The sequence below is a fragment of the Rattus norvegicus genome, chromosome 3, assembly GCF_036323735.1.
Source record: "Rattus norvegicus strain BN/NHsdMcwi chromosome 3, GRCr8, whole genome shotgun sequence".
Taxonomy (NCBI): Eukaryota; Metazoa; Chordata; class Mammalia; order Rodentia; family Muridae; genus Rattus; species Rattus norvegicus.
The window spans coordinates 183,228,070-183,372,248 of record NC_086021.1 but is presented as its reverse complement, the minus strand read 5'-3'; the positions used below and the strand labels follow the sequence as shown (position 1 = coordinate 183,372,248).

The following is a 144,179-nucleotide window of genomic DNA, read 5'->3' as shown; positions in this document are numbered from 1 at the left end:
CAGAAACTTGAAACAACCTAGATATCCCTCAACAGAAGGATGGACAAAAAAAGTGGTACATTTACAAAATGGATTATTATTCATTCAGCTGTTATAAAAAAAATGGCATCATGAAATTTGCACGCAAATGGATGTAACAATAAGAACAACAACAACAACACAAAAAGCCATCCTAAGTGAGGTAACTCAGACCAGAAAGACATTTATGGTACATATTCACTTATAGTGGATATTAGCTTTTAAGTAAATGAACATCAAACTACAATCCATAGACCCAGAGAGGTTAGGTAATGAGGAGGGCTCTAGGAGGGATCTGTGAGTTCCTCCTAGAGCCCCTAGGAAGGGAAAATAGAGTTTGTGGGTGGATGGGGGTGGGTGAGGATAGGCATAGGAAGGATCTGTTGTGTGAGAGGAGTAGAGGGAGAGTGTGGGAAGAGACAACTGGCATTGGGGAGTGGGGGGATTTGGGAGACAGTGTGGAAACCTAGTGCAGTGGAAACTTCCTGGAATCTATCGGGGTGACCCAAGTGTAGACCCCCTACTAATGGTGGATACAGAATTTAAAGTGGCCATCTTTTGCAGCTAGGCAGCTTCCAGTGGTCGAACTGAGTCACATTTGGGAGAGCTGTTGCTAAAGACGTTTAGTGGAGATCCCTAAATAACCCAGGCTGATGCCCGGGCTGAGGGTCGCTCTCCAAAAACTGACAGCAGGACCCCATGACTGAGGATAATACCCACACAGCTTATTGAATGTAGAGAGGGCGAGCTGGTGGCCGCACGGAGCCTTCGCCTCTATGTTTTAGTGTCTTTGGGGCAGGAAGGTGATTTGCCACTATGGAAAGAGAAACACAGATACCAACCCGACTACAAAACCTTCAACTTACAATCTCCCACCTACGAGATGTGCTGGGGCAACGGTGGCGCACCACGTGTGGGAGTGGCCAACCGATGTCTGGGTAGATCTAAGGCCTACACCATGAGAGAGAGTTCATGCCTGACACTGCCTGGATGGCCAAGAACTGAAGACTGGATAGCCCAAAGACCTAGGGCAGAACTAAACAATGCTGGCCAAAACAACCAAAGAAGCAAATGGTCAGCCACAAAAACAAACAAACAAAAGACAATGAAATGATTCCCAATGATATTCTGCTATACTTACAGATCTGTGTCTTGTCCAGTCGTCATCGGAGAGACTTCCTCTGGCAGCAGATGGGAGCAGGTACAGAGACCCCCAAACAGACATTGTATGACATTATATACAGAGAGCCTATTTTGGAGGTCTCCATTCAGTCTCTCCTCCTGTTCGGAGCTCCAGAAACGCCCTCCCAAAAAGCAGGCGGAAAGATAAAAGGAGTCAGAGTGGATGGAGGATAGCAGGAGAACATGGCACACTGAGTCACGAAGCTGGGCTCACATGGGTCCTCAGATACTGAAGAGACCACCACGGACCCTTCATGGCACCTGCAACAGGTCCTCTGTGTATGTGCTATGGCTGTTAGCTTGGTGTTCCTGCGAGACTCCTAACAGTGGACTCCTAACAAGGAGGTGCATCTCTGACTCTTTTGCCTACTCTTGGAAGTCTTTTTTGACCATTGGGTTGCCTTGTCCAGCCTAATATGAGGGCTTTCACCTGGCTTATTGTATCTTGTTTTGTCCTGTTTGGTTGTTGTCTCTTGGAAGCCTGTTCCTTTCTGAAGGGACATGGAGGGGAAGTAGATCCAGGTAGAGGGGAGGTGGGAGGAAAATTGTAGTCAAGGTGTATTGTATGGGAGAAGAATCTATTTTTAGTGAAAAAGATATTAATTTGAGATGCTACCAATTTAATATATACATACACATACATGTGTGTGTGTGTGTGAGTGTGTGTGCCCTCAGTGTTGTGTCTACTTTGCTCTTAGAACCACCTCCATCCATCATGTTCCATAGACTTTGTTCTATTATGTTTTCGTTTTCATTCAACTCTAGGAATTATCTTATTTCGCTCAGATTTCTTCTGAGACCCGTTTGTCATTGAGTTCTGTGTTGTTCGGTTCAGTTCGAGTATTTTCTGTAGTTCCTAATCTTGTTGACAGCTGGCTTCATTCCATTGTGGTCTGACAAAACACCGCATGCTATTGAAGATTTCCTGTGTTTGCTTTGTGTGTGTCCTAACATGTGATCAGTGTTGGAGAACGTTCCGTTGACTGCTGAGAAAAATATGCATTGTCTAGTGTTTGGATAGACTGCTCCGAATATGCATGTTAGGTCCATTAGAATTACCATACATTTTAAGTTTGATGTTTCTCTGGTTGAGTTTTGTCTAGATGATCTGTCTACTGGTGAGAGGTGATTACTGAATCCACCATCACTGTGCTGGGCTTAACCTGTGGTTTGGGGCCTCTAGTATTTCGTAGAAATCAGGTACACCTGAATGAGGTTCATAAAGGTTTAAAATGGTGAAACTTTGGCTCCTTTCATGAGTACACAGTGTCTTCCCTTATTTTTCTGACTAGTTTTGTTTTGAACTCTACTCTGTCAGATATGGGAATAGGTGTTTGTTTCCTAGTTTTATTTGAAATATCTTTTTCTAGTCTTGGACTGTAAGACTATCATAGAGACGGAGGGGTGTTTCTTGGAAGCAGCGAAAAGATAGATTCTGTTTTCTAATCCAATCTGTCTCCTTGTTGGAGAATTGAGAAAATTGACATTCAGAGGTATTACTGACATGTGTGTATTAATTCTTGTCATTTTGATGATTTTGTGGGGTTTTCTTAAAGGTCTTTTGACCTTTTATCAAAGGGATTTGACTTTTTTTTCAACTGTCTCTTTAACAAGTCTATCTCTTTGTTGAATTTTGTTTTTATGTCTTGGATTGACTGCTCCATTGCATTCAGCTCTTTGCTTTTGTTCTCTTGTGTATTCGTGTCTTCTTTGAGTTGTTTGGATGTATTGTAATTATTCTTTTGAATTCTTCATCTGGAACTTCTTTTGGGTCATTTTTGTTAGGGGTCATTATTGTGGTATTAGTAATTTATGGAAGAGAAATGTTGCCTCGGTTTTGTGTTTGTTTCTGCCCTGGATTTGCATATCTGGGGCTGTTTGTTGGACAGATTTCTTCTCTTTTTTATTCAAGTTGTCTTTTTTGCTTAGCTGAGACAGTCTCCTGAATATTCCAAACATCTCTGCTGAGAGAATATTCAGGAGAGAACTAATTCTTAGTAGAGCGAAGATGTCAAAGTTTGGTATTTAAGGCTACAGGCTCTATGCTATGTCTTCTGAAGCAGCCTGTCTAAGTGCCTGGGGTGTGCTTTCCCTCACAGTATAGACTGGTCTGGGCCTCTAGACTGTGAAGGGCAGCTATACAGTCCCTGGGAACTAATGCACACTTTTCTTAAGCAGTATCTTTTCTTCACTTGTTTAATCTTTTCAAGTTTAAGTTTTTAATCAAGAAATAATCATTAGTTAGCAATATCTTAGAGTTTAATTTTGGTTTCCTATCATTCTTTTTTTTTTTTTTAGCATTTTTCAGATATGTATCAGCCAAAAAGAAAAGGACCTGTGTAGGATCTATGAGTATGCTCGAGCTGCCACTTGTCCCCAAGCCCAATGGCCTGAGTTCGGTCTCCAGAACTGGTGTAGTGTGTGGTAGAAGAAGAGAATCAACTCTCACCTCCAAGTGAACATCATGGCATGTGCCCCACACAGATACAAAATAGCCAGCTACAAAGACGAGAAACAATCACTCTCTATATTTGAGGAGTACTGTGGATGTGCTACAGAGTGACTGTCTAAATCAGATCAACAGAGGCAGCTTACAGCAGATCCTTATTGTTTTCTTAGGATGGGAATGTTACAAATGCACCCTTTTGGCAACTTTGAAAAGAACCAATGTATTGTTCTCAGCTGTAGTCGTCATGTCCTATGACCACCCACTAGAACCACTCCCTCCCATCATCTGAAGCTTATGTCTTTGACTGACATCTCCCTTCCCTTCTCCACACCATTCTGTAGGGTTCACCATTCTACTCCACACCTCCGTGAGACTGACTTTAAACTGCGTTTGTTTACATCTTTGTCTGTTTTGTGTGTGAGAGCCATGGCACATGTCTAGAGCTCAGAGGACAACATGCAGAAGTGTGCCCTCTCCTTCGGCCACGTGGGCTCTAAGGATTAGACTCAGGTCCTTTGGCGTCAAGACCTACTATAATGTACTGAATGCTGTGTATCCAATTAAAAAAAAAACAAAAACAAAACAAAACACTGCTGGGCATATCTGGCTGGATGGGTCCACACACAATCACAGTGGCCAACCTCAGCATCACGTGCTCACCAACAGACTGTCACGCAGACCCAAAACAAAAAACCTTACCCTCATCTAACAAGGCCAGTATCACACTGATTTCAAACTGTGTTAAAATAGAACAACAAAAAGAAAACTATCAGTTTCCTTTATGAGTAGGAATACAAAAAAAAATCTTCAATAAATGTTAGCAAATTTAATTAAACGTTTCATTCAAAAAGATCAGGCTTCATGATCAGGTTGCTGTTGTTCTAGGAATATGAGGATGACTCAGCACACACAAATCAATGGACAGAATAACACACAAATGGAATCAAGAATAGAAATGCTTTTGACAAAACTCAATGTTCCTTCATGATAAAACCCATGTTTTTGCTTTGTTTTGTTTTGTTTTTTGTTTTTAAAAAGCTGAGACCTGGCAGGGCATGGTGGTGAACAGCTTGAATTTCAGCACTTGGGAATCAGAGAGGCAAGTGGGTGTCTGTGAGTTAGAGGCTAGCCTGGTCTACATAGTAAGCCCTAGGACAGCCAGAGGTATGTAGTGAGAACCTGTCTCAAGGAAACAAAATCACCAAACAAAGCTGTCAATGGATACATCAAGACTTTATGCCTCAGGTGGTAGCCCCACACCCAGGTGCTTATGGGAAACACTAATTGGATACAGGGTCCAACAAAAACAAAAAATACAAAGAAGCCATGAGGTTAGGGGCGGGATAGGGTGGGGACACTGGGGGGATAGAGGAAGGTAGCAGTAGATGGGTATGAGCAGTCTACATTGTATGCGTGTACATCATATATACATGTGTATACACTATATACACAAATTGAATGCTCAAAGAATAAAAATAAGACTAGGACAGTGCTGGTGCACAGGTTAATCCCAGCTCAGGAGGCAGAGGCAGGCAAATCTCCAAGTTTGAAGCCAGCCTGGTCTACAGAGTTCTAGGACAGCCAGGGTTACACAGAGAAACCCTGTCTTGAAGGGGGAAAAAGGAGAAGGGTGAGGAGGAGGAAGAGGAGGAGGTAGAAGAGGAGGAAAAGGAGAAGGAAGAAGAGGAAGAGGATGAGGAGGGGGAGGAGGACAACCTTGTACTAAATGAAGGGCTTTAAAGCGTTTCCTCTAAAATCAAGAGTGAAACAAGCTTGCCCACTCGGCCTTCACTGACTTGGTATAAGCAAAAGCGAGAGGAAGAAGCAAAGGCTCACATACAGGAAGGATGCAGATTCTCCTCCACCCCTTTTTGCAGAGGATGGACTCCCACTGAAATGAGTGTACAGAGAACACTTAGATCTGAGGAGCACTTGAAGCAAAGTTCCAGGATAAAAGATCAAGGTGACGAAATCTGCAGCTTTCTTCTGTACCACAAACGGTCATGCTGAGAGAGAAGTCAGGGAAACAATCCCCCTTGTAAAGGCCTAAGACAACAGCAACAAAGCAAACCCTGGAGCCCAGGCACCCACGCGTATGAAAAGACTCCATAATGAAATGTACCGAACCTGGAAAACAAGAGGAGACCGAGAAAGGACGCCAGAAAACTGGGGCCAGAAAACTGGAAGGACTCCCGAGTGCTCGCAGACCACCAGAGTGGCTGTTGTGAAAATGACTGTGCTCAATGCTCTCCCCATCAAATTTCCAAAGACATTTTCACAGAATTAGGAAATAAACCTTAAAACCCGTAAGGAAGCATGAAAGATCCTGACCACCTCCAACAATTCTTATGTAATACTGGATAAATTATGCAGTACCTAATTTCCAAGCGTGCTACAGAGCCACAATGCACACACTGTCCCCTAAGAAGACCCACAAAACTGTGGGATAGAAGAGACAGCACGGAAGTAGATTGTGAAGCTGCAGCCATCAGAATCTTAGGAGAAACATTCCATAAATACTTGGAGAAAACACAGCCTCTTTAACAAACGGTACAAGAAAACCTGATATCAATGCCAGCAGCAAACCACTGAACTGACAATGGGACCCCCGTTGAAGGAATCAGAGAAAGAACTGGAAGAGCTTGAAGGGGCTCGAGACCCCATATGAACAACAATGCCAACCAACCAGCTTCCAGGGACTAAGCCACTACCTAAAGACTATACATGGACTGACCCTGGACTCTGACCTCATACGTAGCAATGAATATCCTAGTAAGAGCACCAGTGGAAGGGGAAGCCCTGGGTCCTGCTAAGACTGAACCCCCAGTGAACTAGTCTATGGGGGGAGGGCGGCAATGGGGGGAGGGTTGGGAGGGGAACACCCATAAGGAAGGGGAGGGGGAGGGATTAAGGGGATGTTTGCCCGGAAACCGGGAAAGGGAATAACACTCGGAATGTAAATAAGAAATACTCAATAAAAAAAAAAAAGAAAGAAAGAAAGAAAAGAAAACCTGATATCTGTATGTAGAATGCAACTACAGGGATACTCCTTGCTCACTCCAAATCAATTCAAGATGGAGTAAGAGAGATTGCTCAGTGGTTACAAGCACTCACCTCTTTTGCAGAGGGCTAAGGCTCCGTTCCCAGGACCCCCATCAGGTGGTTCATAACTGTCTGTAACTTCAGTTATAGGAAGCCACTGCCCTCTTCCAACCTCCAGGGCAAGCACACGCATGTGGTATACGTACATATGTACAGGTAACCACTAGCATGATAAATCAGTATTTTAAAAGATTTGAAAATGTGAAGCCGCTAGAGGAAATGGGGAAAGGCCTTCAAGGGACATTCACAGCCTTGTAATTTATCAGGCTGGAGAGTGACTGTGCAGCAAATTTGCAGAAGCGACAGTAAAGACACTATCTACAGAACAGGAGGCAGCCTTTGACTTTTGTCTGCCCGTGGATCAACATCGAGAACACAGTTTTTAAAAACTCGGAGGACTCAGAAGCAGCCGAAGAATATATAATATATAATAAATGTGTAAATGACCAGGAGAGGTGACAGGAGAAGACATGCAGATTGCCAGGGAAGACAAGAAGAAAACGTACAGCATCCTTAGCCACCACTGAGAGTCCCTTTCTCTGGGCCAGAATGATACCACCCAGCAAACAGAAAAGTCTCAGGCACTGGTGAGGATGCAGGGGATGGGGAGCCCACAATGATGCTTAGAATGTAAATTAGTCCGGCCACCAGGAAATCAGTATGCAGGGGCCTCAGACAAACAAATCACAGGTAGGATTGCCTGATAGCCCAGGCATATCACTTCTAGATACAAAGAAATCAAAGTTAGCATATATTATATGTGTATAGAAGAACCAGCCACAACAGCCAACTTAGAGCATCAGCCTAGGAGCCCACCAGTAGGTAATGGATATATATCATGATGGTTAGTTTTTAATGTATTCCTTTATCTGTTTATCTATCTGTTTAATCAGCTTGACTGAAACCTAGACATACTTGGGAAAAGAGAATCTCAGTTAAGGAATTGCCCATAACAGAGTAGCCTTAAGTGTGTCTGTGAGGCATCTTCTTGATTGTTAATTGATGGGGAGAAAACCGAAAACCCTGCCCACTGTGGGCGGTACCATCCCTAGGCAAGTGGGCATGAGTTCTATAGGAAAAGTAGCTGAGCAAACCATGGGGAGCAATCTAGTAATGAGCGTTCCTCTGTGGTCTCTGCTTCAGCTCCTGCCTCCAGGCTTCCTTCCAGGATGAACTTCAACCTGTAAGTGGAAATAAACCCTTTCTTTCTCAAGTTTCTATTGGTCAGGGTTTTTAATCACAGTACCAGAAAAGCAAATGAGGACTTATGGTAAACATAACAGTGGAGTAAAAGTCATTCTCATGAAAACAATGGGATTGGAGATTACTACGGTAAATACAAAAGCCATGACCAGAAGGACTTGCTATATTGATACTCTGTGTGTGTGTGTGTGTGTGTTCCTCCCTCTCTCTCTCTCTCTCTCTCTCTCTCTCTCTCTCTCTAGATATAGATATAGATATGGAGAGGGGGGAGGGAGGGAGGGAGAGAGAGACAGAGAGGGAGAGAGACAGAGAGAGAGGGATGGGAAGAGAGAGAGAGAGAGGGAGGGAGGGAGAGAGGGATGGGAAGAGAGAGAGAGGGAGAGAGAGAGAGAGAGAGAGAGAGAGAGAGAGAGAGAGAGAGAGAGAGAGAGAGAGAGGAACAGCATCCCTGTCACGGTGTGTGTGCATGATGACATTAAGGAATCAGTTCTCTCCTCCACCACGTGTGTCCTAGGTATCAAACCCAGGTCCTCGGTTTTCATGGGAGGCACCTTTACCTTTGGAGCCGCATTGCTGCCCCTAGATTTTTGTCTTCTTTGTGTCCTGCATGCACCTTGCCTTGTTTTGTTTCAGTTCTGTTTTCTTGCTTCATAGTAGTACCTAGAACATCCAGGATCTGCTGAGTAAGAGTGGGGAGGCACTGTCTTACTTCTTCTCTTTGCCTTCTTTTCTTTTTTTCAGATAGGGTCTCACTTTGTACCCTTGGCTGGCCTGGATTTTATTATGTAGACCAGGCTGGCCCCAAACCTACAGAGATCTGCCTGCCAAGTGCATTCCAAGTGCTGGGTTTAAAGGTGTTCACCAACGTGCCTGCCTTACTCATCCTATGTTTAATGTTGGGAAGAAAGCACCCTGTATATTACCATAAACCAGTGTACAGTGGATTAATTGAGAAAGGTCTCCCATAGGCTCAGGGGTCTGAACACTCATCTCCCCTTCATGACACCGTTCGAGGAGGTTTAGGAAGTGTGTGTAGCCTTGCAGGAGGAAGGATGCCATTGGGGCAGACTTTAAGAGAATGCTGTCTCTCTGCCTTGAGTTTGTATTTGATGACAAGCTCTCAGCTCTCAGCGCTGGCCACTGTACCTGCTGCCTCTACCCTGCCTCCCAGCCGTGGTTGACTCTTCTGCCTCTGGAACTGAAAGCTAAACTAAACTCTTCTGTAAGTTTATCAGAAGAAGTTCTGTAAGTTACCTTTGGTCACATTGTCTTATCGCGGCAGCAGAAGGGTCACCAATGCGCACGGTGGCAGCTCCAGGGTTTACGGTTGCTCACTACTGAGTGAAGCAATTCCCTTTCGGCCCCTACTTACTAAGAGCTGTGTTTGTCCTTGTTCATTTGTTTTCCTCTTGCGAATGCATGCTGAATTTTGACAAAGACTATTCCTGAGACATGCTGAGATAATATGGCCTTCCCCCTTAGTGTCTAAATCCTAACTCCAATTTGATTGAGTTGATTGATCTTTCTACAATTAAGCCATTTCTCTTGAATTGCCAGAAAAACTTTTCTCTTAGTCATTAGGTATTATTTTTAATAGCAACAAGACACACATATGTATGTGTGTGCACATGTGTATTTATTTAAAGCCCATACATGTATGTATATTTACTACACACACAAACATACACAACACACACCTAGGTTTCTGTGAGATACCATTTTATACTTTGGTTTTTAGCATAGATTGCTCCGGCTTTGGTTTCGAAGTAACACAGGCTTCATAAGATGACTTTAGAAGTTCACCTGCATCCTTTATTTTCTGGGGTTCTTGTGGAATTTCCCCCCTCAAATGTATGATAGACTTGACTATAAGCCCCCTGGACTGTGGGTTATCTTTGCGATTTTCTTAACATTTACTTTTATCTTTTGAAAGCTTATACGTATGCATGCATGTCTATGTGGGGGCATGTGCCTGTGCATGCAGGTCCCTGAAGAAGCCAGAGGCATCGGGTCTCCCTGGAGCTAGAGTTAATGCGATTATGTGGGCTTAGGAATAGAACCCAGTCTCCTGTGGGAGCCGTATATGTGTCTCTCCAGCCTGTGACAATGGTTAAAGTACAACTGAGCATCCATATGTGTCATGGTCACTTGGATGTCCATTTCACACATTGCAACTTGACTGAGCTTTTGTGCCTCGTGTCCTTTAAGTCATTAATCTGTAATGAAGGACTCTCTCTGGTTCTGGTCATGGTAATTTATTTCCTGTCTGTTTTTCTCCATGACCAGTCTGGCCAGAGGGTTTTTTCCCTTTAATTTACATGGTCACAGATTCAGCTTCTGCTTGAAGAGTCCTCCCCACTTCTGAGCTTTGGGTTTAATTGTATTTCTTGTTTCATAAGGATCAGCTGACTTGGGTGTTTCACACCTGACTATTAGAGGCATCGTCAAATGCCCAACATTGGTCTTTTAAGGTCAGCCCTGCCTCCTTAAGTCGTTTTAATTTTTACTCAGTTCAATATTATTCTTTTTCTTGCAATTTCTTTTTTCTCATGTTTAATTCTTTCTGCTTTTTAATTCTCAGGCCGTTTAAGTGCCTTTTAGGCATATTGAGGGCACTTCTTCTTGTCATCACTGCGGCCTTCTAGCTCCCTTGTGGTAAATGATTAAGAGTGTTCATTGTTGCTGTCTGACAGGGCTGCTCAAGCCTCAAGTCTTTACTTACTTGAGTCTTGGGTTACAATTATGAAGGGAAAGACATTGAGACAATCCTGGGCTTGCCAGAGTTCGAGCCTTGGATTCCGAAGCTCTATCATTTTGTGCTTAAACATTCGAGGTAGTTCGGCCATCTTCAGGAACTATCTCCCTTGCTATGCTCCAACCAGCTGTCTCACCTCTAATCTTCAGTTCCCAGATCTAAGTCAGGTTCCCGGAGGTAGCTGTCAATACTCTTCCTTTCTGCACTCTCCACTCACAGGTCTTGGACTGGGGGACAGCTCATGGGGTGAAAGAGTTTACCACACAAGCACTAGAACCAGTCTCTAAACCTGTGTAAACTTGACCCAGTGGTACATGTCTGTAATGTTAGCATTTCTACACAGGACTGGAGCTGGAGACAGAAGGCTCCTCAAAAGGAACCTCGAGCTCAAGGGTGTAGGCAGAGGTGAAAATTAAAGGACCCCATCACAAACAAAGTGTAAGGTGAGGACAGACACCCGAGGTTATTGTCTGACCTCCACAGGGGCACTGTGGTAATCACACAGTCATTCGTGCACACAACTGTCACACACACAAATGTGTACACACCATATATGTACATATATCCTCTCTCTTACACACACACACAGAGAGAGAGAGAGAGAGAGAGAGAGAGAGAGAGAGAGAGAGAAAGAGAGAGAGAGAGAGAGAGAGTAGTTCTCTTGGAAAAACTTCAAGTGGGGTATCACTTCTCTATTCCCCCTCCTCCAGTATTTACTTTTTATGTTTTTGAGGTTGTAGTTGGCCTGACATAGCCTGTCAGCAGAAGCCAGAGGACTACTTATAGAATTGGTTCTCCCCTTCCATCCCATAAGTCCCAAGGATTGAACTCACACCTTAGAGCCAACTTGCTGGCCCAACCTCCTATCGTTAGCTGGTGTGTTTGGACCATTTACACGCTATCCTGTGTCTTCTCTGTTTTTCATTTCCTCTTTCCTTCTTTCTGTCTAGGGAGAGTTTCCAGGCCAGAGCTCAGGGAATGGGAACGTAATAAGTTCAGGGATCACTAGGACCTTGGAGAGTGGCCAAGGTGGTAAGGACACATCAATCAAAGGTTGTGCTCCCAACAGGTGCTTAGAGTCGTGCAACCTACTGGGTAATGTTTCTGGGTACTGTTGCTTTAGTACTGTTGCTTTAGTACTATTGCTGTGTACTGTTGCTGGGTACTTTTTCTGGGCACTGTTGCTGGGTACTGTTGCTTTAGTACTGTTGCTTTAGTACTGTTGCTGGGTACTGTTGCTTTAGTACTGTTGCTGGGTACTGTTGCTTTAGTACTGTTGCTGGGTACTGTTGCTTTGGGTACTTTTTCTGGGCACTGTTGCTGGGTACTGTTGCTTTGGGTACTGTTGCTTTGGGTACTGTTGCTGGGTACTGTTGCTGGGTACTGTTGCTTTGGGTACTGTTGCTTTGGGTACTGTTGCTTTAGTACTGTTGCTGGGTACTGTTGCTTTGGGTACTTCTTGGACATACATGGTTTACGCCAATAGTACAGTCTGAGGATTTGAGCTTAAGCAGTCAGCTGTCTTTCAGGGAAATTAAACTAACAGCTGAGGACTGTGAGCTGTTCTATGCTCGCCGCCACCCACCACAGTTCTTGATCACTGCCTTTACTTGTGGGTTTTAGTCATTGCTGCCCACTTCGATCCAAGTGAGTAACCTTTAGAAAAAAAGCCCAAGTGGGTGTCTCCAGGTCATCACATCTAAGCATTAGCTCTTGCCAACCCCCCTCTCCCTCTCTCCCTCTCTCTCCATCTCTCTCCCTCTCTGTCTTAGTCAGGGTTCCTATTCCTGCACAAACATTATGACCAAGAGGCAAATTGTGGAGGAAAGGGTTTATTCAGCTTACACATTCACACTGCTGTTCATCATCAAAGGAAGTCAGGACTGGAACTCACGCAGGTCAGGAAGCAGGAGCTGATGCAGAGGCCGTGGAGGGATGTTTCTTACTGGCTTGCTTCCCCTGGCTTGCTCGGCTTGGTCTTTTATAGAACCCAGGACCACCAGTCCAGGGACAGCATCACCAACAATGGGTCCTCCCCCCTTGATCACTAATTGAGAAAATGCCTTACAGCTGGGTTTCATGGAGGCATTTCCACAACTGATGCTCCTTTTCTGTGATAACTCCAGCTTGTGTCAAGTTGACACACAAAACCAGCTGGTACATTCTCTGTCTCTGCCTGTGTGTGTGTGTGTGTGGTGTGTGTTGTGTGTGTGGTGTGTGTGTGTTATGTGTATGTGGTGTGTGTGTGTTATGTGTATGTGTTGTGTGTGTGTTGTGTGTGTTGTGTGTATGTTGTGTGTGTGTTGTGTGTGTGTTGTATGTGTTGTGTGTGTTTGTGTGTTGTGTGTGTGGTGAGTGTGTGTTGTGTGTATGTGTTGTGTGTGTTGTGTGTGTTGTGTGTATGTGTTGTGTGTGTGTTGTGTGTGTTGTGTGTATGTTGTGTGTGTTGTATGTGTGTTGTGTGTATGTGTTGTGTGTGTGTTGTGTGTGTTGTGTGTATGTTGTGTGTGTTGTATGTGTGTTGTGTGTATGTGTTGTGTGTGTTGTGTGTGTTGTGTGTGTTGTGTGTATGTGTTGTGTGTGTGTTGTGTGTGTTGTGTGTGTGTTGTGTGTGTTGTGTGTATGTTGTGTGTGTTGTATGTGTGTTGTGTGTATGTGTTGTGTGTGTTGTGTGTGTTGTGTGTGTTGTGTGTATGTGTTGTGTGTGTGTTGTGTGTGTGTTGTGTGTGTTGTGTGTATGTGTTGTGTGTGTGTGGTGAGTGTGTGGTGTGTGTGTGTGTGGTGTGTGTGGTGTGTGTGTGCATTGTGTGTGTGTTGTGTGTATGTGGTGTGTGTGTGTGGTGAGTGTGTATTGTGTGTGTGTTGTGTGTGTTGTGTGTGTTGTGTGTATGTGGTGTGTGTGTGTGGTGAGTGTGTGGTGTGTGTGTGTGTGGTGTGTGTGGTGTGTGTGTGTGTGTGTGTGTGTGTGCGAGAGTGTGCTTTTGGACGTGGATGTCTGATGTTGGGCGTCTTCCTCAATCCTTGCCACCTTACTTTCTCATTGAACCAGGTGCTCACCCATCCTGCTAGCCTTGCTGGATAGGGGGTTCAGGGTTCTTCCTGCCCCTGCCTCTCTAGCACTAGAATTACAAGAGAGCACAACCTCCCCTGGTGTTTCACACAGGCAGGTGCCAGGAATCTAAACTCCCCAGCCCACCCCCTCCCTCACCATTGTTTAACTGAAATGTGACAACTTTACCTTGTGTCAGTCACCCTTACTTCTGGTGGAGAAAGGGTGGTGTGGTCCCCAAGTACCATGTGTCCTTTCTTCTGGGCACTATCAGTTTCCTTTCTGTTGGATTCTCAGCTCTGTGACTGACATTTTCTGCTCTCGGGTTTTTTTCTTTTTCATCTCATTTTTGGTCAGGGTGATCATTTGGGGGGTCTCGGTGACATTTTTCACCATATTTGAGGGATTTTTGGCTATTTGTCTTCGAACTTGTTTTTTCTCCCTGTCCACGCCTGCTTGTAGAATTAACATAGGTGAGCTCGGCTGATTAGAATCACCTGCCCGGTCACAAAGCTGGCTCGTTTTCTGTCCCTTTGTCTATCTGTATGTCTACTGCTTTCTGTTTTGTCGTCTACCATAAGGAAGTATGTTTGATGGCCATTCATTTGCTGTGTTGTGCTTCCCAGCTCCAGAACAGCCGTTTAAAAGTGAGTTTTTAAATTCTCTAAAATTGTGAGCAAACACACGTGTGAGAGCGGCCTCCCAAACCTGTTGCTGGCTGCAGCCACCGAGCGCTGAGTACATTCACAGGGCTGTGCCACCTCCTACCATCTGCCCACAGGCTCTTTTTCATCTTGCAAACCTGAATCTGTGCCCAGTTTTAAGTGTTTGAAAAGCTTAACTCCCCATCTCCTGGGAGCCCCATTCTTCAGTCTCTGTAAATCTGACTTCGTGACTAAGCGGGATCAGAGCAGTGCCAGCCCTTCTGTGTTTGTTTACTTCACCTGGCACACCGTTCCGAGCTTTCTTCAAGAGGAGCCATGAGCTGCAGTCAATAGCTTCTTACATTTGTTTAGAAGGACATGAAGTTGAGCCAGGAGGGGAGAGGAGCAATCTGAGAGGAGCGGGGTTTGGATGCAATCAAGAATACATTGTATATAATTTTTGAAGAATCAATACAAATGTTTGTCTTAAAGTATACATTGTGAAAAAAAGATATAAGAACCATTGCTTTTCTAGTTCTAACTCTGTTATGTTTTTTTTTCTCTTTTGTTTTGGTTTTAATGGTGGAAAGTGCATAACAACATATTTGATATCGAAAGTATAAAGTCCAATGTGAAACGCCACAGCTTCCATTCCAAACGTCTGCTCTGGCTGTACAGATGTTGACAGAACTATATAGTCTTTGGGTCTGATTAATTTCACTGTGTGATTTTTATTTATTTATTTTTTTAGTGCACAAATGTCTCTTTTATAATCAGGTCTAAACTTTTAAACAATTAAGTTGTGCGAATGTGTCAAATGTTACGGTGTGATGGTGCTTGTATGTGTGCACTCCTGAGTGCGAGTATGTGGGTATGGTATGCTTATGTGTATGAGTGCCCGTGTATGTGGGTATGTGTGTGTGTGTGTGTGTGTGTATGAGTGTGTGAGTGCATTGGTGTGCGTGTGCATGTTTACATGTGTGTGTGCTCATGTGTGGAGGCCAGAGGCAGTATCTTTCCCAATCACTCTCCACATTAATTTTTGAGTCAGGGTCTCTCCCTGAACGCAGGGTTCATCTATTTGGCTAGGCTGTCTGCACAAAGAGCCCCAGGATCTGCCTCAGGTTTCCAAGGGTTGAGTCAGAGGCATGCACTGCCACTGTGGGTGCTCTGGATCCAAATGCAGGTCCTCCCTCACACACAGCAAGTACTTAGTCCATGGAGCCAGACCCCTGTTCCCTCCCCTTCCTTCGGAAGGCTGATTGAACTCAAGCTGGCCAACATATACTACATTTCATTTTATTTTTAATTAGAATATTTAAATTGGAGGCTGGAGAGACATCTCGATGGTTAAGAATATTCACTAAGTTCAGTTCCCGGCATCCACTATAGATACCTATAACTCCAGCTCTAAGGGGGTGGGGGTAGGGGTGTCACACACCTTCATCTGGCCTCTGTGGGGATCTATATTAATGTTCGAGTAACACACACACACACACACACACACACACACACACACACACACACGCACGCACCCCATGGGCTCCCAAAGGCAGAAGGAGGCATATAATTAAAAATAAATCTAAAAAGCCCTTTTGATCGTTCTTCCATTGGCAGACAGTTGAACGCCATTCACTCTGGGCTCCTGCCGTGAGCTCTGTGTGGCACTGACTTAAAATCTGTGTTTCAAGTGTTCGTTTCTAATATATAGGAGCACAGCCAGTATCACAGTGTCACCGTTTAATTCTGTGCCCTCACTAAAATAATTTAGCATTCTAGGCCCCTTTTCTGTGGACACCAATGGGTTTTTAGTGGATTTTGGTTTTTGTTTTGGCAGACAATCACATCAGCTCCCGATAAGCACAGGTTATCTCCTTCTGGCCAATTCTTTTCTATTTCTCTTTCATGCTCCATTGCACTTCCTAGGGCCTTCAATTTTCTCTGTCTCCTCTATGTCGCATCTGTCTTTAAGTCCACTGACCCTTCCTTTTGTCATTTCTGCTATGAACATTCTATGAATATTTCATTTGAAGAGCTGACGTTGGGGTTGAGAGTCAACCAGTACTTCGCAAATGCCGGACCAACTGTAGCCCATCTCCCACTTTGCGGCTTCCGTAGTCTACTTTCTAGCCAAGGAGTGTCTATTTGGACTTGGAAATGTTTTTTTAATTTTCTAAAATAGTGGAAAGGCACACCTAAGAAGCTTATCATCCTAGCCTGTGATGTGCAAAGTTCTGTGACGTCGAGTGTGTTCACACTGCCATGTTACCGCCACCACCATCTGTCCCCAGACAGAGTTCATTCTCGGCTTGTAGCCCTGAGGTAACTGTGTCACGTTGCACAGGCCTGATGTTCACCTAGCATGGCCCTGTCTCCCGGGTTAGAAGGAAAGAGGTTGAGGCTTTGACTACCGAGTGTGATGTGAGCTGTGGCTTTCATAGCTGCCCTTCCAAGGGCAGAAGGCTCCGTGATGAACGGGGAGGCATCTCCTTTTCACAGTTTACTGAGATATTCCCATCGTACTAGACATTGAGTCTACAGCGTTCTTTCTCTTGGCCTTTCCTCACTTAGTGGGCTGACGTGACAAAGGACATTGATTTGTTCTCGAAAGTTAAACTGCTTCACTTTCCCAGGCTAAGCCGCACTGGCTTGAGAAGAATGCTTCCCTCTGTTTCTTACTTGGTTGACGAATCTTGTATATCATTTCATGAGGTACAAAGTGACCTTACTAGTAGTTTGTGTATGTGTGCATGATTGTGTGTGCGTGTGTGTGTGTATGTGTGTGTATGTGTGCGTGTGTGCATGTGTATGTGTGTGTATGTGTGTGCATGTATATATGTGTGTATATGTGTATGTGTGTATGTATGTGTATGTGTGTATATGTGTATGTATATATGTGTGTGCATATGTGTGTGTCTGTGCGTGTGCGTATGTGTGTGTGCATGTGTATGTGTGTGTATGTGTATGTGTGTGTATGTGTGTGTGTGTGTGTTTGTGCACACCACAGTGGTTGTTGGAGGCCAGAGGACTGCTCTATGGAGTTGGTTCTCTAGCATCCGCCTCTATGTGGGTTCCAGGATTCAAACTCAGGTTAACCGGTTTATGCAGCATGTGTCTTCACCCGCCATACCATCCTGTCCGCCCAGGTTCCCAGTTGTCTTTCCTTTCTAATGTCTTTAACTTTGGTAATGGAGTAACTTAATACTTATAAAATGAGTTAGAGTCTGTTCCTGCTGTGTGTTGGAAGAACATGGATAGAATCGCTCTGTCTTCCTGAACAGAGCTCTTCATTTGTGATAGGCCTTTCAAAAACTAAAAACCAAATTCTGGCTAGATTGATTTCACCCGCGAATCCCTCCAAACACTTACCAATGGGTCTACAGCACCTTTCTTTGTAGACTCGACCTTCTGATGATGTGTTTTCGGCATCTTTGTTAAAATTCAGATGTCTTCAGTGATGTGGCCTTATAACTCGTCCCTCTCTAGTCCACTGGCCTATGGCTCTTTTTCTGTTGGTCAGTACTGTAACGCTGTGAAATCGGACATGTTGCTACCTTCCTCGGACTCCTCTGTGCAGGATTGTTTAGCCAACAGAGGTCTCCTGTGTGCGGTTTCACAATTGTTTATCCTTTCAGCGTGTGAGCAGGGGTCTTCCCATCTTCAAGCATGTTCCTCCTTCTCTTCAGTGTTTTAACACTTCACTCGCTCTAGAGGTTTTTCATCCTTTGTTAGGTCTCATCTGAGGGTCTTCATTTGTTTTGGTTTTGCTTTATGGTTATCCTAGATGGAATTGCTTCCTTGATTTCTTTTCTGTTGCTGTACAGAAAGCTCATGATTTTGTGTGTTGACTTTGTATGCTGCCCTCTTGCTGAAGGTGGTTATCAGTGGTAAAATCATATCAACTGTAAATATATGTATAAAATCATATCAACTGTAAATATAAACATTTTTGGCTTCCTCCTTTCTGACTTGTGTCCTTTTATCTGTATTTTGCTGGGCTAGTTGGGCCTTCTAGTACTCAATTGAGTAAGAGGAGAGAAAGTAGACACCCTTGTCTTGTTCCTGGTTTTAGTGGAACTACTCTGAGATTTCCCCATTAATATAATGGTGGCTGTAAGCTTGCCAAATACGGCCTTCATTATGTTGAGATATGATCCTTCTATTCCAAGTTCCTTCAGACTTTTAATATGAAGGGATATTTGATTATGTCAAAAATCCTTTCTGCGTCTATGGAGATGACCATGTGGTTCCTGTCCTTGAGTCCATTTATGTAGCTAATGAAATGTATTGATTTACATATATTGACCCATCCTTGTTTCTCTGTAACAAAGCCAAATTGATTGTGGGAAGTGATCTTTTTTGGTGGCCTCTTGAATTCGGTTGACAAGTATTTTGTAGAGAATTTTTTTTCATCCACTGGGTTCATTAGGGAACCTGGTCTGAAGCTGTTGCTGTTATGTCTTAGTTTGCTTTTGGTACCAGGCTAACCTGGCTTCACACAGATAGCACAGTAGTGTCCCTTCTCCTGTCCCGTGGAAAAGCTTGAGTAGTACTGGTGTCACCCCTCCTCTGAGGGTCCGACGAAACCCACCTGCGGGTCCTTCTGCACCTGCATGTTTTAATTTAATTCTTAATGGCTGTTCCCATCTCACTGTCTGTTACCAAAACATTACATTCCTTATCTCCTTTTGGTTCAATTTTGGTAATGTATGTATCTAGAAACTAGTCCATTTCTTTTAGCATTCCAATTTAATGGAATATATATTTTTCAAGACAAGACCTAATGGTGTTTTGAATTCCAGCAGTATCCATTGTAATGGTCCCCTTTTTTTGTTTCCTATTTTGTTAGTTTGGGTCTTTTCTTTCTTTCTTTAGTTAATTTGGCTAAGAATTCGTTAATCTTCTTTATCTTTTCAAACACCCAACCATTTCTTTCATGAAGACTTTCTATTTTCTTTTACATTTCTACTTCAATAATGTCTGCCCTGATCCTAGGGTTTCTTTCTTTCTAGTGACCCTGGGCTTTGTTTTTTTCTGCCTTTTACACAAGAGCTTTTAAAGTATGCTTAAGGATTGACTTTACGATCTCTCCGGTTTCCCTGTCTTCTTTCTCATGAGAAGATTTTAAAAACTTTTTAAAATTTATGTGCATGTGTGAGTAGACCCGGTTGTGTCTCTATACGCCTGTGTCTGGTGTGTAAAGAGACCAGCCGAGGCCACCACATTCTCTGGAGATGGAGCCCCAGGTGGCAGTGCCCTGCCAGCTGTGGGTCCTGGAAGCAGCCCTTAAGTTCTCTGCAAGAGCAGCACCTGCTCTTACGTTCTGGACAATCTGTCCAGTCCCCTCTGGCTTACTTATGTTTTTGTTTCTAACGTTTTTTATAATGAAAACGTGCAAATATAAAACAGCATGAAGCAAGATTAGCCAGACCCAGAGTTTATTCTTCTTAACAGACTTCTGCATGGTTAAGAAAGGATCCATCCATCTCAGAGAACTACACAGTTAGAGTGGCTATTCTGAAGTCACTGAGCTTCATACCAGACCTCACACTTTCACCACAAAATATAGCTTTACCACACACACACACACACAGACACACACATAGACACACACAGACACACACACACACATAGACACACACACAGACACACACATAGACACACAGACACACACACACAGACACACACACTGACACACACACAGACACACACATAGACACACACAGACACACACACAGACACACACACAGACACACACATAGACACACAGACATACACACAGACACACACAGACACACACACACACTGACACACACACTGACACAGACACACACAGACACACACACATAGACACACACAGACACACACAGACAGACACACACACAGACACACACACTGACACACACACACACACAGACACACACAAAGGTGGCAGACTTAAAGCTAGAAAAACAGTCTTATATCGTCTCCCATGACTCTGGTGCCTCTCTTTATCCCCTGAGATTTACCCACTCCTGTTCTTCTTTCTGCATGCTTTATTGCATTCACGTGACATTTGTTTACATATGCACACATATGTATGTATATGTGCACATATATGTGTAATGTATATATAATGTATACATATGGCATATATATTTCTACACATGAAGGAGAAATGCAGATTTTTTTCTCCTTGAGACCATGTAACCTCTCTTAATATCACACGTTCTAAACCCATCCATTTTTCCTACAAATTTTGTGATCTCATTTTTCTCTAGAGGTGAATAGTATTCCATTTTTACATCCATACCAGATTTTCATTACGGATCACTAGGTTGGTTTTATTTGCATGCCATCTTAATTAGGTTTCTACTGCTGTGATAAACACCAATATGAAAGGCAACTTGAGTCAGAGAAGGTTTATTTCATTTTAGAGTTTGCAGTTCATTAGCCAAGGAAGACAGGTCAGGAACTCAAGGCAGGGACATGGAGGCAGGAACTTTGGAGGCTGCTGCTTACTGACTTGCTCCCTCATGGCTTGCTCAGCCTACTTTCTTTTAACACCCAGTCCAGGAGTGGCACTGCCCATATAAACTGGGCTCTCCCACATCAGTCATCAATCAAGAAAACAAACCACACTCTTGGCCACAGCACTTTTTTAATGGAGGTTCCTTCTTCCAAAAAGACTCAACTTGTTTCAAGTGGACACTGAACTTCCCAGCACATGGCTGTATTCACCATAGGGAATGAATACAGCAGCAACGGGCACAAGTGAGCAAATATTTATGTGGTAGGGTGTGAAGTTCCTTAATTATATGCCTAGGGGTGAAATACAGGGTCATGTGGTGGTTCTATTTTTAATTTCTTGAGAAATCTCCAAATTGATTTTTTACAATGACCATATTAATTTGCCTCCCCACCAGCGGTGAATAAGAGTTTGTTTCTCCCACAGTTCCTTCGGTATTCGTGGTCGAATTTATCTTGATAGCATTCCATATCAGGGAAGATGTTACTTATCTGAGACCAACAAACACAGGATGTCACTCAAAACATCATAAAGATGTCATCAACCTATATCCATATATTGCTTTCAACATTTATGGGATATTTGTTTTATACACACACACACACTCACACAGACACACACACACAGACACACACACACTCACACACACACTCAGACACACACACACTCACACAGGCACACATACACACACAGACACACATACACATACACACACAGACACACACAGAGACACACACACTCACACAGACACACACACAGACACACACACACAGACACACACACAGACACACACACAGACACACACACAGACACCTATATACATTGGGGACAACTAAAATATGTACATAATTTAAGATTAAAGCTATGTGGTTAGCTTAGATCGTAAAAAGAATTGCATAGGAAAGTCGAGGCACAGTAAGCTTCATTAAGTGCTTTTAAAGGTAGATTAAACTTAATCAGGCTGAGTACACAGTAGGACAGCAGATTATATGCAATCCTCGCTTACCTCACGGCATATTACTGACTTAGTGGATAAGGTTCAGTCTCTGAAGGCGAAGATGATTTCTGGAAATTGTATCCTCGCATAAGTATTTATGAGGTCTAAGAATTTTCGAGTAGATTCTATAGGGTCTTTTAAGAAAAGAGCCACGCGTCTGCAAATAGAATAGTTTGGTTTCTTCCTTCCCCATATTTCTTCCCTTCCTCCCTTGCTCTTGTGTAATGGCTGTAGGTAAGAATTCGAACACTTATTTATCACATAAGAAAGGAGAGAAAGTACCTTTGTCTTGCTCCCAATTTTAGAGGAAGTAATCTCAGTTGGTCAGTACTTAATATAACGTGGGCTGCAGGTTTGTTTTACACGGCCTTTGTTACTTTGAGACATGTTCCATCTATTCCTAAAATTCAAACTTTTACCAAAAAGGCAGGCTAAACTTCATCAAATGCTCTTTCAGTACCGGTTGAAATAGTCACATGATTTCTGTCTTTGAGCTTGTTTAGGTGGTGCACTCTGTTTATTGGTTCATGTCTGTTTGACCAGCCTTGCCCTCCTGGATGAAGCCCAGGTGGCTGTAATGTCTAGCATTCTTAACGTGTCTCTGAATTCAGTCTTCAACTCTTTAGTTGAACGATTTTGCATCTTTGCTCATCGAAGAAGTCGGTTGGTAGTTTCCTTTGTTGCTTGGTCGTCCTCTGGTTTTGATGTGAGAATAACTCTCTGCCTGAGATGAGTTTAGAAATGTTCCGTATTGTGAAACAAGTTCAGAAGAATTGGTATGGGATCTTCCTTCAGAGTTGGATAGAATTCAGCAGTGAGGTCGGGCAGTTGGGGCACACACCTTTAACCTAGCACTTGGGAGACAGAGGCAAGCAGATCTCTGAGAGTTCAAGGCTAGCCAGGTCTATAGAGCAAGTTCCAAGACAGCCATCGATACACAGAGAAGCCCTGTCTCTAACGAACAGTGAGCAGTGAACACATCTGACCTGGGCTTTTATGAGACACACTTTTGGGTAGAGCTTTGACCACATTGTTTGTAATGAGCCTCTTCTATTTATGTCTTTCTTTGGGACTTAATTGTGCTAAATTACATGAGTCTAGAAATTATTCTATTTCTTCCGAGTTATCCAACATCTTAGAGTTCAAGATTTTATAATAGTCTCTAATATTATTCTGTATCGCATTGGAATCAGTTGTCATGACAGCCTTTGATCTTTAATTTTGTTAGTTTGTGCTTTATCCCTCTTTCTTTTTGTCAGATAGTGTTGTTGAAGGGTTTGCCAATCTTATAAATGTTTTCCAAAAAAACAAAACAAAAAAAAAAAAACCAAAAAAACCCACCCTGTTTCAAAAGTTTCTTCATTAATCTTTTACTTACTATTACTACTCTATTTTTTTTTTAATCTGCTGTGTTTGGAATTGGTCACTCGTTTTCTAGACCCTTGAGGTACATCATTAAGTTGTTCGTTGACTCTCTGTATGGTTTTTGTGTTTTAATATGAGCACTTACCCCTGTAAAATTTCCTCTTAGGTCTGCCTTGGCTTTATCCCCAAGGTTCTGACAGGATGTGTGTTTAACTATCATGTGTCTGTAGTAATTGTAAATTTCCTCTCTGGTGTGTTGGATGGATTCAAGCATGTGTTCTTTGGTCTCTAGGAATTTTATGGTTTCTTCAGCATCTCATTGTTAATTTTATTATGATCTGACAAAACACAAATAATTATATATATATTACTTTATATAAAATTATATGAATTTTGTAATCTGTTGTGTATTTATTGAGACTTAATTTGTGTCCTATGAGGTGGTCGATTTTGGGAAAGATTCCATGTGGTGTCAAGAAAAAAAAATATTTCCTATCTGTTGGGTGGAATAGTCTACGTGTATCTATTAATTTATTTATAGTATGCTTAAGCTTTGAAGTGTCTTTATTTGCTTTTAATTTGGAAACATAGCTAAACATGAGAGTAGAGTATTGAGGTGCCCACTATCAGTGTGCCAGACCGATACAGCTGTTGCTTTAGGTTATTAGGGGCCCAAATGTGTGAGACACAAATGTTTACAGCTGTTATATCCTCCTATATAAATTGTTCCTTTTATTAATATACAGTGTCCCTTTTTATCTCTTCTAATGGGTATTGATCTGAAGTTTACTTCATCTGATGCAAAGATAGCTATACCTGCTTGTTTGTGTTTTCTGTTCTCATGATTATTTTCCATTCCTTGATAGTAAATATTTTAATATCTTGGTAGCTAAGCATGTTTCTTGGAGATACCATACAGTTGGTATTTGTACTTTACTCCAATCCATTTGTCCATATCTTTTTAGTGATGAAATGAGTTCATTTGTATGTAAGGTTGTTATGAAAAGGGCTTTGCTGTTTCAGACAAACTTGTTAGGTGAAGTTCTGTTTCACTGGATTATTGATATTCTCTTTCTTGTATTTAGTTTTGAGGGTTTTCTGATTTGATGTGTTGGGCATCGTTGGGTTTCCCCCCTGAATCTAGTTAACATGCTGCTTACATACTTTCATACTTAGATTTCATATTAAGATTCATACTTTCATAATTGCATGAACAAGTCTTTCTTTTTCCTCCCTGTAAAGTATCCAGTTAAGATTTTTCTGCAGTGCTGACTTGGTTGGTTGTCACCAATAACCTTAATTTGCATTTGTCTATTTCCCCATCGATTTAGAAAGACAGCTTTGCTGGGTATAGAATTCTTGGCCGTAGTTGTTTACTCTCAGAGCTTGGAATGTTTCTTTCCACATCCTTTATGGTTGCTGATGAAAAGCCTGGCTGATTCTGCTGCTGTATATGAGTCGACCTTTTCTTCCATGATGTTTTAGAAATATTTTTATGTTTTGTATACTTGGCATCTTGATTACAACATGTCATGGAGAATTTCTTACTTGGTCGTGTCTGTCTGGAGTTCTAGGTGACTCTTGTGTTTGGATGTTTGCTTTGTTCCATAAACTCGGTAAATTTTCTGCTGCTATGATTGAGGCATTGTGTTTCTTCCACTTGATTTTACCTCTTCTCCACCTTCAATACTTTAAATTCCCGTGTTTAGCCTCTGAATGTACCTAACTTTCTTATTAAAGAAAAACATCTTCATGATTTTTCCATATATCTTTATCTATATCTATCTATCTATCTATCTATCTATCTATCTATCTATCTATCTATCTATCTATCTATATCTGTATTATTACCTCAACTTTGTCCCCCATCCTTGAAATTCTTTTTTTTTCTTTTTTTCGGAGCTGGGGACCAAACCCAGGGCCTTGCGCTCGATAGGCAAGCGCTCTACCGCTGAGCTAAATCCCCAACCCCTATCCCTGAAATTCTTCTGCATGGTCTTGCTAATTAATGTGAGTTTTTTGTTTGTTTTTGTTTGTTTGTTTGAGCAACCATCTCAAATTTCAAATATTTCTGGTTGGTTGTTTTCAATGTTTCAATTCCTTCTCTCTCGTCCCCCTGGAGCTAGAGGCTTGGTCCCCTGAGTTCTTGTCATTTGGATTCTAAGCCTTGGTCTTTAAAGGCTGAGCCACCTCTCCATCCTGGTCCTCTGAATTCTTGAAGCAGGCATACAGTTATTGACTTGTATCCTGTGGGGTTTCATATGTTATGTTTTTGTTCTCATTCAATTCTAGAGATGTTTTTCATTTTTGACTTCTTCAAACATCCAGTCACTGTTCAGCAGTGTGTTGTTTAAGTCCCACGGGTCTCTGTCTGCTCTGCGGTTTCTCTTGCTGTTGACTTATAGCCTTATTCCACTGTGACCAGAAAGATACAAGGATTTTCTATATTTGTTAAGACTTGCATTGTGTCCTAAAATATTATCCATTTTAGAGGGAGTTCCATGGGCTGCTGAGATGGGAGAAGTATATTCTGCAGTATTTGGTTTGAATATTCTGTAGATGTCTGTTAAATCCACTTGGTCTATGATTTAAATCAGACATGTCTCGATTTCTATTTTGGTGGGACCCTCTGCTCAATGGTGAGAGGAGGCCGTTGAAGTCGCTCACCGCTGTTACACTGTGTTCGTCTGTGACTCTGTAGCTGGTGATATTATTTTATGGAGTTGAGAGTACTTGTGCTGGAACATATGTGTTCACAATGATTCCTTTCTTGAGAGGTTGATTGTTCTCTTAATCAGTTCGGTGTGAAGTCAGATGTTAGAAAAGCGGTGCTTCTTTCTGAGGTCTACTTGCTTGGAACATGTTTTTCCATTCCCTCTACCCCAAGGTAGCATCTGTCTTTTGAGGCAAGATATATTTTGTAAAGAAATCAAAATGACTGTTCCTGTGTTTTGAACACAGTCTGTGTCTTTTTAAAAAATTGGTTATTTTATTTATTTACATTTCAAATGTTGTCCGCTCCCTTTCCTTGTTTCTCTTTCTTAACTCCCATCCTATCCCCCTCCACTTTGCCTCTATGAGGGTTCTCCTTCCCCCATTCACTCACTCCCACCTCACCACTCTATCGGCATCGAGCCTACATAGGACCAAGGGCCTCCCCTCCCATTGATGCCAGATAAGGCCATACTCTGCTACATATGCAGCTAGAGCCAAGGACCCCTCTGTGGATACCTTTGTGGTTGGTGGTTTAGTCCCTGGGAGCTCAGGGTGATCTAGTTAGTTGATATTGTTGTTCTCCCTATGAGGTTGCAATTCCCTTCAGCTCTTTCAGTCCTTCCCCTAGCTCTGTCATTAGGGTCCCTGGGCTCAGTCCAATGGTTGGCTGTGAGTATCTGAACCTGTATTAGTCAGGTGCTGGCAAAGCTCTCAGGGGACAACCATACTAGGTAACTGTGCCCAGGAGCATTTCCTGTGCTCCAGCACCACCACCCCCACTCTGCCCACACCCAGACACAGCTCGTCTCCCAGGAGCTCTGACACACCCAGGCTCACAGACTCACAGGCTCACTGGAAGGACAGGCTCCAGTCACAGACAGCAAGGCCAGTTAACACCAGAGATAACCAGATGCCAAGAGGCAAGCACAAGAACATAAGCAACAGAAACCAAGGCTACCTGGCAACATTAGAACCTGGTTCTCTCACCACAGCAATTTCTAGATACCCCAAAACACCTGAAAAGCAAGATTCAGATCTAAAACCTCACCTCATGAAGATGATAGAGGACTTTAAGAAGCACATAAAAAACTTCCTTAAATAAATACAGGTAAACAGGTAGAAGCCCTTAAAAGAGGAAACAAATAAATCCCTTAAAGAAATACAGGAAAACAACGAAACAGGTGAAGGAATTGAACAAAACCAACCAGGATCTAAAACTGGAAATGGAAACAATTAAAAAAAATCACAAGGGGAGACAATCCTGGAGATGGAGAACCCGGGAAAGAGATTAGGAATCATAGATGCAAACATCACTAAGCAATACAAGAGATAAAACAGAGAATCTCAAGCATAAAAGATATCATAAAAGACATTGACACAGCAGTCAAAGAAAATTCAAAGAGCGAAAAAACTCCTAACTCAAAACATCCAAAAAACCCAGGACACGATGAAAAGAGGGAAGATTCCCAACCCAAAGGGCCAGTAAACATCATCAACAAAATTATAAAAGAAAACTTCTCTAACTTAAAGAAAGAGATGCCCATGAACATACAAGAAGCTTACAGAACAACAAATATATTGGACCAAAATAGAGGTTTCTCCCATCACATAATAATCAAAACACCAAATGCACAAAACAAAGAAAAATTATTAAAAGTGGGAAGGGAGGAAGGTCAAGTAACATATAAAGGCAGATCTATCAAAATTATACCAGACTTCTCAACAGAGACTCTAAAAGCCAAAAGGTCTTGGGCAGATGTCATACAGACCCTAAGAAAGAGTGCCAGTCTAGGCTACTATACCCAGCAAAACTCTCAATTACCACAAATGGAGAAATCAACATATTCTATGACAAAACCAAATTTAAACAATATCTTTTAACTAAACCAGCCCTATGGAGGATAACAAAAGGAAAACTCCAATACAATGAGGGAAACAACACTCAAGAAAAAGCAAGAAATTAATGTTCTCACAACAAACCCAAAAGATGAGAGCCACAAAAAACACAATTCTACCTCTAACAACAAAAATAAAAGGAAGCAATAATCACTAGTCCTTAGTATCTCTCAACATCAATGGACTCAATTCCCCAATAAAAAGACATAGGCTAACAGACTGGATGCATAAACAGGACCCAGCATTTTGCTCCACACAGGAAACACATCTCAGTGACAAAGACAGACACTACCTCAGAGTAAAAGGTTGGAAAAAAATTTTTCCAAGAAAATAGTCACAAGAAACAAGCTGGAGTAGCCATTCTAATACCAAATGAAATAGACTTTCAACCAAAAGTTATCAAAAAGAAAGGACACCACACACTCATCAAAGGAAAAAAATCTAACAAGATGAACTCTCAATTCTGAACATCTATGCTCCAAATGCAAGGGCACCCACATTTGTAAAAGAAACATTACCAAATCTCAAAGCACACACTGAACCTCACACAATAATGGTAGGAGACTTTAACACACCACTCTCTTCTATGGACACATCATGGAAACAGAAACTAAACATAGACACAGTAAAACTAATAGAAGTTAGGAACCTAATGGATTTAACAGAGATCTACAGAACATTTCACCCTAAAACAAAAGAATATACCTTCTCAGCACCTCATGGTAACTTCTCCAAAACTGAACATATAATCGGACACAAAATGAGCCTCAACAGATACAAGAATAATTGAATTAATCCCATACATTCTACGGAAACACCATAGACTAAGGTTAGTCTTCAATTAAAAAAAAAAACAGAAAGAAAGAAGAAGAAGAAAAAGAAAGCCTTATGTTTGTAGGACATGTACATGGAAGTTGAACAACTCTCTACTCAATGATAACTTGGCCAGGGAAGAAATAAAGAAATTAAAGACTTTTTAGAATTTAATGAAAATGAAGGAACAGAATACCCAAACTTATGAAATGCAATGAAGATGGTGCTAAAAGGAAAAATCATAGCTCTAAGGACCTTCATAAACAGATTCTAGAGAGCATAAACTAGAAGCTTAATAGCCCATCTGAAAGCTCTAGAACAAAAAGAAGCAAATAGACCCAAGAGAAGTAGAAGGCAGGAAATAATCAAACTCAGGGTTGATATCAACCATGTGGAAACGAAATGATCTATACAAAGAATCAACAAAGCCAGAACCTGGTTCTTCGAGAAAATCAACAAGATAGAAAAACCCTTAGCCAAACTAACTAGAAGGCACAGAGACAGTATCCAAATTAACAAAATCAGAAATGAAAAGGGAAACTTAACAGAAATTGAGGAAATTAAAAAGAAAAACACATCAGATCCTACTACAAATGCCTATACTCAAAACTAGAAATGGATGATTGGAAAAAGATTCTTACCAACCCTAAATCCAGTACAGGGTTAATATCCAAAATATACAAAGAAATCAAGACGTTAAACACCAGAGAAGCAAATAAACCTATTTTATAAATGGGGTACAGGGCTATACAAAGAACTCTCAACTGAGGAATCTTATATGGCTAAGAGGCACTTAAGAAAATATTCAACATTCTTAGTCATCAGGAAAATAAAAATCAAAACGACCCTGAGATTCCAACTCACACCAGACAGAATGGCTAAGATCAAGAACTCAGGTGATAGAAGATGCTGGTGAGGATGTGGAGAAAGAGGAACACTCCTCCATTGCTTGTGGGATTGCAAGCTGGTACAACCACTCTGGAAGTCACTCTGGTGGTTCCTCAGAAAATTGGGACTAGTTCTACCTGAAGACCCAGCTATACCACTCCTAGGCATATACCCAAAAAATACTCCAACATATAACAAGGACACATGCTCCACTAGGTTGATAGCAGCCTTATTTATAATAGCCAGAAGCTGGAAAGAACCCAGATGCCCTTCAACAGAGGAATGGATACAGAAAATGTGGTACATCTACACAATGGAGTACTACTTAGCTGTTAAAAACAGTGACTTCATGAAATTCTCAGGCAAAGGGATGGAACTAGAAAATATCATCTTGAGTGAGGTAACCCAGACACAAAAGAACACACAAGGTATGTCCTCACTGATAAGTGGATATTAGCCCAAAAGTTCAGAGTGCTCATCAAACCACCCACAGACCACATGAAACTTATGAAGAAGGAACTCCGTGTCTTTTAATTAAAGAATTAAGACCAATAATATTAGAACTATTGTTGAGAGTTGTGTGTTGATTCCTGTCATCTTGTTTGTTTTGTGATGGTTGGCTTTCATTCCTTCTTCTCTTGCTTAGATCACTATTCCAGATTGGTATGTTCTTTCTTGTGGCCTTCTTTCTCATGGGTAAATTTATCTTGCTCTTTAGTATATATGATTCTTCCAAGTTTTCTCTGTTGAACTAGCTTAGTGGTCGTAATTTCCTTTGGCCAATTTTTTTCCTATGGGAGGTTCTTTTCTTTCCTTCAAGTGTGCTAGTTTTGCTGGGTATAGTAGCTTAGGTTGGCAGTTATTGTCATCTTCCAGAGCTTAAATACATCATCGCTGGCCATTCTGGCTTTCTAAGTTTTAGTCGTGTAATCTAGCATGACACAATGCTTCTTCTCCCTTGCCACTTTCAATGTGTGTGTGTGTGTGTGTGTGTGTGTGTGTGTGTGTGTGTGTGTGTGTGTTCTCTCCATGTAGTGTTTGAATGACTTATCTTGAGTATCTCTGACCACATCTAGAATCAACTAAAACCCAAGTTGCTGGGCACAGCTCTGAGGGTTTTTTTTTTTTTTTTAAATCAGATTTTTTTGAGGTGGGAAGACTTACCCACACCTTCTGGTGGCAGTCCACATAAAAGAACACAGAAGAAAGGAGCTTTTCCTTTTTGCCTGCTTGCTCTCCCGCTGTCAGGTTTGTCTATCTTGTTACTGCAGCCTTTATTAAATCCACTGTCTTCAAGATTACATTGAAGACTGAAAAACAGCAATTCTCTGTGGACCCTCCAGGCCTCCAGCACCAGACTGAAACTACTGACACCTCTAGCCTCATGGACTGGACAAGCACCAGATTCCCAGCCTTTCCATTGTGAGACAGCGATTGTTGAACTACCTGGTACCTCCTGTTAGTCAGTCTAACAAATCTCATTCCTTCTATCAGTTCTGTTCCTTTGGACAATGTTTAACTTACAGTATGCGGGGGTGGGGGGAGAATCTTTTCCGGTCTAGTCTGAATTAGCATCTTGTTTCCTAACTCTGGGAAATTTTGCCTCAATTCTTTTGAAAACACCTTCTATGCCGTTTGAACAATTTCCTTTTTTTTCCCCCTTCTATGCCTATAACTCAGGGTTTGACTTTTCAGAGTTTCCTGTATATCTTGGGAATCCCAGCAGTCATTCTTCTTTTATTCTTTACTCTAGTGGACTGTTCATATCCCCCTTCCAGTCTTCAAATTCAGATATTCTGCTTTCTCCTTCACTCCTTCACCCACCACAGAATTTTCACTGGGCTGACTATATTCCATCTCTAGAATCTCGGGTGGGTGGGCTTGATCATCCCCCATGTCTCCGCTGAATTCCTGTCCCATCTCAACCGCCTCCTTCTTTATTTTGTTCAGCTGCTTGTTTTTGTGTCTGTGAACATACTTAGATCTGAGTTCTCTTTCTGGGATTTAATCGTGTTGTCCTGACTTTCTGTGGCTCTTAAGTTAATGCGTTGGGATTTATGTAATCGATGTTACTTCTTTGCTTGGCTTAACTTTTATACAGCTATATTCCTTCAGTTGCAGTGTTCGCAACATTCTAATGAGGTTTGAAGGTTGGTTATTCACCAAATAATACCTCAGTTCAGGAACCCTGTGTGTCTAGTAAGTTGTACGGTGTTAACCGGAGAGCAGCCACAGCTGTTTGGTATTGTCACTCAGTGATTGTCACAGTAGCTAATTAATAACAGTGGCCCCTTAAACATAAAAAAGTGGCTAGAGTAGGCTGGGAGCGGTGGGGTACACTTTTAATCAGGAGACAGAGGTGGGTGAAATTCTGTGAGCTTAAGGCCAATCTACATAGTGAGCTCCAAAGAGGACAGAGGGAGGATCAACCAGATAGTGTAGAGTATACGCAGGTTTAGTTAAGAAGATGAGGAGTGGGAGGGGATGGGGGAAGTAAGGACAAGGCCTAGGTGGACTCGGAAAAGATGGGGTGGATGGGAACAATGGTAAAGTAGCGTTAGAGCAACTCCTAGGGAGAGAGAAGAAAAGCAAACTGGGTAAAGTGGCTAAGAGGGGAGAGTTGAAAACTGGTGGGGTCTGTAAATTTGGGCAACTGTTAAGCCCTGCAAGGTCCTAAGAAGAAGAAAAAGGAGAAGCTAGACAGTGCTGAGTGGTTATGTGGAGGACTTAGCTTCAATTTCCAGCAGCCACCACGGTGACTCTAAACTGTGTGGAGCTCCAGTGCCAGGGGCTCCGACACCTTCTTTTGGCCCCTGCAGCTGTGAAGCTTACCCGTGGTACACAGACGTACGTGCGGGCAAAGCACTTACAGACATAAAATAGAATAGTAAAATCCAAACTGTTTTAAAGAAGTAAAAGGAGGAGACAACATGGATAAAGATAAAGAAGAAAAGGAGCAGGAAGAAGACAGGAAATGTGTGGGCTGAGGAAACAAAGCAAAACACTCTTGAGAGACAAGGTGGAAAAACACTAGCCCTGCCCTAAAGTAACCTGTACGTCATGAACAGAAGCAAAACCATCACAAGATGTGTGTAAGAGTGGAACGTAGATGTTAAAAAAATAAAAGATAAAAGGCAGATAAATAATTGACACAGCTCTGCTGAATTTAAAGATGGAGCTCTTAAATCCCTCCTAGTTCCAGCAAGCTCTGTTCTGTGCTGCACGGCAGAGGGGAAGTGAGAGCTCTCGCTCTCTCCAACCCCGTTCTTTGGGGACCCCTAGGGCTCTGCTGAGCTGTAGGTCTATTTCCCATGTGCTTTCTGGACCCTTGGCATCCTCCCGCCCTGTGGCATTCTCTGGTCTTTCTGCTTTGACAGAGTCCTGAAATGTTCCCCGGTGGTCTCCTGCCACTCAAACACCCTCTGGTCTTATGGCATTCTCTGGCCCCCTGTTGGTTAATTTTTAAGTACTTTATATATTCTGGGTATTGATCCCTGTCAGAATTGTACCTGGCAGAGATCTTCTTCCCTCTGCGGCCGTCTCTTCACTCCAATAATTGTTTCCTTTGCTGTGGGGAGCTTTTAAGCTTGATGAAGCCCATTTATCAGTTCTTGCTATTCTTCCCTAAGCTGTTGGAGCCCATTCAGAAAGTAGTCATCTATCCTGTGTCTCGAGGTGTCTGCCCACAGTAGTTTCAAGTTCACATTAAACTCTGTAATGCTTGAGCTGACTGTGGCGCAGAATGAGGAACAGGGGTTTTGTTTAATTCGTCTTCATGCAGATATCCTGTTTTCCTAGATCTCATACTGAAAGAATGCATTTTCTCCAGTGATTTTTGACCCTTTACTAAGAAACCAGGGGCCGTAGAGTCAAGTTGGTAGGTGGTTGCTATGCAACCATGAAGGCTTGGGCTCATGCATAGAGGTATGCACATGGAACCCCAGTGCTAGTGGGCAGAGAAAGAAGGACTCCCCCAAGGTGTTCTGGCCAGCCAATTCTGCCTAATTGGTGAGCCCAGAGTCTCAGTGGGATATTCTGTTTCAAAACAAATTGTTGGGGTGAGTCCTGAGGAATTACTCCCAAGACTGACTTCTAGCCTTCACAAGCAAGGGGACAAGTAAACACTTGTGCATATGCACGTATGTGTGTGCATACACACACTTGCACACACACTGACTCACAAACCAATCAGAAAGCTTTCTCTATGAGGGCTCATTTCTAGGTCCTCTATTCTATTACTGGCTCTGTCTGTTTTGACGGTGGTGCAAGCCATCTTCGTTGCTGCGGCTAGATATTGTAATTTGAGATGAGGCATTTCCATCTTCCCACCGCCGGTCCTTTGTTCACGGTTGCTTTGTTAAATTCTGCATCTTTCACGTTCCATTTAACTCAAGGTTTATTTTTCTAGTTCCTGGAAGAATATCTTTGGAATAATGGTGGATATATTATTGAACCCCTAGATCCACTTGGATCATATAGCCATTTTCACAGTGTTAGCATTTATATATTATTATTTCCTTTTTATGTGTATGGGCGTTCTGTCTGTATAGCACGTATGTGCCCAGTGTCTGTGGAGGCTAGAAGTGGGCATTGGTTCCCCTGGATGTAATCCTAGTGTCTTTCTAAATTCTTTCTTTAAAACAGGATATTGAAGCTATGGATTTTCTTCTTAGAACTACCCACGGTGACTCCCAGGTTCTGGTTTTGTTTTGCTCTCCTCTAATTCTCCACCAGTCATTCAAAGGCTCGATGTTGACTCTCCATGTTGATATTGCCTCAGCAGATATTCTTTTCTCTTGATATCTTAATCGTACTCCGTTATGGTTTGATAAAACACAAGACAATATCTCAGGTTTTTTTTTTTTTTTTTGCTTGTTAAGACTTCTTTATGGCCTAAAATATGAACGCATTGGATAAAATTCTAGGAACTTATGAGAAGAATGTGTATCCCGTAGCAGGTCAGTGAAATGGTTCACAGACAGAACCATTGTTTGAGAACGTTCGGTCTGCGGCGATGTTTAACTCAGCAGTTTCTTTGTTGATTATTTCGTCTGACTGATCATCTTCTAATGAGATTGGGGGAGTGAAATCACCCACTATTATTAGGTCTGGACCATCTGCTCCTGTATGTCTGGTAGTATTTGTTTTATGAAATCCGACGCCCTGCTACAGCCATATCACCCCACATATGCTGATCTTCTCTGATATTGGATGTGCTAACATTCAGTGCTCGTACCTGATGTCCTCATGGACAAAAGAGCCAACAAACTTCCCAATTGTCCCCTGACCTCCACATGCCTTCTGCAACACACACACACATATGCACAGACACACACACATACACGCACGCACATGCACACACTCGCACACACACTAAATGAATGTAATCGTTTTTTTATTTTTTGAGATCAAACTATAATTACATCATGTCCCCTCCCCTTTTCTTCCTCTAAACTCTACCATATACTTTTTGCTTTCTTTTAGATTTGCGGTCTCGGTTTTTAATGATTGGCATGTGTGCAGTCTGTATAATGTTAATCGTGTGTATGTGTGTTTTCAGCACTGAGCTTTGGTTTTGGAGAACAAATTGTATGGTCTTCCCTAGGAAAGACTATTTCTTTAGCCCTCAGCATTTCGACACGGCTACCCTACGCACGAGCTGAAGGAAGGAAGCACCAACAGACAAGCTAACATAGGCTCTTGCTGCCCTTGCAGAGGACCTGAGTTCTGTCTCCCGCAGTTGTGTCACAGGCAGCTCATAGCCCCAGGGGATCTCATACCCCTGGCCTCTGTGGGAACTCACACTCCAAGCACTGGACACAGAAGTATAAACACAGTTAAAAATAAAAAATAAAATGTAAGAAAAAGTAGTAATATTTTTCTGCATCAGTCTCTCTTTTCTTTCTGAGCTCAGGAACAAGCCTTGGACATTCCAACAATGTCCCACATGTCCCAGAGCAATGTGTCTGAAACCTGTTGTTTCCCTCTCAGTTCTTCAGACAGCACCATTTCTGTTGCTCTGGAGTAGACTTACTGCCTCTGGCCTCCGTCTTCTCCATCCTGCTGTGACTAGAGTCTGTTTCATTATTTCAGATTCTGCTCTTCTCAACTCTAACACTCCGAGCTAACTGTTTTCTAATTAGCCTTTGATTTTGCTAATAACTTTCCATTTGCAAAACTTCGCAAAATGAATACTGTTCATTTCCACCCATCCCTGCCGCACTGGTTTCTCTCTGATGCTAAAGCCGGTGTCCCGCTGTATCGTGATACGTCCTTCAAATGGAAGGGTGGCTTGAGGACCCTGATGACCTGTGCATGGAGGAGAACCGGACTCCAGACCCTGCAGAGATCACACACCCTCATCATTTACTGTTGGCACTGGCCCAGGGCGCTTGGCAGCTCTCTTTTACAGTTTTCCTTTACTAAGCTTATTCTTCCCGTTTGTTTCAAGAGCTTCAGTGTTACCACAGTGAAGAGTGCGCAGGTAACAGGTTTTTCACACCTAGACCCTCTCCCAGTTAACATTCGCTACCCTGCGTTTGTTTGTTACATTGTTGTTTGGTATCTTGTTTTTGTACTTTGTTTCCTTTTATTGGTTGCTTGTCTTCTGAAGAATTGCTCATGGTTTCCTGGTTCTTAGTAGACTGGGTAATGTTAAGCTTTTGTCCTGGAGGTTTGTCTTTTCTGTGTAAGAAAATGGGGTCCTGTTAAAACCCTTCTGGGACTGTGAGTTTTCTCTCCTTCCTCCTGCTCATCCTCTGGCCCCTTCTCCTTTTGCCCTCAACCCCGTCTCCCCACCACACCCTCTTCCTACTCCTCTTCTTCCCACCAGGTTCACACTGCAAGCCCCTGGTTTCTTCCTGTGGATGGGGGTTCCGCTATCAGCTGTGTCTTCAGAGTCGGGCTGTGTCCCTCCGAGGCAAGACTGGACTTGAGTGGTGGTGTCATTGCTGAGACCTTTGACCTCCAAGTGCATTGGCAGCTGACTTCTACTCAGTTGCATTCTGGGCAGGATAGTGGGGACCTGCTGGCACCCAGCAGTTCTGTGTCAGGAACTGGAGCATCTTCAGGGGCAAAGCTTGTCCCTGTGTGCTTCGGTTACTCTTCCCATAGCTATGGCAAAAGCTACTTAAAGGTTTATAGTATAAAAGAGCAACTGTCCATGATGGCACTGGCACTTAGGCATCTGGTCATGCTGCATTGCCATCCGGGAATTCACTCTCTTCTTCTTGAAGGCCAAGACCACAGCCCATAAGATGGTGTCATCTACGTTCATGGTGGGCCTTTCCTTCTCAGTTAAACCTCCCTGGAAGCACCCTCACAGGCACACCCAAAAGTGTGTTTCTATGGTGACCTACAGTCCAGTTGAACTGACAGGAAGGCCTGGCCATTATACCTCACCTCCCTCTGTCAGCCCAGGAATGTCTTTAGGTGATTGGCTTTTGCATCTGTTGAGAGTTCACAGTTGTTTTTGGTTTTCCAACAACTATTGACATTGCATTTGGCCCCTATGGTTTCCTGAGAGGCACCAATGCCTACCATCTCCTGTAGTTACAAGGGAAAGGGCTGAGTTGGGAATGAAGGAATCATTGGGGCAAAATCACATGGCCAGGATGTGGAGGAGATTCGAGGTGATGTGGAACTGGCACCTTAACTGTGCACATAGAACCTGCATTTATTCCAGTGGCCCCTGTGTGTGAAAATGACTTTCAGGAACACGGGTGAGCAGAGACCACCTCTGCTGTGGTGCAGCCTGGGTCCTTCACGGGGATGGATTCTACCAAGTCCTTCTCTGCTCAGAACTCCTTGATGGCTTCTACTGCTCTCAGGGTACAAACTCAGCTCACTGCAGTCCACCTCCCACTTAACCGCGCCGTTTCCAAGCAGTGAGGCCTCTGTGTTGTCCCAGCAGCCAACACAGCCTCTCCTATCAGCACATGCTTTTTCCACTGTTTGGATGGGTTTTTGTCTGTCCTCTGCTCCATTTAAACGTGTACCTTTGTACTCTCAGCTCAATTAGCTAGCCCTTAAAAAATAATTAGGTGTGTGTGAACGTGTGTGTGTGCGCTCTGCGCATATGCGCACACTCTCCTCTATGTGTGTGTGTGTGTGCATGTGTGTGTGCTTGCGTGTGTGTGCATGTGTGTGTGTGTGTGTGTGTGTGTGTGTGTGTGTGTGTGTGATGTATATGAATAGGCACACCTGCCGTGGCAGGCATGTGGATGTCAGAGGACAACTCTGGGCCATCTGCTATCTCCTTCTGCCTTTGTATGTGATCCAGGAATTGAACTTGGCTTACTGGGCCTGCACAGCAAACCCTTTGCCTACTAAGCCATCTTGCCAGCCCACCATCCTTCTAGTCTTTGAATAATGTCTATAAAATGTCCTGGTCATATCACCTACTGAGGTTTTAGGGAGGCTGTTGTGGTCTTTAGTGTCTTTATCTGTGTGACAGTTTGATGAGCACACATCACCCCTGCTAGGCTATGGCCACATGAAACTGAAAATTATCTTTTCAACACTGTCTCTTGGCATCTGACACCGAGGAGGAATAAGGTTCACTCTTGTTGAATGAATGAATAGAAACACACCGGAAGGTAAGGAGAAAGATGAGGTAGTCCTCTTTGCTGTCGCCGTGTCTGCCAGCTATTTATTTATAGCGTGGGAGGGAATGGAACTGTGATGTCTCCCAGCACAGACGGATATGATGCCTTCCTTTGGGGGTCTCAAGGAGCCATGTGTGGCTGTCTTGTTTGGAGTTCCCAGGGCCGAGTGAAGGCTGGCTGAGGAAGGACAGCAGAGGGACGGAGGTGGGTCATCAGCTGGGAAGGAAGAGGCTGAGACCCCACTCACTGGCCTCTGTCCCTTGGGAACTGGGCTTTTCTGCCCCCACGTCAGTGATGTATTTCTGACATTTAAACATTTGGCCAGTGTGTAACAGATACCTAACATATGGAGAGGGAAGCCACAAGAACACTGGACAAAATACTCAGCCATTCCATGAGGGAGTTCTGGAGATGCCCTTCCTGGCTCAGATAGGGCCTTGGCAGAAAGGGTGTTCTATCTAGCCTGTCTACTATGGGTGAGAAGATGAAAAGGGTATCTTGTGACAGAGAACACCCCGATAGGATCACCAAGCATACTACACAAATCAAAGACTCAGGGAAACTAGACTTGAAGCTACCAAGATGACCAAGTTGGTCAGAGTTCTGCTGGCTTCAAAGCTACTGTCCACAGACCAGCCTAACTCTTTGGCACAGGAGCCTAGAGACCATCCATATTGCAAAGTCTTTATTTATTCTTTGTATGTGCGTGTTGATGTCTGTGACATGTTCGGGTATGTGTGTGCATGTATGTATGTGGAAACCAGAGGTCAACCTCAGGTTCTGTGTCTCTGGAGCTATCTCAGTTTTGTTTGTTTTTTTGTTTAGTTTTATTTTTGAGACAGGGTCTCTCATTGCCCCAGGTCTTGCTGTGTAACTGGAGTCAATGGATTCTTCTTGTCCCCATCCCCAAGAACTGAAATTGAAAGCTAGCACCGCTCTAGCTGGCTTCTTATGGGAGCTCTAGGGATCCAACTCAGGTCTTCATGACTGTGTGGCAAGCTCTTTGCCAAGTGAGCCATCTTCCCAGCCTCCACATACACACACACAAAAATGTATTGTTTTTATTGTAGTAAAATATACACAACATAAAATTTACCGTCTTACTCAGTTTTAAGTGTATGAGCTTTGAGAACATTCACCCTGTACAACCTTCCCTACCACCCACCTCCAGAACTCAAATGATCCTGTTGAACTAAAACTCTATCCCCATCAAACTTACTCTCCTCTCTTCTCTCCCTCAGCCCTGTAACACCCCAATCTCACCATTGAGTGATTAATCTGGGGACCCTGGTGACTGGCAGAGTAGCACCAAGGTTTTACTTGGGTCTGTGTTGCCCTTCTCTCTGGGGCCTGCTTCACACACACTGCACATGTGTGTGTCCCTCCCTCATCTATCTACACCTGCTATACTTGCGTGTGTGGTCAGCTATCGTGTTAGCTACAACCGTGGGCCTACACGCCTAGCTCTGAGAACTTTCCTTTGCCTCTCCAAAGATGTGCTCAGAAGGAGAACTGCTGTGTCATGGGGTAATTGTCCTTGAACTTTTGGGAGAGTGGCAGGCTGTTTCCCCAGCGCTCATGCCTTGTGACACACCAGCCCCGCGTGACGGCTCCAATTTCCCTCCAGCCTCATCAACATTGATTATCTTCTGGGTTCCTTGCATAGCGGCCGCCCTAATGGGTGCGAGGTTGTAGCTCGCTGTAATTTTGTCTTGCATTTTTCTAACCATTAGTCACGTCGAACGTCTTTTCATGTGCTCATTAGCCGTTTGTGTATCTTCTTAGAAAAAATGTCTATTCAACTCCTTCGCCCATTTTTGAATTAGGCTGTTTTCTGTTTTTGCTATTTGGTGGGAGCTTTGTTGTCCCTGTCGCTGCTTTTGAGATGAGCTCGCATGGTGTAGCCCAGCCTGGCCCCCCAGCTCATGATTCTCCCACCTCAGTCTCCAAAGTAGCTAGAATTACAGGTGCCTGCCATTGTGCCATGTAAATTGGTCTGTCTCGCTTTGGGAGAATGAGGTGGAGAAAATGAGCCAGGGCTTTGTGTCTGCTAGACAACGCTCTGCTGCATAATTTTGAGTTATAGGTGTTTATGTATTCTGGGTCAGACCCTTATTAGATATGTAATTTACAAATGTTTTCTCCTTTTTACTTTGTTGATAGTGTTTTGGATGTGTTTTGGATGTGTTTCTATGTAGGAGGGTGTATGTATTGCTCATGTATACCTGTGGGGAGGTACGTGTGTATGCATGCGTACTTGTGCGTGTGTATGTATACCTGTGTATGTGATATGTGTGTATGTGGTATGTATATACTTGTCTATGTGATATGTGTATATACCTGTGTATGTGATATGTCTGTATGTGGTATGTATATACTTGTCTATGTGGTATGTGTATATACCTGTGTATGTGATGTTGTGATGTGTGTGTGTGTGATGTGTATGTCTGTGAGTGTATATGTGTGTTTACATATGTGTGATGTGTGTGTGAGAGGCGTGTGTATATACATGTGTGTTATGCATGTATGTGTGTGTGCGTGTATGTATGTGTGCATCTGGCCTGGAGCAGCCTGTGCACTGCGAGAGCTCTCTTTTCTTCTAATACTCTCCTCTCTCCTTTGTCCCCACCTCACACAGTGCACCAGACTCTGTGTGGTCAGAGAGATGGCACTTCCCAAGGCTCTCTACAATGAGTGAATACCCAGGATGCTCTGCATGTGGCCCTGGGCTCTGCATCTGTAAAGTACATAGACTATGCCAAAAGCCTCGTGGCATTGTACGTTGCAGTGATGTATGTGTGGTATGTGTGTGAGTATATGTGTGTGAATGTATGGTGTATGTGTATGAGTGTGCGTGTGTGCGTGCACGCGCCCGTGTGTGTGCTGGACAAAAGCATACACTAGGTGTGTTTCTCTGTTGTTTTCCATCATACTGGGGGCAGGGGGAAGACAGAATTTCTCACTGAGCCCAGAACTCACTAGCTGAGCAACATGAACAGGCGGCCATCAAGCCCCAAGGATCTGCCAGTCTCAGACTCCTGATGCTGGCCTCGCCTACATGCTCAGATGGATTCTCAGATATTTGTATGTGGAGCTGAGGATGGTTCTGGTCCCCATGCTTGTCCATCAAGCACTTCCCTGTGTGAGCCGCAGCCTCCACCATCATTATCCTTTTCGATGCACAACATTTTAGAGTTTTCACCAATCCCAAATTTCTTCTTTGTTTCCTTCTGTTGCTGGTGCTATTGAGGTCATGTCCTAGACATCGCTGCAGCATACAATGCCACCAGGCTTTTGGCATAGTCTATGTACTTTACAGATGCAGAAACTGAGGCTCAGAGCCCAGGACCACATGCAGAGCATCCTGGGTATTCACTCATTGTAGAGAGCCTTGGAAAGTGCCATCTCTCTGACCACACAGAGTCTGGTGCACTGTGTGAGGTGGGGACAAAGGAGAGAGGAGAGTATTAGAAGAAAAGAGAGCTCTCATAGTGCACAAGCTGTGCCAGGCCAGATGCCCCTGTGATGCATACAGGCACCAATGATCTGTGGACCTTGAGCCTCTGTAGATGCTGGACAGGAAAAGACATAGCATATAGCCAAACAGCCTGGCTGTCTATTCAGCAGTAAACGACTGGTGACACATTAGCTATTCTGATTGGAATAAATGCCAGCCTCTAAGGTGAGCCTTAGGACTTTGATTTCCACCAAGCAGGCCCCCTGAACACCACACACAGCTTTTTCCAGCCTCCAGCAAGGCATTTAAGATTTATCTTGACAGCTGATTTCTAAGGCTCAGGATGGTGCGAGACACTCCTGAGAGAGGGGTCTGTGGTGAAGAGTGTTTACATGCAGGCGATGTTGTACAAATGTTGGTGAACGAGGAAGCTATCTCTGTGCCGTTGGTATACCGAGTGGCATACTGGACTCGGTGTGGGCATGAATCTCAAAGATTCATCCAGCTCATGAAAAGGAAGAAGACAAACAAGGAAAGGTGCGTGGGGTGGAAGGAAGCTTCACCCCCACCCCCTAGAGCGGGGCAGGGCCAGCCAACAAGAACAGAGACTTCTGGCTGGAGGCACCTTTTGTTCTGATTTCGGATTGGGAATAAGAATCAGGCTTCTGAACCTTTTCAACTAGGGGAGGGGTGTGTGTTTTCTTGCTGCATCCTCCTCCCTCGATTGATCTCAAAAAAAAAAAAAAAAACAAAAAAACAAAAAAACCCCTCAGGACCACAGCAGGCCCCAAAGAAAGCAAAAATGGCCTTTGGATTAGATGTGGATAAAGGCAGGCCATCTCCTCACAGGAGTGTTAGTTTATCTGCTGTCCTCCCCTCCAACCCCCCTAGCAGTGGCTGCATCTGGGGGTGGAGATCGTTCTGGGTTTGGGGGGACCAACCTGGAGACAGCCCCCTCCAGATCTGAGTCCTAGGTAGAAGCTTCACAGCAGGACCTGTAGCTAAGCCCAGTGTGGGGGCGGGGTGTGGAGCGAGCCAGCTGCAGGGCTTGTCTTCCGGGAGAGCTCAGAGGATGACAGTACCCCACATGTGCGTGGGGTTGGTACTTTTCCAAGGGCTTTTAAATGCATTATCTTGTTGGAGGCTCATTTGAGGCAAGGACTCGGAACAGACTGGAAAACAACTAATTTACTGAGTCCTGAATGGAGAGGAAGCTGAATGCAGCTTATATTTTTGCTGAATCTCAAACCAAAACAACCTTTTGTTAAAGAACAAACAAATAAACAGAAATGTCGAACACTAATTCACCAGGGAACATCGCCTGAGCTATAGCTTCAGGCAGAGTCACAGCAGAAAATCCAACAGGCATTTACTGGGCAGTGAGGGGCCAGCTCCCCAGTGAAAGCTTTCAGGGAGGGGTGGGCAGAGCAGCAAGTCCTTCCCGGAAGCCCTCCAGCCGGGAACTCACGGGGATGCTGGCAGGAGGGGCTTGGTGCTTGATGCTCTAGGTGTGGATCTCTGAGCAGAGAGGCAGAGAGGAGCAGGCTGGGGTGGAGGAGGGGAATGGGCCTGAATAGGATGTCTCTTTAGGAAGGACCTGGATGAAAGGTTTAGGAACAGGCGTCAGATGTCAGCAGCCTCTGGTAGAATCACACTTAGAAGTATGTTGGGGGTGTCTCCTAATTATCAGTTGGTCTTCTGGTCCCCAACATCCACTGTAGAAATAACTTCCACTTGGTTTTCTCACACCCTTTTTTTTTGTTTTTGGTTTTTTGTTTGTTTTTGTTTTTGTTTTGTTTTTTGAGGCAGGATTTTCTCTGTATAGCCCTGGCAGTCTTCTGGAACTTGCTCTGTATACCAGGGTTGCCTCAAACTCAGAGATCTGCCTGCCTCTGCCTCTTCCTCTGCCTCCCGAGTGCTGGGATTAAAGACATTCATCACTGTCGTCTGGCAACCTGGTTCTCTTCTTTAAAGAAAAATGTTTGTATATGTGAAACATATATATATGCATGTGAATTCTCATGTGTATATGTGTAGGGGGTAAAGATATGTATGCACTCATGTGTGTGTTTACGTGTAGATGCCAAAGGTTGATATTTGGTGTTTTCCCTCTTCTCATCTTAATTTGTAAGAGAGGGTTTCCTGAATGATCTGCTAGACAGACTGACCAGCAATCTCCAAGAATCTTCATGTCTCTGTCTACTGAGTGCTGGGATTAAAGACACATCCTGTTGTGTCTGGCTTTTACATAGGTGCCTTCTATCTAAGCTTGGGTCCTCAAGAGTGCACAGCAAGCACCTTACTGGATGAGTTTTCTCTCCCAGCCCCTATCTCTTCTGTCTCAATGGGCTTCAGAGGCCACCTCAGCACTCCTAAGGGTCAGGTGAACAAAACAGACATCATGTCTTGTAAGTGATTACTCTCCTGCTGCAGTCACTTTAAATAGCCCTGGACTGGCTACGATCTGGGCAGCAGCAGGTCTTCTGCAAAGATGTAGATCTAGCACTGACTTTTCCTTGTTTCCTCCATCCAGTTTGGATTTAGCTTAGACTGGATCTGTCCTCTGGGGATAACTGTGTTGGAGGTTTGACACCCAGCACAGCTGTACTTGGAGGTGGTGCTATGGAGAGGAGGTGGGAATCATGAGGTTAACAGGGAGTTTTCTTTGTCAACACAACCTGGAGAGTCTTGGTGAGGGATTATGTATACTCTAGGGATATCTGGGGGCGACTGCCTTAAGTTAAATGATAAGGGAAGACACAGCCTACTGTGGGTGGTATCATTCCCTAAGCAGAGCATCCTGAACTGTGAAGAGTTGAGCCACTGAGATAAACACTAGCATGTTTGCATACATTTCTCTCCGCTCTTGACTGTAAGTGTGATGTGACCAGCTGCTTCAGGTCCTGCTGTCATGACTCTCCATAGTAATGGACTTTCTTTCTTTTTTTTTTTTAAGATTTATTTATTTATTGTATATATATACGAGTACACTGTAGCTGTTTTCAGACACAGCAGAAGAGGGCATCAGATCCCATTACAAATGGTTGTGAGCCACTATGTGGTTGCTGGGAATCAAACTCAGGACCTCTGGAAAAGTAGTCAGTGCTCTTAAACTCTAAGCCACCTCTCTAGCCCTAAAGTGATGGACTTCAGCTAAGTGGTGGAATTCTAAACTAAACTTCCTCTCACCAAAACTGCTCTTCGTTGGGGCGTTTGAGTCACGGAAGTGGAACCAGATGGCACTGACTTTGCTGGTGGATTAAACCACTGAGGAGTTTATGCTGCGTCTTGTGTTGAAGCCTGAGACAAAAGCAGGTCTCTAAGGACATTTCTTCTCTGCTTCCCAGCTACTGTGAGGTAAGCAGCCTCCACAGGAACCTGCTCCTACCAGCTGCCATTTATCTGTCACCAGTCAATGCCATGATACAAACCATGGGTGAAACCCTCTGAAACCATGAGCCAAAACGAATGGTTTCCCTTTCTGTTGATTTTTCTCAGGGATTTTTCTCAGGGAAAAGCTGATTGATGCCCCTTTGCTGGCACAGAGAGAACTGATTTTGGGTGAGTGACTTCTTGGAATTCTGGGACTTGCATGGGATATCTTCATGGCAGTTTACTATACCCAGCTCATGTTGCCCACTCCTTCAGGCTGCAACATGGAGACCAGCTGACTTTCTCCTTTCCAGCTGAGGTGCTCAGGCCTATGGCTATGAGGAAAATTCAGACACTGGGTTACTGGGGGCACAGGAGTAACCAGTGAAGGCAAGCTTGGGTGAGTCACTCCTAGCCATAAAAAACAAAACAAAACAAAACAAAACAAAAAACAAACAAACAAAAAACATGGCTTCTGCATCCCACCCTTGTGCTTCCGAGCAGCTTCAGGCCACTTTCAGTGCTCCCCGAAAGGCCAAAGGTGTGTATTTCTGTGTTCCCTTTAGCATTGGAAACATGCACTCCTGACAATGGCCCTATCTAGAGCTCCTTATGGTAATACAGAAGGAAGGCCTTCTGTGTTGTCCAAGTCAGGGAGAAGTTGGGCAGCTGTCAGCATAGAAGCTGAAGACTCTACCTTCTTGAGCATGCCAGAGCTCCACTGTGATGATGGTGGTGATGACCACAGCCTAGCTCACTCAGAATTGAGCCTTAGAGCTTGACCACGCCACTCTTTTACAGTTCAGAACACCCTGCCTAAGAAATGGTGCCACCCAGAGTAGGCTGTGTCTTCCCCATAGCACTGAACTTAAGACAGTATCTCAAATACGTGCCTACAGGCCAACTCGGTGTAGACAATCCTGCCTTGAGACTCTTCCCTGGCGATTCTAGGTTACGTCAAGTTGACAGTTAAAACAGGCAATGTTTTCATGATGACGGTGGTCTGGCTGCCTCTGCACACCTTCATACACACCGGGCAAGCCACATTTTTTTCTGTGCAGCTCTCCAGAGCCTAGGCTGACCTGACTCCAAGGCTGCCCAATAGGGGTCTTGCAACCCTGTGACTCTTAACTGCTGGAACTCCAGCAGAGCTTGGGGGAGCAGTTGTACCCATAAGCCCTTTGACCTTCCCTTTGGCTCACCCCCAGGAGCCCCAACACTGGGCATGTCATCCAGGCCTTGAGGCTGCAGCTGATCCCCAGCTGGGTCCCTACCACTGTGGCTGCCTTTGTGCCCACACAAGGGAGACTCAGTTCCCCTGATGCTCCATGACCCTGCTTCCTGTGTCCACATGGGCACAGCTCTCTGGCATGGGGTGGGATGGGGATGGTGCCAGCTGCCCCAGAGAATGAGCCAGGCCACCTCAGTGACCCCCTCCCTCCTCTGGGGTGTCCCTCGGGGGTGGGGGTTGGGAGGTGGCTGAGAGCTGCTTGTTGTAAGCAATTAAGTGAACTAATGACCCATGGAGGCCCCTGCCCTCCAGCACCGCCATGCCTGCATCCCCTTGCAGGAAGCCTGCAGCTTCCCACTCATTTGGTCACTGCCCACAAGGCTATTCACTGTCCAGCAAGGTTTCTCATTTAGGGCTGGGACCTAGGAGTTGGTCTTTGACGTTTTGGGTCCACCTGGGGTTACGTAAACAGTAGAGAATTAATAAACATTTGTGGGGGGATCAGACCCAGAAACAGACACCTTCTCTCCAGGGTTGGAGAGAAGTGGAGTCCTGGGGGGGTTAGGCTGAAGTCTGTCAGTGAACTGGTACAACATTCCAGGGCACACGTCCTGCACATCCACAGGCAGACCCTTGCTTCGGAACCCCTCACAGGAGGTGTAGGAAGCCCTCTCCCCACTCACTGCCCCAGCTCTGATCTCTCAGGAAGTCACGCTGGGATGTACTGTGTTGGAAGACAGGAGCAGGTAGGTTATGTCTCAACTGGAGAGGCAACTTATCCCCAGATACTCTGAGGCCTGCCTCCTGTCCCTTCCCTGTAGCCTAGGTGTGGTGTGACAGACCCTGTACCCTGGCGGGGCTCCCAGGAATCCAAACCAGGTCCTTTGTGGCCTAAGACTTCTCTTGTAGGAACTGTGAGATTCGGGTTCAGAGCTGAGGAAAGCCAGCTCCACCCCAATGTGAATGGAGCCTCTCGGAAGCCATCGCAGTGTGTGCACACTCAGGAAACCAAAGCAGCTGGTGGACAGGCCTGGGACTGAGGGCTGCTGTCCTCTGCCCCAGACTCTATGGCTCTAGGCTGTAAAACTGGTTGTAAAACCGGTTCAACTAACCATCTCAGGACCAGAAGACAAAGCTTGAGGACTGCTGGCTGGAGCAGTTCTGGACCTCAGCCTCACACAGGCTCCAGGTTGTGAGTTGTGAGACAGAGAAGTAGAGAAAAAAAAAAAAAAAAAAAAAGAGCAGAGGCAAGGGTATGTTGTGGCCATATTTAATTCAACTTCAAGTGAACTGGGGGTTGGGGGTGGGCTACAAGGCTCTTCCTGCTTCACAGAATGGGTCCCTAACAGCCAGTCACCACACGTACCCTGGCATGGGCTGGCTGGACACCTCAGGAAGCAGAGGCCAGAGCTAGGACCTATATAGGAAGTGCGCTCACCACAGAGGGTGACCTGAGGTGGTTCTAAGGACCAGGGTGGAGGACAAGGGACAGAGCAGGCAAAGGCAGGCCTATGGGATCTGTGACAATTCTCTCCAGACCCCACCAAACCCCTAAGCCGCTGCTAAGAAAAGAATGGCTCACTCCCATAACCACTGAGTACAGAAGGAGAAGCCAAACTCGTCATAAGAGTTATCTTTCAATTGCTTGAACTCAGTCAGTGCAAAGTGAGGTAAGGAACCCTGTGTCACCAGCTGGGAAGTAGCGCTCACACGAGCCTCCGTCTCTTGGAGTCACGCCCCACGCTGTCGTCTTCCTGGGCATCCACCTCACAGTCCAACGGGGACACCAGGTTCAGCAGCGGGTCCTCGGAGGCACGGCCAAATAGGGCCAGGAGGAGAGCCACCCCGAAGCCTGTGGCTCGCTCACCCTGTGGAGGACAGAGATGGTGGGAAGCCTGAGGCAGAGGAGCAGCTCTGTGCACAGGGCTCTTTAGGCCTCTGACGCCCCCTTCTCCATAGGAAGGTCCTAGAACACAAGGCTGGAGATAGTCAGGGCTCCTATTAGGCACTGGCTGGGAGGACAGGACACAGCGGTACTCTGTTCCCGGGAGGAGGAGGCCAGAGGTCAGAGGACCACAGCTGGCTGGAGGCTGGGCCACAGATAGTCTGACACAGAACACAGAACCTTTCTGATGAACTCAGCCACAGCTCTGAGCCAGAGGAGCTTTGTGGGAACAGGTCAGGAGGGAGGGGGTGGCCTGGCCTCGAGGAGCAGCCCTGAGGCACTCACAGCATGCACTGGGGCGGCAATGTCCAGGTGGACCCAGACTCCAGGCCAGTCAAATCCAATGTGTGAGGCGATGAAGAGGCCGGCACAGGAGCTGGGGCTGTTGTCTCGGTCCTGAGGATAAGAGGACACTTGGTGACACCCTTGTCCCAGCAGCGGGAGGAGTTCAGGGTTCTCTGTAGCCTATGCTTATCCCTTAGCCGCTGACTAGGGCTGATGGAGTACGGCATCTACCTCCCCCCCAGGGCCGGGAGCGCTTCGCTCCTAGGAGCTGAGGGGCAAATGAGTCCCAGCCTGAGGTGGGGTCTGTTCACCGCACGGTTAGTGACACGGGACGCTTGGTGCCTGGGAACACTGGTCTTCTAGCTCACATACTCCTCAGGGCCACAGCGTGCCCCTCGCGCAGGCCCCACACCTACCGCCACTGAGTTCTTCATGTCAGCCACAGCTGAGGTGAACTCGCTGAAGTGCAGCTCAGGGCAGTAGACCAGCGGGTGGACCAGGTCCCCGCACTTCTGCCCAGCCTTCACACAGGCCGCCTCCCACTCGGCGCTGTTGGTGAGCACGGCTGCATGGTATTTCCCTGTGGCAATGCCCTAGGCAAGGGACACAAGGGAAGCCACCATGTCAGAGAAGGTGGCAGAGAACACGAGGGAGGGGAAAGCAGAGCGGTCGGCAGCATGGGGAGGGAGAGGAGCAGGGACAAGTGGGCAGGGCATGGGTTCGGGTCCAGCAGCAGGGGAGGGGCTCCCTTACCTCCAGAATGGCAGCTGCTCATGCTCACCTGCCAACAGGGGTTCTGGGGAGGGCAGGCTGCAGCCAGGGGGTGAAGTGTGGTACTCACCTGTGCCCCTGTCAGGGTGGCCATGTCCACAATGATGTCAGCACCCAGGTCTTTGCAAGCATAAGACACCCCGTCTGCCAGCACCAGCCTGCCCTCAGCGTCCGTGTTGTTGATCTCTACCGTCCTGGGCAAGGCACAGACCCCGGCTCAGGAACGCAGCTCCAACTGAACATTGCCGTGACCTCCCTCTGGTACCAGGGAGCCCAGTCCCTGCAGCTCCTCTATCTCCATGGCCCGTGCCCTCCCCAGGACCATGGGACACCTCATCCCTTAGAAGGTTAGGACCAGGCTGACCTGGCCTGGCTCTGAAAGAAGCCACAGGTCTAGAGCACAGTGCAAGGCATGAGAGGGAGGCCTTACTTTCCTGAATACAAAAGGTGAATGTCATCCGGCCTAGTGGCATTGGGTCCCACTGCATTCTCAGCCAAGCAGAACACAGCGTGCAGGTTATCTTTGAAACCCTGAGAGGAGAAGCAGGTGAGAAGGCCCGTTATAGACTGGAAACTCTGGAGGGACGGAGAGAGAAGGGCGAAGAGAGCCAGGTGCTCTTGGACCTGCAGACCGCAGGAGACAGGCAGACTGGGGCCCTGAGGAGCAGGAAGGGAAGCTCGGGTTTGAAGGTGCAATGTGGCAAGTCCCTACTAGAAGGGAAAAGCTCCCCAGACCATGCCACAGATCTCACTACACAATACAGGAAAACTTTATATCTGAGGCAATCCTGCCTCAGCCTCCTGACCATCATTCTTACCCCAAATTTTACTACATATCACTTCCTGGGTCCTATGATTTCAGTTGCACAGTTCTTCCTACAAGGAGCAATCCCAGGCCCCATGACAAGAAACAGCCTTTCTACGTCTGTACTCCTTCATTGTGACCCCTACGGCGTGGCTGTGGGCACTCAAACGTCTCATGGGCTGAGTCTCTGCCACTGCTGTTCTGTGGCTCTCACTGAGGCACGTTTCCTTCCAAGAGGGCAATGTCAGTGCCTTTGGATATCTGAGATAGGCAGGGGAGGGTAGAGGCTTGTGCGTGCGTGCATGCGTGTGCGCACGTGTGCGTGCGTGTGTGCGCGTGTGTGCACGTGTGCGTGTGCGCGTGTGGGCACATGTGTGTGCGCACATGTGTGTGCGTGCGTGCATCCGTGTGCGCGCGTGTGTGCACGTGTGTGTGCACATGTGTGTGCACGCGTGCGTGTGCGCGTGTGTGCACATGTGTGTGCACATGTGTGTGCGTGCGTGCGTCTGTGTGCGCGCGTGTGCGCGTGTGTGTGTGTGTGCGCGTGTGTTGTGGGATTCCTTACCCCCTGGCTGTGGTCTCCTATAGATCACTCTGGAGGAGTGCAGGAGAGCTGACCTGCTGTGCATCCCCTCACCAGCACATCAGATGCCAGAGCAATAGCAGGAGAGAAGACTTCTCCACACTCTGCAGCCATGGTTGCTACCTTCAGACAATGCCCAGCAAGCCCCAAGTTAGCCTGTCTCAAGCCCCGCTAAGCTGCAGTCCTGAGGGAGAGAAACCAGAACCTGCGCCCTCACCTGCTTGATGGCGGCTCTGAAGGCTCCCAGGATGGCTGCAGCACCCCCACAGTCCCGCTTCATCCCTGGCATGGTGGTCTGCAGTGACAGGAAAGGACCGGGAGAGCGTGTAAACCACCTGAGCTCAGAGCACGGCTGACAGGGGCTCTAAGGCTTCCATCGCATGGCACACAGGGGCCCCGCCTTCCACAGGGCCCTACCTTCATAAAACTGACCAGCCAAAGGGCATTTGTTGTTCTCCCAAAGCAAGAGGAAGTAACGGCAGACTTGGCAGAGATACGACTCTTGTTTGTACAACTTTGGGGCTACCAAGCAAGCGATAATGTGGTAGAGGGAGACCAGGAACTACCAGTGGCCAGAGTCACCATGACTGGGTTCTCCCACAGAGCCCTGGACCCCACGCCAGCTTAGGAGTCTAAGCTCAGGACCTCTGATCCACCCTGACTTCACAGAAACCAAGGCTCGCGTGGAGTCAGTCAGCCGCACCTTAAGAGGCTTGGTCAGGCTTTCCAGGGACTGTCAGAGCTATGGCTTCCTTCTCAGATATGGGACCCAGGAGGCAGAGTATTTGCCAATAGGCCCTCGTTCTACACTTACCACAGGTTCCTGTTGTGTCTGCTCTGAGGAGTGACATGAGGTAACCCAGGCTTGTGCCTATCCCATTCTCCCTAGGCCCAGGCTGGCAGCCAGCCTGTGTGTGGCTCTGGCCTCTAGCAGTTAAGTCCGACTACAGTCAGACACAACAGTGTGCTGATGACCTCACCCTTAGCCTATCTGCAGCCACAGCAAGGGTACAATCTAAACGGTGTCCTGTCCACTTCTCCTCTAAGAAAGAGCCCTGTACCCTAGCCCCTCCAGTTTCTGACCTTGCAGCTCCTGCCAGAGATGCTCGCACCACACATTCCAGCCCATCTCCCATCCACTCCTGCAGGGACCACTTGAAGACACCTTCACGGGCCTTCACTTGTCCATTCTTGTAGCTTTTCTGGGGAGGCCCCGCTCTGTGCCCCTCTCCCTGCTGACCAGTTCCTATCTGGCTGCAGAGAACATACCCTGCTTATCCCTTACGACACTGCCGCCTGATCAGCAGTAGGGGGCATCTCTACTCTACCACGTGCAGCTGAAGCCCCCTGCCACTATTGCAGAAGCCGCCTCCTGTGAACTAGTATGACGTTACAGTCACATGTTTACATTGTATCGGCTTCCAACCCCAACTGACAGGCTTGTAAGGTAAATATAAACGAGTCCTCAGAAGAAAGAATCTGGGCTTGGAATTTCAGTCATTTTGGAGCCCCTGTTGTATCACACGGGCCTTGAAATTTAGCTGAAAGTATTTTTTTTTAGATGCAGGAAGGGGTGCTTTCATAATACTGTCAACTGAAAAGGATCCATTGAGCATCTTTCTGACCTAATCGGAAAGGACACATAGGCCCGCTGAAATGAAGAAATGGGGCCCAAGGCCCAGCAGAAAACCATTTTGAAATAACCCACCCAGAAAATGCCTCTGACAGCTGCTCGTGAAACACGGTGTGCCCCTGCACAGGTGTCACCTCCCAAGCAAAGTGCCAAGCTCAGCTGCTTACGCGAGGCCTCTCTCCTGACTCCCCCGTGTCACTTCTGTTATTATAAAGAAAAAGGTCCTCAAGGCTGAGGTGCCATCTGCCCTGGTCGCGTTGACGCACGCACAAAAGGCGCAGCTACTCTGAGTGTCAAAGCTCTGTTCCAGGTGAGGCTGGGGCTCGCAGTGAGTTGAGAGCCACTGGGTTCTCCGTGTACTCCTGGGGAGTCAAGTCACGGTGACCTCACTTGCAGATGTCCCTCCGTGAAGCAGTGACACTAAGTTTGAAATTTTTAAAGTTTGAAAACTCTCCTGGGCTGGAGGGATGGCTTAGAGGCTGAGAACACTTGTGGGGCTTGGGGAGTGGCCCGAGTTCAGTTCCCAGCAGCCCTGTGCTGTCTCACAAGCACCCAGCAGCCCTGTGCCGTCTCACAAGTACCCAGCACCCCTGCGCTGTCTCACAATCACCACAGGCTTGAACGTGGTGCACATACTTGTGGGCAAAACACATAAAATGAAATAAATTAAAAAAAAAAAAAAGAATCCCACTGGAGTGTGAATGACTATCTCTACTGTATGAGGGACACACCTCAGCTGCCTCTTCCAAGTCAGCAAGAGCAGAGGGCAACCATGAGAGTGACAGACCCAGGCAGCCGCTGCCTGAGGCAGAAGCAGGAGATAGTTTCTCGATGAGGCATCGACAGGGTAATAACAGGGCAGGCCTCCCTGGGAGAGCGCAGGGCAGCATCAAGCCTCCCTGGGAGAGCATAGGGCAGCATGCATCACCAGCACTAATGTGAGCTCTCCAGCTCAAGGCGGAACTTTGAGAAACTTTCGTGCGACACTTGACAGCCTCCCCGTGCTCAAGGGCTTCTCTGACGAGCTAATGGTGACAAAGGAGTGTGAGGTTTCTGGTATGAGGAAGTTCACCAAATTACTGCTTATGCAGGGCTCTGGGTACTGACTGCCTCCAGGAGATCCACCCATCACGTACAAAACAGACACCCGAGGCTCAGGGCGGCTCGCTTACTGCTTCGGGCTCCGGATCAGAGCAATCCTTCAAAGACTGCTGATATACCCACTTGCAAATGCTACACAGGGGCAAGACTGCAGAGCGGGGCACCTACGCTTCAGTTACAGCGTAGGAACCCAGGGCAGGAGAGTGAGACCGACCCTGGCATCCACCGTTTCATTGTTCTCTGTAGACCTCTGAGTGTGGCATTAGAGACTGGTCAACACATGGATAGGTGAACGCTGTTAGAAAGATCTCAGAGAGGGCCAGCACTGTGGCTTCCCAGCACCCACCCCCAGGAGTCCCTGGTATCAGTGGCTTAGGGTGACAGAAACCCCTCAGAGTTAAAGGAACAGAGGGCTGGGGTTGTGAGTAGGAACAGAAGAACAACCCTGATTCCCATGTGTACCACCCAAGATAGGCACGTGCAGAAGGGTGGATAGAGTTGAATTTGCAGGACGAGAGACCCAGGAAAACTTGTTCAATGCTGCGGTCCATTGGCAATTAGCAGAGACTGACGTGGACACTTATCTTGTGGGTCTTTTCCCTATATAAATACATCAGTGAGATTTGAAGCGCTAATATGCTGCCGCTCTCTTTGTTTGGACTGGGATATTTTTCTTCTCTAAAATTTTCAACTGGCAAGATAATATGTGTGGAATTCAATAAAAGAGAATATTCTCTACTGGGGTTATTTTTAAACCTGTATTATTAGTTCCATTTCCTGAGTAGTCCTGGAGAGAGCTGTGTTGGGTGGAAGAGGAGGGATTTCAAATAAAACAGTCGCCCACTCCTGATACTAAATGCACAAGGTACTCGAACACGCCAGTCTGAGTTGCACCCTGAAACCCACACCTCACCTTCCCTTTGATGCTGAGGCCACCAGTGTCATAGACAATGCCCTTGCCCACCCAGGCAATGGTCTGCGTGGCCCCATCAGGGGTGTGGCTGAGGACGGCCAGCGCAGGTGGGTGGAGGGCAGCTTTGCCAACCCCGTAGATTCCTGTGTAGAAAGAAGCAGAAGTGAGGTGCCTGTCCACAGGACTCTGGCGTTAGCCTGGCCCAGACTTCTCCCGTAGAGCAACCCTAATGGATCTCCCCTCCCACTGCTGCTAGGAGCCACTGTGGGATGGGAAAATACAGATCCATTGTAACATCTAAGACTGCAAAGTACTGTCAGGCAGGAGAACTCGCCGAGGGGAGAAAACCATTGTATGACGCCTAGAGGCAGCAGAAGAGGACTTACGGAGTGAAGCGATTCACTGCCGATGCTTCAAGGCCTCTCCCACCCACATGGGCCCCCTACTCTGAGCTTTGAGCCTTCCTCCTCCTGCAGCTCCCACGGCCTCCGCCCAATCACCTCCCTCCCTCTTGGCTTCCCAGAGAAAGAGGGGCCTGCTTGAGCACGAAGGCTACGTATGCATCAACCATAAGGAGCACCAAAATGGCTGTCTGACAAACCCCTACTCCTCAGAGAAACTCCCCAACAAAAATGGCCACTGCTGGGGCCTGCTTCTCTGGTTAACGTGTGGGGGTTGGCATGACTCCTGTCCTGATGATATCATTGACAAGCACTTCCATCCTGTAACTCTCCTTCCCTTAGTCCAGGTGGTCCTAGGGTCTTGTCTGTGAAAGGACTTGGCTCAAGTGACAAGGCCTTCTGAAGACTAGGTGAACATCTGGCTTGGTCATACTTCCCAACTCTGTACCCAAACACCTTACTCAGAAATGAACATTGGCCACATGGTGAATTGTCCTTTGGAGAGGACTCAACTGGGGGGACACAGTCTGACCAGCACTGCGCCCCCTCCAAGCCCTAAGGCCAGGCAGTGGCCTTTAAGAGCTTCTTCCTAGAGTCCTCACATAGTTGTGGCAAGAGAAACCCCAAGTCAGCGGAGGGTGTGACCAAGAGTGCTGTTGCCTTGGAAGGGACTTGTTTTGTAATCACTGACAATTGTGGCAGTGACCTTTGCCTGTTCAATCTGAAAGCGCCCTGAGACAGCCCAGCTTTCCCCTCTACTTCCTGGGTATGTAGAGATCAAGGAAGGACGTAGCTTTGAGAAAGACATATAGGCCAGGACAACCCTCATTACATGACTGTCACAGGAAATATGTTCTGTATAAGAACACCGTCCACTGGGACCCTGAGAATGGCCATGAACTGTGTAATCGAAGAACAGAAAGCCTCATTGAGCTGGCTGTGAGTGAGGGCCTGGGAGGCGGGAGGGGACAGAGGACAGGAAGAACATGGGTCAAGTGACTCCCAGGATCAGCATCGGAACCTGGAAGGCTGTCCCTCCCTCCCCCAGGGAGGCTCTGTCTCCCAAGCTCTGGTCTTGGCCTGGAATGCAGGCTGATTCCAGTCCCTTTAGGTCCTCAGCAGGATGAGAATGGGGACCCTGTGCCAAATGCCCCAAACACTACCCCTGCCACTCCTGGAGAATGGCAGCTGTGGGAGGGGCAGCTCTACGCACCTCCGAATCCTTTGGTCTTTAGCTGTTCATCACGGATGATGGTGGGGGTGATCCCCAGCTCCCTTCCAACTTGGCTAATCTCCTGGACATAGTCATGGAAAGAAATAACAGCATGAGACACGTGAAAAGGCCTGACTCAAGGCAAGGCCGGGCTTCCCGCCAAAGATGAATCCATCTGTGGCTTCATGGTGGGAAAGGAAGGCCAGTGGCTCTGCCTCCCATGATTAAGCCCAAGCGGGAAGACTGGCCCTGCATGCTCAGCTTCCTGTAGCTGGTGCTGGGCCTACAGATGGTCTCAGTGAGGCCATATCCTACCCATACCCTCAGCTGAGGATGCTGACCTCCTGGAGCAAGGTGGACACCAGGGTTTGATGAAAACGTACAAACTTAAGGCTTTCTTGCCCTCTCTCTTTGTGACCTGAAGACCATCCCACCTCAGCTTAGCAGGATAAAGCCACGGACCTCAAGGAAGATGTCTGTGTTCATCTCACTGCATGGCGTGTCCACAATGCGTGCGGCTAGCCGGACGCCTTCCGTGGCATTGGTTAAACACTAGGGAAGAAGACAAAGTTAATCACTGGGGCCCGTGGATAGGGTGGAAAGGGATGTTCTCTTCCTGTCCCTTCCAGTTCCCCGGGGGACCACAAACATCAAAGATGTGACACCCTAGAGGAATGCTTCAGGCTGTTCACAGGTATGTTGTGGAAGGAGCAGGTGGGAGCAGATGCTTTGGGGATCCCTCTAAACATCACCCTACAATGTTGAGGAGGGGCTTTCCCTGAGTCCTCTGGAGAAACAGAAAGATGTGTCCTCCTCGTCACTGAACGGTCTACTAGGGCGTTGCTGTAGAAGGAGCGTGGCTTAAGAGAACTCATTAGCCTCAGAGGACCCAGGAGAGGACAGCAGCTTGAGACAAGAGACCCCACCAGACTCCTAGCTCTGTGCCAAGGACAACTCAGGGACAGCCCGATAGGGTCTGCAGATGCTACATGTACCCACAGATGGGTGGCAGAGCCACCCCAGCCTTAGACCCCTGCCCATCCATCTTTCTCTGCCATGGGGGCCTTCCTCCTAGCTGATGTGAGCATACCTCCACCTCCATTTAATCCCATCATATACCCAAAGCCTCAGAAGCCAGGGATAACTGGCTACGTCAGTGCCTCTGTGCTGGCCGGAAGAAACAGATATTAAGGGGCCTGCGGGGGCGCAGGACTTTAGCTTGCAGTTCATCATCACCTCCCCCGGACTTGTATGTCAGGAGGGCAGGCGCAGGTCGATTCTGCCAGCCGGCCACCGCCTCCGCTGTCTGCCCATCAGAGCCGCTGCCTGTCCCAGGTAATTAAACCTCGAAGGCCCCGCGTAGGGACCCGGGAGCTGACAGCTCAGATATGAGCTTTGCTTGTGAGGCCCCTGCCACCTGTCAGCAGTCGGTGGCCTGCGTGGGATGTGTGTTGGGCTGAGAACTGTCCCCAGGGGAGGCAGTACAGCCCTGCAGACCCTCCACAGAGCTCTCCCTGAGCAGTGAATGGGAGTGAAGAGCATTTCAACTTCGGCTTCACTGATAAGAGAAGCAACACCCGTTGGCTTCTGCCATGCGTGTGTGTTTGTGTGAGGTCCACTCCATGGTAGGCAATGTGACAAGACCCTCAGATGACTGGGAGAAATGTCAGCAAAGCAAGGACAAACCGACTGGCGAAAGTCTACAGGACCCACAGCTCTAGGCGTGGAGGTCGTGGGGATACCCTGGTCAGGAAAGAGAGGAGGAACTTATCACCACGGAGTGCCCAGACGTGAGCACGCCTGGCTAGCTGAGGGGTATAGGGGATCACCGGGGAGAGGACAGAGAGATGCGCAGAAGGGGTGGAAGTAGCCAGGGCTAGCAGTAAGTAGGAAGGAAGGAAGGCTACATTCGGGCTTCCAAGCTGGGATCTGGCTGCAGGTGAGCCGGAAGCTCAGAAGGGACCCTAAAAATAGCAGATGGACACGGTCTTCGGTGTCCATTGCCAGATGAAGTCCGAGGGTAGCGGAAACCTTCCAGAGTGGAGACGCTAAGGCCAGAGAGTCTGGGAAGAGAATGTTAAGAGGGTGAAGGCCATTTGGGGAAAGGGGCTTGAGACTTGGCGGGCCTGCTTCAAGGGGGGATGGACACATCATGGCCCTTGGAAACAGAGAAGGAACCCAAACTAGGTCTGGGTGGGTTGGTAGAGAAAGGGGGTTAAGACAAGCAAAGCAATTGGACTGTTTTCAAGAGCACAGAAAGCAGACGTGGAGGACCTCCCCCTTTTAACTCTATCAGGGAGGAGGACAAAGCCCCCAAGTAAGGGGCTTGATTGGGGCTTGAGCAACAGCCTTCCTGAAGCCCAAGTGGAGGGACAATCTGGTCTCTGGCTGCTGGGTGGAAGTGAGGTCAAGGCAGTGGGAAGGCGGCCTAGGTCAGGCGACTCCCTTGACTGACAGTCTAGCAATGGATTCCAGCCTGCACAGGTTTCCTCCAAGGCCCCAGTGAGACAACACACACATATAAAATCGCTCCCCACCTAAGGGGACAACCACCCATAATCAAATCTCAACTGTACCGAATAAACAAGGACCTGAAAATACAACACAACAGGACCCTTTGAGGGTAGGGGGATCCCTGAAAAGCACTGTAGCCCTTCCCTGGGGAAGAAAAGGGAAGAGCTCTCCACCTGAGCTCCCAGGAGTCAGCGTGCCCTCTAGACACCCACTTGCAAGGTGGACACTTCCACGGGGCCATTGTCTTGTCCCACCAGGAAGAACTCCACCATGACCGTCCTCTTTTCTGTACGCCTGGATGCCCCTGAGCGGTGTGTGAAGAGTGGGAAGGCCCTTGCCAGGGCACAGGCAGAGGCAAAAACCTCAGGCTGCTCGCAGACCATCTGTAGTGAGAGAGAAGCAGGGTGGGGGTGAAGCTACACAGGGATGCCACCAGGACTCTCCCAATGCCAGCCCTACAGTGGACAAACCGAGAGGTCTGTGCCCCATGGTAACCTGAGGCTGCGTGAGAAAAATGTCTGCCACCAGATGTTGTCTGCTCTTTCCCAGACAGATGAGCAGGGCACAGACACAAGCTCAGGCCTCAATAAATCTAGGCTGGCGTCTCTGATTTGTCACGCAAACCGATCTGGTGTAAATCACTTGGTGGTTGAAGAGTTAGAATGGATCACACGGGCCAGCCTGCTCTGCCTGAGGTGGGCCACGGGCTGAGGTACACTGAAGGGCCCAGCCAGCACTCACCAGGATGCACCGGTGGGTTCCAGGAGGCAGGCAGGTTCTCACAAGCCTGGTGATGAAGTGGGCGGCGGAAGGGCTGTTATGCCGGCTCACCCTGGACGGCAGAGCTGCCACTGTGGCGCAGTTCAGGTAGAGGGGACAGCTGTCTGTGGGGTTGGGGTTGAGCGTGGCCAGAGCTGCCTGCCAGAGCTAGATTAGAAAGGAGACATGAGACAGGCTTCAAAACGTGTGCTGTGTGGCTCGAGATGCTCTGTTGGCCACGCCTGCTTGTCTAAGAAGGCACCCCAGCCACCACCAGGCAGCTGGGTGGCTCTCTGGCACCCTACCACCCTCGTGGGGCTGCGCCTCGCGCTGGCAAGGCCTGTCTGGGGACCCTCTGCTTCAAACACTTGGAGGCCCAGCTTCTGGGCCTTGGCCAGTTTCCATGGAATCGGGTCTCGAGGCCAAAGGCCACGCGGAAAGCCACCACTGGGCCTTCTGCAAGGCCCGGCCTGGGGGCGCGGAAGCAGGTGGCTCGGCCCAGGCAGGCTGGCGACACAGGCCTGGCCTCGCTGCAACCAGGGCCTTTGGGACAGACGGCCAGGCCTATGGCGGGCCTGCACCCTGGGCCCGGCGTGGCGCGCGGGCGAGGCGGGGCCTGTGTCCCAGGGCCAGGGCTTAGCGGGCGCATGGCGGCCGCGGCCCGCTCACCTCCTCGGTGACCCGGGGCTGCAGCTTCCCGCGGACGTGGCTCCAGGGCACGCGGTGCAGGTGTTGCAGCTGGCCCAACAGCAGCAAGGGCCGGCTCTGGGGGTCCGCGTCCCCGGCGCTCGCCTGGAACTGCAGCCCCACGCTCGCCATCTTCCCCCCCGCGACCCCGGCCGGGCGGCCCAGCACCCTGCGCCCTGCTCCGGCCCGGCTCGGCGCCGCCCCGGCCCGCCCGGCCTCGGCGCCCCGCCTTCCCCGCCTTCCCCGCCGCCTCCGGGTCGCGCCGCCCTGCAGGGCCCACCCGGGGCGCGAGGGGGCGCCGGCCGAGGCGGGGCGCGGGCCGCCCTGCGCCTTCCGGGCCTCCGTTGGGGGTGAGTGGCGCGCGAGCCCCTGGAACCGCTCCAGCTCTGGCCGCTACCCTGGCCCGTCTTCCAGTAGATTCCTGGACACGAAGAAGCCTCACTTGCCAGGGACTACGGTGGCTACCGGGCCGGACACTTAGGCCCTCAGATCCCCCCTTTATTCATTGTAGGCCGCCTCCTCAGCCTAACATGCGCCGGAAAGGTCATCATTCAGCAGTGGGAGCAAGAAGCTGCCTCTGTACTTTGTCACCTGTGTTGGAGAGGAAAAGATAGAAGTGCGGGGAAGTTAGAGGAAGTCATTTGAAAGGAGTCAGCTGCTACCTTACACCGCCCAGGATTTGACAACTCCAGGCCTGGGGTTGGAACTCAGTGACCTCCGGTCTTCTATGTCACTTTTAATCTGCATTCCTGCTCTATTATCAGCCTTTAGCAGAGCAAGATGGCTCAGCGAGAAAGAGCCACTTACTGCAGTGCCTGAGGACCAGAGTTCTAGCCCCGTATCCAGAAGGAGCAAACCAACATTCATAATGTATCCATTGACTAAGAGACACCCACTCACACCAACCTAAATACACACAACACAACACACACAACACAACAGAGAGAGAGAGAGAGAGAGAGAGAGAGAGAGAGAGAGAGAGAGAGAATTAAATAAAGTATTTTTTTTAAAAAAACTACAAAAGCCAGTTTCATAGCATAGCATTCCATACCACTGACCCTGCAGGCACCACCCACCTTGTCTCTCTACCCACACGATGCCTATGACATGGACTCCCTCAACTTTGAAGGTTCCACTGAATAGTCCAGAACAGGTCAGCCCTGAGGACGCAGTAGCTGAACGAGCAGAGGGGATTCCTTTGAAACTCTCTTTCCTGACACAGAAGTCAACACTAATTGGATCTTATTTCCTTGAAAAAAAGAGTTTATACAGCAACCGAATGTTTTCACACATTTGTAAAGGGTACTAAGTGTTCTATCCTGATTCTCTGGTGTTTGCAAATACAGTGCAAGGCACGAGGCAGTCGGGAGGGGCCAAGACAACTTGCAATCTTCCTAGAGGGTGGCAGACTCAAGCCGATCCCTGTGGGTGAAGTACTACAACCACAGGCCAGTCCACAGCAAAATGTCCCCTGCAGGGACACTGGGAGGTGGGGAAGGAGCGGACATGACACTGCGTGCAGCCTATGAGAGCAGGAGCTGGTGCTTGAGGAGGCAGGTCTCTACAGACCATAGAGACAGCCAAAATGTATTTCAGAGGGCTGGGGGAGATGAGTGGGTAGGTAAGGTATTTGCTGTACAGCTATGAAGATCCCAGTACTCAGTAAAAAGATGGGCTGTAAACCTAGCTTGGGGGTGGTGGGGGGTTGGGGGGATGTAATCCTGGAGTGGCGGGGGGAGGGGGAGGCAGAGACAAGAGGGTCCCTGGAGCTCCATGACCAGCCAGACTTCCCCAATTGGTTAGCTTCAGGTTCAGTGAGAGATGCTGCCTCAAAAAACAAGGTGGGGCCGTTCAGATGACTCTATGGATAACGGCACTTGTCACCCGAGTTCAACTCCCAGTTCCCTCATGGGGAAGAGGCAGACCAACTCTGGTTGTCAACCTCCAGGTGAGTACTGTATGATGCTCAAGCATACACGCAAACACAAAACAAGTATGTAAGTAACCATAAAAATCTGCCAACAATCGGAGATGCTGATTCGTTCAGGGAAGACCCGGAAGGCCAGCCTTCAGCCTTTCTACGTGTAAACACACACACATGTGCATGTGCCCGCACACATGAACACATACTGACACAGGCGTTAACACACACACACACACCACACACACACACAGAAGCATTTCAGACAATACGGCCTGCCTACTCACAAGATCCTCCCGTATTTATGAATAAAGGAACTAACAGTTGCGAATCATAAAGATGGCTGAGTTGGCACAACTCAACCAACATCTGTTGAACACGTACAGAGCAAGAGGGAAGGTTAGACGCTTCGGAATGGGCAAATACTCTTGATTCCTGGTTTCATGCCACACACACCCCACACACACCCCCACCATGGAAGAAACTGAAACCAAACAGATCGTTGCACTTTGGATGCCTACCAATTTCCTCGAAACGTGTGACAGATCGGAGAATGTCTGAGGAACTACTTTTCCCCCTCTCCCGGCAAGCTGCACAGACACTAACACAAACGAGCCATGGGCCGCTTTGTTTAGTTAGGTACATTTTTATGTAGGTATTAATCCACAGGTCAGGAAATACCTCAGTGTCAAGGAAAAAAAATGAACTTCTTAAAAAAAATTTTTTTTTGAAAATGAAAGTTTAAACAACCAATGGCCAGATCTTGCAACCCAAGCAGCAAGTTAGAACGGGATGAACTGGAGCTGATTTCACACCCGGCAAGGGGGTTGCTGTAGCTCGGAAACAGTAGACAAGTTCAAAGGCTTCTGGAAGAAACCAGAGTAGAGTTCTCAGGAGTCATGAGGTCAAAGTTCTAAAACCCCACGTGTTCCCTAAGGCCGCTGGCACTCGCTGATCCTCAAGCTTCCTGAGTGCTAGTGTATCTGACCCAAGAAGGCAAGCGTCACGGTTTATGGTATCTTCAGCCAGTGGTCACCTATGCATTCAAGGATTCATTTTGGTGCTGGGGACTGAACCCCGGGGGCCTCGCCCTGCTAGCCGCGTGCTCCGCCATGAATCTGACCTAGTAGAAAATGAGTAGGACAGACTTAAGCTCATCTCTGGCTTGGTAGGCTGGTCCTCCCGCCTCAGCTTGCTTGGTCCAACCTAGATACCTGTTGGATATCAGTTCTGAACAGCTCTAGACTCGATCTCCAAAGAGAGCGACAGTGTATGAAAGGTGCTTGAACGTGTGGATGGACGGAATCACAGCCACGAAATCCAGATGCCCGGTTGCTGTGAGAGGACTGAGGCAAGGAAGGCCATGCAGACTGGGATAGACCTTTGGCTTGGGTCTTGAGGAATGAGTTGAAGTTTGTTGGTGGTCAGATCCTGAACTAGGGAACTAACCGTTCATCGCGTGCCCTGGAGTGCTAAAGGACGCAGTGCACTTGGGCACCTGAACTCAGGGGACTATACATCCAGCCGCAGAGTTTGTACTTACCCTCGTACATGAGTGGACACCAGTCAGAAGTCCTTAAGACGCAGGGGAAATGAACACAGGCGCATTGCTAGTTGACAGTGTTCTACAACATTGGGAGCACAAAGTGGAGGGCAGCTCTGGTCTAGCGATCCCTGTTCTATGGCACTTTGCTGAAGCCACCAACTTAGAAGTGAGCCCAGACCCTCCGAAAAAACAAAAAACAAAACACAGGACATGACCTCCGTGGGTGTTGCTGCAATAGCCGTGTCTTGCCTCTGCGCCATGTCCTGAGTTCTCTAAGGTGAGAAAATGCCTTGGCTACATTCTGTAACCAGTAGTCCCGGATGGTTCACCTACGCTCACACCAGAGTCACGGAGAGTAAGAGGAGCCCACTGCTGTAGAAAGCACGTTTTTCTCCCTAGAACATTAAAGCCGACAAGAGCACCTTCCCCAACCGTGGAAAGTTAAAAACCTAGTACAATGAAAACACTTCCGTGCCCTTCGGCAAGACCTGACATGTTCATAGTCTATGCATACTCACACGTACACATGCGTGGGCACATACTTCTTCCCTGCATCGTTTAAAGAAATTTGCCTACATTTACCCCTATGCACCTCGGAGTGAGTTCTGGGGATGATGATGCCGGCTAGACCATATCATCCCACTCAGACCCATGGGCGATTCAAGACTCCAACAATACTGTCCTCTACCACGGTTTACAGTGAGACGTCCTCACTGTCCTCAGATATCCTCCGCAGCTTTTCCCTTTACCAGAAGCCACGCGAGGATCAGACGTTCTATTTGGCTGTCAGGTTCTCTAGCCTCCCTGAATCCAGAATAATGCCTGCCTCTCTCTCACAGTTCAGGGAGTATCACACAAAAGGGCTCCAAGTCTGAATCTGCCTGCTACTCTGAGATTAGATTTGGGTTGAAGGTTCTGGGCAAAAATCTATATCATGCTTTTCACTGTCCCTCGTGAGGAGGTACACGGTCAAAGTGTCCCTTACGTTCGGTTTAAGTGGGATCTGAGGGATCTCTTCTGGTCAAAGTACGGGTTTTCTTTATAACTGACAGAATCAGAAGCAGTGTCCGCCTTACAGTCCAAACTCTGCCACTCATAACCATGGCTCCTAACATTTATATTTACAATTTATTTATTTACTTACTTGCGGCAGGCACTCAGGTTGCCCACGGTGTACCTGAGCGAACCCAAGGTTGGCCCTGAACTTTCGATCCTCTCGCACCTGCCTCACAAGGGCTAGGACTGCATTCGTGCGGTATTCTTGGCTGGGAATGACCTCAGAGTTTCATGAACGCTAGGCAAGCACTCTACCAACGGACTGGGCCACAGAACTGGGCCACATTCCCAGTCCCTACCTCCCTCATTTAATACAACCATGGCTGCAAAGGGCTCTGACTTGCACAGTTGGTCGTATTTTCTCAGGAGGGGGCTGAAGAAGCTGTTGCTCTTTCGTTAATCCCCTGTCCAGACACCAGAACAGACCTTTGTTTTCAGCCACTGTGAGGGGAAGAGCGTCTTCTCTACTAGATAAAACCTTTCTCTTTCCTTAATGGGAGGGACACTTTGGGGCTGCTAGGATGCCCTGGTGTTCAGTGTGTCTGTGTCAGGGGTGACCCAGCTCTAATACTGTACCATGAGCAAATAGTGGCCCCATAGCTGCAACCTCTAGGCTGTAATTGTCATTTTTGAGTGGCCTTCTTCTTTTTTTTTTTTTATAATTATTAACTTGAGTATTTCTTATATACATTTCGAGTGTTATTCCCTTTCCCGGTTTCCGGGCAAACATCTCCCTCCCCCCTCCCCTTCTTTATGGGTGTTCCCCTCCCCATCCTCCCCCCATTGACGCCCTCCCCCCAACAATCTAGTTCACTGGGGGTTCAGTCTTAGCAGGACCCAGGGCTTCCCCTTCCACTGGTGCTCTTACTAGGATATTCATTGCTACCTATGAGGTCAGAGTCCAGGGTCAGTCCATGTATAGTCTTTAGGTAGTGGCTTAGTCCCTGGAAGCTCTGGTTGCTTGGCATTGTTGTACATATGGGGTCTCGAGCCCCTTCAAGCTCTTCCAGTTCTTTCTCTAATTCCTTCAACAGGGGTCCCGTTCTCAGTTCAGTGGTTTGCTGCTGGCATTCGCCTCTGTATTTGCTGTATTCTGGCTGTGTCTCTCAGGAGAGATCTACATCCGGCTCCTGTCGGCCTGCACTTCTTTGCTTCATCCATCTTGTCTAATTGGATGGCTGTATATGCATGGGCCACATGTGGGGCAGGCTCTGAATGGGTGTTCCTTCTGTGTCTGTTTTAATTTTTGCCTCTCTATTCCCTGCCAAGGGTATTCTTGTTCCCCTTTAAAGAAGGAGTGAAGCATTCACATTTTGATCATCCGTCTTGAGTTTCATGTGTTCTAGGCATCTAGGGTAATTCAAGCATTTGGGCTAATAGCCACTTATCAATGAGTGCATACCATGTGTGTTTTTCTGTGATTGGGTTACCTCACTCAGGATGATATTTTCCAGTTCCATCCATTTGCCTATGAATTTCATAAAGTCATTGTTTCTGATAGCTGAGTAATATTCCATTGTGTAGATGTACCACATTTTCTGTATCCATTCCTCTGTTGAAGGGCATCTGGGTTCTTCCCAGCTTCTGGCTATTATAAATAAGGCTGCGATGAACATAGTGGAGCATGTGTCTTTTTTATATGTTGGGGCATCTTTTGGGTATATGCCCAAGAGAGGTATAGCTGGATCCTCAGGTAGTTCAATGTCCAATTTTCTGAGGAACCTCCAGACTGATTTCCAGAATGGTTGTACCAGTCTGCAATCCCACCAACAATGGAGGAGTGTTCCTCTTTCTCCGCATCCTAGCCAGCATCTGCTGTCACCTGAGTTTTTGATCTTAGAGTGGCCTTCTTCTTGCTTCCTGGCTACCTCATGGTAGAAGCGCAACACAGAATGAGAAGGCAGAATTCCTGTCTCCAAAAGGAGCAAGTCAGGAAGTTGATCCATGCTCATGGTCTAGGGCCCCAGCACCCTACCCTACATCCTCATGCACACTCACAGATACCTGCCTGTTTTACAGTACAGTTGCTCAGGCCAGCGGCAGCCCCCTTGGACTGGTTCGTATGTCCTAACACATTCTCAGTTTTTTGTTTTTGTTTGCTTGTTTAGTTTGGTCTAGAATTATAAAAATGAGTAGCTCACTCTGTTCCTTCTTGTCCAAAATCCAGGCAGCCGCTTCTCCAGGAAGCCATGGCTCTTGGATGGTATTAGGACCAGTTGTGGTTAAGTAGAGGCACACCAGGTCCTCAGTGATGCCTGCCATGGGGTCTTTTCCTTCAAAGGACATCATGGGCTTCTAGACGCCTTCCATTGTGATCCCTCTGCAGGCTTCTTCCTGAGGCCCAGCCACCCTCCCACGGATGCTCATTCGATCTCCCCAACACAGACAGCACTGGGCTCCACTCCTGACCACACAACTGCCATTTTTTTCTCTTTTTGTGCTTGCACACACCCACGGCCATGTGAGGAGCTGGTTTCATGGCCGAGTGGCTTATCCATGGTAGGCACACAGGTTCGTGTTTGTGCTCAGGTGATGGCTGGCCTCCCCTTGCTTTCTGTTCTATTTCTTTTCCCAAATACACGAAACATCAATCCATCTAAAAAAAAAAAAATCTCCTAGCTGTGAAAAGGGATGCTCAGAGGGAGGCTCCCCCCCCACTTTCTATTCATCCCTCACACACGCCTCTTTACCCCGACAAGGCAGCCATTTCTACCAGTTTCTGGTTTATCTTGTCTGCCTATTTGAGAAAAACTGGGCTACTACCTCCACACATCTTACACAAAAGGTGTCACACAATTGTTTGCACTGTTTGAAAAGCACATGGCATACAGTCTCATCTCTGCGACCGTCTTCAATCTCTGCCATCAGCAGGACGAGAGAGAGAGAACTCGTTAATAAAAACGTGCTAGCAGAACCATTTATTACCAGACCAAAGCCGGTCCTTCGGTCTTGGGAACTCCTGGAGAAGATGGGGGTGCGAACTAGTCCCTGAATTAGCCCCCAAGCTTCAGGCAGCAATAGCGCTCATGTCTCGGGAACTGGATTCCTATTTACCTCCAAACACCAGCACAATTATTTCTGTAGTTGCCAAAGTTTTGAGGGCATATTGAAGACCTGGAGCCTTGGGACCGGGGAGGATGCAGGAAGGAGGAGAGTAGTGATTAACAGCAAGTCCAGTCCCACATTCCCTTAAGCAAACCCAACCTGCGAGCATGTAGAAAAGCAAAATGGGGGTTGAACGTTTATTCTGATCAAATCTTTTCCTGAGGAGAAACCTTTGCCGGCAGTATCCTGTTAGAAGCGGATCTCTCCAGTGTGTTGAGATGACTCACTCCAGCCCACGTCACACTCACCTCACAAACACCCTTGTGTTTATTACACGTCTCTCTGTGCTATCCAACGCAGACCTTTCAAAAAGAATCATAAATCTGTTGTTGAGGATTTGGGCAACTGAGTGCTGTGAGGGAAGGGTGGGGGAGGCAGAAAGCTAATCTAAAATTCTCAGGCTTTTGTTGTCTGGGGCGGTGAGCAATGAGAAGCAAATTCAATATTTTCTTCTCACTGAATCTGTAAGGTCCTTTATTTCAGGCTGGCTCAAAGTTATGGATGGAAAATTCTGGGTCTTTATTTCAGGCTGGTTCATAGTTACAGATGGAACATTCTGGAAGGGCCCTTATTTCAGGCTGGTTCATGGTTATGGATGGAAAGTTCTAGAAGGTCTCTTATTTCAGGCTGGTTTGGTTATGGATGGAGCATACTGAAATGCCTTACTTACATTACGGTGCAGGGTGAAATACCAGCTCTCAGCCATTTGTAAAACGCGAGTGACACTCCAACCCAAGCAGAGAATAAAACATTTCCCTCAGACTCATGATTTTCCCAACATCTTCATAATATAGTAACACTTAAGACATTACCCGAGAGAAGCCTAGGAAGGCATTTTGAAGCCTTCCTCTCCCCCTGCCAGGTACACTCAGCAGCGTGCTGTACAGTGCTGTTTTAAAACCTGGATTTATCTGTTGCTTTAAAGAAGTCAGCAGCACATGAAACCAGAGGGTCCTGAGTCTTTCGGATGAAAGGCTACTTTCCATCCCCAGGATCCTCGGGGCTATAGAAAAAAGGGTGACTGGACACTGGGACCACACTGCTCGGGTTAGACTGGAAATCTAAGGGGAAGGCATAACCGGATCAGTACTGCTAGGGTCTCAGAAAGTCTGGGTCCCCGCTTGGCTGGCTTGTGTGCACCATGGGCTCTGCTTAGATGGCTCAGAGTTGTGCAAACAGAAAACATGCCTCCATAACACAGACATGAGGGCTGGAGTTCTGTGTAAATCTAATTATTAGCATGAACCGAAGGTCCTGTCACCATCTAACTCATCCGACCTTTTAAATGGATGACCAACCTTGAGGCTTAATTGGATGTTAAAAAAAAAAAAAATCAATTTCTAACCATCGCATAGTGTTGAAATGGAGTGCCACATTCTCGGGCAATTGTTAAGATCAGGTCTGCTGGAGACTAGTTTTTATTATTTACAACTTTAAAACGACACTATCCATCTCGGCGAGCGTTTTATGCACACATATACCTTTGGTAAACAACTGCAAGCTCACGTGTGCGTGCACCCAGGCGCGTCACCACACAATCATTATTTCTCTGTTCGGCAGCAGGCTGATTCATCGGCAGCAATCTCTTCACACCAATTACACAAAAAACTGAACTGGGGTAATGGTTCACCGCTGTCTGCAAATCTCTCTGAGCTGCAGCCTGGCCTCATCTTTGTAATAAGGAAAAACACCCTTGAGGAAGCTTTTTACCAGATCACATCTTGACCATTAAATCTTTCTTGAAGGTCATTTAATTTTATGGAAAGAAATGAACAATTAAAATGGAATAAGCAGGAAGAAGTGTTGGTCCAGAGGTTAGGAAGGTGACAATTTCGGTTCTATCCCGTGCTATACACCTGGGCATGGCTCTTGGTTTCCCCATCTGGAGAAGGGGACGACGGCTCAGCGTGGGGGGCGTTTTTTCTTCCCCCACGGTGAATCAAACAAAGCTCTACTGTGATGCCATGGGTCAGAATGCCAAGCCAGAGAACGGGCATCTGGTTCTCTCAGCACTTCCTGGGAAAAGGAGACCAAATGACATAAACCAGGGCCCTTGGCCTCTCTCACATCTGTAAATGAGAGATAGTGACTACTAATAGTGGAATTTGGATGATCAGCTTGAGGCAATTATAGAATTATAGTTGACAAACAGAAAATGCGAGCCCCAGTGGTCTGTTTTAACGAGGCCTGATTGGAATGTGCGTTATCAAATGGAGCCTTGTTTAAATAGCCCATTTTTGCCAGATTATGGAATGAAAGTGGAGGACCTCACAATTATCTCGGCATTCAGGACAGTCCAGGAAGCTCATCTGCACAATCGGACAAATGATCATTTTCCTTCGCCTCAGTTGGCCCAGATAATTGGGCACAAGTCTCTGCCATGTGGCTCTGTGGAAAGTCCCTTGATGTGGTAAGAAAACCCAGCATTAGACGGGTTTGGTCTGTCTGAGGCTGGTGATTCCGAGCCCCTGATAGGAAGCACCCCTATATGAGCCGTCTACGTGTCCACTGGTGCCCCCATTCGCTTGTCCTGACACTCGTCAACTTGCAGGGTCTGCTTCCTTTCAGTTTCCAAACAACTAAACAGAAACATCAGACACAAGGTTAAAGGTGCTGTGTGGGTGGTCAAGAGAATTCACAGAAAACTCAGAGGTTTTAAAGGGCCAGTAAACACAGGAAAACACAACTGAGACCCACACTTACAGGCACTGAGCAGAACTAAGCCGCCAAACACTCATCAGACGGATAAGGGCTGCCTCCTTAGAAGAAATAAAATCCTACTGTGTAACTAATCCCGGATGCTGCCGCCCCTCCTTTGTCTGACCCCGGCCCACCATGAAAAAGGTCTCTTCACATGGTCCCCACATGGCTGAGATAGAAGGGACCCTAATGATCAAAGTGCCGGGGCTCAGTCGGCCTGTTCTGCTACACCACGGTTCACATGCATGTTTGGGTAGGTGGCTGTGACCTCACGTGGCAGATAAGCAGGGTTGCTCTAACTTCATGGACTAAGTCCACCATTAGCACAAGATGACTATCACACACCCCAACTGCTCACCAACTGACCCAGCACCCAAGTCTCAGAGCACTCTGCTTGGTGACAATGCCCAATTGTGTGTATATACTCCTGTGTGACCATTCTAACCCCAGATCATCGAGGACCCCAGTGCAAAGATGACTCCATTTCCACTGTATACCATCCACTACCCTGCATGGTAGCACTTGTCTGCATGGTAGCAGTTGGAAGGTAAAGACCTTCCCACCTCAAGCCATGTCAGGATAGAGGTTTGAATGTAACTACCACGGGACTCAGAATTACAGCCTTAGGAAAAAGGGTTGTCCTCTGAAAATGGCTGACTTCTGTGCTAGCCAATGGCTGATGAGAAGGAAGGGATCATACTTTGTAGAAGAATAACAGAGTACAGAATGCAAGAGACTAGTCTGTGGTTCAACAAGCTCTTTGGGGAGCTCTCACGAGGACCCACCATGACAGACAGCCACCTACACTCTGCCCCTCCATCAAGTCTCCAAGGCCACCTCTCCTCTCTCCCAGGTATGCATGTATACAAACATCGATGCTCTGCTCTGGCCTTGGAGTAGGACCTGGGCGCTCCTAGCAAATTCTGTCCCTTGAGCCTGTCACACCACACTGGAGGAAGACATTTCCCAATGGTTGGTCCTGGAGTCTACACACTGAAAACCACTTTGGGCACAATCTGAAGTCTGCCAAACAGGGTCTAGTGCTCACATAAAGCATGTTTCCATAACGGAAAATAATTATCTGTCTTTTATGTGGTTTCTCTTTTTGTATATTGGATAGCAAATTGATTGGTCCCTTTGTGGACCTCCATTAGATAGACAAATCGACTTTCAGACTCTGAGGCAGAGGCCTCAGGCATGAAATAAATAGCCATGGCCCCAAAGATCCCAGACATGGTCAGGCCCTCTGCTAACACAAACACATTTGAAGAAAATATGACCCCCATCGTTAAAATTAATACTAGGAATGCAGGATGCTCTTCAATCTGTGAGATTGCTTTATTGTACAAAAGTTTCCAGTAACAGTAAATTAATTTATACAAAAAAAAAGTCGTTTTGGATGGAAGCATTTCACTAATTGCTTTATTTAAGCATACAAGGGAAAAGTCTTATCTGACCAATTAGGTTGAAGGGTTTTATTACCTTTAAGAAGCCATTAGCTGGGATGAAACGCTGCAAGCACTTGTGTCAAAACAAATAAATAATGCTCTCTCAATTAGCAGAGAAAGTGGTACATCTGTTAAATTAGACACACATTGCTTCACACAGTGGCCCAGCCAGCACCCCAATGTCCCCCCACCCCCAACAAACAAAATGACAGACAGCAACTTTAAGCTAGTCTTAGGAAAGATCGGGGCCCCGAAGGACCAACAGCTCTTTCCCTCTCTCCTTCCACCCCAACTCTACAAGAGCCAGCAGGGCAGCAGAGGGAGGTGGTGTCCAGAGGCTGGGCTTCCTCCCAAGGTGCTTCCCAGGCACAGGGAGAGACAGGTCTGTGTGACTGTCAGCAGGTACGGAGAGTCCTCTTTCAAAAGCAATTACCCTGAGGTAATTACCGTACCAGGACATGGACACTAAAACTTCTCAAAGGCTCCTCATCTTCCCCACAAGAAGAGGCTCAACAGAAAAGGGCAGTGGGACTCCATCGAGTGGGCGCATAAAGCTCGGGAGCAAGGTACAGGCCGAGAATCCATGCCTTCAGGACACCCACCAGCCCACACCGCCTTCAGGCAGAAGGGGACAGTCCCTCTCCCCACAGGTCCTTGGGACAATTTCTAACCAGGTGAGTTAGAGGAAAATCAACCCCCACCTCTCCAAAAAAATCTATTCAGGGAAATAAATTATAAATAAATAGTGCTCCTTTTCTTAAAAGGTCACTTTCTTCAAGGCTTTCACAACTCCTCAGCATGATCTCCACAGATTGCTTGGAGCAAGTGCCCTAATTTGGCCAGTCCGCCCAGGAGCAGCCTAACCTCAGAGGCTGAGAGGAGGCTGCCGAGTCTCCTCCCCCAGTTCTGAAGTGGTAGGGTGGGTGCCGCCTCCTCTTTCCCAACCCTCTCTATTAACATTGCCAGAGAACACAGTAAAGCTTCGGACCCCATCGTCCCATGGCACGGGCAGGCAGAGGCTGTCACATGACGGCTCTATATGACTCCATGTCTGCATCTGAGCCGGAGTTTCCAGATGCCCTTCAGTGAGTCCCAGAAAGGCGTTCCATATGCCAGTCCAAACACAAAGTAACACACTTAACAGGGGCTGCTGTTTAAATAATTTAAGAGAGGCAGAGACAGTTTTTAAAAGCCATCAACAATTACACAAAGATCACAAAAATTGCAGCAGTGTTGATGCAAACAGAGCAAGTGAGATACGCACACCCTCGTCTTCAGAGCTCCGTCCGTCTGGTCCGTATGGCTCTGGCTCTGCAGAGCACACAAGCACCGTAGTTACAGGTAAACACAGCCCCACGTTGGCATCTGATATGCATGTGATACGCTCGCTCACACATACTCACTCACACTCTCGCATATGCACGCACAGAAACTCAGAACACACATATACATAAGGTTTCGGTAGTTGAGGTCCTTACTGTCCTCGGGAATATACCCACTTTCTGGGCACAGCTAAGTGGCAACGGAGGAGTCAATAAATCAAATCATGGGAGGAATATTTTACTTTGAAATGGAGTGATGTTTGGTTAATAATTTGAGATCCACTAATCCTAAATGGGGTGACCCATTTAAAATGGCCTCTGTGTAAAATCACAGTTCATTAAATGGCGTCAAGTTTGGACAGGTCATTACGTAGCTAGAACATAAGTAATGGACTGAGGAAGGGTGGCTGGGGACACACTGGTTCAACCTAGCTCGTAACACTGTCAAGCTTTCTTGTAATGTGAGGTTGGTTCAGATGGCCAAGTTTCTGATTCAGGAGGTTTGGCTTAGTAACCCCTCTTGGTTTATAGTAGAAAATGCAGGGCAAAATTCTGAATGAGAAATATGCTATTTACAGTTGATTTAAAGGCATGGAGCTGGTTTAACTGGCCCGTCTAAATGTGTTAATTAACATCAATGATGGTTTCTTATTTTTCACACTTTGTTACTCTGATCGTTAACAGTGATGGAAAGCTAAATTAAGTTAATGGGAACAGATTATAAATCCTTGAAGGACTTCTTGCTTTGTTTTCAGCTGGGAAGATAAAGAGGCATTGCCTCTACACTGATAAATTTTTGGTACCAAACTTCTTAAAAACCAGATGGTTGAAAAAAATTTCCCAAAAATTACTCAACATGCTGCTCAGACAGGAGTGCTAACAGAGAGCATGCACACGTCACCCAGCGTCAGCGAAGCCTGTGCCTGCCACTCCGTTCACAGCACAGCTCGTTGCAGGCCAGTCTCTTCGACTCTGGACAGCGAAGGAAAACACGGCTGTGCCTGCACACCAGTCTGCAGTTAGAGGGAGCCCAGGGGAGACCCACTGCCCACTGTGGCCAGGAGGCTGTGCTCTGTAGACAGTTCAGTGGTGGGGCGCCAGCCGAGCCCAGCGCCCAGCTACTCCATGCAGCAGCGCTCTCAAGAACTCAGTGCCACTAGCGAGACTTAACAGCGATGAGGACCACAATGAGGACGACGATGACGGCCACAAGTATCAAGATCACAAGCATCTTCCTGTTCTTCTTCTGGTACTGCTCTGCCTACGACAGAGGAGGGAAGGGGTTACTTCTTCACAGAACTCCACAGAGGCCTGGGTCTGCAGGAGGGTCTCAAGTCGCTACCGTAAGCCAGAGCTCACTGGCTAGACTCCCTCAGTGTGGTATCAACCACCAAGACCCCATCCATACTGGGATCTAGTGTGAAGTCAGAGGAAAAAACACCAAGTTATACTGGGCCTGCTGCTTCCTACTCTGGGTTCTCAGGAAGGTCCCTGTGCCTGGAACAAACACACATCGCCTTTCTTCCCTGTGCAGGAAAGAGCAACCAGAAAGCGTTCAACCAGTGACCCCCAGAGGCCCTGGGGCCACTTCCTCTGAACCTGGAAACACAACATCTCATTGGAGGAAGAAATGGACGATGGTGCAAGTACACACACCACTTCTGCCCTGACTAAGGGCACACAGAGAGGTTTCCAAAGACCCACGTGCACACCTCTCCCTACACGCAGCACTCACGTGTACTGTTCACCTGCACCCCTTTCTCCTACAGAAGCACCAGGGAACTGCACACACATCAATGTGTGGTGGTACAGACACACAGACCCCTCAGAGGAGAACATGCTGAGACTGCTGTGCCGGTAGCTGACCATCCTTAGGGAGGCCACCAGCCGCCCAGAAAAGCCCCTCCCCACCTAGAAACAGGATGGAAGACTGCCTTAAGAGATGGCCCATGGGAGGCACTCCCAAGTCTCAGCTGCCTCTCCACAGTATGGACTGGGGACAGCACCAGTCCTCATGGCGACCCCAACACCCACTCTGGGAAACTCTCAGATAACCCCAGACCAAAACCAAAGTCTTTGTTTGTGTACAATCCAGTCCCTCCTATGGAGAAGTCTCCCCCTTGTCAGCATCACAACACAAAACATGTCTCCCAGTTGTGACTTAAACGTCAGCGTCCATGGGTAATTTAGCAGCAGCACAAACCTTCCTCTATAAAGGAGGTGGGGCAGCTTTAGCTTGGGAGACACAGGTTGGTGCCTCCATTACTCTAAACACCACTAAGCAAGACATGTTGGTGCCCTGAGGTAAACAGCACAGGGACGGGGAAGGGCCTCTGATCAGCGGCTGCAGGGCTGGGACCATGGTAAGAGGGAGTGATTTCTGCTTTCAGAAAAAACAAAAGTGTGACTGTTCATGACTTAGGGCTCATTCATTACAGGACCAGAAGTATCAATGGGTTTCGATGACAAGGAGGTGGGCAGGACTGATCAGATCTATCCTGGTCAGCAGTCAGCTCCATTCCCTTCACAGGAGTCACATGCCAACCACACATACCACCTTGACGTTCATGAGCCCATTTCTCATAAACGATTACGGGATTTCTAAAATGACTTCTACCAACTTCTTAAAAACAAAAACAAAACCAAGCACACAAACACGTGAAAGAGGAGCCCATCAACAAGAGCAAAACCCACCCCACCTTCCTGAACTTCTCCAGAACACCGTGAGACATGATCGGGAGTTTCCCACCATAACTCATCGGAAGTGAACCCCACACCCAAGTTAACAGCAGTAAGCAGTAAACCTCCCAACACACAACAAGGCTTCTCTAACAGGAAAGAAACCCAGACTTCACAGGAGAGGTGCCCAGCTTTTTCTGCCTGACATCAGGCTGCAGCATGAGAGCAAGTTCATAACTGCACCGGGTGGATGGAGTTCATCTCAACCTTGTTGTGTCTGGGTTGAGGCTGTGTGGAAGAGGAAGAAAGCCTCTAGGAGGGACAGCAGTTCCTAAAGACCCCGCCCCCCATGGAGCACGGTAGTACCTTGTGCAGTTGCTTCAAGCCATCTTCGGTCTTAACACAGGATTGTTCAACATTATAGTCAATTCGATCAAGGACTGTGCCCTGAGTAATAAGAGACAGCACAGACAGTCAGTCAGTACAGTTAGGGACACTGACCTGCCAACCCCGGGACATGCTGGTCACAGACCTTGGGACCTACCACAGAGCAGGGTCAGATCCCCGACAGAGTACTGCATCAGCTGCAGCAAGAACCAAAACCTGGTTTCTACCTTTGATTTAGCCTCTGTAGATATAGAAATGCTGCCTTCGGACATACGAGGGCTTAGAAACCTGTGCTGAGGAGCAAAAGAACCTGTCTTCCCATTGCTTGCTGATTACGTACTTGGGTCTGGCAGACAGGACACCAGCTAGTGTCCACCACCATGGCCAGGCTGCTCCAATCACTGTCTAAAATGACAACTTGGCACTCAAGGACAGGTTATTAAACTGTCTCGTCTCTGGGTTCCTACAGGAGGTACGGAGGGTAGGCCGGAAAAGACGGCAAGCATGGCGTCTTTCATCGGGAAGCATGGCGGTTACCCAGCCAACTCTGACAGGGCCTCAACACTCTTCAGACAGTTCATGGGACCAGGACCCAAACGAAGCCCTGCTGGCAAGGTACTAAAATGCCCCAGTCAGACCGTAGTGATGAGTAACGATTTAGTTCTATGTAAAAGCTGGTGGCCCCAGCAGCCATTACACATCAGTCTACCACTGTCAAAAGGGATCTTGTACACAGGCAGAGTCAGGCCAGGCTTGCTCGGAGTCCACCAGGCCAACAGAGGACACACGCACACAAGGATCAGGGACAGGGAAGAAGCATTAGAATTCCTTCCTTCCTCCCTCCCCAGATTAAAAAAACAAAACAAAACAAAAAAAAAAGGTATTTTCACAGGGAGTGACAGTAGCCCACAATGCTGCAAACAGGCACACACATTCAAACTCAGTAGGTGTGAGAAGCATGTGTTTAAACGTTTTTCCAACTAGAGGACAGGATATAAGGACCACAGAGAAGGGTGGGCCCAGCACCTGCAGGATACACACCTGCTCCACGATCATGGCGCCCAAGTCCCTGAAGATTTCGTTGAGGTCTGAAATGGACTGTACAATCTGACGGATCTCTCGCTCCCTCTCCTCCACCACCAGTGTGTTCTGCTCCACCAGCACCAGCTGGTCATCCGTGAAACCCTGTCCAAATAGGGGTCTCTCTATTAGGAAAGCTGTGGCGGACTAGGTTAGACAACATTCAGAGAAAACAAATCCCGAAAATATTTTTTATAAAGCATTTGGCAACAGATAACTTATTTCCTACACAGGAAGCAAGGACCCCAACTCTTAAACAGCATGGTCCACAGTACAGCAGCTGGAGTGGGGGTCCAGAAAGAAGCCACGGTTGCAGCCACACCGGGAGCAAACTGAGCAAGGACTACTTGGCAGGCACAAGATAACAGCTGCCCTCGAAGCACTGCATAGGGGAAGGAACTTAGGAAGGAGGCAGCAGTTGCCTGTCCCATCGCGTACCTGACCATACAGAGTAGCATCATCTCCATCATCCATTAGTGGTACCGGGGTGTCGAAGAAATGCTGCGATCTTTCCTCTCGGTTTTTCATGCCTAGCAGACAGGAGCCCACTTTACTTGACTGTGTATGGCCACTGTTCTACCCTTAAAAAAGGCTGTCTATCACTATTTCTCTCACTCTCACTCTTCTTCCTCACTCTCACTCTTCCTTCCGCTCTTCCTCTCTCTCTCTCTCTCTCTCTCTCTCTCTCTCTCTCTCTCTCTCTCTCCCTCTCTCTCTCTCTCTCTCTCTCTCTTCCTCTCCTGGCTTGACACGATAAAAAAAAAAAAAAAAAAAAAAAAAAGGCTGTCTAAGAGTAAAACCCAACAGCAAGGGGAGGCCCCTAAACAGGTCTAAAGAAGCCCACCTCCAGAGGGGGAGCCTTGCTTGTGTTAAAGCATTGCAACAGCATGCAACTGTTCAGGGCAGCCACTCTCTAAACGCACGCCCAATTCACAGGATGCCGAGACACACAGGACGCAACCGCCTGAGACTTCTCTAAGCAAAACAGAGACAGTTACTCTAGCTGCTGTTATGAGACATTGCTACAGCATCTGTGTCTCTTCTGGAGACTCTCTAGTAAGCATTCTGATCGCAATCTGGAGGAATGAAATGAAGGCAGATATGTGGGAAAGGGAGCAGGGTTTCAGGAGTAAGTGGGGTTCTATCCCTGACAATGAAACAGAAAAACCCAGTTCCAGGGTAAGCTGATGCAAGACTGTTTGCACCCCGCTTTTAGGTCCCAAGGGCCGTGCAGATGTCATTCTGTGGAGGAACTGGCTCTGACATGTGTCATGAAAACCTACAGAGCCCAACGTCACGTCAACAAGGCTTCTACAACAGCACTGTGACCTTCAAAGTCTGCCCAGCCCAAGACGAGTGCTGTTCACCTGGACAGGAAGTCCCTGCCTCTGCACCAGGAGCCAGGCCTTCTCTCCTCAGCAAGGGTGCCTAGGGAGGCATCTTCCTCCTGTCCTGCCCAAAAGGTGTGAATGTGCCTAACTAGCTGTTAACAATGGGCAGTAGGTGCTGAGTGGAGAGACTGCCCCAAAGGAGGACAGAAAACACAACGCATTTTACTCAAGACTCCCTCCACAGGGCCTGCACTCACGTTTCAGGTAGTCAGACTGTGCATGCCGGAAGCTGGTAGACAGCTCCTGCAGGGCCTGTGCCAGGGAGGCCACCACATTCCGCAGTAGCCGCTCTTCCTGCTCCGAGCACGTCCTTCGTGCCCGGCTGGGCAGGGCCTGCACAGCACGCTGGCACCTATGGAAGAGCTGAGAGAATAGCTCTGGCTTACATCAAAAGCCTCTCCTAGCCAGGCCTCTGTCAGGAGGCACCCTGCTCCGCAGGCTTGTATAGAAAGGTCAGGTTGGATGGAGGTGTGTGTGTATGTGTGTGTGTGTGCGCGCGCACTGCAGGGGTGAAAGAGGGCGACTAGAGGTTACACACACACACACACACACAAAGACTTACCTAAATGTGCCTATGCTGCTCACTTCACACCCTGTTACTGTCTATATCTACTTGACTTCCTGCATGAGACAGGTACTAGTGTGACTTTTATGCCTATTTTACAGATGAAAAGGTAGAGTCAGAGACTGAAGTAGAAACACTGCATGGCTACTCAGCTACAAAGCTGGCTTTAGACATTTGGATATCTACTCTCAAATAAGTACAAAGGAGACTTTAACACACAAACACCAAAGCTTAAACTGGTGTTTACCAGTCATATCACCCAAAGATTGGTTCAAAACAGACCTGTGTTTTAGCACAAAATTGCAAGTCCTAGCAATTGCACATTTTAACATCAACAGCGGTATCTACCAACAACTGAAAAATAGTGCCCATACCTCCAAGAAAACCACATACTCTGAAAACCACTCATAGACTTTGGGTTTTCCCAAGTGCCTGTGAGTTTTAGGACAGTATCAGCTGGGTTTAGAGAGGGGCAAAGGCTGGGGTGGGGTCAGCAGCTCCCAGGATTGTCACGTGTCCTTACCTGTGTGACCTCCTGGGTAGTGATCTCGATGGCATGTTCCTCCTCGCTGCTGTCGTCCAGCGTGGGTCTGTTCAAATGCTTATCATGAAGGCTGGCTAACTCCCTCATCTTCTGTTTAATGCGGCCAACATCATACTGTATCTAAACAAATGCATTTCTCACTAGAATCTCACTCATGCCTGGCAGCCACCCAGCTGTATATTCAAGACAATTAGCTACACCACAGTCTGCATTCAGTTGAATTTAGTGGCTCACTGCTGACACACAGTAACTTTTAAAATTCACGTTATAAAGGAACAGAGAACACAAAAGCTAGAGAGATGCATCAGCAGCTCAGTGCAGAGGAGACTGGGTTCAGTTCCCAGCACCCGCATGGTGGCTCTCACCATCCGTGTAACGAGCTCCAGTGCTCTTTGATGCTCTCTGCTCAGACACACATACAAAGATGCACGTGTAGGCAAACACTAACACAAATAAAGTAAAATAAGCCAATAGCCGAGGTCACACGCCCTCAATCCCAGCACTGGGGAGGCAGAGGCAGGTGGATCTCCTGATTTCAAAGTCAGCCTGGGCTACACAGAGAAACCCTGGAAAAACCCTGCCTGGAAAAACCAAATAAACGTAAATAAATTTAAAACAAAGAAGCACACACTATTCCTTATTGCACAGTTTTGCATTTCTTTCTATGATTCAAGTAGCTGGTGGGAACGCTAAGTCCACATCATCTAGGCAGCCAGCCAGACAGTCTTCTTTACTATGTGGCACATAAATGAGCAAACTCACGCATGGCTATGTCTGAGGATAGGTCTAACTGTAGCCACAGTGACTCACACCACAGAGATTCTCTGCCTTCCCAACTTAAAAGACAAACAAACAAAAGGGAACATGTAGAGACTTACTTCGTCTACTCCGTCCACCCACTTTGGAGGGGACCGCTTTGTCACGCCAATTGCTGCTTCTGGATCTAGGCTGATGCCTGACACCAGCGCCATGCGGTCATCAGCCAGCTACAGGGAGTAACAGGCATTGGGAGGTGGTCAGAGGTCAGCATGGATGTGGCTCTCCCAACCCTCCCTGAGGATGTGGAATGGCAGGGAAATGCACGTGCCCGAGATACACGCTGGTCTCTGACACACTAGGGTCTGAGCTCCACTCCAATCTTTTCATGCACCACTTAACCTCCTTGGACATTCTTGTGGACACAACTTTGACGTGACCTGGCTACAGAAATGTCATGGAAATGTCAGAGACCAGTTCCCTATGTGAAGGCCCCTTCTCAGTGGCAGAGCTGAGGCAGGGCAGCGGAAGCAGAAAGTGAGTGACCCTCTGTGCAGATCAAGTTGTCCATTTACTCACCAGACTGTTAACCATGTGCTAACAGACGTCTAAGAATGCTTAGAAGGGCTAGCACGACTGCCCATGGCCAAAGCTGCCCTGGGGTTGGTGTCAGCCAACCTGCCTTCTAGCACACAGCTGAGTCTTTGCTACCTGTCCACCGGCTGCACTTCTCTTACTTTTAAATGACAGACAGCTTCTACTTTTTAAATTTGCAATATATATATTTTGCAACCTTTTATATATATAAAACCTTTGAAATTTCTGGGAGTGGGAGGGAAGTAACAGGATTAGCCTGGTTATTTATTTATTTTGCCTGGAGGCAAAGAATGGATCTGAAAGGATCTACAAGTCTCCAAAGCATGGGATTTTTAAATGCTAATTTCAAAAGGCCCAAATGATACCCATGACACAATGCGCAGTGGTCTACAGACATCCTTCTAGACAACCCTTTGTGAGTGAGCAATGTCTACCCCTTCCTTCCTTGTAATCATCTACATTTTTTTTTATTCATTTGAAAAGGTCATATTTGCTTACCTAACAATAAAGAGGCAAATCTAAAATTCTCACAAATGAAGAGAAAACTATACAAATGCAAATACAAGATAATAAAAACCTCAACTCTCCAAGTAACAACCCCTCCATTACTGAGAGCTCACACTCCAACTCCTACTGTTATCTTCAGTAACACCACACACACACACACACACACACTCACACACACACTCACACACTCACACACACACTCACACACACACACACACACACACACACACACACACACACACCCTTCCTGTAGCCTGACCTCCACCTGCCCCAGCATCCCCACCACTGTCTACCTCAGCACTACAGGTCCATGCTCCTCCTATGCCCAGATTGATGGTGCATCCTTTAAGCACGCACCACTAGGAATTGCAAGACCTGGCAATTCTGCCACTTTAAGCCTTCACTAACAGTAAGTCTTATTTTAATCCTCACAAAAACCAGATGAACTGAGGAATATTATTTCAATTTATAAATACAGAATTGAAATTCAGAAAAGTTAAGCAACCTGGCTTTGGCCACCACGCTATTGGTAATGTGACAGATTAAAACCTGAGCCAGGAAGCCACAATTACTCTTATACCTAAACCACACAAAGACCCAACAAAGAAAGAGAACTTCAGACCAATTTCCCTTATGAATATCGACAGAAAAATACTCAATAAAATTCTGGCAAACCGAATCCAAGAGCACATCAAAACAATCATCCACCATGATCAAGTAGGCTTCATCCCAGGCATGCAGGGATGGTTTAATATACGGAAAACCATCAACGTGATCCATTATATAAACAAACTGAAAGAACAGAACCACATGATCATTTCATTAGATGCTGAGAAAGCATTTGACAAAATTCAACATCCCTTCATGATAAAAGTCCTGGAAAGAATAGGAATTCAAGGCCCATACCTAAACATAGTAAAAGCCATATACAGCAAACCAGTTGCTAACATTAAACTAAATGGAGAGAAACTTGAAGCAATCCCACTAAAATCAGGGACTAGACAAGGCTGCCCACTCTCTCCCTACTTATTCAATATAGTTCTTGAAGTTCTAGCCAGAGCAATCAGACAACAAAAGGAAGTCAAGGGGATACAGATCGGAAAAGAAGAGGTCAAAATATCACTTTTTGCAGATGATATGATAGTAAATTTAAGTGATCCCAAAAGTTCCACCAGAGAACTACTAAAGCTGATAGACAACTTCAGCAAAGTGGCTGGGTATAAAATTAACTCAAATAAATCAGTAGCCTTCCTCTACACCAAAGAGAAACAAGCTGAGAAAGAAATTAGGGAAACGACACCCTTCATAATAGACCCAAATAATATAAAGTACCTCGGTGTGACTTTAACCAAGCAAGTAAAAGATCTGTACAATAAGAACTTCAAGACTCTGAAGAAAGAAACTGAAGAAGACCTCAGAAGATGGAAAGATCTCCCATGCTCATGGATCGGCAGGATTAATATAGTAAAAATGGCCATTTTACCAAAAGTGATCTACAGATTCAATGCAATCCCCATCAAAATACCAATCCATTTCTTCAAAGAGTTAGACAGAACAATTTGCAAATTCATCTGGAATAACAAAAAACCCAGGATAGCTAAAACTATCCTCAACAATAAAAGGACTTCAGGGGGAATCACTATCCCTGAACTCAAGCAGTATTACAGAGCAATAGTGATAAAAACTGCATGGTATTGGTACAGAGACAGACAGATAGACCAATGGAACAGAATTGAAGACCCAGAAATGAACCCACACACCTATGGGCACTTGATCTTTGGCAAAGGAGCCAAAACCATCCAATGGAAAAATGATAGCATTTTCAACAAATGGTGCTGGTTCAACTGGAGGTCAGCATGTAGAAGAATGCAGATCAATCCATGCTTATCACCCTGTATAAAGCTTAAGTCCAAGTGGATCAAGGACCTCCACATCAAACCAGATACACTCAAACTAATAGAAGAAAAACTAGGGCAGCATCTCGAACACATGGGCACTGGAAAAAATTTCCTGAACAAAACACCAATGGCTTATGCTTTAAGATCAAGAATTGACAAATGGGATCTCATAAAACTGCAAAGCTTCTGTAAGGCAAAGGACACTGTGGTTAGGACAAAACGGCAACCAACAGATTGGGAAAAGATCTTTACCAATCCTATAACAGATAGAGGCCTTATATCCAAAATATACAAAGAACTCAAGAAGTTAGACCGCAGGGAGACAAATAACCCTATTAAAAATGGGGTTCAGAGCTAAACAAAGAATTCACAGCTGAGGAATGCCGGATGGCTGAGAAACACCTAAAGAAATGTTCAACATCTTTAGTCATAAGGGAAATGCAAATCAAAACAACCCTGAGATTTCACCTCACACCAGTGAGAATGGCTAAGATCAAAAACTCAGGGGACAGCAAATGCTGGCGAGGATGCGGAGAAAGAGGAACACTCCTCCATTGTTGGTGGGATTGCAGACTGGTACAACCATTCTGGAAATCAGTCTGGAGGTTCCTCAGAAAATTGGACATTGAACTACCTGAGGATCCAGCTATACCTCTCTTGGGCATATACCCAAAAGATGCCCCAACATATAAAAAAGACACGTGCTCCACTATGTTCATCGCAGCCTTATTTATAATAGCCAGAAGCTGGGAAGAACCCAGATGCCCTTCAACAGAGGAATGGATACAGAAAATGTGGTACATCTACACAATGGAATATTACTCAGCTATTAAAAACAATGACTTTATGAAATTCGTAGGCAAATGGTTGGAACTGGAAAATATCATCCTGAGTGAGGTAACCCAATCACAGAGAAACACACATGGTATGCACTCATTGATAAGTGGCTATTAGCCCAAATGCTTGAATTACCCTAGATGCCTAGAACACATGAAACTCAAGACGGATGATCAAAATGTGAATGCTTCACTCCTTCTTTAAAAGGGGAACAAGAATACCCTTGGCAGGGAATAGAGAGGCAAAAATTAAAACAGACACAGAAGGAACACCCATTCAGAGCCTGCCCCACATGTGGCCCATGCATATACAGCCATCCAATTAGACAAGATGGATGAAGCAAAGAAGTGCAGGCAGACAGGAACCGCATGTAGATCTCTCCTGAGAGACACAGCAAGAATACAGCAAACACAGAGGCGAATGCCAGCAGCAAACCACTGAACTGAGAACGGGACCCCCCTTGAAGGAATCAGAGAAAGAACTGGAATAGCTTGAAGGGGCTCGAGACCCCATATGTACAACAATGCCAAGCAACCAGAGCTTCCAGGGACTAAGCTAAAGACTATACATGGACTGACCCTGGACTCTGACCTCATAGGTAGCAATGAATATCCTAGTAAGAGCACCAGTGTAAGGGGAAGCCCTGGGTCCTGCTAAGACTGAACGTGATTGTTGGGGGGAGGGCAGCAATGGGGGGAGGATGGGGAGGGGAACACCCATAAAGAAGGGGAGGGGGAGGGATTAGGGGAATGTTGGCCCGTAAACCGGGAAAGGGAATAACACTAGAAATGTAAATAAGAAATACTCAAGTTAAAAAAAAAAAAAAAAAAAAAACAAAAACCTGGGCCAGACTCCAGACTCCCCATCCCTTCCCACACTCTCACTCTTAGCAACCCAAGTAATACAATTACAGTTCACTAAGCAAATAGACCAGGACAAGAGGCTATGAAACGAAGAGCAAAGAAGACCCAGGGCTTCAGAGGTTCCTGGAGCAACTATACCAGCTGGAGAAGGTTCCAGAGCTCAAGTGCCAGACTGAGCAGGCTTGTCCTGACCACTCTGGAAACATTCCCACTCCACAGCCACCAAGAATGTCCTTGTGGGTTGTTTTTTTTTTTTTTTTTTTTTTTTCCTATTCTTTTTTTCGGAGCTGGGAACCGAACCCAGGGCCTTGTGCTTGCTAGGCAAGCGCTCTACCACTGAGCCAAATCCCCAGCCCCGAATGACCTTGTGGGAAGTGCTTAGCCCCCAGCTCTGATGTGCTATTTTAGTAGAGCCTGACAGACTCCTTGACACTAGAGAGTGGACCCTGAACTCAGGTCCAGAAAACACACAAAGCACAGCTTTAAGCTGCACAGTAAGGAGTCATAGGAAGTGATCTCTAATGGTATCATTCTCCCATGGGCTCCAACAGAGAGCATATGAGCTTGTTAACAAACAGACAGTGCAGCTTTCACTGCAAATGTGCAGACATGACATCGTAAAGCACTAGTCCTCTCACTAGGAGTCACCAACCAGATGGACATCCAGCTGAAGTGGGCCACACTGTTTGAAGCAGCACTTTCTTTATATGAGACGTGTCCCCATTCAATGGACATCAAGACTGAGGTCAGGACACTCTTTTAATGGGTCCTAGGGAAGCCGGCAAACTAGAAGACCTCAGGAGGGATAGGCGCCAGCCTGCACAGCCACTACTGCTTTCCGGCGCTGCACCAAGACTGAGGACTTGCATGTGGCCAATTACTTGTCCCTGATAGAGTCTATGGCCATAGTTCATCATGACAGAAACCCAGTCCTAATGAGAAGAAATATTCCACATCTCTTATCAGTACAGGTCTGTAATGTGTATCACAGTGTGCACTACTGAAAAAGAACATGTGTTTTGTGAAGGGAAAACAACTGAAGATAACGTCAACTGTTTGAAACGGGAACAAACAGGAACATGAAAATGTATCTTAGCAGCAAAATAACTAATCACCCTTTCAACTTCCCCGAGCTCTCCTCACTAACGTGCGGTGCTCAGTACACAGGAGTCTCCAGGCTGCTGTCCTCTCCACAAAGCCATGCCTCTCCCCATTATGCCTACCTAATTTCAACTTGCCCTACTTCCCAAACCCAACACAAGTTAGGATTTTCTTAATAAACTTGTACTTTTGAAATAAAGAAAATCTTTGTATTTTTTTTAAATAAGGAAAGAAGTGCTATGTAAACTGCACATTAGAGAATTAAGAACTTAAGAATTTTTGTGTCTTAACTTGGGGCTGTCTTTCGAGAACCACGGGTTACTGGTCTCTTCAGAGCACTGTTCTGTACAGAATGCAGAGCCCCCCGCTGTCTTGACAGCATAGCTCATGCTTCCCTGCAGTGTCTATCTCCCTGCCTCCACTCCAGACATACAAATTCCTGACCTATGGAAGAAACATACGCACCCTGCCTTATAAATCCTGCTGTTGCAAACACACAGCCTTCCACTCCTACACACACACACAGTCAGTCAGACCTAAGGACGAGTGCAGAGATCTAGGCCGTTTGACAGAGGAACAAGAGCAGCTCGGACAGCAACTGGACTGCATGACCACTCGACACTTCCAGACGGGATGCTACAACCACAGTCTGCCAACTCTTGCAAAGGGCCTCAGTCAGCATGGCCTAAGAAGTCTCTAGGCTCAGGGAGCAGTGAACAAGCAGTGGATACAGGAATAGAGATGTCACAGTGAACTCATCTTAATCTGAGACTAAAATAATGCTATCTTCTCACGATGAAATTATTGAAAACACTTCCTCAACGGTACACAAAATAGAAAGCACAAACCTTGAGAAACCCACACACTGTCTTGATAATCTTGCTAACTCACCAACTTTCTTTCCTTAATGTCTGTACACAAGCTAAAAAACCAAGAGGGGACCTAACTGCCACCCGCCAGCACAGCACTGAGCACGCTTGCAGACCTGGTCTCTCAGCTGAAGACACAGTCCTTCCCAAGGCCTGGCTCCTACCTTCAGTGGGTGTTGAAACCTTTGGCATGGACACCTGCTCAGGCCACAAGGGCTGGGTTACAGGTCTAGGTGGTTCGGGATCCTCCTCACATTTATACCCTCTAATGTTTTAATAGCTTCCATCTTCTAGAAGATTACCTCTCCAAGGCAGAAAATGTAAAGAGCAGGCACAGAAGACCGGAGAGCAGATTCTACCCTGACAACAATGTGGATGGAGAATGGCCTCTTCCTCAGCCCAAAGTCTACAGCACATACTTCCTGAGCAAGAAAGAAAGCAGCGTCTCCAGGGCTCAGCTTCAATAGGAGAGTGGCTAACATGTCTGCCTGCAGAGCTACCTGAAGGGAGTAGGGGGCTCTCAGAACCATGGCTTCATGCCAGGACACCCAAGTGGCAGATGCTTACTACTCCCAGAAGACACTACCTTGAAGCCCAACACCCCCGCCCACCGTGAAGGGAGCCTCTGGACACCTTTCCCAACAACATCCCTAGTCCCTCACTCAGCACCTGGCCCTTCGCAGTAATGAACACACAATTATAATTAGCTGAATGAGTCAACAGTAAATGGGTGGAATGAATGGATGAGGTAAATAAAGTATGTCGCATATAATTCTAGAAGCTACACTTCATGAACAACATAATGGTGCTGGACAAGGGCAGGAAGTGAAGCATGCAGAGCCAAGAGCGAGAGTCAGAGACTGCTTAGCCACCGCACTTCCGCCAGGCTGCTGCCCACAGATGCTAGGCACGAGAAATGCTAATAGGGACCAAATATGGTAGTGCACATCTGTGACCCTAGTACCTGGGCTGCTGAGGAAGCAGGACTGCCAAGAACTGGAGACCAGCTTGGGCTTCATGGGGTGAGACCCTAACACCAAAACCGTGAAGAAACACAAAGTGGTCTTCAAGCTCCTCTCACACAAGACTAATCTTTAGAACCTGCCCCAACAGGAGGGGAAAGAATGGAAGCAAGCTGCTCATGAGGCTGACCTGAGGTGTTAAGACTATTTTACCTGTCATCCCACAACCACAACTCTTTCCTCAGCCCTCAAGGGTGTTCTAGCTTCAGTCCACTCAGTGAAGAGGACCTCATACCCTGATGTCACCACTGTTCCGTGTCTACCAGATTCTCTGTGTCAGGCCTAACCTAGCAGGAGTTTCTCTAGCAAACTCATCTTCACCTGCTGTGCCCCAAGTGACCCACCCCTAGCTTCACTCTTCTTTGGCCCAGGGCTAAGGGCCCAGGCTGCTAGCACTGAGGACCCTGCATGGGGACTAGAAAGCCTAGCCCTGGTACCTACCTAAGCATTAAGCTTTAGGCTAGGGTGTGTTTAATACAGAAGTGACACCTGCCAGGACTTACATCTGTGTGTGCAGTAAGAACAGGCTTGAAATTGAAGCTTTCTTTTCAGCTCACTCTCCCTCAGTCTCAGGAGGGCCCACTGTTAATGGTGTTCCACACATCTTTTCATCCCACAGAAATACAGGTTATTCTCCTTAAAACAAACAAGAAAGGGGCATAGGGCCTGCTGTCTTTGTGTGCAGCACCCTTCCCCGTTGGCCACGAGTGGGGAGCTCATTCCCTACTCGCTCTCAGAGGTACAGTGTGCCATGCGGACTACAGCTCTTCTGCCTTTTGCTTAACTGGCTCCCATGGATGGTGAGCGCTGCAGTCTGTTGTTATCACCAACTGGAAGTTTAGGCTTTCCTAATGTACAGCTAGAGCAAACCCAGGAGCTGGAACCTGCAGGTTTATAAACGGAAGTCATTCTGGTCTCCTGATCTGCCTTTCTATACAGACTTCCTCCCTCGGCCTGCCATCAGAAAAACCCCTGCTACTCCTTCATCACTGAGACACAAAGAACTACTAATGTGGTCAGCAGTAGTGTCACTTTCCTGCCCCCAGCCCTTTCAACAGGGCCACAAAAATCAACAAAACAAACACACACACACACACACACACACACACACACACACACACACACACCCCAAGGGATGGAGATGCACACTTTCTACCTTCCTGGTGAGCTGCTGCTGTTGGGAAGGGGCTGAGGTGGGCATCTGCAGTAACAGTCTAAACACAGACAGCATCCCTTACGGCATCCATCGTGAGCATGGCGCTCCCCGCTCCCTCCCTACCTGCCTAAGACTTCCATCAGAGGGCCTGTCCCCCTGTCCTCCACCTCAACCCTAGATTCTCTGTCTCAGAAAGCAGGAGGCCAAGGTCTTCATCCTGTGCGCAGGTAGCTAGCTTTCCACTGGAGCTTCAGTGTGAACACAGGCGAAGTACAAAGTCATACATTCCACACAGTAACTCTAAATGTATGCAGGGCGAGTGTCATATATATGAACAAAGACTGCAGAAAAAGAGTTATTTTATAAACTAAAATCACCCAACAAACAAAAATCCCCAGGGCACAGTACCTCGTCCAGCTCCTGCGGTTGTGGTGTTGCCGTCGGGCCGTCCGCGCAGGAAGAGCAGAAGAAAGGCATGGGCAGACAGACACACAAGGCCATCAGGTGAGGAGACAGGTATCCAGTTACTCAAATTGACTACAAAACCCAACACTTAAAAGGTTGTCCTAGATTCTTTTTCTGGTAAAATGCTATGCCAGCCTGTGTTTTATTCACTACAGTTCTTTTGGTAAAGGAGATAGCAACCAGTCAACAGTTGTAAAAATTAAAGCGCACTGCGGGCAAGCAGAACATACTTGCTTCCTTTCACTAAACTATAGTAGCAATCTTTTTAGTAAGTATCAATTATCATCTGTAACATCACTTCTCAACTTCCTTAGGAAGATAAAATGCTAAAATAGAATGTTCTATGTCATATAAATGCATATTTTAACATGCCAATAAGCTCAGAGAATGCAACAAAATTAAAATATAAACAATCCACAAAAGTGTCTACCAATGGCTACATTCAAATACTCCCTAAGCACACTGTACAAATCCAATGCCCTGGCCATGATTTAGCCCGTCATGGAGGCACAGGTGGGAAGGGAAAGAAACCCTCCTGCTCTAGCTGCCCTGTGCTGTGATTAGGCACAGCCAGAGAGGGAAACACAACACGGCAAACTGAAAGGACAAAGCATCAGGTAAGAAGAACCCCATTTTAACCAGCACTGGGCACTCGAGGGTTAAATTTCGGTTGAAAATTAAAGATTCCTTTTCAGATCAGGGTGGAACTCTATCTTCTGAGGAGACAGTTACTAATGACAGATAATCTAAACAACAAGGTCCTTTTTTCTACAATATTGATCATGGAAATAATCAGTGGTAAATTTCAATAAACAACTGCGATGATTTTTTTGTTCAGCAGTAATTTTTAAAAAAACATAATTTTCTTATTTAAAGATTAGCAGTGCAAATGAAGCTTGATTATTAATACCAAAGTATTATCACACAATGCTAGCAAAAAAAAAAACCAAAACAAAAAAACAGAACAACAACAACAACAACAAAATCCAAACACAGACTGATCACAGGACAATGCCTTATCTAACAATCTAAGAGGTGAGCCTCTTGGTGTGGAGAGACTCAGCACCCTGCACTTCCCCCGATGGTGCCAAGATGCATCACACAGGCCATCACACAGGTGTGCACTGCTAGGGTTGGGGCTGAGGAGACTAAGTCATGGAAGCAGTTCATTTTATCTCATCTCATTTTGCTATAAAAAAAAACATGTAATTTTTTAAAAAAGCTTAGCAATCAGAAAGAGAGCACGGACATCCTTTTTATCAATAAAATACATAGATGTAAGAGGAAGAACACCATGGAGTTTGAGCCTAGGTCCCTTTGAGGGTCCTCCCTGGGCTTCATCTTGGAAACCTGCACAGCGAGCCACTGTCTAAGCAGCCTTGCACCTGAGTCAGTGCTGTGTGTAGAGTTATTAGCTGGCCGCACACATCCTCCTCTTCTCATTCCCACAATTACTAGGCACTGAGAGGTGAAACTACAATCACCAGACTCTAGGAGTAAAGGCAACACTTACAAATGCTCAAAACTACACTTGGAAACACCGTAGTCATAGTGTTTGCTGATGGAGGCAGCCCAGGTGCACCAAGCCTTTCCCAGCCCACCCTCCAGCCTTGATTTTTATTAATAATTCCTGGAATTACTTGCACATCAGGAATAAATTTAGCATACCACCTTTTCAAAGACCACCCTCATTTTATTTCTTACAAAAAACGGAGATTTTTTAAAACTCCCACCGCAAAATTACCACGAAATTTAGTCAAGACCTGAATAAAACTTAAGAACTGCCATCAGGAAAGCACATAACATAGTGCAGTGAGACCACATTACTACCCAGACACGGCATAACATAGTCCAATGAGACCACCTTACAACCCAGTCATGGCATAACATATTCCAGTGAGACCACCTTACTACCCAGCCATAACATAACATAGTCCAGTGAGACCACCTTACAACCCAGTCATGGCATAACATATTCCAGTGAGACCACCTTACTACCCAGTCATGGCATAACATATTCCAGTGAGACCACTTACTACCCAGTCATGCCATAACATAGTCCAGTGAGACCACCTTACTACCCAGCCATAACATAACATACTCCAGTGAGACCACCTTACTACCCAGTCATGGCATAACATAGTGCAGTGAGACCACTTACTACCCAGTCATGCCATAACATAGTCCAGTGAGACCACCTTACTACCCAGTCTTGGCATAACATAGTCCAGTGAGACCACCTGACTACCCAGCCATGGCATAACATAGTGCAGTGAGACCACCTGACTACCCAGCCATAACATAACATAGTCCAGTGAGACCACCTTACTACCCAGTCATGGCATAACATAGTGCAGTGAGACCACCTGACTACCCAGCCATAACATAACATAGTCCAGTGAGACCACCTTACTATCCAGTCATGGCATAACATAGTGCAGTGAGACCACCTTAGTACACAGTCATGGCATAACATAGTCCAGTGAGACCACCTTACTACCCAGCCATGGCATAACATAGTGCAGTGAGACCACCTGACTACCCAGCCATAACATAACATAGTCCAGTGAGACCACCTTACTACCCAGTCATGGCATAACATAGTGCAGTGAGACCACCTTACTACCCAGTCATGGCATAACATAGTGCAGTGAGACCACCTTAGTACACAGTCATGGCATAACATAGTTGACTGAGACCACCTTACAACCCAGTCATAACATAACATAGTCCACTCAGACTACCTTACTACCCAGTCATGGCATAACATAGTGCAGTGAGACCACATTACTACCCAGTCATGGCATAACGTAGTGCAGTGATACCACCTTACTACCCAGTCATGGCATAACATAGTCCACTAAGACCACCTTACTACCCAGTCATGGCATAACATAGTCCAGTGAGACCACCTGATTACCCAGCTATAGCATAACATGGTGCAGTGAGACCACCTTACTACCCAGCCATAACATAACATAGTGCATTGAAACCCACCTTAGTACCCACTCATGGCATAACATAGTCCAGTGAGACCACCTTACTACCCAGTCATGGCATAATATAGTCCAGTGAGACCACCTTAAGACCAGCTATAACGTAACATAGTCCAGTTAGACCATCTTACTACCAGCCATAACATAACATAGTGCAGTGAGACCACCTTACTAACCAGTGATGTCATAAAATAGTGCAGTGAGACTACCTTACTACCCAGTCATGGCATAAAATAGTGCAGTGAGACTACCTTACTACCCAGTCATGGCATAACGTAGTCCATGGAGACCACCTTACTACGCAGCCATAACATAGTCCACTCAGACCACCTTACTACCCAGTCATGGCATAACATAGTGCAGTGAGACCACCTGACTACCCAGCAATAACATAACATAGTGCAGTGAGACCACCTTACTACCCAGCCATGGCATAACATAGTGCAGTGAGACCACCTTACTACCCAGTCATGGGATAACATAGTCCAGTCAGACCACCTTACTACCCAGACATGGCATAACATAGTGCAGTGAGACCACCTTACTACCCAGTCATGGGATAACATAGTCCAGTCAGACCACCTTACTACCCAGACATGGCATAACATAGTGCAGTGAGACCACCTTACTACCTAGTCAAAACATAACATAGTGCAGTGAGACCACCTTACTACCCAGCCATGGCATAACATAGTCCAGTGAGACCACCTTACTACCCAGTCATGGCATAACATAGTCCAGTGAGACCACTTACTACCCAGTCATGGCATCACATAGTCCAGTGAGACCACCTTACTACCCACTCATGGCATAACATAGTCCAGTGAGACCACCTTACTACCCAGTCATGGCATAACATACTCCAGTGAGACCACCTTACTACCCAGTCATGGCATAATATAGGTAGTGAGACCACCTTACTACCCAGTCAAGGCATAGTTGACTCAGACCACCTGACTACCCAGCCATGGCATAACATAGTGCAGTGAGACCACCTGACTACCCAGCCATAACATAACATAGTCCAGTGAGACCACCTTACTATCCAGTCATGGCATAACATAGTGCAGTGAGACCACCTTACTACCCAGTCATGGCATAACATAGTCCAGTGAGACCACCTTACTATCCAGCACCACTTTTTTAACCTTTATATTGTCTAATCCAAGCCTTGTGGCCTGCCTACCCATGGCATGCAATCAAGAAAACATTGAAAAATTCCAAATAGCATTTGGAATTTATAGTCTAAAGGATTTTATACATAAAACTGAGAAGTGGAAAGCCATCTGTGTTTGCTCAGGGGTCTGAAAGAGTTGAGCAAAGTGAGCTGGAAGCCCAGGTCTGCGCTATACGACTGCTGTTTACTTTACTCCCATTGCTGCCAAAATAAAAGTTTGCTTCACTCTCATTCAGCAAAGGAGGCTCATTCCTAAGTCTCCTGCTCAAACAGAATCTTTACACGCAAAAAAGCAAATACATCAAGGAGAAATATATAATGATTTCATACTTGGAGCCTACAGACAGAGAGAGACATGGTTTTCCAGGAGACTGAGAAAACCATGAATTTACTGGATGGTTGTACAAAGCAAAAACCAAAAACCAATCCAATCAAAACCAAACCAAAAACAGGCTAGCTTACTGCAAGAAAAAAAAATTACATTAAACAACTACATCCTTCCATATCTACTAGGCAGCAACCAGGGCCAGTGTGACCAGCATGTTACACACACTGCCAAATTCACGAGGGGGCTGACTCCACTACCCCATCATTCTGCTCAACTAAACCATCTAAGCGCCAGCCTCATCAGTATGACTCAAGGTTACACGTGGGACAGGCTCAGCCTCGCCAGGCACAGAGTAAGCACTCAATAAATCTTCACTAATGTTACAGTCAAGACTGAGTAAGGACCTCGGTTTCCTATAACCGTAGTTAATCCTTAGGTTTCCCCCACCCCCAAACACAGATTTTATTAAAAATAATGTGCTAGTTTCAAACTAATCTAGGAGCAATTAAGTCTAGCTTCCATTTATAGATGGTGCATGCTTTTACTGCAGAGTATGGATCAGCAGTCAGCACCAACCAGCACTCTCACCCCTGGCTCAGACTCAGCTCAAGAACCAAGAAAACAAGAGCAGCTTGGTGTCCGCCTTTCAGTCATCCCAAGATTAAACTTTAAAACAATCACACACACACACACACACACACACACACACACACACACACACACACACACACACTAATTAGGCTACGTGAATCCATTCAGGTCCCTGAAGCTAACTGCTTTCAATTGCCGACATGAGGCACTGCCTGTACTTGGCAGACATGATGTCAAAGAGTGGCTTCTGCACAGTGCTGGAGCTCTTCTAGGTATTTTTCATTAGTAACCTTGAGCTGACAGCCACACTGTTGTTGACTATGGATCTCTCCTTTTCAATTTAAAGGTAAGGTTGTGTGCTTTGGTCAGGAGAAACAAGTATTAAAACAGAACTGCAGAAAACACTGCTGAATTGATGGGGCCACCAGAGATCACCTCACTCAAAATCCTCAATTTAGCAAGGAGACAAAAGATGTCCAAAAAGATTACATCCACAGCAGAGCAGGGCTTAGACTGAATTCCCAGACTCGCATCCATCTCTCTCTCCCTGTATCACATGCTGCCCGACGGACAGCGTGATGGATGCCCAAAAACCAAGGCAGAACACAAGTCCTGAAAATCACCAACAAGTGCCTTTGGCTTGGGTGCAAAAGCCAGCCCCAGTCGTTTCTAACAGTTAACTTTACTAACATAAACACGAGACATAAGTGGGTAGAAATCTGGGTAGATGCTGTGCTGAATTTTAAAAAGAGTAGAGAAAAATCAGCTCTCATCCACAGGGGACAAACTTAAACTATGCGTCTGACCCGGGATGGCTGGACCTAGAACAACCCTCCAGGGAGCCAGGCGGCTGAGAGGGTCCACATGCGGGAAGAGTCAGTGTCCTCTGCTGCAGACAGACCACCAAGTGGGAGGCAGGAAAATCGCTGGCATTGATAAAGAAAAACACATTTCAGAAGTAAAAGGTAACAGCTGCCGACTGCCCTGCCCATTGCAGAAGTGTCCAGCAGGGAAACATGAAGGTTCCACAAAAAGGGACATTGGGCCAAGGCCTTTAGGTTCAGTCTGGCCCTTGGGACATTCTGTTGCTTGTTTTTGCTGCTGCAAATCCTCCTTAAATCCACCCTTACTTGCGACACATCTACCTGCACCTACTTTGCATGCACAGCTCCTACAGCAATCATCACCAACAAACTTAGAGCTTTCTCTTCAAACTACTTAAAAAAAGATGGGACTCATGCTTTTAAACGTTCAGGCTTCTACTGTGGTTTGTTTTGCACTGTGTGAGAAACGCACATCCACACACGGCTCTGCGATCCACTTCTGTAGTACTGTTTTCATGTAAGGACACAAAAGCCCCATGTTCAATCTTTAAACAAAAGCTGTTATGTTAGGTATTTACTATCGGTTACACACGAGACAAGCCACACCCCAAAAGCAATGTCTACGGTGTGCCCTGCTAATTAGAAATGTAGATTTCCAGGTAATGATCTTTAAAAATTAAATTCTCTGGTTTGCTTACCTCCTTTTTAATTATCCAGGTTTAAATATGCAGTTACAATTGTCTCTTTGTCTTACTGACTAAGACAGGTACATACTTTTAAAGTTTCTATTTGTGATTTCTCCATGCTGAAATATCTGCTTAAAATACAATAAGAAAGTAAAGGGGTTCAGGTCCCTGAGGAAAAACTGCATGCCTGGGTCTAAGTCAGCAAAGCTCTGCTTTCCGGCTTCCTATGTCTGTGAGAGCAGAATATTTAAAATCAGTGCTACCTTAGTAGTGAGCACTTAAAGACATCTAGCAGAATTAACAATTTTAATTACAATTAGTTGGATAATCTAATATCATCTAATATCTTGTCCATATTCAAAGCTGACCGATAAACTCCTGATTTACTACATGATTTTGAAATTTACAAGTCAAAAAGCGTGGTTCTCAAATCTGCTCTGAGCTAGAAGCACTGCACGAATGACGCTGTAGTTTTTAAAAATTGTCTCAAGCATATCTTTTTTTTAATAAAATATCTGTAATGCTTTTTTGACTCCCAGAACAGTTATAAAAAATTATAATCTCTATTCTGTTAATATCTTGATATTCTTGACTATTTTGGGTGCAGAAATAATTTGTGAAAAAAACCTCATGAACAAATTGAAAAACAACGGTGTCAGAGACAGATTTACAGCTGTCTGTATTTTAAATAACAATTAAAATGTAGAAATATAAAAATGTAGTTTTGCTTTTTAAATTGTAACTCAGGCAAACTATTTTTATTGGACTGAAAGAAAGCTGGGTTGTTTTTTTTTGGGGGGGGGGGGGCAGGCTGAACTGAACATAGGTATTTCCACGAACTGGAGTTTCCTTTTTAGTCATCGAAGAAAAATTCCAGAAGCACAGGCTCATAAAAGCATGCAGTATTTTCAGTAGTGTGACATATGAAAATATTTTTAATGTTCTTGACTTCAACATGAATTTTAGCTGGATTTATAAATTAGTTTCAAAAAACTGTCTGAATTTGTTAAATAGAGCTGTATATTTCTTGACATTACCTGCTTTTCCAAACCATATACTATAGCTAAGCAGTTTAAACTTATTTTATTCCACATATATAGATATAGATATACAGATATACATTCAAATTATCTAACTTAGGAAAATATTTAAAAAAGCAGTTGGACTCAGTAATGTATTGTTGAAAAGCTGCCGGTCCAAGATACTGTGTTTTTAAACTCCCTGAATTAAGCGTCAAAATTTTTCTCTCAGGTTACCTAAAGGTTCAGGATACTTCAACCTAACAGAATTAAATTTTAAAAAACAAACATCTTTTTCATCAGTTAAAACGGAGACCCCAGAAGCTCTAGTGTGGGCTTAGCTGTTTTGTTTTGTTTTCCCCACGGGGTAGCATAAAATTAAGTCGTAAGAACAGGGGATCCTCACTAGCATAACCAAAGACCCATGGATTACATTCATTCACTATTTCTCAGTTTATTTCTGGAGACTCTTTTCAAAAACCGCGTTAGAATGAACACATTTCCGTGCTGACATTTTTCTCCTACTTATTTCCGTGTAATATTATTCCTTTCGGCTTACAAATGTAGAAATCCCTCAAACACAAATGTAAACAAAGCCTCATCACACTCCGGCTAGTTCTCTATGCCTTGTGGCCGGAGTTTACATCCTGTATCCTTTTATCTTTAAAATTGCCTGCACGGCTTAAAAATCCCTTTTCTGTGAACAATATAGACAAAAATATTTTCCACGGTGACCTAAAAAGGGATAACTGTCTTGGCAACACAGTGACAGTCACGACACACAGCTTAATTTTTCATTAGCACTTCAATAAATGATAAAAGGAAAAAATTAAAAGGTAATATAGTGTTTAAAAGGCGAGGAAGCTTCAGGGTTTCACGAACTGTATTTCAAATGCAGCCCCCTAAGGTCTTGGGGTGACCATGCACTCCCCCATGCTTCAAGGCCGCTTCCATTCAAACCTTCCCTTTTCAATTAAAGGTATTATTACAAAGCTAACAATATTCATCTGGCTGCACTATTCAGACCCGCCCCCTATCTGAGATAGCAGGAAACTGAAGCTCTGGAAGCCAAAGCCTCCATCGAAAACAAACCAAATACAGCAATCTTTCTGGAACATTGCTTTGAAAAAGAACAACAACAACAACACCTTACACTGCTAGGCGAAAAGTGAAGTTCTAGTCAATAAAATCAAAAGCCATGTGCTATTTTGGGGGGCTAATTTTCACATCCGCATCATGTTCTTATAAAAAAAAAAAAAAAGTTCGAATGGAGAGGAACGCTTAATTTCCTGTGTGGGAAATGGAAAACGAAGCTCCCAGCACCTTGCAGTCTCACCAACGTGAGACCTCGGGTTGAAAAAAAAAAAAAAAAAAGAACAACAAAAAAACAGCAAAGCAATTACTCCTAGAGTACATGGCCACACCGAGGACTGGGGCCACTGGGGAAAAAATGGTGAAAAAGAAAATGAGCAAAACACATACACACATACACACACACATATACACACACAGAACAACTCCTTCCTGGGGGGAGGGTGCAGGGGGGGGGTTGCTCTGCAAGGATTTGAGTCAGTTAACCAACCACCTGGCCCACAGAACCAAAGTGAGGCCATTGCAGGGGGGCGGGGAGGAGGGGAGGGACAAACAAAACAAAACAAAACAAAAAGAAGGATGGAGCAAGGCCTAGGTTCCAAGTCCTCGTGCTAAAGCATATGTAAATCGAGGCTGTCGTCGTGCAGAGTCGACGGATGGTGGGGGAGGGGGGCTGGGAGGCCCAAGGAGTGAGAAGGCTAAAGTAAAGTAGGTCAGGGATTGATACTGTGGTCCCCATTGGGGGTTGTTGGGTGCCCCATGACCCCTGGCCAAGGAACCCTTCCAATTAAGTATCACTCCTGGTCGTCGTCGCCTTGTGGTTGTTGTCGTTGTTCTTTTTTTCTTTCTTTTTAGACAGAGAGACAGACAGAGACAGACAGACAGGCAGAGCCGCAGTGCACACGGTGTGTGTGTCTGGAGAGGCCGCCAGGAGACTCACCGCAGCAATGCTACGTGAATGCAGAGGGCTGGAGGTGGTGTGACTACTCACTTGCTCGGCTAACAGCTGCCGGTTTTGGATGGAATTATTCCGCAACAACAAGAAAGCGTCGGTTAAACGCCTGGTGGCCATGTCTCACCCTTTGTGACCACCCTCTCAGGGTCCCCCACCCCCTTATAGTCCTGATTTTTCACTTTCTTTCTCTTGGTCTGGCCTAGCTGGTCCACTCTTGCATAGAAACCTCTCTTGACAAGGCCTTAGGCTTTTAAGGCACAATTTTGCGCTCCACCAAAGCGCAAAGACCCCTCCCCAAATAACCACCTAGGCTTTCCAATTGTCTGACTCCCCCTACCCAAGGCCTGGCTCAGATCTCAAAGCACTTGAATTCCCCCAATCCTTGCGTAGAAATCTAACGTCCTGGAGACCCCTCCCCAATCCAACCTTGGATCTACAAGCGTCTAACGCGCCAATCCGGCTAGGGGATGGAAAAGACCCCTACCCACTCATTTCCTAAGACCTCCCCAAAGGTGCTGGCGCCCTAACCCTAATGTGTCTGGCATGTGGCTCTAACTTGGGAGTTTGGGTTAACTCTCCTCACAAAAGGCCTGCTTCAAACAGGCCAGCCCAGGACTACAAAAAGCGTCTACAGCTCCCATATGGCGACTGAGTCTATTATGGCTCAGGTCGACCTAACCCCTTTCTTTCCTGGGTGGCCTGGTTCTCCACTGCCAGCAGGCTGTAGGCCTTCAATAAGGACCTCACGGCCTGCCTCCCCGGCCTCCTCACTCCTCTTCAATCCTCTTCACCGGCAACCCTCCATCCCGGGATCTGGCTGCAACCCTGCCCAAGCCGGCTTCCGTGCTGTGGTCCCGGGCTCTAGCGTTCCCCAGCCCTCTTCCTGTCCGTCCCTCGCGGGTGCCCCCCTGCGACATTCATGAGTTTACTTGCAACGTTCCGGGAGCGGGAGCTCCCTTATTGCCCTGCCCCGGGGATGGGAGCGCTCCGCCCTCTCTGGGGTATTTCCCGGGGTGTCCTGTTCCCCTTTTCCTAAGTGTGTTGAGGCTTTAGGGCAGGCGTCCTGGCCCGAAAAAGGCTTCAAAAACTTGGCCCTAGAGCCGAAAACCACCACTGGAGTCCAGGCAATTGTGAACTTCTAGAAGAATTGTCAGGCAGGCAGAAATGTGGCTCTTGTAGAGCCTAGTCCTGAGCGGGGGCGGGAATAAAAAAGTGGAAGACGGCTGCCTCTGCAGGCCAGGCACGCTCCACTGCAGGCGACTGGCGCTGCTGAGATGGCTCTCTTTCTCTCTCTCTCTCTCATTTTTTTTTTTTTTAACTGTGAAAAAAAACAAAAAAGTATCCGAAAAACAACCAGGCCAGGAAAAAAAGTAATGACAGAAAAAGCTTGGGCGTTAGGCCTCGCTGTGGGCAATCAAGAGTGGTCAGGTACCCACACTTGGGCACTACAGTGTTGTGCAGGACAAGTGGTAAAGGTCCCTAAACTTAAAGGCACTCCCTCGGTCCCACTCCCGACAAAAGAATTTTGTGTTTTGGCTATGCCCACGTTTCGTCGAGCTGAGGCTTCTGGTTGCCTCCCGGGTCCCTGGAGCCACTCAACCGATGGCTGCTACCTGGCTGGGGGGGGGGGGTTCCCAGGGGCCCCCAGGGCTGTAGCTGCTGCATCCTTAGAACATCCTTAGCTCAGGAGGCCGGGGTCACGGGCAAACATCGATGACAGACCCATATCTGCAGCATGAGTTTATGGGGTGCCTTGCCCTCAATCTTGGCCTCAGCTTTGGGGTCTGATTGGGAACATCTTGGCCACAGTTGAGGTCTCCCGGGTGCCACGACGCAGGCGTGGGAGCCGCGTAGGGTCAGGATCCAGAGCCCTGGGTGATTTTCCTCTTAAGGGTGCTTGTCAATACATTCCTGTGCAACTAAGTATTCGTGTGCAACTAAGTATTTGTGTGCAACTAAGTATTTGTGTGAAAAGTATCTTTGAGGCACATAACACAATGAATGCAGGGAGGAATCTAGGCCCCGGAGAGCAGCAGGGGGGCGAGCTGATAGCGAGGACCGTTGGTTGGGACGGGCTTTCAACGCCATGGCGCTCAGTCCCCCGCAGCAGTCGACGATCTGCGGGGGTTGCTATAGGCGCGACAGGCAGCCCAGACCCCGCCGGGGCCATAGAACCATGCACTCGGCTGCTCCACAGGCCCGGGGTTTATCTCATGGAGCGAAATGAGAGGAACCCTGTGTGCAGACCCCCGGGGATATTTGTGTAGCGAGGGAAGAGTTCCGGCAGCCCACCCTGCTGGTGAGAGCTGACCCCAGTCACGTGGCAAAGCCCCCTCCTCCTCCTCCCCCTCCTTCTCCTTTCTGTGCATACGGCGGCGTTAGTAAACAACCGCCGAGCCGGTCTCCCGCAGGAACATTGGATTAGAGCTGTGGGCCTGTTCTCCATTCTCGAGAGCACACATCGCCGCCCCTCCCCTGCAAAGCAGGGGCTTGTTTACTTCTGGCTAGAACCTGATCTCCCTCCTACGCTGGACGGCTGTGTTTTAGTCATCTTTGTACCCACTGCCATCTCATCTGGCTTGTAACAAGCTCCGAATAAATGGTTTTTAAATATGTCCACGAATATTGGAGACCCGAGATTTAAGTTCCCAAATGCTCTGACCTCCCTCCAGCATCTCTAAAGCCTTTCGAGCCTTCTAATGTATATATTTTAAACACGCCTGCAAGTCCAGTTTACATAATCTTTGCAATCTGTGGCCCGTCCACCTCCCTAGGGTTACTGTGCAGATAAAATACAAGCACTTTGTATTTGATGTTAGATCTCAGACAAATATTATATAGAATGGTAATTTATTCATTTTCTGCATTCAGGAAGCTTAGCAGAGTTATTCCTGGTGTTGTGTTCCAGCCCATGATGACGACCCTTCCTGGTGAATCTTAAATATTTATTGTTGGACATTTAGGAAACCAACCAAGCTTGTATCTCTTTGAGAGAAATGAACAGTGTTCTCACATATGAATAATAGAACAAGAATCCTCTTATTCTCAAAACAGGCACCTCAAGCAACTTCAGAGCCCAGGAACAGGGAGATGAAAAATCCAGGAGCTGAGCACTGGAGCAGGAAGACAGCCTGGAGCAGCTGAGCCCTAGCCCCATGGAAGCACAGGTTCTGGGCATGAACTAGTACTAAGAGCTGGGGAGAAGGCATATCTGTTTACCTGTGGTCATGTCCATGTAGGCTCTGACTCACATTACAGAGCGGGGGAGGGAGTAAATCATTATATTCCAGTGTTCTTAGCTGTTTTATTTTTCTGTCAAGTAGCTTCAGTTTTATTGTTTGTTTGTTTGGTTTGGTTTGGTTTGGTTTGGTTTGGTTTGGTTTGGTTTGGTTTGGTTTGGTTTTGGTTTGGTTTGGTTTGGTTTGGTTTTTTTAAGCATTCCCTCATAGCCAACTATGTGTTACCCTGAAACTGAAATCTAGGTTGATGGTTTTATATTTTAAAAGCTTTCACTGTGACTCACTCTTGGCCCGGGGTAGGATTCTGCAGTACTCCCTAAGCTTATAGAGCCTTGGTGTCTTGTTTCTTGGGCTTCAGACCCACTCTCTAATGTTTTGCCAGTGGGTCCAAGAAGTCCCTTTGGGGAACAAGTGTTCCAGTGTCTACTCATCATTCTAGTCAGTGCCCGAAGGGGGCCGTAAACTTAGACTGTCACCGTGAAGCCAGGCAGCCAGCAGGAGCAGGCTCTTAAGAACAGGCTAGTTGGCTTGACAAGATGGGTTCACAGCTCCGTGAGATTCACACAGCCTTTGGGAAAGAAATGTAGAGGAGATGCAGCTGGGAAAGCCCTTAATCCCAGCTCAACCCTGTGAGCATAATGTGAGTCTGTTTCTGCAGCAGTCTGAAAGCACCGGGTGGGTTCCACGCTCCCAAAGAGGAAGGCATAGTGATGGGAACTGAACGCCATCCAAGCACATGTCGAGGATTCTTGTTTAATGGTTTGGGAATCCAGATGTGCCTGTAATGTTCCTTCATAGGAAGGGAGTTCAGCTCGTCCCAGTGGACACCACTGAGTTTTGACCTTTTAAAAAGGGCAGGTGGCCGTTCTCTCACCCAGATGAGCAACAAACATTCCTAAGATCCATACTCCTATGGAATGGCTCCCTTGCGCAGATCTGAAAGGACAGGCGAACCCAGAAAACAGCAGCTGTATTCTGTCACCTAGATTGATGCTCACAACCTCAAGGGTTTCTGACCCCAGAAAGCTCTGCCTTCAGCTCTGATGCTCGTTCCACCAGGGAGAATGGTAAGAGGCATAGGTTTTGTTTCATGCAGACTCCATTAGCCTTCTGTCCTAGACAATTCAATTCTACAAATGTTCCTCAAATCCTGCTGGTGGCAGGGGCCAGCTGTTGGTCCAAGGGGACAAAGAGACCCAAAACTCTTTGCCCTCAGGGGGTTTCTGCCTTCCCACTTCAAGTGCCCCAATTCTAACTTCCATTATGTGTGCATTTCCAGCAGCCCCATGACAACCACACGTCTCTCCTTCCCCTGCATCCATCCTCCGCAGTGACCTTTCCCTTCCAGAGCGCAAATCTGATCATGTCACTGCCTGATCGAGGCCCCAAGACAGCTCCCTCTGGCCACAGCAGCCTCTTCAACCAGACTGCACGAAGCAGGTGCTTTCTCTACTGGGCTATTGCTAATATTAAGTACAGACAGTCTCGGCTGGCAGAAAAATTAAGCTAATGGATGGACTAGTCTCCTTCTTGAGTATTTTCTCTCCTCATTTTCTCTTCAAGTGTCGGTCCCTGCTGTCACACGGCTGTATTAGAATATAGTGTGGGAGCTGATCTGATTTATTCCAGCATTCATTTTGTCACAGTCCTGTCCTCCATGGCTGCATCGTTCCTGGTGTCGGGCTTGCTGGGTCTCCGTTGCCTCTCTCAGCAGAGAGCCCCTGGGATGGAGGGTTAGCATCCAAAGCCCTTTCTAACTGACCCCACAGTAGAAGCTGCTTCCACCCCATGGCTTTTCTCTGCAAAATCTGGCTCTCCCTAGTCTGCTTGGGAAACATGTCTTTCCAGATTGAGTGCTCCCTACAGTCTGGTGCAATAAAGGTCTGGGGAAGGGATGGAAAGGCAGATGGATGGATTCCTATGTGGAAAATGAGACTGAGTGCACTAAGTACCAGAAAACTCCACAAGGACAAGGTACCAAGTGGGTGACATGAACAGAGAGAATGGAGTCTATATCCAGTGTGGTTGGTTCTTCAGCCACACTGGCATCCTCCTCATCCAGGCTGGGCCTTTCTAGAAATAGCTTCTTTGCACAACTGAGGTCCACTCGATATAAAGCCACCTTCTTATTGTATCCTTGTGGGAGGAGTGGACTCTCCTTCTTTAGAACTCACATTTGGTCAACCTCAGAACTCACATAATATCTAACATCCTGATGTTTTTGATCTCCGAGGCCAACCAAGCAAGGAGCCTCTTCAGCAACGCATACCCGCCATTTCTTTTGCCTGGATGATGTTAACACATGTGGCCTCCAATAAATCAGCTCCCATCCTAACCGTCGCCCTTGGCAGGAACATGAAGCTGCTATGCCTTGTAAGCGTGACTCACTCCTTGTGATATAAAGAAAATCACTGTCCTTTTGCGCTGACAGGTACTGAGATGCAGCCAGTTCGTCAAGTTCTAGGTTTTGGGTGTTGGGTTTTTTTTGTTATTGTTGTTGTTGTTGTTGTTGTTTCTCGGATTTTTGTTTTGTTTTGTTTTTCTAACTGCTGATCTGCTCTGGTGATTTGTACAGTGTGCAGGTGCAGAGTCAGATGCTGGCCTTCTCCTTCGTTACCAGAAGCTTCTCATTAGCTATGGAGCCACGCGTGGGCCAGCACTCTCCAGGTTATGAGTGATGGAACCCAGATCAAACCAGCTTAAGTTTAAAAGCACATCCCGTTGGCTCAAGTAAATACAAAAAACAAAACAAAAAACAAAAAAACAAGGTGCAGCAGGATCTAGAGGGTGAACAGTGAGTTCACTCTCCTCCTCTGCCCTGGTTCTCATTCTCAGGCCATTCCTCCCCGAGAGGTGACAAATTGGTATCTTGAAAGCTCTGCTCTGGTGTCCTATAATATCACAACCCCAGCAGGAAACAGGACACTTGTCTTCTCAATGGTTTTTTAATAAAAGTCTTAGGGTTGACTCTCATTGATAAGTCTTGGGTCACATCCTTAGCTCTACAACCTAAAATGGTAAGAAACAGTAATCGCCCACTGTTTCAGCCTCCTGACCTCTTGAAGTAACTTAGGAAGGTAAAGGGTTAGACCCCACCAATAGCATGTTAGAACCAAGAATGTGGGTGTCCGGTGTTTAGGTGCAACAGATTTATGCCTGTAGTCCATTTTCTATCCATCGTGTGGTCTACACGTTGCCATCTGTCTTTTCCCAGAACTCATTGCTGATTCTCCTTCCTTGTTGGAATCTTTCTCTAGTTCAGTCCTGTGTTTTGACCCGTTACCTTGCATTCCCCTTCATTTCATGAGTTATTTGCCCCTGGACTGTTCCGTAAACTTTATAACCACCCTTCTCTTCCCCTCTGTTGCCAGCTTCCAACCGCCAGAGTTTCTGGAAGAACATCCTGCAATTGCCTCTTGAGCTTCTGGTTTCTCTCTTGAATGGGCCCTGCCTCCCGCATTCCTGATATGAAGTGGTGGCCCCATGACACTCTTACCAGCCTCAATTCTCTTGGGTTCTGACAACAGCTCGCATGCCATCCATGACCAGAGTTCAAAGATACTGTATCTGAACGGCCAATCACTTGTCTGCCCTCCAGTCCTTTCCCACAACCTCTGCACTGATCCTGGCCTCTTTAGTCTGTGAAATCACATCAATAACTAATCTAGCTAGACTCCATGACCCCCATCATAGGGCATTTCCAAAACCATCTCCTTTCTAGAAAGATCAGTCTGTCCACATGTCTCTACCGATGATGTTTCTGCTTTGTCTTCCTCCTGCCTGTAGAAGAAATAGATTGAGACTGCCTTAATAAGCCAGAAGTGTCTCTGTCCTCCCTCCCACACCCACGTCAGATCTCTCCATACTGCTGTTTCTGTCCATTTTATGTTTGATTTCCTCTCCCACGAATGCCTGTCCCCACCCCATCCTCTTCTGAAATTTTTCCATTTATTTTCCAAGGTAGAACTCCAGTATCACCAATAAACCACCACCCTCCTTCAGCCCCACCCCAGCTATGACTTTGGCCACTTCTCTGAGGGCAAATACTGCTGTCACACATGGCTTACAGAACACGATGCCCATCTTGTATTGGTGTGCTTTTGTGCTGTCTACTCTACCGGGTGTGAAAGGGGTGGAAGGTAGGTTCTGTCTGTCTTGCCCCCAAGCTTCACTTTATCTGGGGAATGAGCAATGGATGTGCTAAGGGCCTCCTACTTGTCAGCAAACCACATCTCTAAGCCACAGGGGAACTGTGTGTTAATGAGAAAGTTGTATGAACCTGAGTAGTGATTTTGTGTCTTCAACCAGCACATCTCCTCCTTCTGAATGGCTGACTCATCCTTAGCTGGCAGTCTAAATCAATGTTCACCTCTAGGTTGGGCTGTCTGAAATAAACACATACCACTGCCTCTATCTTTCTCTTTTCCCTCCTCAAGTTCAGTTCTAAGACAAATTTAGTGTTTCCTTTGGCCACATCAGCAGTGACATCACTGCCACATCAGGACGGGATAGAGAATTCTCGTCAAGCCTTTTGATGGAAATAAAGGTCTATGGAGCAAGACCCATCTCAAACGATGTCTGAAAACACATCTAGACTCCAGACAGGTTCTGAGCAAATTCTATCCACTCTGATTTCTGTTTCCTCTTCTTTTCCTGGGGGTGTGGGTGATTCTGGGAGCTGGGAATGGAAGGGGCATAGGTATCTTCTGAAGGATGGAGGGACTTCAGCAAGAACCTTTCTGAGTAGGCTGTAAGTCCCAAGGTCACACTGTGGAGTGTTTTGGAAGGGATAGCATAGCAATAGTTGGCTACACTGCTTTGGCTCCCAGCGGATAGTAGGCACGCACCCACCCAGAAGCTATCTGAATTCTTGAATGAAACACACACACACACACACACACACACACACACACACACACACACACACACCAGTTAATTTTAATATGCCTTGACTCCCTCAAAGGCTGGGCAGTTCTAATTCTCCACTCAGCTAGCATACATTTCCCTCTAGTACTCCAGGCTCAACACCTTTTAAATCTATGTTTTATCTTTGCTGCCATGTTACCTCTGGGCAGCCCCCTTATCTTCGTGCCCAAGATGCTTCTGGGCAACCCTTCTGGGGGCCAAATTCCTTCTCACCTATATTTTGGATGATTTTCCGTCTGTAGCTCTAAATCCGGAGCTGTCTACCTCCGAATGATGGTGATCCGGTCATTCCTCTCTCCCAGTTCCTAGCCAGTGCAAATCTAAAGGTCCTGCCTCAGTCTGCCTGCCCAGCCACTGGCATTTGGCTCTTTATCAATCTATCAAAAACCAACTGGAGACAAGGACCTTCAATGTTTGGACCCACAGATTACTGATCTGGGAGCCAGGTTAATTCAAAGCTTTGGGACCAAGCCCCAACAGGCTGGAATGGGAGTTCTCCATGTGACTTGTACCTGCTGCTGTGACAGGAAAACCGTCCTTTTTTCCACTTCCCTGGTTCCCCATGGAGAATATACAGCAATCAGCATTGGAGTCTGACCCAATCAATGGAGGAACCAATTGCTCTATTGAACCACTCAACAGCTTCCATAAGCCCTGAATTGTGGGAGATGCTCTAGTATCACAGAGTCGGTTACACTCCCAAAGAACACACAGTCTAGCCCGGGGACACAAAGCCAACAGACGGGAAACAATTAGTGGGCAATGGAGCTTGGAAAAATATGCTGAAATGACTGCTCAGGCGGCAGAAGGGTGAAGAAGATGAGATGCAATTCAGCAAAAGCTTTCTTGACAGAGCAGGTGACAGAGACCCACGTTGTGAGTGATGGGAAGGGGCTTCTGGAACAGACAGTGCTACCAGCAGGGATACTGGTGAAACTAGAGAAGCAGGCCTGAGAACGAACAGGAGCCTTCTGGTATGACTGGGAACTGAGGGTGAATGTGCTGAGTGACTCAGTCACTCACTCAAGTCTGCTGTCTATTGAACTCACAAAGTTGTTGAGTTCCTACTCTGTGCTGACTAATGTAAACATGGCTAAGACTCAGGAAGGACAGACATGTCAATCTCTTATTGTAACTTGTTATGGCTCAAGATGTTTGGAGGAAAGTAGAATCATTCCAATCTGTACAGAAGGTCCTTAGGACACAGGAAGTAAACAACTGGATCATTTCAGGAAGTTCCTGAAACTGACCAGATGTCAGCCTCCTCCTTCCCCAAGCTTACATAACATCAAGGATTGCAGGATAACACTCTCAGACAAGTTGAGATGCTGTCTTAGTTACAGTTTTACTGCTGTGAACAGACACCATGACCGAGGCAACTCTTATAAGAACAACATTTAATTGGGGCTGGCTTACAGGTTCAGAGGTTCAGTCCATTATCATCAAGGTAGGAACATGGCAGCATCTAGGCAGGCATGGTGCAGGAAGAGCTGAGAGTTCTACATCTTCATCTGAAGGCTGCTAGCAGAATGCTATCTTCCAGGCAGCTACAATGAGAGTCTTAAAGCCCACATCCACAGTGACACACCTACTCCAACAAGGCCATGCATGCATACTCCATCAGGATCAAAACTTCTAATAGTGCCATTCCCTGGGGTGAGCATATACAAACCATCACATTCCACTCCCTGGTCCCCATAGGCTTGTTCAAACATATGAGTCTATGGGAAGCATACCTAAACACAGCATAATACAAAATTTGTTTAGTCCAACTTTAAAAGTTCTCATAGTGTATAGCAGTCTCAACAATGTTAAAAGTTCAAAATTCAGAGTCTCTTCTGAGATTCATATAATCACTTAACAGTAGTTCCCAAAGCAAGACAGGAAACCAGCTGGGCAAAGTCCAAATACTGCATCTCCATGTCTGATGTCAAAGTTGTCTTCAGATCTCCAACACCTTTTTCATCTTCGTTGACTGCAACAAACTTCTTTCTCCTGGTCTGGTTCCATTTCTTCAGTAGATAGCCCATGGCTCTGGCATCTGGAATATCTGGGGTCTCTAAGGCAACTTCAATGGTACAGCTTCTTGTTTCAATGTCTGGGATCCACACACGATCTTCTGGACTCCTCCAAAGGGCTGGTGCCATTTCTCTTGCTATGCCCTCTGTAGCACTCTAAGCTCAGGTGGATCCACTTCACTGTTTCTGCTGTGCTTAGTGCTGGCATCTCCAATACACTGGCTTCTTCTGCTGCAACTCAGCTTTACCAGTAGATTCTCATAGGCTCTCTTTATAGTGCCAAGCCTCAAATTCTTTGTATGACTCCATCAGTCCTGGGTCATCAACTGCAACTGAGGCTGCACATTCACAAATGGCCTTTCATGGCCTCTCACAGTGCCAAGCCTCAGCTGTTCTTCATGACCCCTTCATGCCTTCAAAACCAGTACCCCCTGGGTGACTCTTACACATTACCAAGTGCAGCTGCAGCACGAGGTACAACCTTGGCTATCTCTGGAACACAGCTTTTTGTGTGCTCTCGGAAAACACTTCCCAGAAGATTTCACCTCAGTGATGCTGGTCTTTGCTTAATCACTACTAATTTCTTAGCTCCAGCTAACCAGCATTAATTGTCCCAGTAGTCCCTTCTATTCTGGCCTCTAAAGCTAGGGTCACATGGCCAAAGCTGTAGAGTTCTGTTGCTTGCTGAGGCTGGAACATGGCGTCCTTGTTCTATTAAATTATCACCAGCTTTCTGTTTTTCAACTCCTCCCCTGCCTAAGCTTGACTGTCCCAGATCTTGCTCTGTAGATTAACCTTGAACCTAGAGATCTACATGCCTATCTCCTGGGATTAAAGGTGTGTACCACCACACATGGGTTTAAGCTTTTCTTCACCAAGAACTTTCTCTGTCCCAGGCTAGGTTTGAACTCAGAGGTCTGCTTGGCTTTATCTCCTGGGACAAAACATGTATACCACCATGTCTGGACCTAAGCTCAGCTGGGTTGGATCTTGCCCAAAAGACCCACTCCCTTAATCTGTTATCTCTAGAACATAAGATTCACCTCTATTCTACTTCCTGTTGTCCCTTTAATTGAACCCTTGAACCATACATTTTGTATTTTTCCTTTCTCAGCTGGCTCCTTTTCATTAAAATGCTCTTCATAAGAGTGAAATTTAGTAACCATACAACAGAATTGTTAACAGGCTGTTTTGAGACTTCCTTTTTCAAAGCAATTAATCTAAATCTCTTCACTAAATCTCAGGCAGACTCTTCAGACAAGGGCAAAAGGCAGCCCAGTTCTGCACCAAATACCACAAAAGCAGTCTCTAGGCCACATACTGGAATTCTTTTCCACTGAAACCTCTAGAGCCAGGCTTTTATAGTTTAAATCACTCACAGCAACAAAGTCTTCCATATTCCTACTAGGATGGCTCATTAAGCCCCCACTTAAAACATTCCAAATCCAAAGTCCCCAAATCCACATTCTTCCAAACAAAAACATGGTCAAGCCTATCACAGCAATACCCCAGTTCCTGGTACCAACTTCTGTCTTAGGGTTTTATTTTAATTGGGGCTGGCTTACAGGTTCAGAGGTTCAGTCCATCATCATCAAGGCAGGAGCATGGCAGCATCCGGGCAGGCATGGTGCAGGAGGAGCTGAAAGTTCTACATCTTCATCTGAAGGCTGCTAGTGGAAGACTGACTTCAGGCAGCTAGGATGAGGGTCTTAAAGCCCAAGCCCACAGTGACACACCCATTCCAACAGAGCCAAACCTTCTCATAGTCCCATTTCCCAAGGCAAGCACATACAAATCATCACAGACGCCTAGGTGAGACTCAAATGGGCCAGGCTCCCTGGAAGAAGTTGAGGGGAGCAGAGCTAACTGGAAGGGGCTCTCTAGCTAAGTTGATAAAAGAGACACTCTCTGACCTGTTGAGCTGCCTTCAGCCTAAGCAGTGAGCTCCAGGGTCCCAGCTTTCACCACGCTGTGGTGGCTTTTGGTGATGCAGCTGTCTTTGAGTCATTTCTGCTCCGATAAGTAACCCCTCACCATGCCCCTGTAAGTAACCCTGTTGTGGTTTGCCCTGGAGTTATCTGTACTTTGATGCTAATTCCACTGCCCTAAGGACAGCTACCTAGTCTTGTACTCAGAAGTCAGATGACTTCACCAGAACCACCTCCCCAATGAATTTGTAAAGTACTGGTGAGGGGCAGGTATGGGATAGAAGGAGGCCTGTCATTGGAGGAGAAGGAAGGATGGACAGGAGAGAAGTTTGAAGGAAGAGGAGGAGACTAAGGGAGACAGCAAGAGACAGGAGGGAGAGAGAGGCAGAGGAACCTTGACAGGACAAGATGGCAGGTGACGTTAAGATTCTGCTCTGTGTATTTACAGGTTGTTATTAATGTTCTCAAGGGATGGATGGTACTGGGCTTTGTATGTTTAAGTGGGCAATTATATCTTACCAATTGGGTCAAAGATTATTGTGTTGTGTGTTCTTTTATGTGAGGGTTTGAGTTTGAGGCTGGGATGTGTTTCTGCCAAGATATCTTAGCAGATATCTTGGGGCACCAAGGGGTAGACCCGGCGGGGTAAAAGACCAACATTACCATTCTATTTTTATATTTTTACAACAACATAACCCCAGTAAAATCCATTGGCTCTCAACATTGGACTTTGATGGTCTCCTAATTGGGTGAGCTATGGGTTCCCTGTCTGGGGTAAGTAGATGTTTAACATCTCCCCAGGAATAGTGTCACACAGCAAGTTTGCGATGTGTACCTGGCAGCAGCAGAAGGAGAGAGGCTGACCTGGGTGAACCACCTCTCTGTTGCTGTGCCAGAAACAGCTGGAAACAGTCAGCTTAGACGGGAGAGATGCTGAATGTCACTCCCACGTTCGGGGGGCAGTGCCTGGTCATTTGGTGTTGTCGTTTCAGGGCCTGTATGGAAGGAGAACAACATGGGAGGGAGTGTGCACCGGAGGAGAAGGAGACTGATGACCTCTTGGTGGCCAGAAAGTAGAAAGAGCAACAGGAGGAATTGAATCCCAATATCCCATATAAAAGCATCCCTTTAGTGGCCTCACTTCTGCTGGGTCCCGCCTCCTAGACTTTCCACCATTTTTTGCCTTTCGGTACGCCACAAAATGCAGATCAAATTTTTGTCTTGGGGATCATTAAGAGACAAAGGGCCAAACCAAATTAAAACCTAACTTTTAATGGTTTGTGTGGGCTTCCTGAAAGAGTGGACATTGCTAGTGAGTCCTGAGGTGCTCCAGAAATCAGCCATGTATGGCAGGTGTAGAAACTCAATCCAGGGTGTGTAAGACAGATCTATTCTTTATTCTTGTGAAAATGAAAACTTTCTGAGTGTCCAACCGAAAGCAACAAGGAAAATTAACCAATGTCCGTCTCTATGGAACCCCATTAAAACTAATGAAGAAAGTGGATCCATGTATTTCTATTTGGAAGGAGCTCTGAGATACAGTATTGGGAGAAGAATACCCTAGGCGGGCAAAATGGCTTGGCAGATGCAGCCCCAAAACTTATATGTTGGAGGGATACTGCTGACTCCTGGAGGTTGACCTCTGACCTCCACATGTGTCCTCACCCCCACCCCCTTCCTGAGTAACGTAAAAGGTTTTTAAAAAGAAAAATAAGTGATGAAACCCCCAAATGCCAGATGGTGTGTGAGAAGAAAAGAGTTGCACATTTTGACTATGGGTGGTGCCCAAGTGGAATAATAGTAGCTCTTCCAGAGAGAGGACCCAAGAAATGTGTGCAGGCTCGACTCGGCCTCAGTGTGAACTGTCTCCAAAGAGGTGATGTGTAAAGCTGGGATCGTTGGGGCTCAGCCTCTGGATAGAGGGACAGTCCCACAGGCCTACAGATGTTGGAGGTGGGGCTTGGACGACCCAGAGGCTCTGATATACCTGTCTCTGGGGGTCATAGAGGAGTGGAAAGCTTTCTCTCACTCCATCCATCAATCAGGGCTGCTCTAGACCTATGTGGGCTTGGGGAATGTGCTCCTTTTGGCTGGTGCAACTGTATTTCCCGGAATTCCCTTTCTGGTATGTTTATAATTCAATGGGCCACCGGGGACATGGAAGGAAGGGGAGGTGGCGGCCGTTTTCATAACTGTTGAGCATTGTGTTGTGGACTCCACAGAAAAGCAATGAACAACCCAACATATGTGTCTGTGAACTGACTCCTGTCTACGTTTGCACATCTCAGCTACTCAGCCCACAGTCAACCATAGATGACAGCTCTGTTGTGCTGGGCTCTTCCCAGGTTGCTCCTGCTCTCCCAGCTTCAACTCTGCCTTCCTCCCAGTGGCCTATCCTATGGACCTCATCCTGAGACATATTCCCTGGCCAGCTTCCGGAACGGGCCAGTCAGTCTCTAGCACTCTCACCACACATAGCTCTTCTTTCTGCTTTCCTGGCAGACACACCACACCCATCATGGCCCAGGCCTGGCTCCCAATTCACAGAATATGGACACGCCAGAGCAGCCCTGCTTTGTAGTCTTTCTCTGAGGGAAGAAATCAGAAAGTAGGCAGCAAATAATGAGACCTCTGAGAGGATCAACAGCCAGGAGAAATCCGGGGTGTGCTGTGTAGACCTCTAGTTTAGGAGACCTTTCTGAGCAGAGTCCTGAGGGGAGCAGAGTGTGGATGCACAAAGGCACTTTGGGGGGGGGGGTGAGGCTGTGTGGTGGCATGGGCCGGGTGTCTTCGAGGGACAGGAAGGAGTCCAGTAGGCTAGAGCAGGATGGAGGAGGGAAAGCAGCAGCAAGAGTTGGGAAACCTGAGGCTGGCTCCAGTTTTGTTGGGCTTGGAAGACACAGGAGGGAGTTTGGACCTCACTCTGAAAGCATGCCTGAGGGAAGGCATCTTTCAAATCAGGCCAGAAAAGCCACATAGATTTCCCTTTGAAGAGCGAGGGTAAAATAGCGTCTGTCTCTGTCTTTCCCTTATCCGCAGGTGTTAGAACAAGATGTCAGGAGCCGAATGTGCTGGTGTTTGTCTGGGCTTGACTTAAAGAAGTTCTTGCCCACCCCTGTTAGGAGCCTGGCCCCTTGTTGGCCTCTTTGCTTTTCCATGAGGCTCAGACTTCCTCCCACATAGGAACTCTTTTCAAATATTTTTTTTCCCTCTGATAAAAGTACCATGAGAATTTGGGTCCCTTGTGAGGGTTTCCATATCATTTTCCTAGTACTTTCTTTTTTTCCTTTTAGATTGTTATTCTTTTTATTTTATTTTATTATTTTATTTTATGTGCATGCATGTGTCTGGGCAATGGTGTCAGATCCCTTAGAACTGGAGTTACAGACAGTTGTGAGCTGCCATGTGGGTACTGGGAATTGAACCCAGGTCCTCTGGAAGAGCAGCCAGTGCTCTTAACCCCTGAGTCATCTCTCCAGGCCCCTCCTAGTACTTTCTAAACTGTGGTAGCAGGAGGGAAGACTCATCCTGAATGTGGGGCAGCATCATCTCATAGGCTGGGAGCCCAGACTGAATGTCACAGCAACACTAAGCACTTGGGTCTTTATTGGAGGCAGTGTCTTGCCCTGCTCTACCCAAGATCAAAAGAAAAACTAAGGGGAAAGCAATGCCGAGCAGTTGTGTTGGGAACCATCATAGGGTTTGGAGCCCCGCAGCAGGCAGCCATCTTCCTAGGTCACCAACCTGCCAACTCTTGCTCCCGTTCAGGTCTCCTGGATGCAGTGTTTCTCTTTGGTTGATTTAGAATGTGATGGCGAATATTGATTGACAACTATGAGATAAAGCATTATATATATTAATATATATAATGATATATATTAATATATATATATATGTATATATATATGTATATATATATATGTCTGAGGTAGCTCCTAACGTGGGTTAACTGAGAGTGAAGGCCCGTGTTAAATATGGGCAGCACCATCCCTTAGGCTGCAGTCTTAGAATGAAGAGGAGAAAGCCAGCTGACACCAGCATTCACATTCCTCTGCTTCTTGAATTTGGACAAAATGTGACCAGAAACTTGAAGTTCTTCTCCTGTGACTGCCCCGCCAGGACTGACTGTGTGTTTGAGTGCAAACCCCAGTCAAGACCTTTCTCCCTTACGTTACTTCTGTCTTCTGTTCTGTCACAGCAGTGAGAAATGTAGCTAATACACAAAAATAATATATTTATCAGACAATACCTGAAGACCACAGAGTCCAGGGAAAAGAGGCTATTTGCCCAGGCATAATTTGCATGCAGTGACTTGGAGACAGTTTGAACTTGAAGTCAAATTCTGGAGGCCAAGAGCAGCCCTGAGCACATCTCAGAGAATCATTTCCTTATCATCTTTCCTTCTCCTTGTGAAGGGCAGCATCTCACTGCTCAGCCGTCTGGACCATTGATCTCCTCTTCTTTTGTTATTGTTATTATAATTAGTGCTGTTGGTGGTGGTGGTTCTGTTGTTATTTTGTCAAGATCTCCGTGTAGCCCAAACTAGCTTAAAATCACAATCCTCCTGCCTCGGTTCCTCCTAAAGGCCCCTAACTAACCAATCGGTGTCATTTTCACTTTGGGGTAAATCACTTAGACCTAGAGAAGTTCAAACGTGTAGGGTGCAGAGGCAGGTTGGAGGGAAAACCCTACTCAGTGGAGGAACTCGAGCCCACTGGGTACTCACCACGTCTTACCTAACATTGGACAGTTGATCCTCAGATAACCGGTGACCACACTGGCTCTGCTCTCTTCTCTCTGGTTCTTTCCAGATAGGAAACACCACCCTTAGGACACCTTCCCAGGCCAATGCCTAATGGGAGAATTCCTTGGCAAATCACATTGGTTAGGTCTGACATTAGTAGATTCATGGGTCATCCCTGAAAAGTTACCAAAATTAAAAGCAAAACTCAGATTCTCCCCACCCCCCATCCCTGACAGGTCACCATCAGGCCACTGAGCCTTCCCTGGCCTTGTTTAGTTTATCTGCTAACAAGCCATCTAACACTGCCCAACCCAACCCAGACACACACACCGGGTGAGAACAGGGGCTGGTAGCACTTTCCCAGGGAAAATCAGGGTATTGTTAACAACAGACCCCAGCTGCCGAAAAGAACAGCGGGCCCCACAATGAGTTGCTAACACAGATTTTCTTATCTCCCCTCTGGCACCATGGAGAGCTGTGAGATTGCGTGTGCCTAATTCATTTCTGTTCTGTCCTTACTCAGGGCAAGGGCTGGGTAAATATTTGTTGAGTGAATGAAGGAATAAATGAATAGTGAACGGGATGGCTGAACCTCCTGAGAGATAAAAGCAGTCCTCACCCAGGGGATAAAGCCACCCCCAACTGAGTGTTGCAGGGGGCCACTGTGGGTGCCACATCTGACATGATTGGTTTACCTGGCAGTCCCCAGGACCCAGATTGTTTGGACAACAACAGGGGAGGGGGAACAGCAGGCAGTTGTCACATCTCAAACTGTGACCTTCTCAGCTGGAAGAATGAGGACAGACAGGTAGGCTCAGGACTCAGTGAACTATGATGTAAGGGAGCTTCTGTTAGACATGGCAATCCAGGTTGATGGGCCTTAAGGTTAGGGAACTTGTAAGGCATCGGGTGGATCTGGGATAAAAAAAAAGGGTCATGAACACAATCAAATCTTTTACCACGAGGAAGCCAATACCCACCCACCCAGAGTAGAGGGTGAAGTAGCACTTTTTCTGAGTTGAAGTTGGATTATTGAAGGCCAGCAAGACACAGGGGAGAGATGGGAGGCCACCATCTTGGTTTCTCTCTCTTTGTTCCCTATATTGGGCCTAGCCAGCAGCGTGTTATGCATATGTTGATGGTGTCAGAACTAGGGATATTTTGGTTTTCAAAACAGGAGGCCCCAGCAGACCATCTTCACAGGGGTAGGGTAGTGGAGGGGCCAATGACACAGCCTGGATGTAGATGGTTCTCAGTTCTCCTTTGTCACAGCTCCTTGGTAATGTGACATGAGACGAGTCGATGAGAAAGAAATATCCTAGGCTCTTGGTTTATGGTAAAAACAAGCAAATAAACACAACACAGACGTTTCCAGGAAGCTGCCCAAGCATGCCTCTCCCTGTTGGGTGCTCTTTAGAACTGTGTTCTGTAACCCTAATGAATTGGCTCTGTGAGCCCTCCTCTAGTCTATGTTCCTACTTCTCAGGTGATGTGGCAGCTCCAGAGAGTTCCGGTGGCTGTCCCTTGCCTCTCAGTGATGTCATTAGGAGAACAAGTGATGCGCACAGTGGTCTTACACATGAGCCCGTAAAGGTAGGAAGACAAAGCATCAAGATGTTGGCAGAATGGCTGCCAGGGAAACATGGCCAGCAAGGCACAAGGTCCCTGCCTCAAGCACACAATAGACATAAAAGAAGGATGCTCCAAAAAGGTCTCTGGAGGTAGTGGTGTTGCGGGAGAGACCAAGAAACTATCCAGGAAATGCGTGTTGCATGGAGAGGGAGCAGGAAAAGAGAAGATGTTAAAAATGGAAAAAGATGGTGACTGGCAGAAATCAAAGGGTGAGAGGCCAGCAAGTCCATCGGGGCAACTTGCCTGTGGTAAGTACAATCTGGCTTGTGCCAGTTCCTACAAGTGTGGAGATCAGAGGACAACTTGTGTGGTCAGTTCTCTCCTTCCACCACGTGGGTCCCAAGCATCAAACTCAAACTCAGCAGCAAGCACCTTTGTCCACTGAGCCGCCTCGCAGGCCTCAGCCTCTGAGGTAGACAGAAGCAGGAACTCGGGCCTTCCCAGCTGCAGTGTTCTGGGGCAGACTTTCTTTGCAGAGCTTGGCTGGTAGGCTCCCATCGGCTGGGTGGTCTCCTTTCCACATCCCACAGTGTGATCGATTGCCCACACTGCTTCTCCAGATGGAAAGACTGCAAAGCCATTCTCAGAAAACTCTACAGAATGTCTAGACAGACCTGGGTGAGCCAAACATGAAGGCCAGCACACAAGACTCAGCAGAGACTTCTCTTGTCCCGCCTTTCCCCCTCCTCCTTCCCTTGTTCCTTTCTACCCACCTTGATATACATTTTGTGCACTGTCAAGTGACTTCTCTGCTCCACTGGAGTGATGGCAGGAAATACTGTGTATTCTTTCGCAATTCCATTTTGTTTTTAAGGCACACCAGGCTACACATGGAGGGATAAAAATAGGACTTTAGGTGAGGAAGGAGGGATCCAAGGAAGGTAACGGTGCTTTGAGAATGTTTTTTTCTCTCATAGATCCTTTGGCTTGTTTGTGCTGTGGCTGGGTGTGGACATTTCTGGAGCCCAAAGGAATTCAGTGAGGGATATCTGGGGAGAAAGCAGGCTGGAGAGCATCTCTGTAGTTCAGGCTGTCCCAGAGCATGGGCTGGTGACTCTTAAGATTACAGCAGGGGTTGGGTATTTAGCTCAGTGGTAGAGCACTTGCCTAGCAAGCACAAGGCCCTGGGTTCAGTCCTCAGCTCCGAGAAAAAAAAAAAAAGATTACAGCAGCATCCCAACCCTTGACTATTGGATCTCTAGCATGACCTGCATAGTCCCTAAGGCTCCAGATGTTGCAGATAAACTCTGGAGGCAAAACCACGCTGCTAACAAGATGAGTATCCTGCTGTTGTCAGCGTCCTGAACCCCATAAGAAGCTTTTGTCATCTCAAGGTTGGAAGCTCCACAGTGTGGGAAACATGTCACTGGACCCATTGACCACTGAGACCCACTCCCTGCAAGGCCATGGCTTTTGTTCTCCCTGGGCCATCTTTGATCACCTAGACAGGTGGTGACAGCAGGAAGGACTTGGAAACACTTGACTCTGTGTCCCCTGTGGGATGCTGTATAGGAGAAAGACGTAGACACTTTGGGAGACACAGGGCTTCTGGCATTTCCATATCAGGTTCCACCAGGGACAACTTTGGAGAAGATCCCCTGGGAGACCTCCCTGTGACTGTTCACTTGGAGAGGAGGAAAGATTTCACAGTAACCAGAGGAATCCTGGCCAACAAGCAGGCAAGTAAATCAAGCCCACGTGTGTGCATTGGCAGGCAGGGAACTTTCCATTCTGAGGAGAAAGCTGAAACTCTGCACATTCGGACACACAAAGGAGGGCTTTTGTACCAATGGCTATGGGCATGCATCCAGGGCACCGGGATTTACCTTTTCCTGCTCTACTGTATGATGTTAATTTGTCAGCTTGACACAATCAAGAATCACTGGGGAGGAGAGTCTCAAGGAGAGTCTAGATTGGTTTGGCCTTTGGGCACGTTTAGAATGGGATTGTCTTGATTGTGTTCATTGAAATGAGCAGACCTGCCCACTTCGGGTGGCACCATTCCCTGAGTCTCAGTCTAGTACACAGAATGTAAAAAGTGAGTAGAGAACAGACAAGCATTCGTCAGTTTCTTTCTGCTTTTGTGTGTGGATGGGACATGAGCAGCTGTTTTAAGTCCCTCCTGCCCTGACTTCCCTTCAATGGTAGACTAGGACCATGAGCTAAGTTGAACCTGTTCTCTCTTAAATTGCTTCTGTCAGAGGATTTTAATGGTGACAGAGATGAAACTGGTACAAAGAAGAGAGGCATAGTGCTGTGATAAATCTAGCCATGTGGTAGTTAAGCCCTTGGAATTTGGGATGGGGGAGGAGTGGAAGAGTTTGGAACTCAGGGCTTGAAAAGCTGTTTCATATTGTGAACAGAGCTTCATGGGGGTGTTCATATGGAAGCTTGAAAGAGAACACCGAGAGAGACATGAACAATGGAAGCTCAACTCGTAAGTCTCAGAGGGGAACAGGGACTTGAGAAGGGGATTAGGCTACAGGCATTTGTGTGACATTTTGCCGAAGATTCTGGCTGCATTTTGTTGTGTCCTGAGAGCTTCAGGAGGCTTAAGTTTGAAGATGATCAAATAATTTGTTTGCCAGGGGAAATTTCAAGGCAAGATGGTACTCGGGGTGCTGCTGAAGAGGCAGCTGCCATCAATAGACAGACCTGCACCATTGTGAAGACGCTCCCTGTTCTTCACCGGGACAATGTGAAGACGTTTTCTCAAGGTCAGCACGTAGAAGTTAATGTAGTTGTGGTTCAAGGGGGAAGGGATACACCTCAGCTTGGCAGCAGGACTTGTCAATGACATAAGCCTTGTCCACGTAGCACTGAGTTTTAAGACAAAGATAGAAGACTGAGAGGATTTGTATAGCTCATCCAAGGCCAGGTACTATCTGGTACGGTTGGAGTCCTTGCAAACAGGCCCCCAAAAGCCGCTGTGTGAAACTGTGAGGGTGAAGCCTCAGCTGTGATAGAGACCTCAGGATATTGGAGTTGCCAAGGTTATGGGATGTCTGCTAAGAAGAACCAAAGATGTGAAGTAGAGACAGCTGATATCTAAAAGACTCATTGTGTGTGCAGTGGCAGAACTGGGATGGGGCCATCCAAGGCCTCTGGAGCCCAGAATATTTTGTTACCAGCCCAAGATGCTGGATATGGAACTGCAAGAGTTATGTTTCCTTGTTGTTCACTTCCAGTTCCCCAATACTTCCTGTCTTAGTGTTTTATTGCTGCAAAGAGACACCATGGCCACAGCCACTCTTATAAAAGAAAGCATTTAACTGGGGCTTACTTACGGTTTCAGAGGTTTAGTCTGTTATTATCAAGGCTGGAAGCATGGTGGCACACAGGCAGACGTGATACTGGAGAGGGAACTGAGAATTCTACATCCAGATCTGCAGGCATCAGGAAGGGAGAGAGACATGGGGTCTGGCTTGGGCATTTGAAAACCTAAAAGCTCGCCTCCAGTGACACACTTCCTCCACCAAGGCCACACCTCCTAATACTTTCAAATAGAGCCACTCCCTGGTGACCAAGCATTTAAATCTGTGAGCCTATAGGAACAGGATGTTTTCTCTGTGCCATTATAAGATAGGCATATGTAACCTGTTTGTTTAAGTTTATAAGAGCTCATAGGAAAGAAACTTTGGACTTTCCAACAATTTGAAATTGTTACTTATTGGAACTTTAAAGGTTAGATTGTATTATGGTTATATATTTTAAAGGATATATATATGTATATATATTATTGAAAGCATTGAGAACAAGAGTTGAAAAGTTATGGCTTAAAAGGATATGGTATGTTTGTGTATCAAGCTGACAAGAGGTGGAGAAATGTGGTTAGTCTTAATTGTTAACTTGACCTGATCTAGAATCACCTAGAGAGAAGATGTCTATGAGGGATCATCTGAATCAGGTTAGTTTATGGGCATGTCTGTGAGGGAATTGTATTGGGTACAATTGAAGCAGGATGATCTGCCCATTGTGGGTGGCACCATTCCCCTGGCTTTGAGGATGAAATAAGGAAAAAGTGATCTGGGCAGAGTCATGAGTGAGTTAACTTCTTTCTGGGGCTACATATGGATGCGATTTGACAGGAAGCTTCAATTTCTTCTTGCCCTGACTTATCTGCTGTGATGCAACCTGGGCCAGTAAGCTGACATAAACTCTTGTTCCCTATGCATCAGGAACTAAGCACACTGGGAGGTGGGAGCTCTGAGCCCTCCTTCGAGGGAGGCCAGCAAGGTCTTCAGGAAAACGTTCATGAATCTAAAAGAGACAAGCCAAGGCTGAGGCAGAGCTAAGCGATAGAGTGCTTGCCTTTTAGGAGGAGACCGAAGCTTAATCTCCTCCCGGGGGTAAAGGGAAGGGCCTGGTGGTTTATGCCTATAATCCCAGCACTCAGAAAACTGAGACAGGAAGTTTGCCCCAAATTTGAGATCTGGATAGTTAGTTCCAGGCTACTCTGGACTTCGAGGCTAGACTGTCTCAAAAATAACACAAAGCTGTTGTGTATCTGTTACACTGGAGCCTGAAAGACGGACAAAGGAGAAGGAAATTGTGGTGGTTTGAGTGAAAATGGCCCCCCACAGACTCATGTTTGAAAGTATGGCCCCCAGTTGGTAGAACCATTTTGGATCAGAGGTGTGGCCTTGTGGGAGGTTGTGTGTCATTGGGGGTGGGCTTTGGTGCACTCACTGCTTCCTGCTTGCTATTACAGATGTGAGCTCTCAGCTGCTGCCCCAGGCACGTGCTTCCTGCTACTTCTGCCCCATCATCATGGACTCAAAATCTCTGGAACCATCAGCCCCAGATGAATTTGTTCATCTGGGGCTTCTCTAAGTTGCCTTGGTCACAGCATCCTCTCACGGCAATGGAGAAATAATTCACCTTAAGCCCTGGCTACATAGGAACTTGAGTTCAGCCTGGGCTACAACAAACCCTATCACAGGCTCCATCTCCCAAAAGAAAGGTTCTTTCCTGGGCAGAGCCATGGTAGCACCAGCCCTGGTACCATGCATATAAAGCAATTTCCTTTGCTTTGATTTGTGCAATGGTTGGCCTTGCTCTGAGGGCCATTTCATCTGTTACGAAGCAGTCACAGGCTTCCATACCTCCTCTCTCTCCTCACCCAGCCTCTACGATACCAGCAGAATAAAGAACCGGTCCAATAACAAGTATCTTTAAGTGCCCATCGTGTATGTCACTGGGTTAGCATTTGGGAAGAACAAGGTCTTCTCTGTGAAGGATGACCCCAATCCTCTGCTCATCAGCTGTCCCTCACTTCCCCAGGAAAATTCTCTGAGCCTGAGGGAGCTGTTACAGAAACCCAACTCCTCAGAGCTAATAGTGACCTCTACAAGGGTAGTCATGAGAGATTTCCAGAAGATGGTGAAGGCCTTTCCTCTCTAGGGCATTTGTCCTCAGCTAAATAGCAAGCGATCAATCCTGTTCCTCCCAGGGGCCCACCAGGCCTTCCTGTTTTTTTTTTTTTGGTTCTTTTTTTTTTCGGAGCTGGGGACCGAACCCAGGGCCTTGCGCTTCCTAAGCAATCGCTCTACCACTGAGCTAAATCCCCAACCCTGTTTTCTTTCTTTCTTTTTTTTTTTTTTTTGGTTCTTTTTTTCGGAGCTGGGGACCAAACCCAGGGCCTTGCGCTTCCTAGGCATGCGCTCTACCACTGAGCTAAATCCCCCACCCAGGCCTTCCTGTTATCCAGCTACTATGGCCTCCACACCTCTGAAATGCTAAACATGGGGATGTGAGTTTTGATCCCAGCATTCGGGAGGCAGAGGCAGGCTGATATCTGTGAGTTTGAGTCCAGCCTGGTCTACAGAGTGAGCTCCAGAAATACGCAGGGAGAGGCCCTGCCTTAAGACAAAACAAACAAAAATAAATAAATAAATAAAAAATAGAAACGAATGTCTCCGGAGTTAGCCAAGTTGTTCTGCACACGGCCTTTAACACACTTTGCCCATTCTGCCTGGGACATTACTCCTCATTGCCCAGGTCCCAGCCTCCTCAGAGGTGACTCTGGCCATGTCCTCAGCAGATCTCCTGGTGCCTCATCTCTTTATGCGTATCTCTTGTAAGGCATAAGCTGGCCTGGCCTGCTCATCTTTCAGATACCTCATTAAGCAGCTCCGGATAAGCGTGTCTGTGGACTAAAGGATGGATGAGGCTCCAGTGTTTTTCTAGGAGGCTCTGGGTGTAAGTCAGCCTCTCATTCCCATTGCCCTTAGAAACCAGCACTCTGAGGAGCACTGGTCATAGCTCTGGATGCTCTCACCTCTTCCTCCATAGAAAGCTGCACGGTGACTTGCGTCTCCAGCACAAGCTTGTGTCGCTGTTGAACCTGACTTCTGCACCACCCGCATATCCATCCCGCGGGGCTCAGCTTCTTCAGGTGAGCAGCGTAGTCAAGTATGGGGTGGCCACCTTGGAGCCAGCAATCTTGAGAGCAACTGAGAAATACTGCTCCTTTGACATGGGACAGCATAGTCAGGGGTGCACGTGAGACCACGATCAGTTCTGGACCAGGGGTATGACGTCTGGGTGTGTGGCTGTGCTCAAAGACTGCAGGGGAGGCTTCCTTCTGCCTCAGCCCATCTCTAGTGGCTCTTAGCATCCCTGGGCTGGTAATGCATTACTCTAGAGTCTGTTCTGTCGTCACAAGACTCCACTCTTCTCACAAGGATCCTGCCTTCTTGGATATTGGGGTCCCATAACTCCAGGATTATCTGACGATCCTTAATCAACCACATCCGCCAAGAAACTATTTCCAAATAAGGTTATTGTATTAGTTAACCTTTCTCCTTGCTAGGACAAGCACCTGACCAAGAGACTTAAGGAAGCAAAGGGTTGTCTCAGCTCACTGTTTAAGGGCATAGCCTCACCCTCTGCAGAAGGCACAGCAGCAGCACAATGTGGGGCAGCTGGACACACTCCAACCACCATTGTGAAGCAGAGAGAGGCCAGGCTGAGGTTCCTCTTACTTCCTCTTTTTTATCCAGGAGTGAGGCCCACAGAGTGGTGCTGACCCCATTCAGGGTGGATCTTCCTACCTCGGCTAAACCTTTCCGGAAACATCTGTCATGAAGAGAGTGTGCTCGAAGTTCTAAGGTGCCATCGCATTGACGGTGAAGATGGCTCATGTCTAAATGCCTTGTGAGGCGCTGCTGGGCTGACCTCATCCTGACTGGGGTAAGCTCCCCTGAAGGTCTGCCCATAGCCTGAGGTCTCCAGAATGGCCTCACATTGTTCTCTCTTCTTGCAGGGCCAGACTGAGGTGAGGTCACCTTGGAGTCCCCTCCCCATCAGCCACGTTTCCCACTTCATTTTTCATGTGTATGTGTGTTTTTAAAATCTGTTTTATTTCCTAAACGTCTCACCAGGGCCAGGATAATGTTCTTAGGTTTTTGTAATACTCGCTACTGGCTGACAGCAGATCCATTGTCCCTGGCTGGTGGCCCGTGGGGAGATGTAGGTTTCTTTCCTTCTGGGGCCTGGGGCTGGTCTCAGCTGCCCCCAAATCAGGCTTTGGCTGAGAAGTGGGCTGTCGAATGGACCCCAGGAGAGTCATAAAGCTCGGGCAGGAGTGAGGCACGGTTTGAATGCTCACATTCGAATGGGATGATCTGCAGCCTAGGAAAGATCAACATCTCCTCTACTCCCAGGGTCTAGCTGGCTGTAAGAAAGCTCCAAAGTGGGGTTTCTATAAAGCCTCTCAGCACTGACAGGGGCACGGTGATTCATGGCCCACCCGCGCTCTGCTACATTTCAGGCTCCACTCTTATGGTGCTCACCAGCACACAGGGGAATACACCCGTAAATGGAAAACCTTGATATAGGGGGAGGGGTGCCCGGGGTCTTGGGGTACAGAGGGAACCAGCCAAGGGCAAGAAGTTCAGTCGAGAAAGGTCTCTAAGAGAGGCATCTCCCTCCCTCCTCCAGCATCACCGCCTGCCTGAGTTCAGACCACTTCACCTGGGGGACCATGGCAGCTCTCCCCAGCTCCCCTCACGCTTCATACAGGAAGTGGGAGCCTCTGCACGCAGGTGATGGATTGGCACAGTTCTAGGACAACTGATGGCCCAGCGGCGGCTGGCTTATCTGGAAGGATGCAGCCTCCATCCCATAAACAAACCGAGTGCTACCTGGATCCTCACTGGGCCTGCCCGAAGTCCCTTTCTATCCTGGACTGGGGAAATGAATTGCTGAGTCACCGACTACATTTTCCTGAGGTATGGGCCTGTCCTAGTTCCCGCTCCATACTGTGGAGCCCCCACCACATTCCCGGCTGGCAGACCCTCCTTCTTTACTTCCGTGGCGACTGCGGGAGATGTCTATCTACAAAACCTTTGTCCTTTGAAAGCCACACACCAGCCGCACTTGAGATCAAAACAGCTTCCTTCACCCAGACTGAGAGGTCTGTGACACAGCTGGAGGGCCTTTGAAGCAGACAGCTCGCCACATGGGGAACAAGGGTATCTAGCAATAGAGAACAGAACCGGAGCCTCTCTGGTGTTTCCAGATAGGTTTCAGGAAAAGGTGTGACTGCTGCTCTGAGGGGTCTGCAGAGTACAAGGCCTGGCACCCAGGGATGCTCATTCTCGGGGGAGGGGAGCAGAGAGGTGGCTCAGTGAATGAAGGCTCTTGCTGCCCAGGGCATGATAGATCCCAGGTTGATGATCTGAGCTCAGTTTCTGGGAGTAGAAGGACAGATTGACCAAATAAAGTTGCCCTCAAACCTCTGCGCACAGAACACGGCCTGTATCCCCCTCCCATGGTAATCATTAACAGTTTTAAAACAGGGCTGGAGAGATGGAGCAGTGATTAAGTGCGCTTGTTACCCTCGCAGAGAACTCGATTTAGGTTCCTAAAACCCATGCCATGGAGCTCACAACTGCTTGTAACGCCCATACAGAGATGCCTTTGTCTGGACTCTGGCGTACCTACTCTAGTGTTTCTCTCTCTCTCTCTCTCTCTCTCTCTCTCTCTCTCTCTCTCTCTCTCACACACACACACACACACACACACACACACACACACTCACTCAGTCATGTTCAAACAAGCCAGTAACAGTCTTCATAAGGAATCCAGTGCAGATGGCCTCTTTGTGAGCCCTATGGGTCTCAGTCCTACGTTAAGCATCCTGAATACAAATGCTGCCTCTCGGGGGACAGACAGACCCTCCCTTGGTGATACGAGTAAGCATCTTCAGGGAGCGAGCGTCGGACACAGAGAGGGGTGGACCTCTGCCTGGCCTTCTAGAAGCTCCCGCCGAGTCAGAAAGACAAGCTGTCCACAGTCCCACTGCTGATAAGGGTTAAATGGCGCTCGATACAACATTCGCATAGTCAAGGCAGCACCTGATTAATTGCCCGGGGAATGGCTCGGATGATAAATGTTTTAGGAACTCCGAGGAAGGAGCCATTTCTCCAAGTCAAGCAGAACAGACAGACGCAACGGGGGTAATTGTGCCCTTTTGAAGGGGCCTGTGGGGCTGCTGTCTGGGGAGGCCATTGTCCCATGGTGGAGACAGAAAAGAGCCCTTTTAATTTTTTTTTTTAAAGGACCATCTGATACTCCATTGGTTTCTCTCTGCTTACCTCTCCCCACGCACTCTAGGAAATAAGAGGCCACAAAAACTCACGATTCCTTTCTTTTCTACCTCCGTAAACCTCTCATCTGCTTCTCCCCTCTTGAAAATGGGGCTGGAATTCAGTGTTTACAGTATAGACCCAAAGGATGAAGGTGGCGGTGTCAAGCCCCCGAAGTAGCCAGGGTATCTCTATCTTGGGAAATGGCTCCCTGTCACACTACAAAACACACCCTTCTCAGGGAAGTGATAAGACTGACAAGTGTTTAGACTTTGCCCCAAATTTTCAAGAGGCTGAAGCAGAGATACTTCTCGGAAGCTCTCGGGCCCTGGCTTGAATTCGCTCCGGGTATCTATTGAGCAAACAGCCTTTCATCACTGCCTGAACCATGATCCGAGTCACAGACGCCCACGGCTTTATCTCATCAGATCTCAATCTCTCTGTGAGGGAGGCTGTCTGACTGGCTAGAAACTCCAGGCCTGGATGGGAAGATGTCACATTTTGAGATAGTGGGGGATTAGAGGGTATGTGTGTGGGGAGGGGGGAGAAGCCAACATGGACAAATGCTAACAACCCTTCATGGGCTGTGATGGGCAGGTGCAGCTGCCTCCCAGCCCAGTGGGGTCAGCTCCAGGCTCTCCTGTCTGGGGCAGCAGGGAAGCCGATGGCTGGTGATGGATCACAGAGCTGTCATCTGCAGGGACTGAATGGTGATGTCACAGCTGGGGAGGGGGCTTCTGGAGCTGGGAGAAGCCCAGAGAGAAGTACATTGGATTGGACGCTGGATTTGCCACATGGTGTCTTCTCTCTCTTTCCTTCCGCACCCCCTCTTTTATTGCTCAAAGCTAAGAAACTTGAATCCCCCCAACGTGCACCCCCCCGTGAAAAATCTAACATCTGAACAAACATAGCCTTCAGGATAGCTAAAGCACGCCACAACAGCCAGCCCTGAGCTGACACAGTCTTACATGGATACTGGGGGATGTTGCTAGGATGCTCCCATGGAGTTAAAAGCCAGGCTTCTTGGGGGCCAGAATTGGTGACATGTCCTACAGAGAGTCACACCGCTAAGCTAGGGGTGTGACACCTGGTCTCTCAGTTCCTCCCCTCTAAATGGGGGTGCGGTGAGGAAGACTATAAACAGTACATGCCAAGGGTAGGAGGTGCATCCCCCCTCCCCCGCCCCTGCCAGGGCAAGCTCAGAGCCCCAGCTGTGGGCAGATGAGAATGCCTAGGCAAAGCCGTTCTCATCCTGGGAGCTCTCCTTGTGATGAGAGGCCCTTGTATTTTTCTCAGTCCTCTCTAGAGCAGGAGAGGGCAGGTGCTTGGGAGGAGACAGCATAGATCACTTGCTTAGAGGTCCAGGGCTACAGGAGAATGAGGTAAGCAGCATCAGGGGCTGCAGAGGGCCTATGGGAGCATGGTCAAGCCAAGGGAGTGAATGACAGTTTCCAGTTTAAACACAGTGATGGTGTCTTGGAGGTAACAACACTCACCCATTTACAGGGCAGGATCCCAGCCAGGAGGGAACAGAGGCAAGAGAGAAGGGGGCTGGGGAGTCTGTTTTATTTTAAATGATAAACCAAGTTCTATATGCTGACCCTCAAGGATGATGGGTTTTCTGCAGAGTAGGTCTTATGGAAACTAGATCACCAAATATTTCATCATTGTTTGAATTCTTGGGGGAAACAATATCTCACGACACCCCACCCCAACACCCGTCCCCAGTATACAATACCATCAGGACAGAAAGCTGGAGGAATTTGGGAGGGGGTGAAACTTCCAGAGACCCTGGAGTTCCTGGACAGGATGTACTCCACCCACCACTTCTGTGACTTGGGTGTCCCCAGCAGGAAGACCAGGAACAGCCACAAGTTTGTCCCACTGTCACTGTTGATAAGGCTGCTCCTTGTAGAGACTCCTGCCTTTGCCCCTGCTTCTGTGATGGAGTCCAGGCTCAGAATCCCGGCCTCTGAACAAAGGGAAGGGATAAGCATAGCCTCTCAATTGAGGTGCCCGTAGGATATCACCAGGTCCACACGCTCACTGGGTAGCAATACCCTGCAACTCCTCTCATTGACACCGTGCCTTCTAGAATGACACCCTGCATCTTTCTAAGGGGAACCTTCTTAGGACTCTCAGGGTCTCCCCTCAGCTAGTCCACTTTCCATAGGAGCACCACACAGATCATGAAGATCACACACACACACACACACACACACACACACACACACACACCCTGAGTTCAGGCCAGGCACGGCACCAGGCGCTCAAAGGATGTCTTGTGTCACTTTCATGAAGGTAGATCTCCCTTCAGTAGATCAGGAAACAGGATCGGGGAGTGGAAGAGGATGGTGACAGTTAATCCTAGTTGTCATCTCTGAGGGAGTCGATGAGGGATTGTTTAGATGTGGCTGGCTGGGGTAGGAAGAGTCATCCTGAATGTGGGCAGCACCATCTCATGGGTTGGGGGTCTCAAACTGAATAGAAAGGAGACAGTGAGTCAAGCAGCAGGCACGTCTCCATCAATGTCCTGACCGCAGACACAGCGTGACCAGCTTCTTCGGGCTCCCACTGCCATGATTTTTCAGCCATGATGGACTGTATCCTGGAACCATAAGCTGAAATAAACTCTTCTTTCTTTAAGTTGCTTTGGCATGTGTTTTGTAACTGAGTAGGGCTTGATGAAGTAAAGGATGCATTTGAACCCGAGTCTTCACCAACGAATCCTCCCCAACTTTCAGGCTCCTCCTGTTTTAGTTTGTTTTCTAGTCCTGAGACAAACACCACAACCAAAACCATTTTAGAGGAAAGAAATATTTGTTTTTCTTATACTTCCAGGTCACATTCCATCACTGAGCGAGCAAGAGCTGTAGAGAAATGCTACTTGCTGGTGCATGCTTAGCTAACTTTCTTATATGGTTCAAGACCACTGGCCTAGGGAGAGTGCCACCCACAGTGGGCTGGGACCTCTCCTTATAAACAAGCTTGTGAGCCAACCCAATCTCAACAATCTCTGGTTGAGACTCTCTTCTCCTGTGACTCTAGGCTGTGTCAAATTGACAGTTAAAGTCAACTAAGCCATACCACCCCTTGACCACTTCACTCACACACACACACACACACACACACACACACACACATTACTTTAAATCATGACCTTTCAACTTCTTGTCCCCAAGACAGTGTGTTAACATTACAACACAAAGCACAGTAGAACTTTAAATGTCCTACAGAGTGGAGATGAAGAGATGACTCAGAGGTTAAGGTCACCGACTGCTCTTACAAATGACCTGGGTTTAGTTCTCAGCACCCACATGACAGCTCAAAACCACCTATAGCTCTAGTCAGAAGGGATCCAATGGCCCATCTTCTGGCCTCTGAGATACCAAGCATGCGTGCGGTGCATATACATACATGCGTGCACGCACTCACATCCGTAGACTTAAAACCTTTAAAATCTCCTTTCCAAAGGCCTCTCAGTCTTTAACAGTTCCAGCCCTCTAAAAGTTCAATGTCTCTTTAAAAGTCCAAAGTCCCTTAATAGCAGTTCCCGTAAAATATAAAAACAAACCATACACTCTCTTATTTTAAGAGAGAAGAACCGGGGCATGGAAACACTCTGATCAGAGCCAAGCCAAACTTCAGCAGTGTGAACCCACATCCTATAGCTCCCTGTCCAGTATCTGGAACTAACTCTTCTGGCTTCAAAAGGCTTAGGCAGTCTCACTCCCACAGTTCTGCCACCCACAAAACACACAGCTTGTCTCAGAGTTAGGCTCTCTCCACTTCACACTTGCTTCTATCCTTGATGGACTACCCTTGGTACCGGCATTTCCAATCTCCTGAGCTCTCCATTGCAGTTGGGACTGCACCTTCACCAATAGACCCTCTGACCTCTCCATGTGGTGCTAAGCCTCAGTCTCCACTTAGAGCCCCTTCACCTCTTCAGCTGTCATATCTTCAGAACAAGTGCCACACGGAGAGTCTTACACACTGTCAGGTAGGCTGCGAGCTTTAGATGTAGCCTTGTTCCCCGCCAGAGCACAGCTTCTGTGTGCTGACACTGAGGAAAGACTTTCCCATCGTCTCAGTGAAACACAAAAGGTCTCGCTTCAGTGGCGTGCCAATCCAAGTCATCTCTTTAGACCCAGGCAATCAGCACATGCGAATTTTTAATCCAAAGTGCCACATAAACATTCTGTACCCTGAATTCTGGTAGATTCTTAGCTCCCCTGTGGAGGCTCACAGGCCAAGCCGCCTCATTGCACAGCACATTACTCTAAGCGTCACTGCCTTCTAAGCTTCCACAACCATGGCCCGTTAAGATCTGAGAGAAGTTTCAGCCTAAAGTTCCAAATGCTTCCACAACCCTCCACTGAAATAGTTCAAAGGCACAGGACGTCACAGCCAAACCCCATGCCCCGAGTTATCTCTTTCTGTTCTAATTGCCTTTCCATTTCCTTAATTAAAAACAAAACACAGACAACAACCATCTGACCAAATGCGACTTGGCTCACATTTCCAGGTCCCCGTCCAACCCTGAGAAGAATCAGGGAGGGAACTCTAGTAGGAACTTGGAGGTAGGAAGGATAAAGAAATTGCTTTCCAGCTTACTCCCAAACTTAGATTTAGCCAGCTTTCCTATGCATCTGAGAAGTACCTGCCTAGGGATTGTACCGCCCACAGTGGGCTGGATCCTCTTCATCTATTCACTATTAAGACAATCCCCCACAAATGTGCTCACATGCCAATCCTACTTTGGCAGTTTCTCAGTAGACATTCTCGGGTGACTCTAGGCTGTCAAGTTGACAGTTAAAGCTGAGTAGAACACCTCCTAAGGAGTCTTTAAAATACCTTGCTCTCCACCACCAGTGCCTCTAACACACTGGATATCTAGCCCATTTCCATTTGTTAAGTCACTCAACTGCTAACTTGGTCCCCCCCCTGCCCCCTGGGTCTGCAGAACATCTGGGGATGCATCTGAATTCCTTCCAAGAAACTGAACCCTGAGTCAGGGAGTTGGTATTCAACCTATAGTAGCAAAGAGACAACAAGTCAGAGCCATCCCATTGCCTCTGGGCACTGCCTTCCGTCTCTCTGGTTCTTGCCACAGATTCTTCTAGAACTCAGTTTCTAACACTAAGGTCATGAAGTGGAAAGTGCTGGACACACACACACACACACACACACACACACACACACACACACACAAGCACCAGTAATAAAACGTGTCATGAATCTAAGGTATTTTTTTTTCTTTGCAGTGTTCACCCATATTGCACCGTGCTAATCACTGAAGTCTTGATCCTGACCACTTGGCAATATTTGTTCATTTATATCATTCAATAAAACCCATTAGCCCCCATCAGCTCAGATCTAGACTGTTATAAAATGGAATGATCTGTTAGGGTAGGTTGTACGTATGTTGGAGAAGTAGGGCCAGGATGTCAGTCTTGGATGTCATTCCTGAGGAATCATCTATGTTGTTTCTTGAGGCCAAGTCTCTCCCTGAGGTGTAGGACTCCCAGAATGGTACGCTGCCTGGCTAATGAACTTCAGAGATCTGTCTGTCCCCCCAGCACTGTGATTACAAGTGTGTGCCATTGGAATGACATTGAGACCTGTACGTGGTGATGGGGACAGAGTTCAGGTCCTGAGATTTGTGCAGCAAATGTTTCCAGGCTGGGTTTCCCTTCTGCTCTGGATCTCAGTGTTCTGATTGCTCATGTAAAGCTCTCGCCTCTCACAGTAACAGAACTGTTTAATTACAGAAAACAAAGACTTTTCTTATTTCCCACTGCCTCTCCCCCGCATGTAAATATCAAATTAGTATATATTTGGGTTTTAGTGTGTTAGAATGTTTGACTTTAAAAATTGCTGTTTGAGTTTCTGACTTGAGTTGCATTTAGAAAAGAGTCATTAAATGAATTCTGGCTTGGGATTAGGACATAATTTCCAACAATTTCTGAAATGGCCCTAAACATACTTCTACCATTTTGTACTATGTATTTATGCAAAGTGGTATTCTCGGCATTGATGACTATAAAATCAAAATATTGAGCAACTCTGAAAAACATTGAAGATGCTCGACATCCTGCACTATTAAATATTCAGCCAAGATTTAATTCTTTATGTAAAAATGAACAAGCGAGTCCATCTCATTAGCATGCAAATTTGCTTTCATCTTTAATAAATGGTAAAATTATGTGTATATCAAAGAACTGTTTTTAAATGAATTTCTTCATGATTTATATCAGTGTATGATTTGTACACCTAATTCATATACCTGTGTTCCAAAGGCTGCATAAAAATTTATTAGACAATAAAGTATATGGGGGCTGGGAAGATGGCTCGGTGGCTCAGAGTTCTTGCTGTGCATGTACAAGGACCTGAGTTTAGATTCTTAGCACCCATGTTAAAGCTAGGCACGGCTGTGTGAGCCTATAACCCCACCCTGATGTGTGCAGAGATCTGTGAATCTTTGCTGGTCAACCAGGCTGACCAAAACAGCGGGCTTTAGATTCAGTAGGAGATCTTATCTCAAGAAAGTAATATGGAGACTGATAAAAGGAGACTCTTCTTCTGACCTCTGCTTATGCATGCACACAAACACGTGTATTGCCCCACACGTAGTGGAAGAGACCTAAGGAGCCTTTCTTTAGAAAAGTACTTGAGGGGCTGGGGATTTAGCTCAGTGGTAGAGCGCTTGCCTAGGAAGCGCAAGGCCCTGGGTTCGGTCCCCAGCTCCGGAAAAACAAAAACAAAAAAAAAAAACAAAAAAAAAAAAAGAAAGAAAGAAAGAAAAGAAAAGTACTTGAGTAGGAGTCATGGGCTTTCACAGGGATATCAGTTCACGGAAGGAAGCCGGGTAATGAAGGACTCGGAGCACTGGCCAGCGTCTAGTCTCATATGCTAAGGGTCCTTAGGGTTGGCAGAGAAGAGATAAAAGAAGAGAAGGACAAGATAAATTACAGAAGAGGGGGGAGAGGAGGGAAGGCCAAGGAGAGGAGACAGCAGAGTCAGAGGCACAGAAGGAGAGAGTGACAGTGGGACAGTAAAAAGGGAACGAGACAAGTGAGAGAGATGAGGGTATGACCCAGCCAGAGGTGCTCTGCCTCCCAGGTTCATCCCTGATCTGAAGAGTCCTTAGGTCAGCTGCAAAGGGGTAACTCAACAAGTTTTCAACCAACCATGACGTTAACCAAAGATATAGGGAGGGTCAACGTGGCCAGGGAGCAGGCTCACAGAACACAAGGAAGATGCAGAAGCACAGTGAGGGTAGAAGGAGCACTAACTCCCACAGTGCTTAGCAGTGCTCCGTATGGCATTCGCTAGCAGTTAATCCTCTGCCAAAATCTATTGATTTATTTAGGTTTGTGTGTGTGTGTGTGTGTGTGTGTGTGTGTGTGTGTGTGTGTTAGTTACTGTATTACTTACTTTACTGTTACTATGATACTATGACACAGAACCATGGCCTTCAAGACAACTTACAGAAGAAATACCTTAGTATGGGCTCACAGTTCCAGAGGTGAAGGACAATCGTCATGACAGAGAGCACAGCAGCAGACAAGCATACCTGGTGCCGGAACAGTAGCTAAGATCTCATGTTCCACAAACATGAGGCAGAGAGCACCAACTGGGTGTGGAATGGGCTTTTGAAACCTCAAAGCTCACCCCAGTGACATACCTCCTCTGATAAGGACACACCTTCTAATCCTTCCCAAATAGTTCCACCAACTGGGGACTAAACATTCAAATATATGAACCTATGAGAGCCATTCTTATGCCAACCATCACACTTAACTTTTTGTTGCTCTGTCAAAATACCCTGATGAAGGATCTTAAGGAAGGAAGTGTTTATGTTGGCTCATAGTTCCAGGCTACAGCCCATTGTCTAGGAAATCCCAACAACAGGAACTTGAAATAGCTGACCATGTTGTGTCCATGATGATAAAGGAGAGATGAATGCTCGTGTTTGCTTTCTCCTTTGCTGCAGTCTAGGATTCCACCCCAGGCAAGTTTATCACCCACGACAGACAGATCTTTCTGCCTTAATGAACATAAGCAAGACAACCCCACATTAAAATCATTAAACTGCAATTTGTGTGAGTGTGATGATCAGCTTGATTGTCAGCTTGACACAACTTTGAACAACCAAAGAACAGAGTCTCGTGGAAGGATTGTTCATATCAGGTTGACTTGTGAGCTTGCCGGTGTGTGTGTAGGGGGGTGGGGGGCTGACCTGATGGTTAATTAGAAGACCCATCTCACACGGGCAGCACTATTCCTAGGCTGGTCCCTGTCCCGTGTGAGAGAAGACTGCTGAGGGCAAGCAAGAAAATAAGCCAGAAGACATGCATGAATTTACTTCTTTCTGGTTCTGAAGTTGAGAAACTCTCTTAGGCTTCTTCTGTCTCTGTGACTTCCTGTAATGATTTACTATGGTCTGAAACCATAAGTCACATAAATCCTTTCCTCCTCTATGTTCCTTTGGTCAGGTTGTTTCATCATGATAACAAAAGCAAAACTGGTACCATGAAGTAGTGTCATTGTGATATAACTGAGCCTGTGTCTTTTATACCTTGGACTATGTTGTGAGAGGAATGTGGAAAACTTGGAGCTTTGGTCTGGAATAGTCACTGGGTGCTCATAGCTTAATGAGTAATTCTTGTAGGAACTTAAAAGGTGGTAGTGCCAAGAGTAATGTCAACGGTGGAGCTAGATTATATTTCTAGAACTTTGACCTGCAGCAGAGAGCGGGGCCTGTGTTCTGGATCCCCATCCAGTCAGCCCATACCCAGACACAGCTTGACCCCTAAGAGTTTAGACACATCTGGGACCACAGGTGAGGCACCAACCCCTGCCCTAATACCTGGCTTAACTGGGACCTAGGAGATGAAGGAACCCCGCCCATCCAGAGAAACACAAGTTTCTTCCAGTTTGCACCTGCACCTGGGAGTGGAGCTTATGCTCTGAATAGCCACCCACTCAGCCTACACTTGACCCCCAGGAGTCCTGACATATCAAGGACCACAGCTTGACGACCAGAAGTCCTGACAAATCCAGGATCACAGGCTCGCAGGAGAGACAGGCTCCAGTCAGAAACAGCAAGTCCAGTTAACACCAGAGATAACCAGATGGCAAGAGGCAAGGGCAAAATCATAAGCAACAGAAACCAAGGGCACTTGGCAACTGCAGAGCCCAGTTCTCTCACCACAGCAAGCCTTGGATACCCCAACACACCTGAAAAGCAAAATTCTGATCTAAAGTTCCATCTCATGAAGATGATATAGGACTTTTAAGATGGATATAAATAACACTCTTAAAGAAATACAGGAGAACGCAGGCAAACAGGTAGAAGTCCTTAAAGAGAAAACACATAAATCTCTTAAAGAAATACAGGAAAAAAATCAAACAGGTGAAGGATTTGAACAAAACCATCCAGGATCTACAAATGTAAAGAGAAACATTAAAGAAAACACAAAGGGAGGCAACACTAGAGATGGAAAACCTAGAAAAGAGATCAGGAGTTATAAATGCAAGCATCATCAACAGAATACAAGAGATAGAAGAGAGAATCCCAGGCATAGAAGATACCATAGAAGGCATTGACACAACAGTCAAAGAAAATACGAAAAGCAAAAAGATCCTAACCAAAAACATTCAAGAAATCCAGGACACAATTAGAAGACCAAACCTAAGAATAATAGGTATAGAAGAGAGTGAAGATTCCCAACTCAAAGGGCCAGTAAACATCTTCAACAAAATCATAGAATAAAACTTCTCTGACCTAAAGAAAGAGATGCCCATAAACAAGAAGCCTACAGAACACCAGATTTGATCAGAAAAGAAATTTATCCTGTCACATAAAAATCAAAACACCAAATGTACAGAACGAAGGCAAAATATTGAAAACAGTAAGGGAAAAAGTTCAAGTAACACATAATGGCAGACCTATAAGAATTACTCAACAGAGACTCTAAAAGCCAGAAGATCTTAGGCAAATGCAAACAGTCCAGAAGGGTACAAAAATGCCAGCCCAGATTACTATACCCAGCAAAACTCTCAATTACCATAGATGGAGAGACCAAATTTAAACAATACCTTTTCACTAACCCAGCCCCACAGAGGATAATAGAAGGAAAACTCCAAAGCCCTAGGAGGCAAACTACCCCCAACAAAAACTAAGAAATTAATCTTATCACAATAAACCCAAAAGATGAGAACCACACAAACATAATTCTACCTCTAACAACAAATGACAGAAAGAAACAATATCACTTAATATCACTCAACATCAATGGACTCAGTTCCCCCAATAAAAAGATAGGTTAACAGACTGGATACATAAACAGGACCCAGCATTTTGCTGCATACAGGAAACATACCAAGTGACAAAGACAGACACTATGTCAGAGTAAAAGGCTGAAAAAAATCCAAACAAATGGTCCACCATTCTAATATCCAATAAAATTGACTTTCAACCAAAAGTTATAAAAAAATATAAGGAAGAAGGCTTCATACTTATCAAAGGAAAAATCCACTACACATTTGTAAAAGAAATGTTACTAAAGCTCAAAGCACACATTGAATCTCACATAATAATAGTGGGAGACTTCAATACCCCACTTTCACCAGTGGACAGATCATAGAAACAGAAACTAAACATAGACACAGTGAAACTAACAGAAGTTATGAACCAAATGGATTTAACAGATATTTACAGAACATTTTACCCTAAAACAAAGGAATATACCTTCTTCTCAGTACCTCATGGTACCTTTTCCAAAACTAACCATATAATCGGACACAAAACAAGCCTCAACAGATACAAGAACATTGACTCAATCCCCTGTATTCTATCAGACCAGTACAGACAAAGGCTGGTCTTCAATAACAACAAAAACAACAGAAAGCCCACATACACATGGAAACTAAACGACTTTCTACTCAAGGATAACTATCAGGGAAGATATAAAGGAATTAAAGAGTCTTTAGAATTTAATCAAAATGAAAGCACGACATACCCATACTTATGGAACACAGTGAAAGCAGTGCTAAGAGGAAAACCCTGAATGCCTCCAAAAAGAAACTGGAGAGAGCATAGTCTAGCAGCTTAACAGCTCATCTGAGAACTCTAGAACAAAAGAAGTAGATACACCTAGGAGAAGTAGACAGCAGGAAATAATCAAACTCAGGGCTGAAAGCAACCAAGTAGAAACAAAGAGAACTATACAAAGAATCAACAAAACCAGAAGCTTGCTCTTTGACAAAATCATAAGAAGGAACAGAGTATTCATACTAACAAAACAGAAATGAAAAGGGAAACAATAACAGAAACTGAGGAAATACAAAAAAAGATCATCATATCCTACTACAAAAGCTTATACTCAACAAAACTGGAAAATCTAGACGAAATGGATGATTTTCTAGACAGACACCAGGTATCAAAGTTAAATTAGAATTAGAAATTAGACAAGACACATGAAAAATAAATCCAGAGCCAAGGCAGCTAATCCAATTTTTTTTTTTTTTTGTCCACCAAAGCCAGGGTCATATCAGGTTCATTGAAAATTTGCATTCTGCTGAGTACCCGTTCTTATCTACATCTCTTAAGAGGACACTGTTGAAACTCTGACAAAATTAGGCAACTATAATGGTAAAAAATTCAATTTTCTCTTCAAATTCCCTGCAATTACAGGGAGCTATTTACAATATAGGTCTCAGATAGGATCACTCCCATTCACTAAGTGGCCGAGTTCACCTGCCATTAGCAGCTGCTCCTTAGCCTCTCTCCTGCATGCTTTATCTCCTTGGCACTGTTTAATTTAGAGCTGTGACAATGACTGTACCACATAAACCATCCAAACAGTTCCATAACCCCTAAGGAAATAGAAGTAGTCATTAAAAGTCTCCCAAACAAACAAACAAACAAACAACAACAACAAAAAGATGGTTTTAGTGCAGAATTCTATCAGACCTTCAAAGAAGACCTAATACCAATACTTCTCAAACTATTCCACAAAATAGAAGCAGAAGGAACACAACCCAATTCATTCTATGAAGCAACAGTTACTCTGCTACCTAAACCACACAAAGACCCAACAAAGAAAGAGAACTTCAGACCAATTTCCCTTATGAATATCAGTGCAAAAATACTCAATAAAATTCTCACAAACCAAATCCAAGAACACATCAAAATGATCATTCACCATGATCAAGTACACTTCATCCCAGGGATGCAGAGATGGTTTGATGTATGGAAATCCATCAATATAATCTACTACATAAACAAACTCAAAGGGGAAAAAAAACTCATAATCATCTCATTAGATGACTTGTACTGGCTGGTTTTGTGTGTCAACTTAACAGAAGCTGGAGTTATCACTAAGAAAAGAGCCTCCTTGTTGAGGAAATGCCTCCATGCTGGATCCATCTGTAAGGCATTTTCTAAATTACTGATGAAGTGGGGAAGGTTCATTGAGGGTGGTGCCATCCCTGGGCTGGTAGTCAGTCCTGGGTTCTATAAGAAAGCAAGCTGAGCAAACCAGGGGGAGTAAACCAGTAAGTAACATCCCTCCATGGCCTCTGCATCAGCTCCTGCTTCCTGCACTGCATGAGTTCCAGTCCTGACTTCCTTTGGTGATGAACAGCAGTGTGGAAGTGTAAGCTGATTAAACCCTTTCCTCCCCAATTTGCTTCTTGGTCATGATGTTTGTACAGAAATAGAAACCCTGACTAAGACAATGCTGAAAAAGCCTTTGATAAAATACAACATGTTAAAAGTCTTGACAAGATCAGGAATTCAAGACCCATACCTAAACATAATAAAAGCAATATATAGCAAACCAGTAACCAACATCAAACTAAATGGAGAGAAACTTGAAGCAATCCCACTAAAATCAGGGACTACATAAGGCTGCCCACTCTCTCCTACCTATTCAATATAGTACTTGAAGTCCTGGCCAGAGCAATCAGATGAGAGAGGTGGGGGGGGGGTGGATCTCAAAGGGATACATACTGGAAAGGAGGAACTCAAACTATCACTATTTGTAGATGATATGATAGTATACATAATTGACCCCAAACATTCTACCAGAGAACTCCTACAGCTAATAAACAACTTCAGAAAAGTGGCTGGATATAAGATTAACTCTAACAAATCAGTAGCCTTCCTCTACTCAAGATGGGCAGAGAAAGAAATTAGAAAAATGACATCCTTCACAATAGTTGCAAATAATAAAAAATATTTTTGTGTGACTGTGACAGAACAAGTGAAACATTTGTATGACAAGAACTTCAAGTCTATGAAGAAAGAAATCAAAGAAGATCTCAGAAGATGGAAAGATCTCCCACTGCTCATGGGTTGGCAGAATCAACATAGTAAAACTGGCCATCTTACCAAAAGACATCTACAGATTCAATTCAATCCTCATCAAAATTCCAACTCAATTCTTCACAGACATATAAATACCAATTCTCAAATTCATGAGGAATAACAAAAAAACTCAGGATAGTGAAAATTATTCTCAACAATAAAAGAACTTCTGGGGGAATCACCATCCCTGACCTCAAGCTGTACTACAGAGCAATAATGATAAAAAACCACATGGTATTGGTACAGAGACAGACAGGTAGATCAATGGAATAGAATTGAAGACCCAGAAATGACCCCACATACCTATGGCCACATGATCTTTGAAAAAGGAGCTAAAACCATCCAGTGGGAAAAAGACAGCATTTTCAACAAATGGTGCTGGTTTAACTGGAGGTCAGCATGTAGAAGAATGCAGATCGATCTGTTCTTATCTCTCTGTACAAAGCTCAAGTCCAAGTGGATCAAAGACCTACACATAAAGCCAGATACACTGAAACTAATAGAAGAAAAAGTAGAAAAGAGCCTTGAACACATCGACACAGAGGAAAATTTCCTGAACAGAGCATCAGTGGCTCAGGCTCTAAGACCAACACTTGACAAATGGAACCTCATAAAATTGAAAAGCTTCTGGAAGGCAAATGACACTGTCAATAGGACAAAACAGCAACCAACAGATTGGGAAAAGATCTTTACCAGCCCTACATCTGAGAGAGGGCTAATATCCAAAATATACAAATAACTCAAGAAGTTAGACTTCAGAAAACCAAATAAATCTGTTAAAAATGGGGTACAGAGCTAAACAGAGAACTCTCAACTGAGGAATCTCAAATTGCTGAGATGCACCTAGAGAAATGTTCAATATCCTTAGCCATCACGGAAATGCAAATCAAAAGGACCCTGAATTTCCACCTCATAGCAGTCAGACTGGCTAAGATCAAAAACTCAGGTGACAGCAGATGCTGGCCAGGATGTGGAGAAAGAGGAACGTTTCTCCATTGCTGTTGGGATTGCAAGCTGGTACAACCACTCTGGAAGTCACTCTGGTGGTTCCTCAGACTTGGGAATAGTTCTACCTGAAGACCCAGCTATACTACTCCTAGGTATATATATATATACCCGAAAGACACTCCAATATACAACCAGGACACATGCTCCACTGTGTTCATAGCAGCATTTTAATAATATTTAGAAGCAGGAAACAACACAGATGTCCCAATGGAAGAATTGATGCAGAAAATGTGGTACATTTACACAATGGAGTTCTACTCAGTTATTAAAAACAATGAGATTTCATGAAATTTTCAGGGAATTGGATGGAACTAGAAAATATCATCCTGAGTGAGGTAACCCAGACACAAAAGAACACACATGTTATATACTCACTGATAAATGGATATTAGCCCAAAATCTCAGAATACCCATGATACAAACCCACAAATCATATGGAGCTTAAGAAGGAAGACTAAAGTGTGGATGCTTCAATCTTATATAGAAGGGGGAACAAAATAATCACAGGAGGTAGTGGGATGAAGGGACTTGGGAGGGAGAAAGAAGGTGGAGGGAAAAACATGTATGTATATGTGGCGGGTGTGTGTGTGTGTGTGTGTGTGTGTGTGTGTGTGTGTGTGTGTCAGAATCAGGTATTGGAAGTGACATGAGAGAAGTCCAGAGGATCCGGAAATCGAGTAGAAATTTGTAGCAGTGGGGCATGGGGAACTGGGGACAGCCACTAGAAAGTCCCAGATGCCAAGGAAGTGAGAGACTCCCAGGACCCATCCGGGATGACTTTAGCAGAAATACACAGTAAAGGGGAGGTACAATCTGTAGAGACCACCTCCAGTAGATAGGCAGGGCCCCTAGTTGAGGGATGGGGACACCCACACATCTCAAAAATTTTAACCCAGAAATGTTCCTGTTCAAAGGAAGAACAGGGACAAAAACTGGAACAGAGACTGAAGGAAAGGCCATCCTGAGAATGCCCTACCTAGGGATCCATCCCATCTGCAGACACCAAACCCCGACACTATTGCTGATGCCAAGAAGCACTTTCAGACAGGAGCCTGGTATGGCTGTTCTCTGAGAGGTTCTACCAGCACCTGACCAATACAGACGCAGACACTCACAGCCAACCATCAGACTGAGCTGGGGACCCCAATGGAAGAGTTAGGGGAAGGACTGAAGGAGCTGAAGAAGACTGTAATCCCACAGTAAGAACAAATCAACTAACCGGACCACCCAGAGCTCCCAGACACTAAACCACGCACCCAAGAGGGACCAATGGCTCCAGATCCATATGTAGCAGAGGATCTTAGTCTTATTTATCTAAGATCAAAGGGAGGGAAAGCCTTTGGTCCTGTGGAGGTTTGATGCCCCAGCATAGACAGACGCTAGAGCAGTTAGTCAGGAATGGGTGAGTGGGTGGAGATGAATCCTCATAGAGCAAGAGGAGGCAGGAGAGAAGAGACAGGATGGAGGGGCTGTGGAGGGGTAACCGGGAAGGGGGATATCATTTGAAATGTAAACAAATAAAATGATTAATTAAAAAAAAAAGAACCAGAACTTTGTTGTTAACCGGGCTAGTGGATATTCATGTGATATTTTGGTTCAGAATCTGTATGAGCTGATTAGATGGCCTGAAGAAACAGCTGCGATTGCCAAAAAGATCAGCACCTCTGGGGTGAAACCTGTGTGTGCTTCATCGGGTCTAAAGTGTTTCCCCTGCGGGCCAAAGCGCTGAAACTCATCCAGCCTCCCTCAGAATGAGCTAGGCTATTACATATTAAAATGCCTTGGCAATGAGAGGGTCGCCCATGCCATCCTGGGTTTGAAGGCACACAGGGGTCATACGTGGTCTGAGACTGGTACGGACCTTGAGGAAGTGTTAGAATTCCTGCAGAGAGGACTAAAAAGGCCATTCACTGGTGAAGATGAAGCCTTAGTTGCTATGGAGACCCCAGGATATGAGAGATGCTAAAGCATTTCTGCCACATAAAAATTGCAGATGTGAAGTGGAGCTGGCCTATGTCTACAAGGAAGGCTCCAAACGCTGCAGATGGCAGCCCCCCCACCCCCGGAGCCCAGATTACATCACGAGCCCCCGATTCTGATCACTGGAGCTGCACGGTCTGATCTCTCTTCTGCTAAGGCTCTTTGCCTCGGCGTGATTATTCATCTGATGTGATCCTGTTTATAATATGTGCAAAGTCCACAACCTGCTCTTTATTCCAAAAGGATTTCACAGTGAAGAAGTTCTGGGTTTTTAATTCGTGGGGGAATATCGCAGGCTTGGGAGACGTTTTTAAATTCGGGCTGCGTTATGGACAAGTGGGAGGAGGCCACGGGAACAAAGACGAGAAGGTTACGGTGTGTTTGTGT

At 46.5% G+C, this 144,179-nt stretch overlaps 2 protein-coding genes and 1 long non-coding RNA gene across 8 annotated transcripts; 1 reads left to right on the top strand and 2 right to left on the bottom strand.

The window, feature by feature from the left end:
* Nucleotides 1-47,504: 47,504 nt before the first annotated feature.
* Npepl1 (aminopeptidase-like 1) lies at nt 47,505-60,064 on the bottom strand. 2 transcript variants are annotated; one of them, NM_001107806.2, is made up of 12 exons: nt 59,843-60,064; nt 59,156-59,341; nt 58,627-58,797; nt 56,363-56,452; nt 55,901-55,982; nt 54,287-54,429; nt 50,857-50,934; nt 49,682-49,782; nt 49,322-49,445; nt 48,897-49,073; nt 48,481-48,591; nt 47,505-48,118 (listed from the first exon to the last, which is right to left on the bottom strand). In NM_001107806.2, the coding sequence occupies exons 1-12, from the start codon at nt 59,990-59,992 to the stop codon at nt 47,957-47,959; spliced, it is 1,575 nt and encodes a 524-aa protein (NP_001101276.2). In that variant the 5' UTR covers nt 59,993-60,064; the 3' UTR covers nt 47,505-47,956. The 2 variants fall into 2 exon arrangements, with proteins under 2 accessions (NP_001101276.2, XP_038961075.1); XM_039105147.2 differs by lacking the exons at nt 59,156-59,341; nt 59,843-60,064 and having other exon boundaries at nt 58,588-58,708.
* Nucleotides 60,065-71,502: 11,438 nt separating this feature from the next.
* Stx16 (syntaxin 16) lies at nt 71,503-100,832 on the bottom strand. Of its 5 annotated transcripts, none has more exons than XM_006235695.5 (9): nt 99,380-100,832; nt 89,619-89,630; nt 80,483-80,590; nt 79,584-79,724; nt 78,693-78,858; nt 77,543-77,634; nt 77,066-77,209; nt 76,004-76,084; nt 71,503-74,219 (listed from the first exon to the last, which is right to left on the bottom strand). In XM_006235695.5, the coding sequence occupies exons 1-9, from the start codon at nt 99,458-99,460 to the stop codon at nt 74,115-74,117; spliced, it is 930 nt and encodes a 309-aa protein (XP_006235757.1). In that variant the 5' UTR covers nt 99,461-100,832; the 3' UTR covers nt 71,503-74,114. The 5 variants fall into 5 exon arrangements, 4 of the variants coding, with proteins under 4 accessions (XP_006235757.1, NP_001388822.1, XP_006235756.1 ...); NM_001401893.1 differs by having other exon boundaries at nt 99,329-100,178; XM_006235694.5 differs by lacking the exon at nt 89,619-89,630 and having other exon boundaries at nt 99,329-100,832.
* Nucleotides 100,833-123,306: 22,474 nt separating this feature from the next.
* Nucleotides 123,307-130,069, top strand: LOC134486507 (uncharacterized). Its single transcript, XR_010065553.1, has 3 exons — nt 123,307-124,227; nt 124,835-125,024; nt 125,775-130,069. It is a non-coding gene; the product is annotated as an uncharacterized LOC134486507 (long non-coding RNA).
* The last annotated feature ends 14,110 nt before the right edge of the window (nt 130,070-144,179 follow it).

What these genes read in the sequence shown, in the direction of transcription:
- Npepl1 (NM_001107806.2), bottom strand. Translation starts at nt 59,992, where the DNA reads ATGGCGAGCGTGGGGCTGCAGTTCCAGGCGAGCGCCGGGGACGCGGAC. An exon ending in AAAGACCAAAGGATTCGGAG is followed by an intron (nt 54,430 to 55,900) that starts GTGCGTAGAGCT and finishes CTTTCTACACAG; the next exon opens with GAATCTACGGGGTTGGCAAA. An exon ending in CCACCCTGACAGGGGCACAG is followed by an intron (nt 49,074 to 49,321) that starts GTGAGTACCACA and finishes TCCCTTGCCTAG; the next exon opens with GGCATTGCCACAGGGAAATA.
- Stx16 (NM_001401893.1), bottom strand. Translation starts at nt 99,460, where the DNA reads ATGGCCACCAGGCGTTTAACCGACGCTTTCTTGTTGTTGCGGAATAAT. An exon ending in GGGTGGACGGAGTAGACGAA is followed by an intron (nt 79,725 to 80,482) that starts GTAAGTCTCTAC and finishes GCATTTGTTTAG; the next exon opens with ATACAGTATGATGTTGGCCG. An exon ending in ACAGTCTGACTACCTGAAAC is followed by an intron (nt 77,635 to 78,692) that starts GTGAGTGCAGGC and finishes CCTGTCTGCTAG; the next exon opens with GCATGAAAAACCGAGAGGAA.